Source organism: Mauremys reevesii, linkage group 6, assembly GCF_016161935.1.
Source record: "Mauremys reevesii isolate NIE-2019 linkage group 6, ASM1616193v1, whole genome shotgun sequence".
Lineage (NCBI taxonomy): Eukaryota > Metazoa > Chordata > Testudines > Geoemydidae > Mauremys > Mauremys reevesii.
The window spans coordinates 116,486,403-116,621,340 of record NC_052628.1 but is presented as its reverse complement, the minus strand read 5'-3'; the positions used below and the strand labels follow the sequence as shown (position 1 = coordinate 116,621,340).

The window sequence follows — 134,938 nt, the reverse complement described above, 5'->3', positions numbered from 1 at the left end:
GCCAGGACATTTTTTGCCCCCCCCCCTAAGTGGCCCCCTCAAGGATTGAACTCACAACCCTGGCTTTAGCAGGCCAATGCTCAAACCACTGAGCTATCCCTCCCGCCCCCATGTGGCAGAGCTCCCTACCCCACCCCCAGGAGCCATTGCTAGACAGGCGGGCTGCTTGCAGGAGCAGCGTGGGGCCAAACACACAGGGAGTCTGCCTTAATCCCACTGCTACCCTGGAGCTGCTCAAGGTAAGCAGCACTAAGCAGGAGTCTGCACCCCAAACCCCTCCTGAACCCCAACCTCCAGCTGCACTCCTCCTGCACCCCAACCCCTTGTCCTGAGCCCCTTCCTGCACACCACACACCACCCCTGCCCCAGCCCTACATTCATGGCCCTGCATACAATTTCCCTACCCAGCTGTGGCCTTCAGGCCACAAAGTTTGCCCATGCCTGCCCTAGCCTGAAAGCAGGACCAGGAATACCCTAAAAATGTAAAGTGGTAGCTTATAACTTTAACTTTTCCAGTAGAAGAGTTCAGCCACTGATTCTAAAATGGATTATTTTAAATCTGAGTTTAGAAGGATTTGCAGCAGGTGTTCTATCACTCAATTCAATAGACATTTATCCTTTCACTACAAGACTGCCCATGGGTCAGGCATGAAACTGAAATTAATAACAAAGCAGCAAGGCAGAGTGTAGGTGAACTGCAGTGGCTCTGAGGACTCACACTTGAAAAGTATAACAATGAATCAGTTAGGAGGCAAAACAAAATTTATGAATGATTCTGGGATTTAGATTAATTTGGATTAGAAATCAAGATTAAGTTCATGTGATGCAATAACTGTGGAACTGTTTCATATCAAATTAGGAATAAAAAACACAAATTTCTGGTATACATTTCTTTAGCATCAAAAACCAAAGCACCAACTCCTTCTCAAAGCAACTAAAAACTTAAATATATTTTTTTTCTGAAGGTTCAAAAGCTTTTCCAAAATATTCTTGACTTCACCCAAACTCCTGGATCTAGAAATCTCCTCAACGTATCCAAACTTGTAAGGACTAAAAACTCTAGCATAGAAAAAAGCTATGTGGCCACAGATTTGTCACCACAGACATTTGAATCCTCTCCCATTGTCACATCTCTCCCAGTTGTGCTAATCTCACACTTTTCATTGTCAGTTCCTCTGGATGCAGTACATCCATCATGTCAGGCACTGACAGGAGATGTAGCTGCTCCTGGTGCCAATTAAGCACAACATAGAACAGGTGGGGTAGCATTGTTTCCAACAACAGAGTCAGCAGAGTAGTGCACTACAGAAAGCAACTCTCCCCAGCACCCTGTGCCAGAAGAGGAAAAACAATATTGTTCTACCTAAATGACTGCATTTCACAGCACCTCTCTACTAGTCTTAGCACAATCTCTGCTTATCTCCTTCTTCGTGCTACTACTCCCAGACAAGACAATTTGGTGTGGCAGAGGATGAGCAGGCAAACCACCAAACAATGACTAAATATTTATTTTTAAACAGAGTGAAGTTAGGGCGCTTAGAAGTGTTTCCCACTAATTAGCCAGGTAAAGTGAAGGTAAGTGCCGTGACGATTTTGCTACACTGCTGTCTCACTGGGTGGCTACCTAAAGAAGATAATGGACATGAAAACAGTACCCCTAAAGCCCCACAAGGAGTCACTGAGAGGCCACTCAGCTACAGATGGGAGTGTGTTTGTGGGAAGAGGTCAGCTGTCCCAAGTGTGGTGGGTCTTGGGAGCTGGCGCAGCGAAGGTGGCTGCAGGGATGGGAGGTGATCTGAAAGGCAGAGGTGGAGGGTTCAATTCTTATAGAACCTGCTGCAATGGCTTGTTTAAAGCCTACTCTGAACAAACCCTGCAAGGTTCATTCCCTTTACTTTCCAGATCTGAATCCAGGACTCCAGAGGCCAGTCAGCACTGCCCCAATCCATTGTGCCACCTCGCTTCCATGGACCAATCATTCTTCAGGAGCTGCTGCTGCTACTTTTACTTTTTGGCTCCACAGGGAACTTTCAGGCTCTAAAAACACCCTGCAAACATAAATTTAGTAAACTTCCCAACAACCCTGTGAATGTCATTAACCCCATATTACAGAGGTGCAAACTACAGCCCACAGAGATGCTTTGAGCAGGGGTTGGACTAGATGACCTCCTGAGGTCTCTTCCAACCCTGATATTCTATGATGGGTTACCGGAGGTCATGCAGCACACCAATGCAGAGCTGGATGCACATCCCAGGATCTCCAACTACCAGCTCAGTGTTCTGTCCATTGCACATACAGTCCCCAATTACTCCCTGATATACTTGCATTGGCTTTAATAAAGTTACACCAGGGATAATTTGGCCTGCGGCCAAGGCCTGAAGGCACATGAGGTAGCAGTTTGAATAAGGAATTTGCTTCATTCAGTAAATTACACTGGCACCTTTTGTACTTGAAAATGAAAAGAAAATTCCCTAGACTCATAATGGAATTCCTCCTGAAATGATATGAACTCTTAGACTTATTATACATGATGGTGCATACTTCTGTATTATAAAGAAACCTGGCCTTTTAAAAAATCTCCCCTGATTCCAAAGGGAGGAAAATTCTCTGATCCTGCAAGACCTACTTCATTACTAGGTATCTTAGAAAATAATAGCTGTGAAACATCTGACATACTGTACACTACCGTGGGTCAGTTTTATCGCAATTTCCAAAGATTCTTCTTTCCAATTCACAATCCCTCAAACGGTTTCCTGTGACAAAAATCACAGGAGACCCTCCAGTGCCAGAAACGTCTTGTTCATCCGGCATTTTTCCTCTGTAATGTCTGGGAAGCGTATCTTCTCCTTTAAGTTAATCACCCCCTGCACTTTTCAGAAAAGACACTGCATGTAAATGGGCAATGCAGGGAAAATACTAGGTCCAGTTGAGATCCCCCACCCCTTTTTGAGTGAATTTAGTGCTGGTGAAAGGTTCCAAGACGGAGAGCCCTGGAGACTGGAGTCCTCTCTTTATACGCACAGCTTGTACAGCATGGGCAGTGGTTTTCGACAGGACTCACTCTTCAATGCACAGAAAAAGGCTGCATCTTTTAACCAAAGGCATATAGAACAGACAGTGAGATGCTGCATCTCTCTCTTTGTCATGATTTTTTCCCTCCTTGAAATTAAGTTGTACAGTCAATTGCTTGACCACACTTTGGCTCACTATGAAATATATTTAAGAGTCCAAAATAGCCAATATCACTCACGTTTATTGCTAAAAGTCAACAACAGTAGAGTAGAGGAAGAAAGGTTCAATACAATACCAGTTTGTGGGAAACCATCTCATGCAGCATTGTTAAAAATTCACCTTACACAGAAGATGTGCTCTCAGAGTTACATGTTGCAGCTAAGAGTAAGTACTTATAGGATGATTGTACTTCTTACGCACCGCTAAAATCCAACCCATCAGTTCATCCCAGTACCTTAATTTGTTGTTCTGTACCTTTCCTTATCTACTAGCATTCCAGGTACTGGTCTGTGAAGCAGGCCCAGCTCTAACTTTTTTTGCCGCCCGAAGCAAAAAAAAAAAAAACGCTCTGCCGAAACATCCCCCACGAGCGCTGCCCTGCCCCGCCGAAACACACACCCCCGAGCTCTGCCCCGCTGAAACATCTCTCCCCGAGCGCCACGCCACACCACACCGCCGAAACAAAAACAACAATAAAAAACCTCGAGCTGAACCAAAACATAAAACAAAAAACCCGAGCGCCCCCCGCCACCCTAAGATTGGCCGCCCCTTATAAGGTGCCACCCCAAGCACGTGCTTGGTTGGCTGGTGCCTGAAGCCAGCCCTGCTGTGAAGATATCTCCCCAGCTTGCACCACAACATAGAACAAATGTATCTTGATTCTGACATGTTTCCTAGCTGCTCATGCCAAATGCCAAGTTGTACTGTTGCCGGGTATTGTATGATGTAGCTTAGCATGAGCGAACAGAACTTTGAGAAAAGCATAGGCCAGTTCAGCTCTTACAACTGCCAAGCATTCAGACAATGTGGTGTGTACGAACAAAAAGGACATTAAATAAAGAGGTCCACATTTCTGAGTGAAGGAGACTCTATAATGGTTATTTCTATTAAGTTGCAGCAAACAATATTAAACAACTGGGCCAAATCCCTATCTTATGCAAACCAAGTTTATGGAGTTGCACCAGGGAAAAATGACTTTACCTTTATCAGTGAAGTCAGTTGATGACCATTTTGAATGTGCAAGGAATGCAGCATCAAGCTGTTGACATTAACAATCAAGAACAACATTATTCACTACCTGGATACAAGATGTATGAAACATTAATTTTCTATATTGCTTTAATGACCAAAAGCAAAGACTCTTGGTCAATTAGGGCCCAATGTTGCATGTGGAATTAACGTCGCAGGAAGTCTGTCCTTGGAGGACTTCCAGGATCAGATCCTTAACATGTTACACTGTGTTTGAATAAGCAGGTTCCTTTGACTAAATATCTAAAGCAAAAACAAACTCACAGCACCAACTGCTATTACATATAACTAATATGTCTCACATGTAAAAATAATCAAACAAACTAATACAGACTGACAAATATCATACATGTCTAGAACAACAAATCCAACTGACCTTTCTAAAAACACTCTCTCTCTCTTTTTCAATTCCACTGATGAAGATAAAGTTATAATGGGACTAATTCTTCCTTGGTATAATTGTGCTGAGCTCAATGGATTTACACCAGGAATGAGATTGGATCATTGTGTTTAATATTACTTATTAGAACATAAGTTATTACTTATCTTTATTATTACATTTGTGTCCAGAAGCCCGGCCTGAGATCAGTGCCTGTTGTATATGCTAGATGCTGTACCAGCACATAGTGAGAGACAGTCCCTGTGTAAAGGGGTTATAGTCCTGATCCAGGTGCTCTCAGCTTCTAAAATTCAGGCACCTACACAAAAGTGTCCTAAATATGGACGTATATGCTTAATTTTAGGCACCCAAGATCAAAACTCTTGGAACTAGTGACTACGGCAAAGTAGAATTTTCCATCTCCACATCCTGTACTCAAACTATATTTCACTCTCACTGAAAAGTTGAAATTACTTGGAATCTTTTCAATCTTTTTGTTGCCGTAAGGCTATACAGCTGGCATCTATTGTGGTATGCAGTGCACATGACTGCACTCACAGAAAATGGGCCAACCTTTAAAAGGTATTAACCTAGACTTGTGTTGAGGCAGAGAAAAGAAGAGGCCAAAGACAAAATCCCCATCATACTAGAAGGATTATAACTGATTTATATGGATGTCTCAATCTAGATATATTAATAGACAAGAAATGCCTGGCCCAATACAGATAACAGGAGATTGAATATTCGGGGGAGGAGGGAGGGATCCTGACACAATGTCTAATACACTTATTCTGAGGGGATTCACTACCATTATAGAACACACCAGGGGTCAGATGCTGATCTTAGTTACTCCACATCCACACCAGTGTAACTCAGGTGTTGTCAATGGGGGTAAGACTAGTGTAACTGAGTGACACCATCATAGGACCTAATCACATCAGACACGCCATCAGGGGCTAGTACACCTGCACATCTACCAACGTGATATATGCCATCATGTGCCAGCAATGCCCCTCTGCCATGTACATTGGCCAAACCGGACAGTCTCTACGCAAAAGAATAAATGGACACAAATCTGACATCAGGAATCATAACATTCAAAAACCAGTGGGAGAACACTTCAACCTCTCTAACCACTCAGTGACAGACTTGAAGGTGGCAATTTTGCAACAAAAAAACTTCAAAAACAGACTTCAAAGAGAAACTGCTGAACTCGAATTAATATGCAAATTAGATACAATTAATTCTGGCCTAAACAGAGACTGGGAATGGTTGGGTCATTACACTAATTGAATCTATTTCCCTATGTTAAGTTCTCCTCACACCTTCTATGGGCCATCTTAATTATCACTTCAAAAAGTTTTTTTTCCTCCTGCTGATGATAGCTCATCTCAATTGATTAGACTTTTCCTGTTGTTATGCATACTTCCACCTTTTCATGTTCTCTGTATGTATAAATATCTCCTGTCTGCGTGTTCCATTCTATGCATCCGAAGAAGTGAGCTGTAGCTCACGAAAGCTCATGCTAAAATAAATCGGTTAGTCTTTAAGGTGCCACAAGTACTCCTGTTCTTTTTACAGATACAGACTAACAAGGCTGCTACTCTGAAACCTGAGAACACAATGGCACCCAAGAAACCTGCTCTTAGGAGCTTGGAATCCAAGTGAAACTGAAAATATAATGAAAGGACAACAAATATGGAGAATTTAGCTCCTTCTTCCTGTGAAGAACACAGGGCCTTGGACATAATGTGCACTCCCAGAGGGAACCACTATTGAATAAGCTGGCAAGCCACCTGCTGCACTAGCTGTAATTTGCAAATGGTTTTAAGGTGTAGCCCTATTTGTAGCACATTGAAATAATTCATCATTGAGGCGGCAAACACAGATAATCATGGTGAGGTCTGAGTCTGAAAGAAAAGGATGCAATCTCTCTCCCGATGGAAAACGATAGAAAGGACTCTCAGCAATGTCTCCCCTGGACTACATGTATTAACCCAGAATTCACAAGAGAGATATGGCCAGATATCCTCCGCAGCTGTAAGTCAGCGTGGCTCCACTGACTTCAGTAGTGTTAGGCCATTTCCTACCAGCTCAGGATCTGGCCTAAAGAGCAAGTATGAGAAAAGTTTCATTCAGAAGGGAAATTTCCAAACACCTGAGAATTTGCCCAGGGGAGAACCCATTCAGATGCAGTCCATGTGGGAAGAGCTTTATTGCCAAAGGAACTCATTGGATGTACCAGAGACCCCCGTGCAGCAGGAGACCATTTTCATTCACCAAGTGAGTGGGAAGTTTCACTGCCATTGAAGAACGCAATATAGATCGTATAGGAAAGCCACCATTTGTATGCCATGACTGTAGGAAATGCTGTTAATCCAAGATATATGTCAAAATACAGAGACTCTATATCAGGGTGAAACCGTTTACGTGCATGGGATATGGGGAAAGCTTTGTGCATGGGGAATATCTCAAAGCACAGCCAAGAATCCACACCCAGGAGCAAACCATTGACATGCCCTGAATGTGAGGAAAGCTTTACTATGAATGAAGTTCAATACAACAAAGAATCCACGCAAAGGGGTGCCATCCCTTATGCAGGGGATCCATAATCACTTAAATCCCACATTTTCGGTAGGACTTACATGATGCATAGGCTTGTATGGGCCTTGTACACAGAGGTGATTTTTCACAATGAATGTGGGGAAAACTTTATTTAATATGTTTGGGAATCCAAAGAGGAGACAGTCTACCTGCATGCACAGAGTGTGGGGAATGCTTTATTGGTAACAGGACCACTCAAATTCTAGCAGAACAGCAACACAGAGAGGTAACAGTCTACATGAACAGACTGTAGGGAGAACTCCACTGCCAAGGGAAATGGAAAAAGCACCAGAGAATATCCAGAGGAGGCATCTCTGCCCCTCAGGTTATATTTGGTTAGTTTAAGGAAACTGGAAGTAAATTAGTTATATTTGTTTGCTTATTCTTTTAATAAATCTATAAAAGCAATAAGACTGGTTCCTCTCTCAAAACGTCAGTGTCGGAAAACAACCTACTACAGGTCAAGGTAAATACACTGAGTAGATCCTGAACCCATATTTTAACTATTTAATTAAAATCCTATTATCACTACGCAAGACTCTACCCATTCCCTGCTCCATGTCCATGTGGCCAAGAAACATAGCAGCCCCACCAAGGCAGCTCTCCCCTCCCCACTGCTGGATCTGGGTAGTCAGAGCAGAGACCCATCTCTCCTATGTACCCATGCAGAAAGCTGCCACAGTCTGGCTACACAGAACATGAGGGCACAAGCATGAGGGTAGATTAGCCAGGGCTGACTGCAGTACTCCATCTCCCAGAGAACCCAGCCCCACTACTGCACACTTCTAAGCCCCTGCAGGGATGTATTGAGGGAACACTGACTGTGCCTTTCCAAAGATCCAACATTGCCACGGCTCAGCTGGCTTTTCTTAGAAGGCATTATGTTTTGCAGAGGCATAACGTACTCCCTCCAATCTCCAAACACTGAAGGCACCTTTCCCTTTTTGCACTCCTTTGGCTGTCAAAGACAGGGCTGCTGACAGCAATTCCCAGCACCAGGGCAGAACAGTCAATGGGTGCCCTTCCGGCATGGCGAAGGCTTCCACATGCCTGCCCAGCTGCCTTCACTGCCCCCGGTACCACCCCATGCGTACCTAGGAGCCCTGCAGCCCACCCTGGCAATTTAAAAGCCTTCTGTGGTGGAGGCCGGGGCCCCCCCGGTCCCTGGGCAATTTCTCCCTTTGCCCCCACATCGGCGGGCCTGGGCAAAGACTACAGTTTTCTGAATGCAGCTTCCATTACATTGTCTGATGTTGGCCAAACCCACCAATGGCCACGTGCGCTGTGCAGAAGCAGCAACAGCAGGTAACAACTCTGCTCCATCAGAGCAAGGAGCATTTGGAAGATGCAAAACATCATTAGCAAAGGAATCATAAATGGGGAGGGGTGTGGAGAAGGGGACAAGATATTGGATATACAAAGAGATATAAACTCTGCTCTCTGGAAACAAAGGAAGAGCTAAGCTCACATAGCAAGTAAGAAGGATAAAAAGACAGTGTGCATGCAAATGGATCAAGAACAGTAATAACCATAAGTTTTAAAAGGGATATAAACTCATCCTACAGGACATAAATCAACCAGTAACTATGGGAGACTAGAAGGAAACTGTCTTTGTGGGCTAGTTATCTCATCTGCTTTCTGCAAGATTTCTTCTAACTTCCTCTAGAGGCAGTTGGTGCTGCCATTGTCCGAGTTTGGACACTGGCCTTGATGGACCATGGATCCAATCCAGTCTAGCGGTTCCTATTTTCCTATAATTCTATAAACAGAGGCTAAACAGCATCCCCGAGGGAGTTGATCTTGAGAGATAAGGTTGAGATTTTCAAAGCTGACTATGAAAGGGGGGGATGAGGGAAATGTCAGCACTCTCAAGGCCTCTTTAATCAAGCAGAGAAAGGCAGAAGAAGAACCAGTGGCTGGAAGTTAAAGCCAGATACCTTCACATTAGAAATAAGGCACATATTTTTAACAGTGTGGTTTATTAAGCATTGGAACAAACTACTGATGGAAGAGGTGGATTCTCCATCCCTTATAGTCTTCAAATCAAGACTGGATGCCTTTCCCAAAGGTATTCTTTAGACAAAATGAGTTATTCTTTTACATGTTTCTATTGCACTATGATTATTTTGTTTCGTTTTCCATATTGGTGCTTATTTCTGGCATTGCATTAGCGGAAGTCTTGGGAACACTTTTTTTCTATGATGGGCCAAGTTAATCACTGGTACAGCTTTTAATAGGGAGACCGAGTCAGAAACTTTTTAAGTTCTCTCATCCGTAGTGTTTGGCTGCTATAATTCCAAAAACAATTGCATCAACACTGATGCTAATAAAGGCATTCTGTGCCCTAACATGTTGTATTTTGATACAGATCTATTACCAATTTTGTCTTTTATTCATCAAAGCCTTCCCTTTTACTTGTTGCTTCCAAATGACCCTCCAAGAGCCTCCAGATCAGTTCTATTAAATCTTATTCACAACCTCAATACCTCTGAGGTAATGTGTCTCACTGGAGCCTCACTTGCCTTAAATCAGAGCCGAGAAGATCTGGTTTTAACAAACAGAACATGTAGAAGTTGCTAGCATGAAGCAGATCTCAGTATTGTGGAATCTCCTGGTAAAGAAGAAGGTCAGATACGAGGGTGATGAGCACAAGAGAAACTGCCCTGTCCAACAACTGCTGAGCTCCATACACTGGTTCACTCTCATCATAAAGAGGGGTTCATTCACGATGGACACTGACTAACTGCATTTCCTCAATGTTTTGACAGTGCAGATTACGCAGTAAATTACTCCAGTACTCCTTTGCCTAATCCTGTTCACAATGGAGTCTATGGCAAAAGTCCCATCAACTTCAACCAGAGCAGAATTGGGCCCACTGTGTACAAGGCAGTTTGTAATCAATAACTGATGCGGTCTTGAGTATCAGTGTTTTGGCCCGTGCATAGATGAGACTGCTGTGCAAGTTTTCCAGAGAATTTCCCTGTCAATGCCATTATACTTTATTCCTTTGAAGACAGATCAGACAAAATTCAGCATATCTATTATCTCACCGCTTTGATGTTATAAGATTAATGGCTGTAACGTTATCGTGAAATGCAAGTCAAGGCAAAATTTTAAAGAGAGTTCAGTGTCTTCAATAAATCCATTTATGGGGGGTGGTTTCTGATGTAATCCAAACAAGCATTAACTAAGGTCAGGATAAGAATATCCAGAACGGCCATACTGGGTCAGACCAATGGTCCATCTAGCCCATTATCCCGTCTTCCGACAGTGGCCAATGCCACATGCTTCAAAGAATAAACAGAACAGGGCAATTATTGAGTGATCCATCCCCTGTAATACAATCCCAGCTTCTGGCAGTTAGAGGTTTAGGAACACCCAAAGTATGAGGTTGCATCCCTGACCATCTTGGCTAATAGCCATTGATGGACCTGTCCTCCATGAACTTAGCTAATTCTTTTTTGAACCCAGTTCTACTTTTGGCTCTCACACAAAGCCTGGAAATGAGTTGCACGGGTGACTGTGTATTGTGTGAAGAAGTACTTCTTTCTTTGTCTTAAACCTGCTGCCTATTTATTTCATTAGGTGACTTCTGGCTCTTGTGAAGGGGTAAATGAGAATTCCTTTTATTCACTTTCTTCACATCATTCATTATTTTATAGACCTCTATCATAGCCCCCCTTAGTTGTCTCTTTTCCAAGCTGAACAGTCCCAATCTTTTTAATCTCTCCTCATATGGAAGCTGTTCCATATCCTTAATCATTTTTGCCACCCTTCTCTGTACCTTTTCCATTTCTAATAAGTCTTTTTTGAGATGGGGTAACCAGAACGGCATGCGGTATTCAAGGTGTGAGCATAGTATGGATTTATTTAATGGCATTATGATATTGTCTGATTATCTATACCTTTCCTATTCGTTCCTAACCTTGTTAGCTTTTTTGACTGCTGCTGCACATTGAGTGGATGTTTTCAGAGAACTATCCACAATGACCACAATCTCTTTCAAGTGGTAACAGCTAATTTAGACCATCATTTTGCATGTGTACCTGGGATTATGTTTTCCAATGTGCATTACTTTGCATTTATCAACACTGAATTTCATCTGTCATTTTGTTACCCAGTTATGCAAGATCCCTTTGTAACTCTCAGTTCATTTTTCTTTGTTTACAATTGACTATTGTTATTCACCTGGACTTATTGTTTCTTAACATGAGGTTAAAAAAAAATCAAATGTGTATAAGGTGGTGGTGGTTTTTCCTAGTGGTGGTTCCATTAAGACCATCTTTTCAAGAATTCATTCTATTTTTGATCACATATTCAATTAGACATGTAAATAGACTATGAAATGTTAATTTTACCTGTTTGTTCCAGCTGTTTGCAATCCTGGCTCTTTTGACATCTGCATACAATCAGTAGCTCAATTTCCATTCATTAGAGTCCTGGAGAAGAATGATTTATGATCAGGGATTGGGTTATAAAATAATTCCTTTAAATAGTTGGGAGACTCAATTCACCTTTATTATCTTTCCAAGCCACACTGTTTGTAAAAGGCTTATAAAATGGAAAGGCTAAATTTAGATCTGATGTAACCAGATACTGTTCTACTCTAGTCAATGAAGTTGTGGTATCTTCTTACCAGTTCTAATAATATGCAGCAATTAGATAACGCTTTTCATCTACAAATCTCCCAATAGCTTATAGAGGTGAACCAATGACAGTGCAGAGAGTAGAAATTAGGTTTCCTATTATCCCATTCAGAGGTATAATCACTGAACAATACCATTTCCTTTTGCTGGACTTTGGCATTGCTTGTGCTTGTGCTTGTCCGCAAGATCGTTTCATAGCTTTTATTTTTCTGCTGCTGGCCTGCTTTGTTTTCGACTTTACCAATTTCAATCATAGCAACAGGGGTTTGGCCAAACTACATCCGATCATTGGTCCATCCTGCCTTTTAGGGTATATATATATATATATATATACACGGCAATAGCGGTGCATAGGCTAGCCGACTTGAGCTAGCTTGACTCCAGCTAGCATGGGGTACCAGCAGCTGTGAAGACAGCACAGTGTGGGCTGGAACCTGGGCTAGCTAGCTGAGTACGTACCCAGGATCCATGCCAGGTTTTTGAAAACTAATCATGCATCTAGCTAATTGCACAATGTTCTATGTGAGGGAAACATTTTTTTCCTGACACCTGCTGCAATCATTTAATGCCCTGAAGGATGAGATTTGATTACTCTTATCTTAACATGCAAAACAAGGGACGTTATTAACAATCATTGTTTGGTTTATCCCTCTTTTGCCCATGATCCATGCATGGGCAGGACCCACTGCCTGCAGATCTCCTGCCAGCTGCCTCCCTCATCCCTCCTCTGAGGCCATAGAAGGCACTCAGTTGGGGGAGGAAACAGGCATATTATTCCTCTCTCCAGGCATATTTTCCTCCAGACTTCTACCAACCCAGGTTTACGCAGGGTGATCAGGTCACGTGTGCTGATCACTGCTTGTCAACATGCAGTATGATGCAGAGCTATACCTGTTTCTTAAGTGAACTGAGCTGTATCCATTTTTAAAGAGGGGGGAGTCTCTTAATTATTGGGAGGCCTGAAGCTAAAGTAAACTCATCAAAAGGAATAAAGGCACTGATTTTTATGAGGTTTCCAAGAGATAAAGACCTTTGCTTTGGTGGTCTAAAAGGAGAGAAAGAGGAATTTTAACATCTATTTTTCAGAGGGAATTAAGCCAGCTAGATCAATTTTTTTCTCTCTTTGACACTGTCTTAAACCCAGAGTAATTCTAACAAAGTCAAGAATTTGGCCTGGAAACTTTGTCCAGGAGAGTTGGTCTAAAGAAAGCAAATCAGAAAGTGTTGTCTTTATAACCAGATGTTTTCACTGTCATTACAGGGTAAATTAATTAGAAGGCAGCAATGTTAAGTTTTCAAGTGGTAAGATCTCTCCAAATTTAAAGAGAGCCATGGTCTATTTGGCTGAGTTTACCAAATACCCCCCTTTCCACTGAAATAAAAGTCTAAAGCCTAGTCTACATATAAAAGTTAGGTCAACGTAGCTAGAGTGCTCAGGGGTGTGAAAAATCCACACTCAAGCGTCATAGCAATGCTGACGTAAGCCCCAGTGTAGACGTAGCTAGGTCAATGGAAGAATGTTTCTGTTGACCTAAGTATCTTTGCTTTGGGAGTTAGAGCTCCTGCAGCAAATGAAAAAACTCCTTTTATTGTTGTAGTCTGCATCTATATTACACACATAAAGACCAAAGCAACGGCACCATAGCTATGCTGCTATAGTGCCCATAGCGTATACATGGCCTAAGAGAAAAGAAAAGCATCCATGTTGTTTACACCTTCTGTTAAAGTGCATTGTACTTAATTTACACTCATTAATTTGAATGATGGACTTGCGGTTAAGACTCTAGATCTGGGTTCAATCCTGGCTCTGCCACAGATTTCCTGTTTCACCTCAGGAAAGTCACTTTATCTTCTCTGCCTCCATTTCCCATCTGTAAAAAAGAGTTAAAATTTCCTTTCTCCCACTCTCTGTTTTGTCTGTTTATGATGTAAACTCATCACTGGGTCAGGGAATGCCATGTAGTAGGCCTATGTACAGTGCCCAGCACGCTGAAGCTCATGAAGCCTCTGATGCGCTACTGCAATACAAATTAACATATTTTATTAAGATGTTTTATTATGTCATAAAAATGTACTGAATCTTGAGTTCTATACTTAGAAAAAAAGAAAACGGAAAGGCTTATTGATAGCTTATACTGTGTATAACTAACCTAAAGTGGTACAATTACTTTTAATGACTCTGTTCTCCCTCCTGCCCATGATAGATTACGGGGAAACATTATAAAAAACTGTTTCTGTTACAACTTTTATTCCTGTCTGGAAAATATGCATTATGATTTTTAAAAGATGATTCCTGACTGAAAAGAAAAATGTATTCTCCCCCACCCCCAAATTGTATAAATAAATGCACATGCTACTGTATTGTAAATAATCCAAGAATGGCCCTATAGATCTTTAAATACACACACCAGAAGATTTGCATTAGAGACCATTCTTTGGAATGCTGGCGCTTGAGCCAGGAGCTGATAACAACCCTGGAATTGTTGGGTAGGAAAGGTTCAATTTATTAAGTGTACATAGTCGCCATTTTGGACTGGTAAAAGCACAACCTGTCCTCCATGTTGGCATCCCTTCTCCTTCAACTTTTGACGCCAACACAAGAAAAAGGCAGGAAAGTTTCTCATGGCAGTAGAATCTGCCTAGCAAGAGAGAACGCATATAAGGGAGTATCACCCTCTGAATGTACTCTGTGTCTCTGGATGCTGTGAAAGCCGGTCATTGCAGTGAGGCATAGAAGCCCTCCCACAGAATACCAGCCTTGCTATTAACTAGAGCCCTGAGGGATTAGGACTTGAGGTGAACCAGTAATACCTACCAAGGTTCCCTAACTTACCTCCACTCACCAGTTCCATCATCACGTCAGATAGCGTCCGCATTCAGCATGCAGGACGACGAGATCAAGAATAGAAGACAGAAGAAACCATGCTGAAGATCTACTTACCTGTCACCGAAGCTCCTGAGGTCCAGTTCCTGCTGTGTTCCTGTTCCTGGCACCTGTCCCTGAGATCCTGGTTCCTGTCTGTGTTCCTGCTCTGCAGTCCAGTGTCTGCAAGATATGGTATAGTCTTTCTTGTTTAGTCCTATGTACCCCATTGTGTATAGGGTTTGGGGCTCTGGGGTTCACCCCCATTTACATCATTTGTGTTAACAACTGAGCTGTTGTTGTGTGTCTTAGTTTGCAGGGGGGTCCTAGCCTGTTATTGTTACTCTTAATAAATACCACCTGACTGTTTGCAACCTCAGTCTGCCTTTGTCTTAACTACACAATTACCAATGATAGATGCGGTGGGGGTAGGACACTGCAGATAGCCCATCTTCTGTAAAGTAAAACCTAGTTCCCACTGTCTCGGGCTAACAGAATGAATCCACATCCTAACTGTGATCTATGAATCAATGTCTTGTAAACTACTGTAGACCAGTGAAAAAGCACCGTTTTATCTTTACAAGGAACTCCAGTTCTGGTGAAAAATCACTAAGGCACCAAAAGAGACACATATTCCCTTGGCTGTCCTTTGCTGGAAAAAGTCTAATACAAAAACGGTTAGAAACCTCTCTTTCAGTACCTACTTTCACAGGCACAAAACACTGTTTAAAAGCCCCCTGTAAACATCAATATAAAACAGAGGGGAGGTGAATTAATGCTCAAAGACATTTAACTTCCCTGTGCTCACGTGCGCTCTCACAGAGTAAACTATTCCTAAGTATTCCTTGCTCTCCAGTAACTTTGCCTATGAATATTATACTCTCCATGTAAAATTCCCTTTGAAAGCACTCACCCCATATGCTTTTGGCCCGACAGTTTCCTACTCTTAGTTTCAGAAGGAAAAACAACAACTTGCTGTATGCTTGCCACATTTCCACACCCCCCAAAAATACACATGTTAAAAATGCACCATCAAAATTACGGGCCAAATCTTCAGCTCGATCTATAGTGTTTTACGCTATCTGACAAACTGGTCCTATCTTGTTCTTTCCTCCCTGCCTACCATTTTGATGCTTCTGCCCATATTCTAGCCACTACCATGTGCACCTGCTGTGTGCGCTGAATTCTTGCCACCCACTGGTCAATGGGCTGCTCCTGCTCCTGTGTCCATTTTAGTTTCTAATCAGCACTAAGGTGACTACTATGCAGTCCAACTATACAAAGGGGAGGCAGCGATGCCTAATGACTAGATCATCATACGCTGACTCAAACCTGGGTTCTATTCCTAGTAGGGCTGTCAAGTGATTTAAAAAGTAATCGCGATTAATCGCCCGATTAAAAAAAATTGATTGTGATTAATTGCTCTTTAAACAATAATAGAATACCAATTATTTAATTATTTTGGATGTTTTCTACATTTTCAAATATATTGATTTCAATTACAACACAGAAGTGTACAGTGCTCACTTTATATTTATTTTTTCATTTCAAATATTTGCAACAAAGAAATAGTATTTTTCAATTCACCTAATACGGGTACTGTAGTGCAATCTCTTTATAATGAAAATTGAATTTACAAATGTAGAGTTATGTATAAAAAATAACTGCACTCAAAAATAAAACAGTGTAAAACTTCAGAGCCTACAAGTCCACTCAGTCCTACTTCTTGTTCAGCCAAACGCTTAGATGAACAAGTTTGTTCACATTTGCAGGAGATAATGCTACCTGCTTCTTGTTTACAATGTCACCTGAAAATGAGAATAGGCATTTGCATGGCACTTTTGTAGCCAATGTTGCAACATATTTATGTGCCATATGTGCTAAAGATTCATATGTCTCATCATGCTTCACCCACCATTTCAGAGGACATGCTTCCATGCTGATGACGGGTTCTGCTTGATAACGATCCAAAGCAGTGTGGATCGATGCATGTTCATCATCTGAGTCAGATGCCACGAAGAAGGTTGATTTTCTTTTTTGAGGGTTTGGATTCTGTAGTTTCCACATCACCCCGTTGCTCTTTTAAGACTTCTGAAAACATCCTCCACACCTCATCCCTCTCAGATTTTGAAAGGCACTTCAGATTCTTAAACCTTGGATTGAGTGTTGTAGCTACTTCTAGAAATCTCACATTGGTACCTTCTTTGTATTTTGTCAAATATGCAGTGAAAGTGTTCTTAAAATGAACAACATGTGCTGGATCGTCATCTGAGATTGCCATAACATGAAATATATGGCAGAATGCAGGTAAAACAGCAGGAAACATACAGTTCTTCCCCAATGAGTTCAGTCACAAATTTAATTAACACATTATTTTTATAACGAGCATCATCAGCATGGAAGCATGTCCTCTGGAATGGTGGCCAAAGCATGAAGGAACATTCGAATGTTTAGCATACCTGGCACGTAAATACCTAGCAGTGTCGTGGTGCCATGAGAACCCTGTTCTCATTTTCAGGTGATGTTATAAATAAGAAGTGGGTAGCATTATCTCCTGTAAATGTAAACAAACGTGTTTGTCTTTGTGATTGGCTGAACAAGAAGTAAGACTGAGTGGACTTGTAGGCTCTGAAGTTTTACATTTTGTTTTTAGTGCAGTTATGTAACAAAAAATCTACATTTGTAAGTTGCACTTTCATGATAAAGAGATTGCACTATAGTACTTGTAGGACGTGACTTGAAAAATACTATTTCTTTTGTTTATCATTTTTACAGTGCAAATATTAGTAATAAAAAATAATATAAAGTGAGCACTGTACACTTTGTATTCTGTGTTGTAAACTGAAATCAAATATTTGAAAATGTAGAAAAACATCCAAAATATTTAATACATTTGAATTGGTATTACATTGTTTAACAATGCGATTAAAACTGATTAATCGTGATTAATTTTTTTAATCATGATTAATTTTTTGAGTTAATCATGTGAGTTAACTGCAATTAATTGACAGCCCTAATTCCTAGCTCTGCCACTAATCTATTGGGTGACTTTGGACAAGTCATTTCACTGCTTTTCCCCATTTGTAAAATGGAGGTGATACTAAACTCACTTGGAAAAGGCTTTGAGATCTACTGATGAAAAATGCTGTATTAGATGTAGGTGGTTATGGTGTTCATTTTTATTTTGGTATTTTATGTATTAGCAGTTTGTTTCCCTTACATTTTTATTCCTGTCTGAACAATCGTTTCAGTTGTTTGGATGAATTCCAAACAAGAGGATGTATCTGCTACATCTTTCTTTCATACAAGATTCCAGACAAAGTCAGACTTCTGAGAAGACTATTGCTTGTGGAACATCCATCCATCCTTCTTCTTTTTTGACATTTTATTGCTATTGCCACAAAATTTCTTTACTTAGAATAAGTTCTGAACTCTATTTCCCATCCAGCTCTCTCACTTTCCACATGCACCAAGAAGGTATAAATCCTTCCCACTGTATTTGTCTTTTTTTTAAAAATACATAACCATAAAAAGAATAAAACTAAGGATGAGAGGAAAAAATAACCAAAGATTTCAAACCATCCGGTCCAACGGAGAAATAAATTAACAACAAAACTTCAGCATATCTGCTTAGCACAAGTGTGAGCTTAGGCTTTGAAAGTACTCCTTGTAAAATGTACTCCTATTCAGATCACAATCCAGGCTTTAGTGTTTCGTCTGGAACAAAGCTAGCAAAATATATTTAACTTATTCATTTGCTAAGAATCCCTGTCTTTTTAAGAATTAACCCAGTTTTGACCCCAAACAGTATGAATGGAAAGCTTGTTTCAATTCCTGTGTATCCCATTTGGTGCTGTGACCCAAGACCACCTTCAGTTGACCTTATTTACCCTGTCCAACACCACAAGAATAAGGGGACACTAAAAAATTTAAAACAAAGAACAGATACCTAAACTGGGACTCTGAACACATGGGTTCATTTCCTCACTCTGCCACTGGCCTGCTGAGTGACCTTGGACACCTCATATCCCCTCTTCCTGTCCCTCAGTTTCCCCATTTGTGAAATGTTAATAATAATACTGACATCCTTTGTAAAGCGCATTGAGATCTGCAGATCAAAATAATATGTAAGAGCTAGGTGGTATTATTCATTAATTATTATTATTATGAAAACAGATAAAAATAAATGCATTCTAACATAATTTATAGCCAAACTGTGGAACTTGGTGCTGGCACGATATTGCTGAGGCAAACAGCTTAGTAAGTTTAAGAAATTATTAGGCATTTTCAGTGTCTATGTGTGGATAGCATGGACAGTTACACTAGCTAGGATACAATGATAAAAATGGTCAATCCTCAAACTGTAGTAATCACCAGTGTGGTAGAAAAATTTGCTCAGGCCTAAACTTTGGTCAAGTTAATTGTATGGGTGGCTGGAGGGCAGAAAAGAAAGGGAGGGAGGGGTTATCTGGAGATAAGTATCAGAGGGGTAGGGGTCTCTAGTCTAGCTCTCTGTCTCTTGTGGCACCTGATGCAACAACAGATCAGATGAGAGCAGAGCATAGTGTGGTGAAGCTCTTCTTCAGATGATTCTTCTTCTTTCTGAAGAAGAAAGAGTGTATTCACAAAAAAGCATGCATGCAAACGTCTGTTGTTAGTATAAGGTGTGCCCAGATTCTTTGTTGCTTCTGGAGATAAGGCAATGGAAAAATACAAAGCAGAACTATTTTAAATCACCGGGCTTATGAAATCTAACTGCCCGCTGCTGGTGTTAGGAAAGCTTGTAACCGCAAAGGGCAAACTGTGAATAACTGGCTGGTGCTGTCTTCCTTTTATGGAAGGTGTATTCCAATTATGGCAAAATTGTTAACAAGGAAGTATGTGTTGCTAATTGTGGTTTTTCACTATATAAGCTGTAGTAAATCTGTGTTCGGGGGGGACTGCCGGTTCACTGGTACCCCCCCTTGCGTGCTCATAATAAAGAGGCCTCAAGCTGTTCTGATCCAAACACAACACATGGTCTTTTTTTCCATGACACCAGCTAGGATCAGGAAGAAAAAACTTTGCCATTGTGTAACAAGGGCTTGATCTGCCTTTGTGGTAGTCAATGCCATGACTCCCATTCACTACAGTGGTGCAGGATCAAGCCCTAAGTGCCTTATAGGAGATTTATGCCTTCCTCTGAACTATCTATCAGCCACTGTCCGACACAGAGGGGTCAGATGCTCACGCCTTTATTCCCACTTTAAAGGTCCCTTTACACTGGCCAAAGTGGTGGTTCAGTGATCAGTTCCAATGATCTGTTCCAGTGTGGATATTGCTATATCCTCATATTGACAAAAATAGTCAAGTGCAACTCAGGACCTCACAAGAAAACGTCAACTGGGAGAAAGAAAATTCTCCATACTTCTAGCTGTGCTTGATTTCAGCCATTGTAATACAACAGTCTGCCAGTAAACAGGTGCAGTTGACACATGGAAGTATTATCATTCTGATTCTCCATGGCTGACATTGTTTTTATTTGATTACATTCCAGTGCATATTTAAGAAATAAGAACATAGCATTGACTCCCTGATTCTGTCATCTGGGGCAAAAAAAAAAAAGAATTCTTTGCAATCTGGAGTGCACTACGTCATGTTTGCTCACACATGCTTTATTAGGATTATGCTTACGATGATCTATGCTAGGACAAAACAACTAAGTCATCTACCTGAAAGAAAACTGGCAGTAGATATGTCTAAAGTAAGTTTCCTAATAGCCAAGAAATTGCTTTAAATGCATCCAGTGTGCTGAAAATGTCAGATAAATAGCAGACACGGTCCACAATGCAGATATGTTAACAAGCATTGTGCTTTCTGCCTTCTTTTCATCTGTGACCCTATTAAACATTTTACCAGCCATTAAGGTCGTATTGTGTGAGTAAAATATGCAGATAGATATTCTTAGAGAATTTTAAAATCATTTAATGACTGTACAAGCCATTCAAATGCTGTCGGCTCAGTTCCTTATAAAAAACACATGATCACGTAATCAAGAATTCTAGGCGACAAGTCTTTCTAAAAGCTTTTCAAAACATCTGCTGAATAGGCTTACTGGTTCACATTACAGTGACTATTCAGGTCTAGGTATAACCTCCAGGTGAAATCAGGGGTCAGAATGGGAAAAAATGTAAGTGGTGGGATTATCTTGACCTCCACTCACAGCCAAAGCTCCATCCACTCCGGAGGAAGAAATGAGGTCAAACTCGGTGCACATTGTGCAGTTCTTCGTAATACAATTGCCCCTCTTCTTTTCTGCATACTTCAATCAACAGCCAACAATGCAGATATTTATGTTATCATTATGCTTCAGAATCACTCAGCTGAGCATGCCCCTCAAAGCTATTAAGTTTGGGCTGTCTGCAGATTCAGGCAGACATCACTGTATCCATTATTATTGTTGTATTACAGTAGTGCTTGGGGGGCCCAGTCATGGACCAGGATTCCTTTGTGCTAGGCACTGTACAAAAACAGAACAAAAAGTTGGCCCCTCCCCCAACAAGATTTCAATCTAAGTATCAGCCAAAAGACAACGGAAAGATAGAGGAGTAAAAGGAAAAAATGAGACAATATTGGTCAACATGATAGGCAGCGGTCTCAGCATACCAGCTGCCTAACATTTTGAAGGTTATCTTCACAACCATAAGAATTAGAGACTTTATTTTTTTATAAAAACAAAACCTTACATTTTTGGACTCAAGATAGCTAGAAGGCATGGCAGCTTTCTGATGCATGCTGGGACAACCCACTTGGCCCCCTACTTCAAATTAATTTGGAAAAATCACATACGGTGAAGTCAACACAATGAAGATCAATAAAGACAAGTGCAAAGTTCTACATTTATGAAGGAAAAATCAAATGAAATGGGGAATAACTGGCTAGGTGGTAGTACTATAGAAAAAGATCTGGGGATTATAAGGTATCAACAAATTGAACCTAAGCTAACAATGTGGTGATGCTGCTGTGAACAAAGACAAATGTCATTTTAAGATGTATTCACTGATGTGTCACAGGTAAAGCACGGGAGGTAATTGAGCTACTCTAATTGGCATGGGTGAGGCTTCCAGATGTACTAAAGTGTCCAGTTTGGGGCACTTTGAGAAAGATGTGGACAAATTGGAGATAGTCCAGAGAAAAGTGGCAAAAATGCTAAGCGGTTTAGAAAACATTTTCTCTGAGGAAAAGTTGAAAGAATTGGGCCTGCTTAGTCTAGAGAAGAGAAGAATGAGGTGGGGCATGATAACAGTCTTACACTATGTTAAGTGATCCTTGGCTATTTTTATTATTATTAATTATTATTATAATACTATTGTGGTGTTTTCCATCCAAAGAGCTCAAAGTATTTTAAAATTGTCAATTAATGAAACATCCCAACATCCCAGTCAGGGGCAGCTGTATGGTGTTTGCTGCCCCAAGCACGGCAGCCAGGAAGCTTTCGGCGGCACGCCTGCGGGCGGTCCGCGGGTCATGCAGCTTCGGCGGCACACCTGCGGGAGGTCCGCGGGTCATGCAGCTTCGGCGGCACGCCTGCGGGCGGTCCGTGGGTCATGCAGCTTCGGCGGCACACCTGCGGGAGGTCCGCGGGTCATGCAGCTTCGGCGGCACGCCTGCGGGAGGTCCGCGGGTCATGCAGCTTCGGCGGCACGCCTGCGGGCGGTGCGCAGGTCATGCAGATTCGGCGGCATGCCTGCAGGAGGTCCGCGGGTCATGCAGATTCGGCGGCACACCTGCGGGAGGTCTGCGGGTCATGCAGATTCGGCGGCACGCCTGCAGGCGGTCCGCGGATCATGCAGATTCGGCGGCACACCTGCGGGCAGTCTGCAGGTCATGCAGATTCGGCGGCACACCTGCGGGTGGTCCGCGGGTCATGCAGATTCGGCGGCATGCCTGAGGGAGGTCCCCGGGTCACGCAGATTCGGCGGCACACCTGCGGGCAGTCTGCAGGTCGCACAGACTCGGCGGCATGCCTGCGGGAGGTCCCCGGGTCACGCAGATTCGGTGGCATGCCTGCGGGCAGTCTGCGGGTCGCACAGACTCGGCGGCATGCCTGTGGGAGGTCCACCGGTGCAGCGCAAGTGTCCCTGCCACCGAATTGCTGCCGAAACCGCGGGACTGGCGGACCTCCCGCCCTGAAAGCGACCGGCAGGCCGCCCCCCGCGGCTTGCCGTCCCAGGCACGCACTTGCTGCGCTGGTGCCTGGAGCCGCCCCGGATCCCAGTAGCTCGGTAGTTAACTAATGTTAGACCCAATTTGCAGATCTACAAACTGCAGCACAAAGAAATGAAAGGACTTGCCTTTATTATTTCAACAGGTGTAAGTATTTACTGGATTGAAATTAGAAATAAGAAAGGAATAATTGTCCCAGGACAATTTTTTTTGCTCAGAGATGAATGGTACATATACAGTAAAACCTCAGGGAGACCAACACCAGAGTTCTGCACTGAGCAGTCAACCACACACCTCATTTGGAGCCGGATGTACGCAATCAGGCAGCAGAGATTTTAAAAAAGGAAATACTGTATAGCACAGTTCTGTGTTAAACATAAACTACTAACAAAATAAAGGGAAAGTTTAAAAACAGATTTGACGAGGTAAGGAAACGGTTTCTGTACTTGTTTAATTTAAATTAAGATGGTAAAAAGCAGCATTTTTCTTCTGCACAGTAAAATTTAAAGCTGCATTAAGTCAATGTTTAGTTTTGAAACAACAACCATAACATTTTGTTCAGAGTTACGAACATTTCACAGCTACAAACAAGTTCCATTCCCGAGCTGTTCGTAGCTCTGAGTGTCTTCTGTACTTTTTTTTTCTGTTTTTAACTTCTGTCATAGCATTAGAGAATATGTAGTGCTGGTTTTAGCCAGTGCCACTGGTTACTGCAGGTGTTTGTTTCACACCGGTTTTCCTTAAGCCAGTTGATTTTTACCATTTATATTCCTTAATAAAAAAAAATCAGTTGACATTATAAAATGTCAGTGCACATCCATGCCTCACTGCTCACTTCTTCAGGCCAGCTCTGCTCTTCATGTATCAGCCATGTGAAAGTATTTATTTCCATTCCTAGAGTATCTTTAGAAATACAGCTTTGCCTGTCTCCTCTTGTTAACAATGTCAGAATCCATGCAAAAGGCCAAATCGATTACTGATGTAGCTCCATGAAGATCAGGGGAGTTACAACAAGGAGGAATGTGTCTCAATGGGCTACATTCTGCTCTGTGTTAAATCCTGAGCAAGTCTACTGAAGAAAACAGACTTACTCTGGATTTATGCCACTGTAAGTGAGAAAAGAGTATGTCCCAATTTGCCTCTACTACCATAGGAATAAGGGAAACCATATGGGATAAAGTAACTAATGAACCAAAATTTCACCCAACACACAAGCCAATCCAAAACTAACAAAGCTACGTTAAATGGTTTTGATTCTTGTGTCTACTCTACACTGCCTGGTTTTGGCCAGAACCCAAAAAACAAGGGCTGAACTATTGCATGAAAATCAGTTTTTAACTGGCACTTAAGAAGGAACAATCAGTTGCACACATACAAAATGGGAAATGACTGCCTAGGAAGGAGTACCGTGGGAAGGGATCTGGGGGGGTCATAGCAGACCACAAGCTAAGTATGATTCAATAGTGTAACACTGTTGCAAAAAACGCAAACATCATTCTGGGATGTATTAGCAGGAGTATTGTAAGCAAGACATGAGAAGTAATTCTTCTGCTCTACTCCACGCTGATTAGGCCTCAACTGGAGTATTGTGTCCAGTTCTGAGCTCTATATTTCAGGAAAGATGTGGACAAATTGGAGAGAGTCCAGAGAAGAGCAATAAAAAAGATTAAAGGTCTAGAAAACATGACCTATGAGGGAAGATTGAAAAAACTGCCTTTGTTTAGTCTGGAGAAGAGAAGACTGAGAGGGGACATGATAACAGTGTTCAAGTACATAAAAGGTTGTTACAAGGAGGAGGGAGAAAAATTGTTCTTTTTAACCTCTGAGGATAGGACAAGAAGCAATGGGCTTAAACTGCAGCAAGGGCAGTTTAGGTTGGACATAAGAAAAACATCCTAAGTGTCTGGGTGGCTAAGCACTGGAATAAATTGCCGAGGGAGGTTGTGGAATCTCCATCATTGGGGATTTTTAAGAGCAGGTTAGACTAACACCTGTCAGGGATGGTCTAAATCAGTGTTTCCCAAAGTTGGGATGTTGCTTGTGCAGGGAAAGCCCCATGCAGGCTGGGCCGGTTTGTTTACCTGCTGCGCCTGCAGGTCTGTCCGATCGCGGCTCCCACTGGCCGCAGTTCGCTGCTCCAGGCCAATGGGAGCTGCTGGAAGCGGCGGCCAGTACATCCCTCGGCCTGTGCCGCTTCCAGCAGCCCTCATTGGCCTGGAGCAGTGAACTGCGGCCACTGGGAGCCACAATTGGACGGACCTGCGGACGCGTCAGGTAAACAAACCGGCCCGGCCCACCAGGGACTTTCCCTGCACAGGCAGCATCCCAAGTTTGGGAAACACTGGTCTAGATAATACTTAGTCCTGTCATTAGTGCAGGGGACTGGTACCTTCCAGTTCTATGATTCTATGAAGTACTGTAATCTTTCATGGAAGTCTGTTCTGTGATTCTCAGCCCAGCTTTGCAAACCCAAGAGCTTTCGATAGATCAGATAAGCAAAACTTTGAGGTTCTTCTAACTTTGCCATAGCTAATCTCTAATGCATATTAGCATTGATGCCTAGGAGTTAATGAATTTAATACAACCATTTGCCTTCAATCATCTCTTGCGGGCTTTCCTAAAAAGAACAGAATCCACTTTTTTCTCATAGTAGCTGTTACCTTCACTTATTTATGCTATAATTGTTCATGTTTTTGTCTCAACACACCAGTATCAGATTCTCCCCTCGGAGTTATCAGGGTGACCCCACTGACTTCTCCATTCACATGACACCTACACGCTACACCATGCACATGATACAAATGGCCACAACTCCTTCATTTGTCAGGAACGAAACAAAAGCTTTTGGCAAACTCCAAGACAAATGGACACAGTCAAGAGTAATGATAGTCTTGCGTGGTTAGGGCATTTTGGTATTGGGATTCAGTTTCTCCATCTGTAAACAGGGATAATAAGAATAATGCTTTAGTGTTGTGTCAAGCAGTTTTTATCATTAGAAATTGCTGATTCATCGTCTAACCACTGTACTATTTGCCATTCTGGAGCTCTCACCTTCTGTTTTTTTCCCCAAGTTTTTGAAAGGGTTCAGTGAAGAACAGGAAAAAAGTAACCACTGTACTATTTGCCATTCTGGAGCTCTCACCTTCTGTTTTCCATCCAAGTTTTGAAAGGGTTCCAGTGAAGAACAGGAAAAAAATTTCAAACTCTAGTTGGGAGACTAAATCCATTAACATCTGGGAGATGCTCATTCATTGGGCACAGATAAATACATGGGAAAGTATTTTATGCCTCAACTTAGGTTTTACAAAACCTAATGGACAAAACGTTACTCCATTAGGTCAGCAGAGCTACACCAAGTTTAAGTTGGCCCAATATGAAAAGAAATATGTATGTTTAAAAAAAACATTTAGGAGTTCATTTATCTCAATACTCCCCTCCAATGTTGAAAACCCAAACACAATAGAGTTGAACTGTTACATACGAATTCATAAATCTGAGCCACGGAGAAAGTGAAACTGGCCAGTTTCATTTTACTATCCAAGCAGAATAACATACAAACACTAAACAAATAGCACCAATGCCAAAAAAAAATAGACTAGACATCCAACGTACAATATCAAAATCAAAAGTGAGAGCTCATTAGTAACTGAAGTTATTCTCATTATTTGCTCTAATATTCACTGTGCATTAATGATTGCTCATGAATCACTTTTTCTGCAATTCAACTGCCTCTTTTAGTAACCCAGGTAAAGAATTCTTTTAATATTGGATCTTTGTCATGATTGGTCATTTTAACAATATTGCTAACTGAAGCCCCCAAAATGGGCACCATCTGGATAGCAGAGAGCCTAGCACTCAATTCCCTTAAGCACGACGTCCTTGTCGAACTTCTACAATTACCAGTTTCACAGATGAATTTTCTCCTTCTCTGCTCCCTTGTGCCTCTGGTCTATCTCTATACTCAGCAGGCTGTGAGGCCATGATGCTGACCAAGACTAGCATTTGCGCCTGTTTTTATCTTTTCACCTCAGAATCCCTTTCTCCTTCACGCTGTAGCTCAGCATGCTGCGAGTGGACAAAAGTATCCATAGACTGGACTCTTTCATCCACTTTTTCTTTTGTAAGGTGCTAGCTGCTTGATATAAGGGGACTGACCAGACACAAATTCTCTCCTTGGAACCCAACCACTTGAGGGCCGTGAAGAGGTTTGTTTCTCACCTTTCTCTGCTGCCGGAGAACCCATCCTCTTGTAGAGTCCCGCGCCGGATTTAGAGGCTCACTCTGCAGCTTTTCGAAGACTGGGCTCTTGTTCCTCCTGGCTGCTGACTTAGAGTACATCTACACTGCCAATGACAGCCCAGAGCAGTGAGTCTCAGAGCCCAGGTCTACAGCCTGGGACTCACACTACAGTGCTAAAAAGAGCCGTGTAGACATGGGAACTCTGAAGCTTCTGGAGGGCAGGTGGGCTTCACAGTCTGTAAGCGATGCAGGATCAAACAAATAAAATTTCGTGGGCCACATTCATTGGCACACTTCAGCTGCTTCATCCTACTCCAGTGGCACAAATGAACCATAAACCCACAATAATCCGCCACTTACGCTCGTTGTATGGCTGATTTGTGTTGCCTGTGTGATGCGAAGCTGCTGGAGCGTTGCAGTGTGCCTGGCCCACTTATTATGTGTGTGTAAATAACAACATTCTGAATCTCTGAGTATTGAGCCAATGATTCCTTTTTAGAAACAGGATTCATTAGACTAACTTACCACATCTCTTTGTGCATAATAAAAATGTAAGTAGCTTTTCTTTCCATTGCACAAGAGGCACACCTACCAAAAAGGCACAGGTGAATAATATGGTCTTGTTCATGATAGTATGGAAACCACAAATATTGTCTCTGAAGAGGATGATGACTGTGCAGATGCAGGGGAGGGTCACCTCTGGTACACAATGCACCCAATTCCCTCACACTGCAGAAGCCTCTCCACTGTCAGCTGGACTGGGCTAAAAGGTGTAGGAAGGAGATGGGCTAGGCGATAACATGACACCCTTCAACCTTGTGGGACTTTAGCAGATGAGTCAGTGCTAACTCTGGCAGTGGTAACCACCTGTTTTCCTTCGCAACGTTGTGGAATGCCTCCTGCCAGAGAACCCTGAGAAAGGTAGCAGCAGTCAAGAAAGCTGATAACAGGGTAGAGGGGGCTGGGAGCCACTGCAGAGACTGAGCCTTTTCCCACAAATCCCCAGGAACCTGCTGGTGCGGGGAACCAAAGCCCTGTTAATGCTGAGGAGGCTGGAAAGCATCAAGCCCTGCCCCTCCCAAAGGAAGAATGCAAAGAAACTCCACAGGCCCAAAGTCTGAGGGGCAGATTTCCCATCACCCTGCATCTTGCACATTTACACCAGAGCAAAGTGAATGCAAAACACTTCTATCCTGATTTCGTACCATTTGGCACCTGCTTTTCAGTCATGTTAACAGCCACACAAGGTGCAGGGCAACAGAGAACTGGGCCCTGAGAGGTCACCATCCTCTATGCAGTAGAAGCCTGGCAGAAGTTTGGTGTAGGGGACAATGCAATCCTTGGTGAACAAGTTTGCTACCAGTTACATGAGTGCCACTCTTCCTCCTTCCCTCTTTCACTCCCTTCATCATCCATACTCCTACTCTGGTAGCAGAGGACCCTGTAGATAACCCTTTATATGCTCAAGACTCTTCAGGGTATGCATATTCTTGCCAGCAAGTTAAAGAAGTGTGGACTGGATGAATGGACTATAAAGTGGATAGAAATCTGGCTAGATTGTCGGGCTCCATGGGTAGTGATCAACAGCTCAATGCACCCTCACCAAGTTCGCAGATAACACTAAGCTATGGGGAGAGGTAGATATGCTGGAGGGTAGGGATAGGATACAGCGGGACCTAGACAAATTAGAAGATTGGGCCAAAAGAAATCTGATGAGGTTCAACAAGGTCAAGTGCAGAGTCCTGCACTTAGGATAGAAGAACCCCATGCACTTCTACAGGCTGGGGACTGACTGGCTAAGTAGCAGTTCTGCAGAAAAGGACCTGGGGATTACAGTGGACAAGAAGTTGGATATGAGTCAGCAGTGTCCCCTTGTTGCCAAGAAGGCTAACGGCATATTGGGCTGCATTAGTAGGGGCATTGCCAGCAGATCGAGGGAAATGATTATTTCCCTCTATTCAGCACTGGTGAGGCCACATCTGGAGTGTTGTGTCCAGTTTTGGGCCCCCCACTACAGAAAGGATGTGGACAAATTGGAGAGAGTCCGGCGGAGGGCAATGAAAATTATCAGGAGGCTGGGGCACATGACTTATGAGAAGAGGCTGAGGGAACTGGGATTGTTTAGTCTGCAGAAGAGAAGAGTGAAGGGGGAATTTGATAACAGGGATTTTAAAGAGGATGGAGCTCGGCTGATGACAGTGGTGGCAGATGACAGAACAAGGAGCAATGGTCTCAAGCAGGGGAGGCTCTAGGGATTTTGCCGCCCCAAGCACGCTGGTCCCGCGGCTTCGGTGGACCTCCCTCAGTGTGCAAAATTTGCTGTGAAATATACATAACTGCTTCGGATGTCATTCAGAAGCATCATTCATGAAATGCACATCAGATAAGTCTCTCTAGTTCCAATATAAAGCAAGCCTAGCAGAGGCAGGAGTTGTCAAAGAAGCACTTCCCCAGTAACAGTAATCCTTTGACAGGCCCTCGATAAAAGCATCTTCTTCACGGATTACTAATAATATCTTCCACTTTCATTTGAGAAAGCCTTGATCTGTAGTTTGACAGCTGCATCAATAAAAGTGACAGTACTGCTCACACCGTATAGATGTGGGGTTGAGTTTATTTTTTTGCATTCAGAAATGGGCCTGGGGTATGCAGTTCTGGATCCAGATCCAAAGTTTCTCAGTTAGGCTATTTGGAACCAGGGCTATTTAGAACCAGCTCTATTTGAGGTTAGAAATGAGTCGAGCACTCAGACCATTTGCATCCATAGAGTTAGGGATAAAATCAAGACATCGTCTGTCAAACACAAGTCTCGGAAAGATGTTCTACAGAAGGAAAATTAGAATCATTGTCCCACACTTTCAGATGTATCACAGCTCTGCTCAGCTAAATTAACTCCGTTTTAAAGCAGATCTCAAATGGACATCGTGGGGGAATGGAGGTGAAAGATGATGATTCTGTGTTGCCTCATGATACCAACTTTTTCCTCATTCTTGTCCCCACCCCTTTTCTCTCAGCAATAAGTTATTACATAGAATCATAGAATGTCAGGGTTGATCAGCTTTTTCTGTCACCACCTCAGCTTGAGCATTGCTATAAAATACTCTGTGGAATATCACTGGTAGCTTAGCTACTGGGAGCAATCAACCACCATTGCTACAGCTGAAAGACTTCAATAAAAAGACTTGCAGGTCAGCTTGAAAAGACAAAAGTTGAAGGCTTGTAACATATAAAGTTGCATAAGTAAAAAAAATGCTTCTAATAGAACCACTAACAATCCTTCCATGAATGGAAGATCCTCTTATAAAGTGGAGGAAATAAAACTGGAAAGTAGACAGCGTGAACTGGAAAATATTGCACCATTCTTGCATCAGCACATCTTAGAGGCATGTGATGTTTGAGAATTTGAGGCCATTATGAAACCGCAGAATTGTGGGCCAAAGTGTTCAAATCCTCTGAAGTTGGGTTCCTAAGCCCCTGTTTAGACTCCTAAATAAAAAAGAAATCATTTTTAGAGATGTTCCATTAATTTCAGTGGAGGTTTTGAGTGCTCAGCAGATGTAAGAATCAATACTTTCATATAGGTGCCTGAAGATGGATTTAAGTACCTTCTCTTCAGTTATCCAGGATTAGTAATGTTGATTGCAATCTCTAAATTGGAACTTCATAGCTTTTATGACAAACCCTGGGGATGTGGAATAACTGCTGTATGTAGATCGATGCAATTTTTAGTGATTTTATTGTCACTAAAACATTGTGCACATAAACCAAACTTCCTACAAGAGGTACCGCGGGTCTGATCAGAGTGATAAATGTGCTTGCCGAAACTAACAATCCACATACATCTCTCCCTCATGGAATGGGTATCCTTGCACTGATGCATTAAAACATTTGTAAAAAATAGGCAGCTAGGAAAGAACCGTGTTGGAGATGGCATCAGAACTGTTATGCAGAGACTCAGTTCAGTTTCTTATGTCTGATCTGACATGGGCTGAAATTCACTATGTAAGGACTACCCTCAGCCCCTTTCGAAAAGGAGCACCTCAGAGTATTCTAATGGCCCCTCTGGTGAATCCACTGAGTAGCATTCATGTGCCCCAAAGGCAGCCCTCTTCTGTTGGAGGAAAGCTTGCAATGATTTCATGACTATTAAACAAGGGAAGGGCAGCAGAGAGTTAGGTCGGGGGAAAGGAAGAATGGGAAGATTTTTAAGGAAGATTCAGACACCGGGTGAAATGCTTAGGCAAGCATATAAGTGCTTTGGAATATTAAGGCTCATAAATAAGTGATAAACCGAATCCTGTGCAATTTTGAAAGTTGACAGGCTTGGGAATGATCTCATTCATGTGTCTTGCATTTTTAAACACCACTTATTAATACAAAACAACTTTATTTCGTATGGTATCCTTCATAAAAAAAAATACCCAGAAACATTAGTTAGGTTGTATGCTGTCGTTGCAAAGCTAGGCTGCTGCTAATGCTCAGGCATTTGCTTAACTTTACTCAGACAAGCCACTCCGTTGGATTCAATGGGAATACTCACATGATTAAAGGTAAGCACATGTTTTCAGGATCAAGACCTTAAATAATAAGTAGCAGTAGAAGGAAAGGGAAGTCAAGGATTGCAGGCAAAAGAGAAAACCTGCATTTCCAGCTGAATTGTAACTATGGATGGGGATTTGAAGAGGCAGCGGGATACAGGAAGGCTGTTCTAAATAGCAGAAGCTGCGGGAGAGCTTCACACAAACAGTGAAGATATACACGCTGAAGAAGCCAGCACAAGAAGAGCAAGGAACGGAGTCAGTGGGGAAAGGGGGCTCATGTGCTTAACTGAAGCAAGTCGATGAAGTGTTTGGAAAACAATGTAAATAGAGATGGGGAATGGCTGAGTCATTACACTACTTGAATCTATTTCCTTATGATAACTATCCTTACACCTCTTGTCAACTGTCTGTAATTGGCCATCTTGATTATCACTACAAAAGTTTATTTCCTGCTGATAACAGGTCATCTTAATTAATTAGCCTCTTAGAGCTGGTATGGCATCTTCTCTGTCTGTATATATGTACTTTTCTTACATGTTCCATTCTATGCAGCCGATGAAGTGGGCTGTAGCCCAGGAAAGCTTATGCTCAAATAAAATTGTTAGTCTCTAAGGTGCCACAAGTACTCCTGTTCTTTTTACGGATACAGACTAACACGGCTGCTACTCTGAAATGTAAAGACTAATATTTCAAAGATAAAAGTATTTGAGTGCCAAAGAAATTTGTTCTTATCCAACAAGATGCTCCTGAACTTGACAGAATCTCAAATGGACCTAAATTGATATGTTCTCCGACCCTATAAACTTACTGAACTTTTCAAACTTTTCATTTTAAAACTGACCTTACTTTCATCATTGAAGTCCAAAGCCTACACATCTGGATCAAAGAAGAAATCATGTGAATCTAAAAGCAGACCTCAGCAGTAAAGGATAAAATGATCATCTGCTGCTTCTGTCTGAAGCATGTGTAAATGTATGTGTCAGTGTGACTAGTCATATTTTCTCACTGGTATCTTCCCATATGGAAGAGTGACACTGAATTTAATAAGGATAAATCCAAAAGGGTTAGAAATGTAACAAAGTTCTATAAAAATTACTCTAAGACATTACAGAAATGTAACAAATTCTTCTTTAGGTTGTATGAGCATTAGGAATTGTCAGACTGAGTCAGACCTATGATCCATCTAGTCCAGTACCTCATCTCTGACAGTGGTCTGCATCAGCTGCTTCAAAGGAAGGAATAAGGAAGCAGTAAGCAGTTATGAAATAACCTGTCAGCAAGGAAAGTTTCCTTCTAACCCCCATAGTTATAGGTTGTCTTAGTCCTGCAGTAGGAAGGCTTATATCCCTTCCGCAACTCTTGGTATTCATAGAATCATAGAATCTCAGGGTTGGAAGGGACCTCAGGAGGTCATCTAGTCCCACCCCCTGCTCAAAGCAGGACCAAACCCAACTAAATCATCCCAGCCAGGGCTTAGTTGAGCCTGACCTTAAAAACCTCTTGTTACCCTGGTTCCACAAACATGAGCCAGTCAGCAATTACTGGTTTGTGTAGATCAACATTCAGAGGTCTCAACATGACTTGTATTTGCCAAGAATTTTTTTCTCAATTGCCTGCAAAACTCCCAGACAGTGGCATCTGTGCATGCCTATGATCCTGCATGCTGCGACAGTCTGGTTCAAACCCTGCCTCATTCCATCCACCTGGCACTCAGGGGATGAAGGGATTGTCCTAACATCCTGTGTGTGAAACTCCGTGGAGGGGCACGTGGGAGCTTTGCGGCATTGGTTGGGAGTGTGGATGGATGCTTCATGTCACGTCTGTATGAAGTAGAGTTGGAGATTTCTGGTTTGTGGGAAATTCTGATATTTTGAAGTTTGATTTCATTCTGACTTGGAAACATGTCTGTGATTAGACAAAAAAAAAATCTTTTAACCCAAGATGTTTTCATGAGACATTTCAGGTTCATCGCAGAGTTTCATCAGAAAATGCTTTAACTGGAAAATTTCTCACGAGCTCTAGTGAACTATAGTCTGGGAAAGCTGTACTTTGCACTGATCATTAGACTCTGCTCTGGTGGCTAGGAAAAACAATGAACTACCTCTTTCACAACCCGCCCCTCACATGTTCCTTTTATTTAAGTAATGCCCCCTTTCCTCACCCCTTACACCACCATAATTAATGGGCAGCAGGTTTAAAACAAATAAAAGGAAGTTCTTCTTCACACCGCGCACAGTCAACCTGTGGAACTCCTTGCCTGAGGAGGTTGTGAAGGCTAAGACTATAACAGGGTTTAAAAAGAGAACTGGATAAATTCATGGAGGTTAAGTCCATTAATGGCTATTAGCCAGGATGGGTAAGGAATGGCGTCCCTAGCCTCTGTTTGTCAGAGGGTGGAGATGGATGTTAGGAGAGAGATCACTTGATCATTACCTGTTAGGTTCACTCTCTCTGGGACATCTGGCATTGGTCATTGTCAGTAGACAGGACTTTTAACTCTTTACTGTTATAACTCAGGCTATTCATGATGGTCCCAGATAAAGTCATTGGAAGTTTTGCCATTGACTTCAGTCAGGCCAGGATTTCATCCACTATCCATGTAACTATCCAGTTCTTGTGTTAAGATTGTGTTCTCAGTGAAATATGTGCTGCCTTTCAATTCACTTAATGGTCCCTTGTTCATGTCTCATGAGAAGGTGAACAGAAATGTCCAATCTACTCCAAGTATATCGTTCATTATTTTGTATAGTTTTACTGTGTCCACTCTTATGAAACCTATAGTAAGGATACAATTCGCTACTGAACTCTAACGGGATGGTTCAATCCCCTCCAGAAACGATCTCATTTTCTGTGTAAGTCTAGGAATTCCTGAGATTGACTGTGAGATAACATGAACACCCAGTTCACGTACAAGCAATGATTAATTATATCGCTACCCTTCACCACACTCAAAAAATTGGTATTTAAAGCACCGCTAACTCATTCAGACTCCTGTTTGCGCACTAATTGTACACATTTTTCACCTGTATGTTTTATTATTCACAGTGGCTCTGTTTCTACATGAGTGTATTTGTCAACTTTTTGTTACCAATGGTAGTTCATTTTCTATCATTACTCTACAGGATTCTTAGCTGTATTTTGCTTCCACATCAACGGCGCCAACAGATCTCCCTGTCTACACATCTAATTACGTAACTCACCGCACGACACTCAATTTAGTGCTTCTCAGATTTCAATTACATGGGGCAGATCCTCAGCTGCCATCGATTGTCACAGCACCTTTGAAGTCAGCGGAGCTATGACAACTGACAGCAACTGAGGATCTGCGCGACTGCTCCCCTGTGTTTACTGTCACTGTCTGAGCCTATTGAAAGCCCCCCCGCTTCCAATGAGCTTAGAAACTGGGACTTATCCCTCACACAAAGGGGTGAGTTATGGCAGAGATGACGTGCAACTCTTGATAGTGGGGAGGGGCACAATTTAAAGGTTTGGGGGTGGGGGGCATGTGACCTCCTAACGTATCGCCTCTGGCTGAAGAGCAGCAGCACAGCCAGAAGTACCAGGGTAGCAGCGAGCGAGCAGCTCGGGGATCATCTCACAGCAGCCAGACTCCACAGGCAGGGGCCAGCTCCAGGAGGGCCACGCGCCTTCATGGGAGAGGCAAGAGCGTGTCAGGGCGCAGCTCGGAGCGGTACTGGCCACCCTGCCTGGGGAGCTCCTGGCCATGCAGAGATGGCTTAGTTAGGGGAGCTGAGCAGGAAGGGCTCCCAGGCAGCCAGCCAGTGCCCCAGTTCCCACAGCGTGAAGAGCCAGGGGCCTGAGCGGCTCCCACCAGCTTCCACTCTGGCAGCTCCTGGCCAGAAGTGACAGTTCTAGGGGGTTCACCCCACAGCTTGAAAACCTCGGTGCTAAATGGAAGGTAGAAATCAGGGGGGGTATGTGACCCCACACACACACACACACGTCACCTCTGACTTATGGGTGGATATTGAAAAGGCCCAACTCCCAGTGAAAACCAATGGGATTTGAAAACCTAATGCCCAAGGTCCCTTTGATGATCCCAACTCATAGTATCAATATCTGCCCTGTGCAAGTTACATGTTTTGTTGGTTCCTGAATACACAGGGCCTGAGTGTGCAGCCCTCTCTCACACTGGTGAGCACCTAGGGCTGGTCCACTCAAGAAAGCTGCTCCAGTGTAATTAAAGGTGTGATTTCACAGCTGTTTAGTTACCCTGATGCACACAGCTGCATGCATGCTCATAATTCAGATTCATTTCAGTTTGGTAAGGCAGTTAGGTAATGGTTTACACAAAACCAAATAAGCCACTGTTGAAAAAGGTTGTTCCCATGGGGGGTTGCATTGGTTTAGCTAAGTTAGTTTTAAAAACTGATTTACATTAAGAGGTAAAACTTCCATCTGGACAAGGTCTAATTCATATGACTAGTCCCACTGACTCATATGAATAAGTGCTTGCCCAGATGAGTAGGGTTTCACAATCTAATACTGGGGAGGGGGGTATTAGAATTCAGTGATAATCTAGCAAAATAGATATGCAGAAATTTAGTTTCTTTTTCTGTTCTGCAATCAGTTTACATCAGAAAAAATGTATTGGATGGCCTCAGAATTATGAGTCAGATAAATTCTGTAAATAACTCTCGGTCTGCAGATTGCGCAGAGGCAGTTTGTCGTGAGTACACAGCATCCAAAAGTCAAACATGGAGCCGTGTTGAATAGTTTTCACTGGACACCTATGTCAGCTGGCATTGTTCCTGTTCTCATAGGGACACGCCTGGAAAGTCACTTTTCATTAATATACTCTATTTGCATACTATTAGTAATATATGTGCACCTTCCTCCCCGAAAAACCTGTGTTAGAATATTCACAAAAACAAATAGGGCTTAAAGAGAGCCCAAAAGATTTCAGTTTTTGCTTGAATGAATAATTATGGGGAAAATACTGAATAATTCCCCTGGCTCTATGAACTAGACACTCTGTTTGGCCCCAGCCCTGCAAACGCACAGGAGTCACATTTAAAAAAAATAAATTAGTGGCACTCTTCCAAACTGCACCTCCAAAAGAAGCTCCAACCAGTCCAGATTGCATAGATGGTCACAGTTTGATCCTGTGCGCTCTGCTAGACTCCACTGAGTGTGACTTCTGCTAGATGGGCTTCAAATACAATCCTTGACACCGTGGGTTTGGTTCCCCCTCAGTGGACGTCACATACCCTGCTGCGCTTATTGAATGTATTTCTTCTTGGGGGGGGGAGAAATAAGTAGCAATCCTGTCTTAACCACCATCCCCCTCCCTAGCTCCGAAGTGAGATGTCACTCACAGTAGATTGAAATCTATGGAGCCAGATGACGGCAGTTAATGAGTTAGGCTGATCTGATTTTCACTAATAGCTTCCCTGAAAGTTTGTCCTCCTTGTCTGGTTTCAGCTCAGCCTTTTTTTTTTTTTAATTGTGGAAAACAATACATTTCAAACAGTCTAGTCTAACGGTTCGTTACTGAGGGCCTGTCTAAGCTACAAAATTAAGTTGGCCTAATTTACCCTGACGTAGTTACAGTACTTGTGTACGTCTACAGTTTGCTCTTTGTGCTGATGTGCACGTCCTCCCCAGGAGAGTTTGTGCTGATTGAACTGTCAGTGCAGGACATTGTGGGACAGCTTCTGAAGGCCATCAACAGGCAATGTAAGCAACGCAGGGTCTACACCGATGCTGCATTGGCGTAAATACATGGCAATGTAGCTGGGTCAACCTAACTTTTAGGGGTAGACCTGGCCATAGAGCAGTACCCAGAGCTATACAAAGTGTGCACAGACTATGCTCTGGATCTTGGAAGGACCCAAAGCATGTGACTAACTTAACTAAGGTGAGTGGGCCCACCGCAGGACTGACCCTTCCTCTGTATACACGTGCCCTAGAGTCCAAAGCAGTCTCCTAGTAAAGAATGCGGCTAGGAATCTCTGGTGGTGTTGAATTGAGGTTCAGTCTCTGAGTACTTATATGGCCCCCTTACTGAAGCATCTCCGCTCCTAACACTCGTTAGTGTATCTCTGCTCACAGGGGTGTTGTAGGCAAGTGCTGCATCCCCATTTTACAGAGGGGGAACTGATGGACACAGAGAGTAAAGTGACAAAGAGAATCTGTGGCAGAGCTGGGAACTGAAGCCAGGACTCCCACCTCCCAAGCTAGCACCTTATCCATCCTTCCTCATCCCGCTTTGAGTGTTTGCTTAACACAAGTAATTTAATGCTTGGGGATTCCTTAAAGAGGTTTCAGAGTCGCAGCCGTGTTAGTCTGTATCCGCAAAAAGAACAGAAGTACTTGTGGCACCTTAGAGACTAACACATTTATTTGAGCATAACAAATTTGCTTAAAGAGGTTGTTTTAGGCAGCTGGTCTTTAAAACAGGCTTCATGCCCCTGGAGTTGTTTTCCCTGAACAGATGCTTAAATTCTTCAGTGTACTCCAGAACCAGCCTAAAAAGTGAAGTCCATTTATCACACACCTGTCAAGTTCAAGCATTGTTTCCTATAGTCCACACTCTCACCAGGGCCTCCAGCACAGTGTTATTTAAAGGTTCCCATGAATAAATGTCACATTCTACTCACCCATTGAGTACAATATATCTCTCTCTATATATAACCTTGTGTTAGCACCACTCTCTGCCATACTTCCTCCCATGGGTCAGCGTTTTAGTCTGCTGCCCCGCAGGAACAGCAAGGTGTGTCCCAGCTTCTTCTTGGTTAGACCACAGGAAACATGCCAGACAAGACTTTTAAAAGGGTCTGATCCTGAACTCACCCCCGTGGAGGTGCAAAAGCAGGACTGAGCCCAATTGTTTCACTAACTGCGGTGCGTACACCCAATAATTAGACTTTGGGGGAGGGGACACCAGGCTGGGATTTTCAGAGACTAAATGGATTTAGACATGCAACCACAAAACTCCCTTAGCCCCATTTCATTTCCTCAAACTCACTAAGGTTTCCTTGAGCCACTTCCCACTTTCACCAGCCTCAAGGCACCTTTGGTGGAGCAACTCCTTCAGTACTTTCTCCCTGGAGGGTCCAGCTCCTCGTACCACTTCCTGCCAGCTCGTGGCTGATGCACGGTCCCCACCAGCAACCTGACAGCATGCAGTGCCTCACAAACTGGGCAGCCTGCAGTCATTTGGAAGGTCCTTCCCTAAAGTCCTTTCCCTGAAAGCTCTGCTCCTTGGGAGCACCTTCTCTCCTGGGGCACCAGAGGTCAGTAGCCTTTTGTCAAACCCAGACACTAATGAGGCAATTAGCTGCCAGCTAAGCAATTCATTACTTTCAGGTGGGCTCTCCTTAAAGCCCATCATGGGTACCCTGCACCCCGAGTCCCCTTAAAGAGGCCAGCCACCAGGAAGGAGTGGGTGGAATCCTGCCATCTTCCCCACCCACCCACTGGGCAGAGCATTTGAGTCAGCATGGCGGGTGGCTAGTATAGCCAGTACCCAGTGCCGACTCCCACACTGGAGCAAGGAGGAAGCAGGCATGGAATGATGACTCCAAAACATGTCTTAGGCCCAGGGTTCTTGCAATACAATTTTTGGTGGCCTCAGAGCGCAGCCACCAACTCTTGCTGGTGGTGCACTTACACTTTTTCTTAAAACTATTTATTTTTCCTAAAGTCAATAAAGTAACATGCACATATATACATCAGATCATTGTAATTTATTTATGTCAGGTTTGGGGGGCCGGGGTTTTGCCTTTTTTTTTTCCGGACACAATAATTAAAATCATGCACAGCTATCTCTTCGTGACTGGACTGAACAGAATAGAGACACAAATAAGGCGCTTTGCACATTCTTGTCTTTATTATTATTGTTTCTTTTGCTTTTTTGGTAAAAGTGGGTGTCTGTATAACAATTCTGAAGTAAATTAAAAAATGCTTTTACATAACAGAAGTCCAATAATAATTAAAAACGTATCTGGGTGGCTTGGGGCTGGGGATGGGAGGGGACAGGAAGGGGGTCACGGCTGCGGCTGGCCCCAAGGCTCCTCCAGGCAGGTGAGGGGGGGCACTCAGGGCTTCTCTGGACTGGGGGCTTGCAGCTCCAGGCGCAAGGGTTCTCGGGCAGCGATGGCTCCAGGCACCGGCGCTCCAAGCGTGTGCCTGGGGCAGCAAGCCGCGGGGGGTGCCCTGCCAGTTCCTGCGAGGGCAGCAGGCAGGCAGCCTTCAGCAGCACACCTGCGCGAGGTCTGCCGGTCCACAGCTTCGGCGTACCCACCACCAAATTGCCACCAAATCCGCGGGACCGGCGGACCTCCCTGAGGCGCAATGCCGAAGGCAGCCTGCCTGCAGTGCTTGGGGCGGCAAAAAAGCTAGAGCTGCCCCTAGTCTCGGGGCACCAGCTGCCAGGGGCAGGAGCGCAGGCAGAAAGGGTGTAGTCAAGGGCTAGCCTCCCCAGAAGGGGGGCTCCACCCGCTGCCCATGAGCCCGCCACTTGCCTCCTCACCATCTGCCCACCGCTTGCCTCCGGTGCTCCCTCCTCACTCCCCTACTTGCAGCCAGACCCTCCTGCCTGCCTCCTCACCCTACTGCTGGCTCGCCGCTCGCCTCCTTACTCCTCCGTCAGGGCCACCCCCACCACTCACCCCCTTGCTCTGCAGAGCTCTTCCTTGCTCTGTTACAGAGAGCTGCTTCTGGGGGTTTTCTCCATGGACGCCGAGTTCCCCCTAAAACAATCCCTGTAGCTTCTCTTTTCCAGGCCTGCTTTAGGACTCTGCTGCTCCCCAGCTGCCCTCTCCCTTCAGGAACAGTACCAGGTATAAGTTCCTTCCCACAAGTTTCTCTCGTAAGTATCCTCTCCCACGTGCCCTGCAGGCCTTCCTTTACAGAAACTTCCCAGCTGGATTTAATCCTCTATTACCTGTCTCCCCACCAGGTGCCAGAGAATGGGCTAATTGGTCTCACCGGCTCCCCTTAACCCTGTCACTTCCAGTGTGGGGTATACACTCTACCACAGCCAAATTCTGGAGAAACGCACTCCATGACTGTATGGGAAGGGTTTGTTTGGGTGGGTGGAGGAAAAGGTAGGAGCATGGCCTGCGAGTCTATGGACTGCATAGACCCATAGGGCACTGCCTATGTTAGAACAGACAGGAGCAGACCTGGCGTAGCATTGCCCCCATCTTCCTTTGAACCCACAGACTTTGCATTGTACAACTACTGCTCAGTCGGTGCCTTGTGGGGTTTCAGAATTTAGGAGAAGCTAAAGGAAGAACTGGAAAAAAGTCATTCTGCCTGCTATTGCCACCTGGTAATCCCATAGGATTTTTCCTTCAGAGTGAGGGGGCTAGGGAACATAGTCATGAATGGGAAGACAATGGCAACATGATGTCTCTCCACCTGCACAATGGGGCAAGCCTTCCACATGGATGCCCTAAAAGATGCTGATCTAGGGACAGGAACAACTGCCTGCCTCTGCATTCCTAGGAATCCCTCTCCTCCAAGGGAATGATGGTTAGAACAATCTGGGTAAGGAATCTCATTATCTTTCCTTGGTAAATATTCCTCTCCCATAGGTTTCTCCCACTCAAGGGGATAATCTGGCCCAGATCTTTAAAGGGATTTAGGCACCTATTCCCATTAATCAATCACTGGGAATTAGATGCCTTAATCCCTTTGAGGTTTCAGGCCTAAACCCATTACCAATGTTGAATACTCACTCCATTCATCATTCCTTAATACCCTTCAATTGCAACAGCAGAACTGTACTCATAGCTATTTAATGTGATCATTCATTTGTTTGTTTTTTCTCCATTTGCAGTGTTCTGCAAGGTCTTAGTCTAATGCCTTAGAAATGCAACAGCAAAAGTGGCATTTTTCACAGTGCCAGTGTCATGTGTGTGCTCAGTGAATGAACTCCCAGGGGTAGCTTCCAATGTATGGGGGAACACAGCCAGTCATTAAGTTAAAAGTTGAAAAGGTCGAGTATTTGTCAAGACTGGTAACTTATTCTACTGTCAACCTTTGGAATGAGAATGTGACATTGTAAGAAAACTAGCTCATTGTTGACACTCTTTTAAAGACAGCGTTTCCCTTAGCTACCAGAACAAATTGTATCTTTTTCCACATGAGTATTTATAGCTGGGCAAATACAGGAAAAAAAATATCCATGACCATTCAAATTATTTTAAAAATTCACTTAGTTTCTGTGCCCATTTTAGAATCACTTCCCACAGATATTCTGCCCTTGATCCAGGAAAAGCATATGCTTAATTTTAAGCACGGCAGTAGTCCCATTGAAGTCTATGGGATTACTTGTGCACTTAAAATTAAGCACATGTTTAAGTGCTTTCTCAATTCGGACCATTACAAAGAACTTTGCTGGCAAGAATATTTGCAGAAAGAGCAAATTCTAAACATATATTGCAGAATATTTGCAGACAGAAAATCTAGATTTCATCATTAGGAATATTCAGATTGGAATGATAGCTTGAAAAGTAGCACTCCTCCAGTCAGAGCACAGAAACATATTATCTGAACTATGTGTGCAATCAAAATAGCTCAAATGTCTCATATTGACTATTTGCAATCGTGAATGAGCTCCTGACCAAGAATTATTTGCAGAAATTATTTTGTGAATTGTTTTGGATAAGGAATAAAAGTGAAGATTATGATTTGTTCATCATCAATTCACAAGCAGAAAAAGTATTGAATAAATTGTTTACTGTAATTTTTTCACCCAGTTCTTCTATTATGCTACTTACTGTAACTCTTACAGTAATAATCTTACTTAATTTTCCTGAAAACTTCCATTTTTTACTATAACGAAATCTGCACACAAGGAACAGACGGAGGTCCATTGCTTCCAAGAAGTTCTAATAAATGTGGAGCAAGGTGGTATACCTTGCATGATAATTTGCAGTTGACTCTTAAACCAGAAGTTTGCATAACTAGAGTAGTTTCTTATACAAGTTTCACTGCACCTGGGATTCCAACTAATAATGAACAAACTTCAAACAGCTTGGTTTAGAAGCCTGGATGCCTGTGTAAACACTTATAACAAACTTTATAAAGCATCTTTATAAACTGGACTGGAAATCATACGAATGTTAGTTTTCTTATGAGATTTCTAGTATTTCCTAGTTTCAAGTGGGTGAGAAATGCCACATAAAATCCTTCTCACAACAGAGCAAGATTTCTCCTTGCAGTCTCACCTGAAAACCAGGAATTGCTGGGGCACACACAAGGAAAAAGGGAATTAGCCCAAGCTTTCCCAAACCTCAGGAAAGGATGTGGGTCAAGCTAATTGGCATTGTGAGCCAAGATTGGTTCTTATTTTATCACGCCTCTAATTTTTAGGTGTGTGTGTTTCTGGAAAGGCCCACTTTTCTATAGGCTGGATTGGTTCTTTGCCATGTTCAAAACATCTCTCCCAACCAAAGAAGCTGGGAACCTTCAAAGATGCACCTTGTGATCTAAAGGGATGCCTTCCTCAAAGGAAAAAAAATGGAGAAGGAACAAAAAAGCAAGGGATAAATAGGATGGGAAAGAGGATAAGAGTGGGAAGTAAATGGAAATGATTTTTAAAAGTATGAGAAGAATGGAGGAGAAAGAAGAAATGGAGGAGTGAATTGAGTGCATTTGTAGGAGTTGGATATCATACAACTACGTGCTGGAACATTTTCTCCTTATATCTTTGCTAATGCAACATAGTCCTGACCTACAACACCCTCGCCCCCAATGCTGGGGTACTCTTACTACTTGTGAATTAGTAAGAGCTCAAATGATGATGTGCAATTGTGCATTAGGAATGGAGACAACCACACTCACTCACACACACCCCTCCCCCCCCATTTCTTTCTTTCTCCCTTTGAATTTTATTTTCTCTGTACAAAACAGTTTTCTTCTACACGTAATTCTAACAAAGGGTGATGGCTTGGTGATCAATGATTGCATGTCCCACACGTTGAAGACTTATGAAATTTGAAGCAGTAGCTGAATGGGAAGGACATTTAGAGCAATATTGGATTCCCAGAAGTGAGCGGTGCAGAGGTGAGAAATCTGGTATGGTACAAATTCAGTGTCTAGTCCTGCTGCCTTTACTTGCCCTCTGGGACCAGTGCCATTGACTTTAGTAAGACAAGGCTGCAGATCATACTATGGGCCAATGATAAAAGTTGGCATGTCTGGCAGCTAACTCATCCTGGAGAAGTTAAGAACAGTCTGAGAAGGGAAGGATCTGGAGCTCTATCGCTGCTATTTACCGCTCAGAAACATTAGCTCTATAGTCAGCCCATGGAACCATGATTGAGAAACTCACAACTAGCACCCCAAAGACCGGGTGGCCTGAATGTATGAAATTGCAACCGCAGAGGATGACGTGGGCCAATCCTGGCGCTTGTGTAGACGCTGCCTCTGGGGACTGTTGTCCAGATCCATGCAGGGAGCTGCTGTGCGTGTCGATAAAGGCGGTATCAAGCAGGCACACCGGAGCCTAGGACGGGGAACCCTGGCTGTCCACATGGCCGTATACAAAAGCGCCCAGGTTACAAAACGAGCGTGGGGCTAGCAGGGCCTGCACCCACACCCCTGCCTGCAGCCAGCCCTGCCCTGTCTCCAGACACCCCTGCCGCACGCCCCTGCCTGAAGCCAGCCAGTCCCACACTCCTCTGTCTCCAGGCCTGCCAACCCTTGCTGCACCCCTGCCTGAAACCAGCCAGCCCACCCCACATCCCCTGTCTCCAGCCAGCCCACACCCCTTGCCCTGCTTGCAGCCAGACCCTACCTCCAGTCAGCCCCTGCCCTGCCTGCAGCCAGCCCCATGTCCACTGGTGCCCTGCAGTTCCCAGGGCAGTAAACCCCACACCTGCTTCAATGAGAGGGCAGGGAACAGCTGGGACCCACACATGTGCACACCTAGGGTGACCAGACAGCAAGTGTGAAAAATTGGAACAGGGGGGGGGGGGTGGTAGGATCATAAAAAAAAAAACCCCCCGAATCGGGCCCCCCTAAAAAATCTGGTCACCTCCACACACCCCCAGAGAGTGGTGGGACCCACACATGAGAAACAGAGCTCATTTCTAGTTCAGGCCCATCTTTTTAAAAAAGAACTTTAGTTAGGGTTAAAGTAAATCCGTATTTTCCCAGTCATGTCCAGCTTTTAAAGCCGGCCCTGGGGGCTAGAACTGTTTAGACCGGAGCTATAACTAGCCCTTGTCTGCCAATCGGACTCTTCCCGCTAGTTTTGTGCCCCGTGTTCCCCCAGGGCGCTGGCGGGGAGCTGCCCAGGCGGGCTCTAGGCTCTGCCCGGGGGGGCGCTGGGGCGCAGGGACGGCGGGCGGAGCGCTCCGGCTCCCGGCGCGGCAGGAGGGGACTCTCCCCGGCGCTGGGGCTGCCCGCTGGCGTTGGGAGAGAGCCTTTCGGTGGGAGTGTAGCGCAGCCCAGCGACGGGCCGGAGCCATCCAGCAGCTCGGCAACTTTGTCGCCTGGGAGCCAGCCCCCAAGCTCGGTGCGCCGGCGGGGGCGGGAAAGAAGGGACGCGGGAGAAGCGAGGGCAGAAGAGCCGGAGGAAGGGCTCAGGCTGGGCGCCTCCCCGAGCGGAGATGTGGGGCTGGGCTCCCCGGGGAGGGATCTCCTAGCCACCGCGGAGCGATGCTCAGGGCGCCTGGCGCGGCTGCTCTCCGTGTCTCTCCCTGCGCTGGCGCTTTGCCGAGCGGACGGGGCTCCCTGGGAGCCTCGGGGGAGGGGGGGGGTGGGTGGGTATTTGGGGTGGGGGTAGGCGATCCATGCTGCTCAGCGCCGCGCTGGGGAAGGAGGGTCCCCCTGGCTGCCACCCGCTGGGGCTAATGTCTGGCGCCGGAGCCCCAGGGCGCCCGGAGTGACGGGAGCTGCTGGCCACCGCTCCCATGGCCGGGGAGCTGCTCCAGGCTTTGGCTGCTGGGCGGTGAGAGGCGCGCCAGGGATCGGGGGAGGAGGAGGAGGCTGAGCGGGGAGGGGGGAGGGGGCCGGTCGCTTCTCCCGGCTCCCCGGCCGCTGGCTGTCAGTGATGTGGAGACTGGGTTTGTGGTGGCTCCTGAGCAGGGTCTGTCTGCTGCTGCTGCCGCCCTGCGCCCTGGTGCTGGCCCGGGTGCCCGGCTCCTCCTCCCACCCGCAGCCCTGCCAGATCCTCAAGCGGATCGGGCACACGGTGAGGATCGGGGCGGCCCACCTGCAGCCCTGGGCGGCCCCCTCCCGGAGCAACCGCGGCTGGAGCTGGGGGGCGCGCCATGGCGCCCAGCTGGGAGGCGCGCCGGAGCCCGCTCCCGGAGCGCAGGGGGAAGGGAGCCGGGGGAGCAAAGCGGGACGAAGTGCGCACAAAGCAGCGCAAACTCCCCGGGCGAGCGGCTGGCAGGGCGCCGGGATCCAGAGGCAGTGGATCGGGAACAGGGCGCAGCTGGGCACCGGGAACCCGACTGGCAACGCGAGCGGAGACCAGGAGCTGCTGCTGCTGCGGCCCAGGGACGCGCTGCTCTCGGGGGTGGAGAACCTGAACCGCGTGAGCGGGCTGCTGCCTTACAACCTGTCCCTGGAGGTGGTGATGGCCATCGAGGCCGGGCTGGGCGACCTGCCGCTCTTGCCCTTCTCTTCCCCCAGCTCCTCCTGGAGCAGCGACCCGCTCTCCTTCCTGCAGAGCCTCTGCCACACCGTGGTGGTGCAGGGGGTCTCCGCCGTCCTCGCCTTCCCGCAGAGCACGGGGGAGATGCTGGAGCTGGAGTTCATCTCCTCGGCCCTGCGCATCCCGGTGATCAGCATCGTGCTCCGGGAGTTCCCGAGGGAGAGCCAGGTAAGGGCCCCGGGGTGGTGCGTTGGGGATGGGGCCAGGGGCAGTGAGGGGGGGTCCACTGTGAATCGAGCAGGGGATAGGGCAGCTCGCCCTGCCCCCGACAAACTATAACTATCCAGCGCCTCACTCCCGGGGCGTCCCGCAGAGCCGCGGGGTGTGGGCGGGTCCCAGGGGGCGAGGCGCCCCCCGTAGCGCGGATCAGGACAGGGGTCTGGAGTGAGCGGGCGCAATGGCTCCTCACTTCAGCACCACGGACAACGACGCACCGAAACGGCTGGCTCAGGCTAGCGGGGGGGAGGCCGGCCAAACTGCTGCTGCAACCTGCTCTGTAAATACCCCGGTGCGGGGCAGCCCCTGTGCACTCAGCGGCTTCACGAAACAGGGGAGCCCACTTTCTAAAATAACGTTTCCCAGCAGAGGGCTCGTCTGATGCGCAGCTCTTTTTTTTTCCCATGAAGGGACTATACATAGTTGGCAATTTCAAAACATGCGTCAGTAGAGTCTCTCTCTCTCTCTATGTTGTAGGCGAAGCAGCAGCCACCCCTAGATTAAGGTTGCCTAACATTTTTGTAGCACTCTAGACTTCCTTCAAGCAGGCAGGCACAGTGCTCTTTCTATTCAATTTGTTCCTGAAGAACATTTCCTACTGTTCTGATCCATCACAAAACCAAACAAAGTTATCAATATAAAATATGCAGCAGAGGCCCTCAGATTTGTTAGGTATCTATCTCAGGCTGCCTGGCTTCGATGTTTGGATTCCTAATGTATCTTGGAGTGGGTTGGGAGCCATGAAATGTACTGACAAATGCAGAACACAAGTTCTAAAACACCTTATTTTCCACCTCAAGGCAGACCTTTGTATTGCTGTTGGATGCCCATTTAACAACCAAAGTATAGGGAAGCAGACTTTAACTGAAAGGAAAGTGGACGGTGGTGCCCTTCAAGTGGATCTTATCCCATCAAGAGCCAATATAGGAGAGTAAAGGGTTAAAAAGTCAAATATAGCAGAGTGAAAAGGGAGAAGCCACTCCAAAATTGAACTGGTTAATCACAAATATTGGCATTAGAATGATAAAGGTAGAGACCATATATAGTATGCCCATGCCCAGAACACTCTGTGATGCTGTGGAATTCACCCAACAGGAATGAGGGAACTCGGTGGTTTCAGAAATTTCATCATGTGCCTCTAGTTGCATATTTGAATGACTAAATATCTTTAAAAAATCTGACCTTTTGTCAAATTCTACATTCCTGGAGCTACTATCACAACAACAGAACATGGTATCCTATTCATTGCATCAGAAAAGTCATTTAGATTGAAAACTTAGAATTATCCCCCACCACACACAATGCTATATAGAGTAAAACATGCCATTCTTGTCCAGCTTTCTATTCTCTATGCAATATCTAATGACTAATGTATTCTGATAATAAAGCTAAACATAATTATTACCAAGGAACACTGTTTACTTCATGAAGTTCTCCCTAAATAGTAATCGTAATATTATCAGGAAACTGTAGCAATTTACAGATAGCATTGGGCAAAACAGATCAGGATTTATTTCATTTTAATATCAGTGCAAATCACACTGAAGTTTTGACAGGCCATTAATTTGGAGGCAGAAGTTCTTGACCAAAGATACCAAGAAACTGAGTCTTGGATAGCATTCTTCTATGCAATATTACATGGAATGTTTACATACACTGACAAAATAGTTTACCTTCCAATCCCAAGATTTCTGATTGCCATTCACCAACTTTTCCAGGGAGATGACTCATAAGCATATGGTCGAAAATGAAATCACTCTACAAAATTGAGTCAGTGGTATGGAGAGAGTATGGATATATAGGTAGTGTTGTTGGAAGTATGTGTGAGGAGGTTGAGTATTTTTGTAGCCATCTTCTCTGAATTTTCATACTGAAAAAGTTTGTTTTAAGGGTGAACTACAAATGAAGCATCAGCTGTTCAGTTTTACCAAGATTTATTATTAAAAAGAAACCTCACAAAACCATGCAGTGCAGTAAAACAAACAGCTAAAGAGCTTCACAGGGAGTTCTGTGTGGAGATGACACTCTCAGAGATGGATATAGCAGGAGGGGACAAGGAGACATTATGCCTTTCTGGTTATTCAGATATACACTGGTTCTGTGCTCCAGCAGGTTTCTCTAGTATCTGATATCAAGGCATGGGATATTTCGGGGCACCACTGGGCAGTGGGAACCAACTGATTGTGGCTTTGGTGCATCAAAAAGGAAAATAAAGATACATTTTTAGATTAAATGGCGAATCCCTGCTAAAATGGCAAATTTGGACGTACAGCAGATGCTGCTGCTGCAGCAAATGGAATTTTGACATTTAATTTGCAGTTCAGTTGTAAAATCAAGCTTACGATTAGAAAAGGCTTTGTAGTGTCAATGGCTACTGAGTGCCAAATGGCATGACCTTACTGGGTATGTGGTACCTTCAGAAGTGATATCGACCCACAAGTCCCAAGCAAGTCTGAGTGCTTGTGAGTAGGCTGGCATTTGCAGAAGTGGGCATAGGGAGAAGGCAGTCTTCTGTCATATATAATAATCAAGGAGATGTTTCCAAAACAGAAGTCATTGTTGGCAAAGTAGTAATGCCGTTACAATATTTGATAGTTTTAAAACTACATCATCATCCTAAATTTGTCTGAATCCAAATACTTAAGTTTATAAAGGCTCTCTCAATACCATACAAAGCTGACACTATTTCATTTGCTTTAATGTTCATTTTCTCCCATCCCACACAGTTTAATATTAAAATGTTATGAAGCATGCCTGTTGTAGACAAAGATATGAAGGAGCCTTTTTAAAGGAGGGCTTTTGATTGACCTCCAGCTTCACATGCAAAGGGGTGTTCAGTTGATTCTTGCTTTCATCCAACTCCTGCTGAGTTATTCTGGTTCAGGAATACTTCCTACATGTACACTATTAGCACTATGGGGCCTGATTCTCATTTAAGCTAAGGTCTCTTTAAGCGTCCAGAGTAGTGTTGAAGGCCAAAGTAACCAAGAATCAGGCCCTGTCTGGACAGCAACCTGAGAATTTTTAATCCATCTTAATGCGAACTTTGAAGGCACAGCAGGCATTTTGGTCATACAAATGTTGTTTTGTATCTTTCCTGTGTTAGGCGGAAGCTCTTGGTTGTGCAATTGTCTACCATTAAAAGTAGGAATATGTGTATTTGCTCTCCTGTGTTTACTGCTTCAGAACCAAAGCCTCCTCATAAGCTCAGGGTTAGATCCCTTCATTTTCCTTCAACATTACATATGTGTTCCCCAGAAACAGTGTGATTCTTGTTTTTACAATGTGCACATTCTGCATAGGGATGTGTGCAGTACCAGCTATATGACTGCTAGAATTTCCACAGTCCACTGTATTTACAACTACAGTCCCGCTGTCTATAACCTTTGAGTCAATAAAGGAAGGGACACCCAATGGAAAGGTGTCCTTGTTTGTACAGTGTTTTTTTTTCAGTAGGTGATTGGACAGCCCTTGTTTAGAGACTAGGAAACCAATATTGGCATCAGTTTGGGAAGTAATATTTTTTCTTTCTATAGTTTTAGCTCTTTGGTTTCCTTGCTTAATGCATTGACTCCAAGTGTAATTTTATATATTATTACACACCTAATCTAACTGGAAATCCTCCACCTCACAATGTGACCTACAGATTAGCAGATTCAAGAGCCTATTTAAATCATTTATTTGGCATTTCAGCCTTGTATGTAACATAGGGTGGTTTGACTCACCGTATTCCCTGTGTCAATAGGCTTTGTACTAGTAGAAGAATTGGATGATGGATGGAAAAATATTGCATGATTTCCTGTGTGTGCTCTATGACTTCAGTTCATCCAGACTGAAGAGAATCCTTTTTCAGAATCAACAAGCACTGTCGCTAAATTTCTAAATAAACATTTCAAAATGAAAAGTCAAAATGTTTCATTTCAGAGATGTCAAAACAAACTGACTTTTCTGAATTTTTTCCCTCCCATATTTTATTTCACTGAAATGATTCACTCAATTGGACCCAAATTCACAAATAGTTTCATTCAACCAAAAAAAAATCCATTCTTTTGTCAAACAAACTAGTCGCTGAAAAAAACAATGCCCATCTCTAAGTGTAAGGGACTTTCGTCATTGAATATATACAGATTAATTGTCCAAAAGGCCAACTCATGCTCATGTCTGCCTCTCTCTGTAGGTATATGTGGATAGCATATTACTAACTGTTGAATGGAAAAGATAGAATTATCAATAATAGTGCAGACGTTCAGTAAATATTTCTGTTTTGAATTTGGAGAATAAAAACAGATAATTTAGTCATATCATATGATGATGAGAACTTGCTTTCCATTCCACTAGTATCGTGGGACAATGTTAAATGGCAGCTACTCAAGTCAGACATGTTAAACCAACAGGTCCAGATAATTTGCATCCAAGAGTTTTAAAAGCTGATGAGCTCGCTGGACTGTTAATTTTGATTTTCAATAAGTCTTGGAACTTTGGGAAGTTCCAGAAACCTAGAAGAAAGTTAATATTGTACCAATATTTTTAAAGGGTAAACAGGATGACTCGGGTAATTATAGGCCTGTCAATCTGACATCAACCCTGAGCAAAATAATGGGAGGAGGGGTGTCACCAGGAGACTGCCACTGCACCCCACCTCCAAGCATGCACTGCTATGCCCAGTCCCAGTCAAGGTGGTTTATTCGTTTATAGCAAAGTTTAACAAGCAAACAGAATGCAGCCTCAATACCTGACCCCTGGGCTTCAGGGCCACCCCTCCCAGGGATCTCTGGTTTTCCAGCTCCTGGCAGCTTCCTTGCCTCCTCCAGCTCTGCTCCCTTCTTGGAGTCACAGCACTTGGTCCGGGGACCCACCACAGTAGTTAGGCCACACTGGAGTAGGGCTCTGCTGACCAGGGCTAAGCCGGTATCAGTCCTTCCTTCCAGGGCTCCACTTGTCTAGGTCTCTCCTCCCAGTTGCCTATGAGCAGCCCTTTATAGACCCAGGTGTATCTGAGCCCTCTTTTAATTGGCTGGATTGGGCTCAGCCCATCCACAGAGACCAGCTCCCCTGTGACAGGTGGATATGGGACTTTATTAATAAAGAATTAAAGGAGGATGATATAATTAATGTCCAACAACATGGGTTTATGGAAAATAGAGCTTGTCAATCTAACTTGATATCCATTTTTTTTATGAGACTACAAGGGTGATTGACAAAGATAATAGTATTGATGTAATACCGGTAGATTTCTGTAAGGCATTTCACTTTACGCTCAACATTGTGATTCAAATACTAGAATGATATAAAATTAAGATTTTTTTGGACTAACTTCTGTTGATGAGAGAGACAAGCTTTCAAGTTTACACAGAGCTTTCTGTGTAACCTCAAAAGTTTGCCTCTCATACCAATAGAAGTTGATCCACTAGAAGATATTACCTCATCCACCTTGTATCTCTAATATTCTGGGACCAACATGGCTACAAAAAACATAAAATTAACATGGCACATATTAAGTGGATAAAAAGCTGACTAATTGATAGGTCTCAAAATGTAACTGTAAACAGAGAACAGGTGTGTTTCTAGTGGGGTCCCACAGGGATCAGTTCTTGTCCCTATGCTATTTAACATTTTTATCAATGACCTGGAAAAATACCCACAAAATTACCACTCGTAAAGTTTGCAGATGACACAAAAATTGGGGGAGTGGTAAATAATGAAGAGGACAGATCGCTGATACAGATTGATCTGGATCTCTTGGTAAACAAACAGTATGCATTTTAACGTGGCTACATGGGAACAAAGAATGTAGGACACACTTACACAATGAGGGACTCTATTCTGGGGAGCAGAGACTGAAAAAGATTTGGGGTTCATGGTGACAGTCAGCTGAACAAGAGCTCCCAGTATGACACCTTAGCCAAAAGGACTAATGTGATCCTTGGATGCATGAACAGGAGAATCTTGTTGTTTAACCTCGTAATTTGGTACTGACTTAACTGCTGCTAGAATACTGTGTCCAGTTCTGGTGTATACAATTCAAGAAGGATGTTGATAAACTTGAGTGCTTTCAAAGAAGAGCCACGAAGATGATAAACAGATTAGAAAATATGCCTTATAGTGACTTAGCTCCTTGAGTCTATTTAGTTTAACAAAGAGAAGGTTAAGTGGTGACTTGATTACTGTTTAAGTAGCTACATAGGGAACACATTTTTGATAATGGGTTCTTCAATCTAGCAGAGAAAAGTACAGCATGATCCAGTGGCTGAAAGTTGAAGCTAGACAAATTCAGACTGGAAATAAAACAAAATTGTAACAGTGAGGATAATTAACCATTGGAACAACCTACCAAAGTCATGGTGGATTCTCCATCACTGACAATTTTTAAATCAAGATTGGATGTTTTTTCTAGAAGAACTGCTCTAGAATTATTTTGGTGAATTTCTATGGCCTGTATTATACAGAAGATCAGACTAAATGATCACATTGGCCTTGGAATCTGTTAATCTAATTATATATGTGCACCGTATATTGGTAAATGCACGCCTGTGCAAAATGTGAAAGTGCACGTTCCAACAGGTTGAAAGATGATGCTGAACTTTTTGATGTGTTCCCATGTATTTGCTTTATTGACTCTCACTTGAAATGAATTACCAGCTTTGAAATGTTGAGGGGGATGGTAAGTGAAGAACAGTTCCAGCAGCCACCTGGAAGGTTTCCATTTGGCATTGCACTGGAAAGATTTGATCTGCAGCGTGCTGGCTAATTAACTTTTATCTAAAAGGTTTCAGTCACCTGATTCTCAATGGCTGCAGTCAGCAGACGGGGGGTTGAGGGAAAAGGCACAGGTGCACCATCAGCCACTGCTAGCGACTAGTAAACAGAGAAATTACTATGAGCGGCTGATCATTATGATGTGGGATAAATCAAATGTCAGGACATTCAGAAGTGGGCATTGCTTCCCCTTTCTCACCCATGTATTTTATAATCATTGCTGTTTCTTACCAGCTTTCATCTGTGATAATATTTTTCAAGCAGCTTCAGAAACTATTTAGGATGCATTATATAGGGTATGAATATGCTGCACAAGCATATTTCCCTAAAGGCCAGTTCTTGACTCATTTAAGGAAGAGAGAGACATCATTGCCCACGGCTTTATATCTGAATACGGACTCAAAAACAAGATAGATTTTCAAGAGTAAACAAGTGTTTTTATTTAAAAGTGGAATCTCATTTATAAGAAGATAACGCTATAGGATGCAGCAATTAATAGCCAGAGGGATCAGCTATCTTTTGCATGCAGACTCTTTCAGTCATGCTGTTGAAAACAGTTGCATCCCCTCATTTTAACGGCCTATTTACTCAAACAGATTTTTCATCTGGTTTGCAAAAATCGGTATTATTTTGGCTCAATTCAAAGTTTGCTGATTTTCCAGTGGGGATTTTACATGAAAGCACAAACTATTTATCATTTCTTCTGAGCCTGTGAACTTTACTAATATTTATGAGTTGAAAAGCTCACCATAGGAAACCATATGTTTATCAGGCTCTTTACTGTATTGAGTACATAAGCTTAGTTACATAGGAAAGATAAATATAAACCTGGACGTGTTGCTGTCAACTAAGTGTCACTCTCTTTAGAAATTATATTGCAATTATCTTAGGTATAATTTATCTTTTCTTTTCCATTAATACTGGGAAGTTAATTTTTACTACAATATTGGAAGGGAAATAAAGTGAAACAAAGCTTTTTCTTTCAATGTCCTCATTTTAAATGGCTTACAATGATGAGAATGACATTAAAACGAACATCTTACAAGTGAATTAATAGACACTATTAACTGTCTTAATTAATTAATATTAGACAAAACCACATGTATTTTTAATGCCAGAATCTTAAAACTTGCACAATGGTAGCAAGTATACCCAGCAATTTATTGTTATTCCCTGGGGTTTGGGTGGGGGGAGAGGAGAATTTGCTTTGCTCGGGGATAATTTTTAACCTACGCTCTATTTTCCCAGCCATTTGACAACTCACACATGAAATGCATCATCCCTCTATCTGGCCCTCAGCCCATATCTGGAATTCCTGCTAATGTCAGTGGGACTCTGGTGCCATAAATGATGGTAACACTATGGTCCCAAGATTTGTTTCTCTCTATTTTGTGAAGCTATTTATGCAGTCTCCTGTGCAGATAACCTGTTGCGGTTCTGGGTTATTTTCCAACCATATGGAGGAACAGATCAGGCAGTCCTTGCTCATGCAAAACTCCCACTGGCATAATGAAATTGCAGCTTTCTAGCACTTTCCTTCTTCAAAGATTCTAATGCTAGTCGTCCTTGAGGGACACAGGATACTGAGCTAGGCAGGCCTGTGGTCTGGTACGGTATGTCAGTTCACATGTTTTCTCTCAACAACGGATGCAAGGCCAAGGCCAAAATTGACTGAGTAATCCATGCCACATAGCCACAGTTGGTTTTCAAATCCATTAGCAGAGAAAAGGTCAGTATTTAAATAAGATACTTTCAGCAGTCTCCTTAGTTCTTGAAACTTAAGCCATTTACATTTTTTCAAAGTGAAACTTAAAAATCAAAATGCAGCATTTATGTTTGTTCCTCAGAGATTTACAGGAGAAAAAACTCCTCTTTTAAATAATCAGTTCATTAAGTGCTCTGATGTGAACAGTAGCTATACACTAGTCCCACAAATAGCCTGTCACACTTTATAATGCTCTCTGGCATCCTCTGATTAAAGACCTTGCAGTGGCAGCAAAGCCAAAACTGTCATTTATTCAATCATCTCTGGGACCACTTTTTTATCAGTATGAATTATTTGCTTGGTATTGGGTACTTACATGCCTGCTAAAGTAATTAGTGTTGTGCTTTCATCCAATTATACCCATAAGATCTCTTTAGTGAATGTAATCCTTCACACAATATTTATTACATTCTCGCTATGCTGCATTTTATTCCATGTTATCTTTCACCATGCAAATATTAAATTGTTCAGTTATGAACTGCTAATGGGAAAGGATTCACTCCCTAAATACATATTTATATGGCATTAAAAAACAAGCCTGGGGATCATCAGGAGCCAAGAAGTTGTACAATCATGACCCTTTGTATCCGTGTGATTTTATTTTGTTGTTCTCTTCCCTTCTGTTTGTTACACTCACTCATTCCATCTTGTCACACAGTGTCTGGTTCAATGGATCACAGTCCTCATAAAGGCCTCTAGGAACTAATAATAATTAATTAACAAGACCTGATTTTCAAAGTCCTCAGCACCCACAATTGAGATCAGATTTTCAAAAAAGCACTTAGGCACTAAAATAAGCCAAATTTTAGTACCAATGAGACAGAATGTCATGTCTTCCCCCAACATATCAACAATGCATACATAATAGATGTGTAGTTATTTGCAAGTGAGGTGTCATCTTTGGATATTTAGAACTTGTGCAATATTTCTTCCTACAAGCGCAAACTGCAAATTGATATCCATGGTGCAACCAATGCAAAGTGGGTGCTTATCATGAAATAGATATGTGGATTGTTCAAGAATTGGACAGAGTTGCCCAGATCATATTACTCTTGTGATCATTTCCAGCAGCACATGTTAAAAGAAGAGTAAGCAAAGAATTCACAATGAATAATTTACCCAGTGATTGTAGCCACTTTTTCTGTTTGCGAAATATCTGAACTATTTAACTTTATGGAATGATCACAAACAGTTCTCTGCAAGAACAGACAACGGCCCCAATCCATAGCCCATTGAAGACAACAGGAGTCTTTCCATTTAGTTCACTGGGTTTTAGATTGGGTCCTATTTGAGATGTGTTGGTTATTTGGTTGGTCAGATAAGTCACCTGATATCGTTTCTGTTCTCTGATTGGATGAGTGCAAGGACTTTGGGAATACGTGCATCTAAAATTTGGTTTGTGAATACATGCGCACTCTACTTTGAAATTCGCTTTCTGTGAACATCTGTCCTTATAAAACTTGACTGCCCAAATGTTTATGGAAAGCAAACAAACAGGTACAAGCACGGCTGAAGTGAATTTATTTAAACATTGAAATGAATATTTGCTGTTTGATTGTTGATGTATTTACCAGAATAAATTAATATATGCTGAAACTGTAAACCCTTTTGGGCAGAGACTGTCTTTTCATGGGCTTACAGTTGTTAGCACGTGTGGTCTGGAAGTATTACTTCAATACAAATAAATAATAATAATTGTTTAATATATTATTCAACCTTAAGTTTGAATTGTCATCTACCATTTTCTCTACTTTAAAGCTACAAGAATTTTAATACAATTACTCTTTAAAAAAAATAAACACTAACCCTTTGTCCATCCCATACGTCTTGATTCTAATCCTTTTATTCACGCAATTAAATCCAGGGTGATTGGAATTATAATAAATATCTTTTTGCAGATTGCACCATTGTCAGTTATAATCCCAGACTATACATTTAATAACTATTTGGGTAACTGGGAACTTGATTAAGGATGTGATGGGGAGTAGAAAAGAAAATGCAAAGTGGTAATGGATACTTTTGAGGACTTGAAACAGAAGCTTTGTACAAACGAATAATATAGATCTAAAAGAATTGAGAAATGAGTGGGCCAACAATGGAGACCAAGGGTGGTCCAGTGATTAGTGCACCAGCCTAACGGTTGGCACACCTGCAGTCAACTCCTTGCTCTGCCACAGACTTCCTCTGTGACCTTGGTCAAGGATTTTAATCTCTCTGTGCCTCAGTTCCTCGCATGTAAAATGCAGATAATGTTGCCCTACTTCCCAGGAGTGCCAAGAGGAAAAAAGACATTGTTGTGAGGTGCTCAGAGTCTATGGTACTGGGACCATATAAGTACAGACCACAGGAAGATCATCAATTTAAAGGCAGCCATTTCATTTTTGAAAATCTGCTTGTCATGGGGCAGGACTCACCCCTGCGGCACCTCCTGCTGATCATCCTGGGAATTAGTGTTTCCAGCCTTTGGAGTGCCCTCTGCAGGCTGGTGTCCCGCTTACCACTGGGCCCAAGTCCCTCCTGGACCCCGGTGCCCCTTTCAAGCCAGGGTGCTGCCCCCTGGCAGTACCCCCACAGATCTGGGTCTCCCCTCCCTAGGGAACCCCCAACCCTCTATCCCCACCTTGCCTCAGTCTATGGCTACTGCCAGTCTCGATCTAGCCCCCGTTCCCTGGGGCAGACTGCAGTGTAAATGCCACTCATTACTGGCAAGGGGGGTTTAGATCTGCTGCCTCTCCCTACCCTCGGGCTGCCCTCTGCAAGCCCAGTACCTCTCCGGCCTTTAACAAGGCCTGCAGCCTTGGGGGTTTCCAGGCTGGAGCTCCCCCAGGTCCTCTAGCCTTCCCCCAGCCCTGCTGCACGCTAGGTACCCTGCTCAGCTCCCCAGCAGCCAGGCCCTTCTCCCTCAGCAAGCTAGAGAGAGACTGTCTGCTCCTGGCCCACTGCCTCTTATAAGGGCCAGCTGGGCTCAGCCTTTCCCCATCCCTCCCCAGCCACAGACCACCCCGCTACACTGCTGCAGAAACAGAAGATTAATCTGTTGGGGCAGGGATCATTGCCTAAATTTCTGTGTAACTAGGAGTTTGGGGTGCCTCATTTTGGAGGTCCCAACTTGAGACTCCTGAAAAGCCCTGATTTTCAGAGAGCAGATGCTCAGCAGTTTCTGAAAATCAGGCCCTTTTAGGGTGTTTCAAGTTGAGCGCCCAGTAACCACAGGCCTAAATTCACTCATCATGTTTGAAAATGTACACCCATGTCTTTGTATCTGTGTGTCCACCACCTAGCACAACGTTGCCCTGATCCTGACTGGGTCCTTTGCATACTACTCCAATAATAATTTGCATTATTTATTACTACTACTACCTATTTCTTATCTAGTGCTTTTCCTCAGAAGATCTCAAAGTGCTTCACAATCTTTAATGTATTTACCCTGACAAAACCACTTCAAGGAAGGGAGTTATTACTAAATATTTCATGTGGCGGAAGAAGCAGCAGAGAGTAAAAAGCCTTCCTGCGGCTATAATTCTATCTTTGTTCTCCCGGGCAGGATCCCAATTAATGAAAACAGGGATTCTGTGCATACAGGGTGGAATATGAGTGGGCTTCCAAGGGAGATTGTGGAATCCCCCTCATTGGAGATTCTTAAGAACAGGTTGGACAAACACCTGTCAGGGTGATCCAGGTTTACTTGGCTCTGCCTCAGTGAGGGGGCTGGGCCAGATGACTTCTCGAGGTCCCTTCTAGCCCATATATTTCTATGATTCCCTGATGCTTGGTCTAACTCCCTGTCTTCTTTTCAGCTCCACCAGCACCCATCCAGCTCTGCTGCCTAGGGTGGCAGGAAAGAATGCTGAAAGCCCACAGGCAGGTCCTGTTACAATACCTAGTTCTGTGGGAGAACTTTTTGTGCTGCTATGGAGTGGAGAATGAGTCAAGCTGGAGGTAGGGCAGGGGTGGCAGATCCCTGACTATACCAGCTATTCCCTCAGAATGGAAATAGGTGTGAGCACAGTCAACACTGCGCACCCTGTGGCTGCAGTAGCAGCTGGAGTGTGGACCGGAGCCTTGTTTCCGCACGTTTTTGCATTGGCTTAACCAAAGGGTGCATTTGTAATTGATTTCCTTCAACCAAAGCAAACCATTATGGGGTCAGCACTCTCCCACTGATTTACACCTGGTGTACATCAAGTTCGTTTAAGCTAAAGTCCTCGCAGCACCAGGGGCAACCCTGGCATGAGCTTGCACCACTGCCTTCTCTGGCTGGTGACTAAATGTCCCAGTTTTGCCCACAGTTGGTGGCAGTAGATCAAACTATTCTGTTTATTAGTAGTAATGGTTTTAAGTGCATTAAGCAGGGCATTTTGTAGAATGCTTAAATTCTCCCGCCAAGCTAGCTGGTAAAATGCTATCTAGAATTTGTTGCTGCAAGGCAGTGCTGCATACTCATTCTTTTTTCAACATCCAGGATGAGGTGAGGGATTGGGGACACTGCCAAATCTAACTTCCTTTCCTGGAAGACTGATGCAGAATGTCTTATTCAGCGGACAGAGGCATGAGTATGTGGAGGATCCAAATTGAAATTGGGAAAAGTGCCCAGGGAAATATATTTTTGTTTGTCTTCTGTATTGCAGTTTCTCCAACTCCTGAAGCAGTAATTTATCCAATAGAGGCAAATGTAGCTTGGCTCATAGGTTACTGTCAAATTCATGGATATTGTTGCTCTGTCGTCCCTTTCTTTCAGTTGCCAGGGAGCAGAAGGTGCTTCTACACTCCACTTACAGCCAGCCAGTGAGTTAAAAAACTGTAAGATATTTTTGCGCATATAGGTTCTTAAGCTGGGTTCCTCGTGATCCATTGTGATCGGAGTCATTGTTATTATTCATCATTTGTGAGAACCTAAGCAGCCACGATTCTTAATGAAAATGTTTGAGAGGCCTGATGTTTTCACAGATTTTGTTACAGACCCATTAAAACAAATTCTGGGATGCATTTTTTCATTATTTGTTATTCTCACCAAAAAAAGTCATGCAGTCAAGGACGGAAAAAAAACCTGATGGCATGTGACTTACATGACCAGTCACGCATGACACAGAGAACAATAAATACTGAGCAGGTAATAAAACCTGTTTTGCAAACAATCCAGCAGCTGGCAATTATGTGTCAGAAATGCTTAGTGAATATTTATCAAAAATGAATACATTTGCATAAATCAGGAGCGTGTAAATCAGTGGGTGTAAATTAGCACTGCTCCACTGTCCTCAAGAGTTGGGGCCCAGATTCTACACTGCTGTGCATCTCGTGGTCATTTACACCAGTGCAAAGAGGGAATAAATCGTTGCCTTCCATATTGGATCATCAAAAAGAACAGGAGTACTTGTGGCACCTTAGAGACTAACAAATTTATTTCAGCATAAGCTTTCGTGGGCTACAGCCCACTTCATCGGATGCAGCCCATGAAAGCTTATGCTCAAATAAATTTGTTAGTCTCTAAGGTGCCACAAGGACTCCTGTTCTTTTGGGGGATACAGACTAACACGGCTGCTACTCTGAAACCTGTCATATTGGATCATGTTTCACACCCCGCTTGCATTTATATTAATGACTACACAAGATGCAGGGCTACCGTGATCTGTTTACCAAAAATAGGCTAAAATTATCGCTGCTACTATTATTTCGTGTACTACTGTAGTGTTCAGAGACCTCAGTCAGGATCCTAGGTCAGTTGAGTAAGGTGCTGTAGCGTTAGAGACAGTGCCCCTGCTTGGAAGAGTTTGTAATCTGAGAAGAAAAGCAACATGCAAAGTGTCTCCCCCTCTCCTCCCAATCAAATTCTGTGTGTATATTTGCTATTTTTAAACTTTTCAGATTGATAATTATATAAATAATATTGACTTGCACTCACTGTGCCTAAGCCTAGCCATTAAGTATTGGCTGATTGCCTGTAGGTGGTGCTAAACTTGTAATGAATATTTTTGGAAACCAAGGGCCAGATCCTCAGTTGGTGTAAATCATCATTGATCCATTAAAGTCAATGCCAAGGAACTGGTCCAAAGAGATTCTAACTATATTGATGGGCATGATGTAAGTACCTACCTGTACTGGCCTGAATGAGACTAGGTTAGATAGAAGGAAGGAAGTCAGTGGCCAAACTCATCCCTGGTGTACCTGCATTGATTCATTTGGCCCAGTGGTTTGAAAGTATTTTAATTCATTGTAGCCAGAGTTTAGCCAAATCAGACTTTGAAGCACCATTTGCTGAAAGGTTTTGTAACTAGACCAAATATCTCCTACAGCTTTCTTAACACAGCTTAAATAGTAATGCAATGACATGTATTGCAGGCATAATAATTTTTAGCATTTATAGTGTTTCACATGTACAAAGAGCTTTGCAATCATTAACTAATTATCACAGCATCCCTGTGAAGAAGGTACATATTATTGTTTTACATATAGGTAAACTGAGGCACTGAGCCATTAAGGGACTTACCAAAGGTCACACAGTGAGTCAGGGTCATCAGTGGAACTAGAACTGAAGAGTCCTACCACTCATTCCCATGCTCACTTCATTAAAGCATGCCACCTATCTTTAACATCGTACCCACAAAATTAAGATTAAATCCTTAAAGGCATTAACTACTGGCAAATAAAGACTCTCTCTTTTAACCTGCCATAGTAGTTCCTTTCCAGAGCGCCCTAATGCAATAGTAAATGCAGATTTTTGCATGGAAGGACATGCAGCGCAAAGGCCCGTATTTCCAGATCAGCTTGATTTTTCACCGTGAAGCCATCATTTACATGGTTACTGCTATTTGCTGGCTCAGGGGGGCGATAGCTGTAAAATACTGTGCAAGGGCAAAAATAGTTAATGAGATGTTGATATCGTGCCCAACACCAAAGGTTTTTGCCAATATGCACAACAGACAAAATTACTTTTACCGACAGGCAATTTTGTTTACCGGTATTGGCCTCCGGGACAGCTATATATTTGTTTGACTAAATATGAATGAGTGTCCTGCACTTCGTCCCTCTTCCCTCCCCTCACTTTACCTGGGAAAGGAAAGCTAAAAGACTCTTTAATCTGAGCAGGAGCTTATTTTTGAGGAGGAAAAGCGTCACCTGGGAGTCCTCCCTTCCGACCTGTAGGAACGGCACTAAGGGGTGAATTTGAGGAGGGAGTAGGCCACAGCCATACCACAAAGCAGTCTTTGTGGGGAAGCCGCCCTGTCCACCACTGGCAATTTTTCACTATAGAAATTTCAGCCTGGTTCTGTCTTGGTGGGGAGACAGGTCCTGGTAGGAAAAAGTCTGAGGCCATTTCCACTTCCTCCAGGGGCAGTTGCAGGAATAGAGTGCTAATGTCATTGGGCCAGCACCAACATCCTGCTGCTGCTAGCACAAGCATCCTGCAAGTGGTCATGTCAGACATCATCACCAATGTCAGATGAGAGGATACATGGCCCTATCCGTGTGGGCTATTGCCTTCCCGGAGTGCATTATGACGTGTTTACCTTTGGTCAAAAACAGGTGTCATGTAAAACATACCTGGGGCTAGATCCTCAGCAGGTGTCAATCAGCAAGGATTGGGGCCCAGATTCTACATTGCCGTGCACCTCATGTGGTCATTTACACCAGTGCAAAGTGGGAATAAATCATTGCCATTCGTACTGGGTCGTGTTTCACACCCCACTCACACTCACTTTGCTTGATATTAATGACTACACAAGGAGCATGCGTGGCCCTTAAAGAAAGTAGAGATACCCATTTACACCAGCTAGGACTTTTTGTAGGTGTGGATCATTTGTCCTATAGCTTTCCTTTTTAAAGCATCCTTTAAGGTGGGGACAGAAATGGTCTGATCTCTGATTCACATTTTCCTCTTGCGTATTATAAACAGCATTAGAAGTAGCCGTTTAGTTGTGCATACCACAAGCCTTGGGCTAAACTTTGATTTATACCCCCACACAATCCTGTTTAATCTCATTGCAGAATATTTTACAGTCAGGAAGACTGATTTCAGAAATCCCAGCGTTCAAATGACTGAAAACGCTAGCGTCTGCTGAAACAAATGTCAGTTGAAAGAATATTGCTGCTACGCTTTCCTATACAAACAGTTCCTTTACATTAGTCTGAAAATAATCCACAAAATACTCACTGCTTATTTCAGGCAATATTTTATGCAACGAGCCAGTGTGTCCAGTGGTTTGAACAGGAAACTGGGAATTAAGAGACCTGGGTTTGGTTTCTCATTCTGCCAGAGACTTGTTGTGTGATCTGGGACATGCCACTTGACCTTGCTTTGCCTCTGATTCTCCCAACTGCAAAATGAAGATAATATTTACCCCACTTTGTTAACCAAGGGTTGGGCATTCTTAGAATGAAAGGCGTTATCTGAAGTGCTTATGTAGCACCTCATACTCTGCAACGTGTTTATCCTGGGAGGTCAGGCAGTGCTATTATCCCCATTTTACAGATGGAGAACTGAGGCACAGAGAGACTAAGTGGCCTACTTCCACAGGAAGCCTGTGGCAGAGCAGGGATTCGAAACTAACACCCAAGTCTTAGGTTAATCCCTAAGCACTGGGCCATCCTTCCTCTCTCCTCTGTATGTGTACAGTCCTAGATCATCATCATTACAACACTGCTGATCACAGCCTCTCGGGTTTTGATAAGTACTTATTGGAAACTGCTTTTGTAACATGCTCAGGGCTCCTGGCAGAGGCAAATCTCTCATTGACTACAGGGTCATGCCCGGATTCCAGAATCCCAAAGCAAGTTTCAAATATTACTAAAAACGATCCAACTTACAAACATTCAAATGTGCTGATATTGTGTCCCCTCGTGTTTCTGTCATAGTGAATTAATTTGGGCTTACGTAAGAAAAACTTGTGAATGATGATTAAAAATTAAAAGTGAATACAGTAACTCCTCACTTAACATTGTAATTATGTTCCTGAAAAATGCAACTTTAAGCAAAATGATGTTAAGCGAATCCCATTTCCCCATAAGAATTAATGTAAATGGGGGGGTTAGGTTCCAGGGAAATTTTTTTCACCAGACAAAAGACTACACACACACACTCACACACACAGTATACATTTTAAACAAACAATTTAATACTGGTACACAGTGATGATGGATTATGAAGCTTGTTTGAGGTGGAGGAGTGAGAGGGTGGGATATTTCCCAGGGAATGCCTTACTGCTAAATGATGAACTAGCAATTGGCTGAGCCCTCAAGGGTTAACTCTCACGCTCTACAAGGCAGCACAAACAGGAGGGAGGGGATACAGCATCAAAGACAGAGACAGAGACACACACCGTGTGAGAGAGAGAGAGAGATGCACATTTCCCCTTTAAGTACACTGACCCTACTCTTAAGTACACTGCCTTGTTAATTAGATCAGCTTGCTGAGACTGCAGCTGCTGCCAGCAAACCCCCTCCATCCTGAGCCCTGTCATGTGTCCCCCTGCTCTATGGAAGATGGGGTAAGCAGGGTGCAGGAGCAGGCAGGAGGGGGACACCCTGACAGCCCCCCACTTCCTCCCCTCTGCACAGCAAGCAGGAGTCTCGGGGAGCAGCTCCAAAGCAGAGGGCGGGAGCAGCACGTGGCAGTAGGGGGAGGGACAGCCTAACTGCCGGCAATTGATAGCCTGCTGGGTGGCTGCCGCACAGGGAACTTAGAGGAGCAGGGAGCTGATGGGGGGCTGCTGGTCCACCCTGGTTCCAAGCCCCCACCAGCTATCTGCAACGGGCTGCTCTTCCTGCAAGCAGTGGACAAAGTAGGTGGCTGCCAAACAATGTTAGAAGGGAGCATTGCACAACTTTAAATGAGCATGTTCCCTAATTGATCAGCAACGTAACAATGAAACAACGTTAACTGGGACGACTTTAAGTGAGGAGTTACTGTATAAGTTACCAGCCTGCACTGAAATATTTAAAGGCTTGATGATGTTGTTTATAGGTTATAAGTCCTAGGCCACGTAGTTGATGAATACAACATATAGAACAAGGAGCAATGGTCTCAAATTGCAGTGGGGGAGGTTTGGGTTGGATATTAGGGAAAACTATTTCCCTAGGAGGGCGGTGAAGCACTGGAATGGGTTCCCTAGGGAGGCAGTGGAATCTCCATCTTTAGAGGTTTTTAAGGCCCGGCTTGACAAAGCCCTGGCTGGGATGATTTAGTTGGGTTTGGTCCTGCTTTGAGCTGGGGGTTGGACTAGATGACCTCCTGAGGTCTCTTCAAACCCTAATCTTCTATGTTTCTATGATCTATATAGCCAGATCGAGCTCTTTGAGGAATAAAATGAGAGACTGAAGGCAATTATTTTCTATCCTGAAGTAATGAATTGTATTCAGAGGAACAGATCCTGCAACCTTTCCTCATACGAGCAATCTCCCACTCAAGAAAGGAGCCTGATTGAAGCTGGTGGGATTATTTATATCAACAACAAATGCTCAGCTCAGTAAAAGTTGTAGGAGTGGGACTCTGAAGTTGGAGTAAGAAATAGGATTTGGTTTTAATAAATCCTGTTGCCAAAATAAGTTTGGGGTTAACTGAAATGGAAGAATTTGAATACTGTAAAATAGAACATTAAAGAGACATGAAGGAATAGCGCATACGTACATGGCGAGCTGTGCACTGGAAATTAGAAAAGAAGAGAGGCTCAACAGTTGATGTCGTTCTAGTGGATCTTTGAAGCAGGCACAGAGTGCCATCTAATGGCCCGTCAGAATGAAATGTCAGGGCTAGAGTCGCGCACTTAGCTCACTGCATGAATTGTTTGACTTTATTTAATAATGTTCGAGTCCCAGCACGGCTCAATATTGTTGTGGGGATCGCAGAACATGTATTTGTGAAAGAAAAAGGAAAGTTCATATTTGTCACATCATTTCTGCCAAGATCCGTGTTGCTCTGGTTTTCAGGATGGAAGCTAACAACGTTCTAGTTCTTTGCTGAATGTCACAACAGTCCCTGAGGGTAACAGTCAAAGAAGGGGTGAAATTCTGCCCTTATAAGTGGGTGGCAGGGGCAGCCCTGGATCAGCTCTATAGTCACTCTGTTCCCTTGGGCAGATAATTCCTTTTTCCTCATTGCACAGCCCAGTTACTCAGCCCGGGCACAGGTGATGCCCCTGAGTTTTCCAGCATGGTGCTTATTTTGCCCTTGTGAAAGACTCAAAATGGGACACCCACTTTTTAGCTCTACATGATGCAAAAGCAGTTTATGAAGGAGATGAGACAGGATTAACTACTGGGGTTTTCCTAATGACAGTCCTTGAGCCATTCATTTTTAAAAACCACGTCACTTGGCTTTTAAAGATGATGTTTCAAGCATTTGGACTTTCCACCCCCAGCCAACTGTAACTCTTATTGCTAATTTCCCAATCATCTAATTAAATCCTTAGTGTCTTAAATAAAAACTTCTAGCTGGGATTTTAATGGTTGTTCCTGATTTTATGCCAACTATACAAACATAGTGTTAACCCTTGGGGCAAATGGCTGATGCTACTGTAGTGGGTCCTGCGCTTTTTCTTGGTGTGGTGGGTCGGGGCGTCACCCTGTGTCCCTGTTGTTGGGTGCCGAGGGCTCCACTCTAGTGTCCCGGGAAGGTGGGAGAGGAAGAAAGCAGGGAAGGGGTCAGGGTCCGCTCCCTACCCTGAGTCCAGCCCCTTCAGCTCCACGGGCTTCTTACCCTCTTCCCTCTTGGGTAGGGTTATCCTCAGTCCTCGATGCTAGGAGGAGTCTCCCTGCTCTGCTTAGGCAGGGTCCTCTGGTCTTCCAGTTCACAGCAATACCCCTCCAAACTCTAGTCACCTCTCCTTCTCCCCGTCCCTGACTGGAGTAGGGGTTTTTATCAGGTCTCTGACAGGGCCTTATTTGGCTACAGGTGCTCCAATTGACCTGTAGTGACCTTTCCCTAGCCTACAGGGAACCAGACCTTGATCAGCCTAGGGCTTATACACCTCCTCTTGCCCACTCTTCAAAGACCAGTGGATGCTGTCCAGGGTTCTCTGCTCGGTGTCCCCTTCTGGTTCCCTAGTTTTGGCCCTTTGACCCCCACACCTGTTCCTGTTTTTTCCTTCATTGTCCCTCGTAATCAGTTGAGTTCCCGGGCTCAGTGGGTCCTCCCCAAAGGCTGGAATTTCAATAGGACCACTCTCCCACTGCTCCCTGGCCCTGCTGTAGCACACCTTATTGTCATGATTTAAATGTGTATCCTCAAAAAGATGAACTACTACCTTCAGCTGCCCTGCACTCATTTGAGAGCTAACAGATCAGACTTTGCAAGCTTAATTTTTTTTATTTAGTTTCTTTTTGTATGCGATATTCATATACAATGAAATCCATCTGAAGGTAAAATTCAACCAGTATAGAATGCCCATATAATGCCACTAGAACACTGGGCTTCGAAATGAGGTAGGGTGGATGGTCTAACACAAGCCATTTAGGGTGGGAATCATTTCTTCCATACAATGCGCATGTAAGCCAGCACTGGAATGCAGCTACCACTGTGTTTCACTGTACACAGCAATATTGTGCATTGCTTTAGGACTACAAGTGAAGTGTCATATCCATTTGATATCAAGTTGGATTTAAATAGGCAGAATCCAAGTTGTAATTTGGCCAAGACATTGAGGTCAGAAGTACCTAAATTCTTGTAGAAATTGCCGTGGGATTTCAGACGAGCACAAGTGGTTAGGACCTTGTTTTTACATCTCAAGTGAAAGATGATACCTGCGGCAGGGTCTTCCTGTACTGTGACCCCAAACATCATTTTAAAACTTTGGTTCAGTACTGAATGAGCAACACAAGTGCCACCGCCCCCTGTAGCACCTAAGTATCCTTGACTCCAATGACCTGGCTTGATTCTACTGAATTACAGCACAAGGCGGAACGGCTTCAAGGCAATGGTTAATACAGTGAGATAAAGCCATTTGGTTATGAAGCCACATCTCAGCACAACAGCGCCCATTATAGGGTGGCATAGAAAGCTATCGAGTTCATTTTTCCACATAGAACCAAAAATGGCTTGGGGTATGTCTACACTACCCACCAGATCGGTGGGCAGCGATCGATCCAGCAGGGGTTGATTTATCGCATCTAGTCTAGATGCGATAAATTGATCCCCGAGTGCTCTCCCATTGACTCCTGTACTACACCTCCACGAGAGGCGCAGGAAGAGTCAACAGGGGAGCGGCAGCAGTCAACTCACTGTGGTGACGATACCGTGGTAAGTCAATCTAAGTTCGTTGACTTCAGCTACATTAGTCACGTAGCTGAAGTTGCATAACTTAGATCTATTCCCCCTCCCGCAGTGTAGACCAGGCCTGAGAAATCAGCATGATTTCTCTTTCTTGTTTTCTGCTGTTTGTGTTTACCCAGAATACTTCTCTCCTAGGGTTAAACCGCTAACCCAAACTGCAGGGTTACCCAGGCCCCGTTGCACTTGTGAAACAGTAACACTCTGCAAGGAAATCCTCTCCCCTTTGCCTCCTCCCTACCCCATACACATTCAGGCAGAAGGCCCACGTGCACAGTGCAGTTCTGCTGTGCCGGAGGGTAGGGGTTGGACATCCGTTTTAATGAAATGGTTACAGCATTTCACGCTGAGAAACTCAGCGAGAGGGGATGTTGCCAAGTGGCATACGGTGGAGCAATTCTCCCCAGGAGCTTCTTGTGCCCCAGTAGAGAAATGTGAAGACAGGGAGCAGGCAGCAGATCTGTAAGTAAGCAAACCCTGTGATCATTCATCTTCATCCCAGCAGAAGAGATTTGGGGTAGAGGCTCTGAGCAGCTGCAAAGACCGCAGCAGTGGCTGCTGAATAGCTTTTACTGACACTCTCCACCGTTGGGCAGTCGATTCCTTCCCCACCTCCTCCTGCAGGACTCAGCACAAAGGCTGCGTCTTCGGCCTTTCTAAAGATCCGTAATCGTTTCTTTGCAGCAACTTAAGTCAGTCCTGCCATCCCTGCACCCATTAAAATCCCACCAGCTTCCATGGGCATTCCACACGCTGGAAGGGTGGGATAGGACTCACCCAGCAGTTTGTTAATAGACGTTGGAAATTATCTCCCCTTCATTCTTGCTGTCTCCTGCAGTCAGGCTCCGACAGCTCTCAGCCTGGCAGATGCAATTATTGCCTGTAACACAGGCTCCCCGAGTGCCCCAAAAGCACTGCGGTGGTAGCAACAGCATATTGCGCACAGGAAGCAAATGTCCTGCTGGCTTAGTGGTCGGGGAAGGTCTTAGAGTAAGACTAAAATTGTTCCCTTCTGTCACACATCTGACCCCGTAAAACCCTTGATCCCCACAGGTGCTTGAACCCCCTGGCTTGAAGTGGTTCCCATCCTATACTGGGTTTACAGTTTGGTTCAATGGCTCTCAGCACCCCCTACTATAAAAATTGTTCCAGTCCCCCTGCCATTACCCGAGTATCACATTTTGCCTCCTGGCACTTGATTTACTTTCAAATGATTTGACAGTATTTTATATCCAGAATATGAAAATACAGCCAAACTAATGAGGCATTTCCTCCGAGCACAAGCATGGAACCCACGCTAAATGTTCAACCTTAACTGTTGGCCTAGTGAAGAAGATGGGCACTGCAAACAGCATTTCAAGAGTCGCCAGTAAAACCGACCAGCTGAGGAGCACGCGACTCCCAGGAAGCTAGCGGCAGAGCTCTGAGTTAGCAGCAATCCATGTTTCCTTAAGAAAAGGATTACAGCATTGCAGGCCATGGCACATATTCCCCCCACCCCAAATTTACAGCAAGGCAAAGAAGTAGTAACTTGGTTGACGTCAATGTAGTTGCACTGGTGTAAACCAGGATGACGTCAGACTTATTATCCCTGTTACAATAGTACCCAGAGTCCCGAAATGAGATCAGAGCCCCACGGCGTTAGCCACAGCACAAACTCCTGAGGCACAGGGCCAGCTCTGATGAACTGTCTAAACAGATAAGACACGCAAAGAATGGGAGAAAGGAAGTATTATTATTCCCATTGCATGTATGGGGGAGTGAGGCACAGAGAGATTAAGTGACTTGCCCAAGGTCACACAGGAAGTCTGTGGCTGAGCAAGGACTAGAACCCAGCTTTTTTTTAGTGCCAGTACAAAACTTTGGCCACAAATCAAGTGTTACTTTCTAGAGTCAGGCTCCCTAAGTTTAACATAGTAACGCAGTGTGTTACATGCACTTTGGGATCATACTTGCGTTTGGTGCTGATATGGTATCTCTCATCTAAAGTGTTTTATAGACATTAACTGCCTCATAGCACTTCCATGAGGTGGGTAACTATTCTTAGACCCATTCTGGAGATGAGAGAAAGTAAAGCACAGAGAGGTGATGTGACAGGCTCATGATTAGGGCCCTACCAAATTCACGGTCCAATTTGGTCAATTTCACAGTCATAGGATTTTAAGAATTGTAAATTTCACGATTTCAGCTATTTAAATCTGGAATTTCATGGTGTTGTAATTGTAGGGATCCTGACACAAAAAGGAGTTGTGGGCTGGGGTCGCAAGGTTTTTGTAGGGGGGTTGTGGTACTGCTACCCTTACTGCTATCCTTACAGCCGCAGAGCGGCGACCGCTGGCTGGGAGCCCTGCTCTGAAGGCAGAACCGCTGCCAGCAGCAGCACAGCAGTAAGGGTGGTACAGTATGGTATTTCCTCCCTTATTTCTGCATCAGAGGGGTAGCCGTGTTAGTCTGGTTCTGTAGAAGCAGCAAAGAATCCTGTGGCACCTTATAGACTAACAGATGTTTTGCAGCATGAGCTTTCGTGGGTGAATACCCACTTCTTCGGATGCAATTGAAATTCTTCGGATTTCTGCGTTGCTGTCTGCAGAGCTGGGCCCCCATTCAGTAGCTGCTGCTCTCTGGCCGCCCAGCTCTGAAGCAAGCATAGATGTAAGGAAGCAATACCGCGACCCCCCTAAAATAACCTTGTGACCCCCCCTGCAATTTCCTTTTGGGTAGAACCCCCAATTTGGGAAAAGTTGATCTATCTCGTGAAATCTGTTTAGTATAATGTAAAAGCATGCAGAAGACCAGATTTCATGTGGGAGACCAAATTTCACGATCCGTGACACATTTTTCATGGCCGTGAATTTGGTAGGGTCCTACTCACGATCAAATGCAGTGTCACTGGCTCCGAACAGACTGGAAACTGACTGCAATAATTCCGACTCCCGGGTCCCTGTTTTAACCCCTCCACAATGTGTTCTCTCCAGATAAATAATTGATTGAAACAGAAATACAAACAGCCTAATTCTCCTCAGCCTTTCACTTGCTGTGCAAGATTATAATATTCTAATATTGTAGCGCTTGGCACTCACTTTCCACACAAGAGTCACTATGTGCATGGGAGATTTAAAATACACTTTAACAATAAATCTACTGTTTGTTAATTGTAATGGCATATATTGGGGAAGAATAGATATCATGTCTCACGGCATCTTTATGAAATTTCCCTCTGTCATTGACCTTTAAAAGTCTTTCCCGAACAAAGAACACCTTGAAGTTTTGGAAGTAACATTATTTATTATAATCCGTAAGTGGCAATGTGGATAAATAATGGATCTAACTTTCCAAAAATGGCTGATTGTTCATATTTTTGGCATGTTGTTTGACCTTGTGTGGAGCTTTACATATTCAGATTAGTTTGGTGCATTTGTGTGTAGTCTTTAGAACTGCTGAGCAGCCCTTAGGCGAGATAACAGTTTGGTGCAAGGAGAAATCATTTCTGAGATGAATTCAGACTAGCCCTAAATTAGTAGATATGAGGTTGTTGTGTTATCTTTTTTAAACAAACAGTAGATACCTTTTCAAGATCTGGTTACATGTGCTTCTCGGCCAATTGACCAACTCCTTTTGATGCAGGGATCACAGGAACTTTAGCTAGTCTAAATTACCGCCTCTCAGAAGCTTTAAAAATGCCTTTAACAAATATTTCAGCCATTATTTTTGAGCTCTTGATTGCTTAACACACTGGGCTAAGTTATGCTCTTAGTCCCATAGGTATATATCACCAGTACAGACAGGGAGTGGCTGCTCTCCCCACTTCTTCAGTGGTGGGGACCACAGCACATAATCTTGCCTAAGCGACATCCTGATCATGCAAAGGGCTTAACTTTAAGCATATAAGTGGGCCCAGGGATCCCTCTTCCAAGCAGTCTGCCCCAGAGAATTGAAAGAGAATAATATTTGCTGTGCATCATTTACACCTAGTTAGCAAAAGAACGTGGGTATCTATACTTTTAATTACACTAATGTAGCTTGAAGTTAAACATGACTTAAGTGCTTTGCTGGAGTAGGGCCTTAAGGCTACGTTAATAGGAATTGGACAAGGCCCCAAAGTCAAAGGGAGTCTTTCCACGGCTATACTGTAAATTGGATTGGGCCCTAAAGCAAGATTAGCTCAGACCCCAGCCCCACCTGCCCATCAGAGAGGAGAGTTTGTCCAGGTGCTTGACCACCTGCAGCACAGCTCCAGCAGAAGCCTTGCTGGAAGGCGGAAGGATGTCCAAAGTGTAACAGTGAGGATCCTACCCAGCATGCCATTCCAGGGCTCATGGGAGAGGGTACGCTCCCTTGCCTCCAAATCCCTCCTCTGAGGGGAATGCCTGAAGGAAACTGGAGGCGGAACCTCGCAAAGATTCCAGATTCATAAAACTTTCCGCAGGAGGGTTCAATTTGGATGCAACCATTTTACACATATATTTGCTTTGACACCAAAATCTTACTGCTAGAGCTGGGCAGAGAAAGGTGGAGGATTTTGATATTTAAAAAATTCTAATTCGGAGAGAAGAGGAACAGAGCCCTGACTCTGGGCCAGTTCACCTGGTGGGCTGCCCTTGGACCATAGGTCCTGGAAGCCCGAGGAGCCCAGACTGCTGAGAAGCCACAAGGCTAGAAGCCCAGGCGCCCCAGCAGCCCACCACATGGGCCACCGTGTGCGGGGGCTGGCAGGAAACCAGGCAGGTTCCCAACGAAAGTCTGAACTTTGCCAAAATCAAACCGTCTCTGTGAAATGTTTTACTTCCAACAAACTGGTACCTTCCAGTGAACAAATGTTTCACCACAATTTGTCTGACCAGCTCTACTTCCTACATTAATTAAAGGGAAATTTCAAAACCCAACAGGTCCCGCTAATGAAAGTAATGACTCTTGGCTATGTAGCACTGTGTAATCATGTCATGTGTGGGTCATTAACTTTCAGGCAAGGTGGCTTCAACTTTGTAAATTCAACTACAGAATACAAAGCTTCTCAAGTTGTGGAAACAACTGCCTTTCCTTGCTCAGAACAGCCATTTCGGAGTCACTCCTGAGGTGCGAGTCCCCAGGGGTCCTGTGAAAGCCATGAGGTATATTCTTCCTCATGCATGGGATTCCCACCGATGTCAATTTATAAATATGTTCCCCTGAGCAAATGCATATTTGAGCACTGCTTCAGCCCCAGAGAATCACTGGAGAATAATAGTTGCTGTGCATCACTTACTTTTACACCTACTTAGCAAAAGAGTGTTAGCATATGTACTTTTAATTATACTAATGAAACTGTAATAATGTAACATAAAATGCCTCTGCAACAATGCCTAATCAGTGTTGCAGACTTTGTGGAACAGATAAAGGGCCGGATCCTCAGGTACCGCAAGTCAGCCTTGCTCCGTGGAATTCATTGGAGCTGGAAAGATTTACATCAGCTGAGGATCTGGCCTCGAAGAAAACTGAAATGGAGACTCAGCAAATGTTACCAAGCCTGATTTTAATGAAATGCAAATAGGGTTTCATTTGTTAAATGAACCAGCAGTTCTTATCTCAAGTAGCAGGGCAATGAATACAAGCCAATAAAACTGTACTTGTTGTGGGAAGCTAAGTGATAAAAAGGGACTTGTCCTCTGATCTAGGAAACTGAAAGACGCCACAGATCATACAAAAGTTAATATTAATATTTCATCAGACTCAATGGGCTGCTCCACAGCCCATTGAAGTCAGTGGAAAGACTCCCACCGACTCTAATGGCCTATGGAAATTTAAAAAGAAATTTAAAATTCCGGGTCAGATCCTCAGCTGGTATACAATGAAATCATTGGATTTATGCTGGTTTATACCTGCTGAGAGTCTGACTTTCCATGTTCAACAAAAACAAAGGCTAATAGAGTTTGATGAAAATCAAGTGCTAATAAAACTTTTTTTTTAAATTGCTAATCATCAGGCTGTATGATAATGCAAGTACATTATTAAAAAAAGAGATAAAAAATAATTAGCATATATATATATATATATGTGGTTTAATTCTTTTTGGTGCAATAAAACAAGTTGTGGTGTTAGTTATATGATCTTTAATTATGATTTCAAACCAAACTGGGACAGAGTAATTGAGTGGCCGTCTGCATTTTAATATATAGATCAGGCAGTTTAATTGGAATAATCACATTTTTAATAATTTCCAATTTGAGATAACTATGGAAGGGTTTTCCCTCAGAACTTTTATAATGATGGCTTGAACATAGTTCAATACACTCCAGTAATTTAATAAAGCTGCTGCTCACTGATACAATTTTATAGTTGTGTGTCTGAAATATTATTTAATTTGGTAAAAGGCTTGGTCATGAAATTATCCAGCCTCAATGGCAATCACTAAATAAGTCAGACTTTCTCAACAGTTCTTCATTTCCAGGCAATAATTTGTTGATTAATCATTTCAAAGAGCGATGATTCTACAAAAGCACTGAATTTAAAAACGTGCTACATTACGCCAATATCCCAAATCCTGACCATGCCTCCAATATGGAACTAATCCCTCAGGACCCCTGTGGCCCAGCTCGGCCTCCGGTTGTGCAGGAAAAATTAAGTCTTGTGGGGAAACTTGGAAGCAGCCTTCAAACATCTGCAATGCAGTCACAAAGCCCCACCCCATTCCAGAAGACTCTGCTCCCCTTCTGGAGTAGCGACGACATGGAGGAGTGTCCTTAGGGGAGGCAATGCCAGGAGGAAAGGCAGGGTTCTTTTCCGATGACAACACCAAAACAGAGCTGGCCATCAGTTATCTCAACTAGAAGAAAAGGTTCCCACCATAGGGCCATTGTGGATTGGTGGTAAGACAAAGCCCTATGTAACTGCCCGAAGTCCATGATGGTATTCATGTGCAGATCTCAGAGTTAGCCAAAAGAGGTGTAAAACCACATCTTGGCAGAGAGCTCTCCATTGCGGAATTTCACGTGCATCATTGTTTCGGTAAAATTCTAGAATAAGGGTTGCAATAAGTACCCCTCAAAATTATTTTGGTTCCTTATTAAAGAGAGTAATAAACAAATCTTACTGCTAAAGCCTCCCACTTAGGGTCAGCTCATTAAACATTGTCTGCAGCTTCATGCACAGGCAAGTTAGATTGCTATATCTATCCTAACGGGACTTTTGTCCCTGATTTAGCAAAGCACCGCAGCATGCTTTACTTTAAGCCCATATGTCAGTTCCATTGAAGTCAGTGCGATTTAAGCCTGCGATGAGGCTGCTAAGCAAGTGCTACAGTTCTCTACTGAATCGGGACCGTTAAGAGGATCTGTCAGTGAAACAACACTTTCACAGTTAAATACTCAAATGCATGTTCCAGTCCACATTTTGGAAATATAGATTTACCATTGTATGTGCCTGAGGTCAGACTCAAGTGCTTTCAAGTGAAAAGGAGATGAGAAACTTTACACTGCAAATAGTCAAGTGAACTAAGGGTTGATATCAGGGCTGGGAACTTTTTTAAAAAAAAAAAAAGATTTTGAAAGAAAAATCAGACAAGCTGATTTAGTTCCATATCAGAATAGCTTCTTTGATTTCTAATTCTCTCTTGCATATATCTGGCACAAAAACCTGCTGCTGCATTTTAAAACCCCAGATTCGGAAGGGACTCCGTCTCCAACTTTCACTATTTAAAACCATTTAATGATGACAAGAAATTCATATGTGAAAGTGGCTGCTGTCCATGTGTTTTTTATACTGGTTTTTATAAAAATGTAATGCTGAAGTCAGTGGAGAAAAACACACCTGACTTTATGTTAAAAAAATGGTTTTCAAATTGAATCTGCAATCAGCTCTATCCCATTTCATTGGCAGGAACAATGCCATCTAACCCCAGTAAAACTCAGTGGGACCAGACTAACAAATCCAGCTGTCCCAGATGTGCATTAGGACGAGACCCTCAGAATGCAACCATACACCCATAGGAGAAACTTAGGCTCCAGTTGTGGGGCTTAGAGTGCCTCCAACTCCCAGGTAAGTCAGTGGGAGTTGAATGCACTCACTGCCTAACAGGAAGTGCTCAGTATCTTTCAGGATTGGGCCCATGAACCATCATTTTTAACATTCATCAGCACTTGTTTTTCCTGCATCATCTGTGTGACCCTGCTGGCACTACAGTCAGTGGTAAATCCCTGACTGGTTTCAATGGAATGAGCATCACATTCCATGAGACTGCTGAGAGTGAGACGAAGGGATCGTTTCCTTAATTTTTTATTTGTTGGTTTAATGCTGTTTCTCTTTAATCCTTTACTGTGTTCAGTGTAGTGGAAAGGTGCCCAATTGATACCCCTGAAGACTAAAGTCCCCTGTTTATTCAGAGATCACGTACAACACGGGCAGTGGCAATTGAAGCTCCCCCATGACCTGGAATGAGTCGTCCCTAGGGGGTGAAAGGCAAGTTCAGTCTCAAGGGCCTTTCAAAACTTCCTTAGGAGGCTTCCAACAAGGCGGCTACCTTGTGTGGATGTTCCATTTGTATTGCTGTGGCTCCAAAATAGTCAAGATGTTGTAGTACAAACACACTGGAAGACGCAGACTCTGCCCCCTAAATCTTACATTATGCTGTTTTTTCTGAGGTGGACACCTGTCCACTAAGGATTGGACTGAGCCCATCAATCTCATTCCCCATAGGCTACCCAAAAGGCAACAGATGGTCACAATAAAGCACTCAATCATTCTCCCTCTGAATTTAATGGCCAAAGTCCCACTGACTTAGGAACATAGGACGGGAAGGCACCTCCTGGGTCATTGAATCCAGTCCCTGCTCCTGCAGGTAATCCCATCATATAAACCCTTCAACGGGAGCAGGATCAAACTCCAAATTTGGTGGGTTTATATATATATATAGCACTTAATTTACTACGGGTCTGATAATTTCATTTTATATAAGCAACACTATGTTTCAGTCTGTCTATTATACTGTAATAATTACAGTGCTTGGGTTTCAGCTTTCTGTTACCAGTACAATGTATGCACTGTTGTGTTATTTATAAATGTAGAATTTTCATTTATTATTAAAAATAATATTGAAAAATTCACAATCTGCATATGGCTCGGATAACTCTCCGTGCATCTCTAAAACGTATAGTCTGCAAAATCTAGCTGAAAAGCTCATGAGTACAGACTGTCTTGTGAAATTCCTGGCACCTCCACTTCTGATCCTGGATAGAAATAATCCAAGAACAGCTGTTCTCCTGGGATACTAGCCTTTCCATTTGCAAAGGCAGGCAGAAACTGAAGACGAAAAAACACATCCAGTCATTTCAGAGCCTCAGAAATGGTTTAGCTTGTGTTCAGTTTGAGGACAGTACTTTATCGGAACCAGTTCACCTATCCCAAACTATTACACAGGATTTTTGTTTTCCAGGTTAATCAAAAGCCTATGATCAATAGACAATGTCTCTGTGGTGTGGGATTCATTAATGTCACATGCTTGTTAATTTGGTAGTTTGTCCTTTACCAGAGAGTCAGTCACATAATGTCTTATTGCTAGTACAAGATGAGTATTGATTGCATGCCATGATCTATTTAATTAGTTTATTCATGTGTCTATGTAAAAGAGGCCCTGAATACCAAAACCAAGAGATAACAAAAAGAGCTGAAAACCTTTTTAATTGTGGTATTCTTCTAACCTAACTCATGAGTTTGCATTAACTTCAGAGTAGCTTAACTGATTTATACCAGATCCTCAGCTGCGACTAGTGGAGATATACCAGTTTAGAGCAGCTGGGGATCTGACCTGCATCATGGGATAGAGATGGGGAGCAGTAACTTGGGGTCTTTCATTTATTCTTCAACATACGGATCAAATTAAATAATGTGGCAGTTCCATAAACTCTCAGTAGTTTATTTTTTATTTTGTGTAATTTTGGATCAAAGATATACTCCAGATTCTACACTGATTTAGATCCAGTAGTTCCCCCAAGAAAGCTGTTCAAAACTGAATGGAAAGTCAGAATTTATTGCAGTGCACTTAATACACACACACACATACTCACTCTGTAGGCCAAATAATACTTGATAGAGGAAGAAACATAGTAAGTTTCTGGTCCACTTTTTCTAATCAATATCTTTCATGTCTTTAAATACAGAATCCCCTTCACCTACAACTGAGTTTAGAAAATTCATTAAGCTCTGATGTGGATGTCACTTTCTCAATCCTGAAAATGAACAACTGGTACAATTTCAGCTTGATGTTATGCCAAGAGTGGAATATCACAGATTTTCTCTTCCTCACGCAACAGAGTTCCAAGTTCCACCTGGGCTCCATTATAAATATTACCACAAATCTCACTTCAACTAGTGACCTTCTGAACTACTTACAAGTTCAGCTAGAGAGCATTAAAGACACAGTATCAACCATGGTTATGTTTGGCTGTGACATGGAGAAGACAAGGGGGATTTTTGAAATAACCACCCAGTTTGGCGTGATGCCTCCTGAACTTCACTGGATTCTTGGGGATTCACAAAACGTGGAAGAACTGAGAACAGAGGGTTTACCATTGGGTCTCATAGCTCATGGCAAAACGACACAGTCTGTTTTTGAGCATTACGTCCAGGATGCAATGGAGCTAGTAGCAAGAGCTGTGGCAACAGCTACATTGATCCAACCGGAGCTAGCACTTATTCCAAGTACGACAAATTGCATGGACATAGAGGAAACTAATCTCACTTCAGGGCAATATTTATCAAAGTAAGTTTTTCCTTTTCGTTTTTTCTCCTAAAGACTGTTTTGTGAGTATAAAATGAAATCTCCATTTTTTCCCCATCTTTGAACCATTTAGTTAACTCAACACTATTCACTGCTTCATCTTACTTTTATATTCAGCAGTTGGTATTTCATTGTGCGTAATCACTTGCTAGATTGCGATACCCTTGCTCAGGACGCGTAGCCGCGTGCCTCGTGAGTAGTCCCATTGAAGTGGTTGGGACCACAGTGGGAGTAAAGATATCAGAGTCTTATACACAAGCCAGTTTTCAGGCCAAGTTGTAATAGGAATGCAAATTTACAATCATGTGTGATGGAAAAAAAGTCAGGGCCAACTTCATATTTTCAGGGGATCCAGGATGCCAGAGGGGGGCAAAAAAAATCAGGCCAAGAATATTCCCAAAGCCAGAATGGGTCTGAGGGTAGAAAACGAGTCTTTCCTTTCAGTTCCACTGCTGGGGGTGAGTGAGAGTGGAGAGAGGGGGTTAGACAGCCAGAAATGTATCTTGAGTGCCACCCCTTTCTCTGGGGCAGGTTAGAGGGGGATTTGGCTGAGTGTTGATGAAACTGTAGAATTTCCAAAAATGCAGAGCCCTCACCCTCCTGCCAAGCAGTCTGTCATCTTGCTGGTTGTTAAGGTTAGCCTTGTAAAATGCTGCACGCTGCACAATCACTGCAAAAATTCTACCCTGGAAATTCATTTGGAGTTGTTTGGTGGGTGAGTGGACAGTGAAAGGAAAAGAGGGGTCACCAAAAGGGGATGTGGTCTGTATCTGCCTGGGTAATATTTGCTGTAGATTTCTCTGCCCCTAGTACCCATTATTGTGAAATAGAATCACATACATGCATGGATGGGCTTTTTTTTCCCCCTCTCCCTTCTTGTGGTTGTTAATAGTTTTTTTGAACCGCAATTCACCTGCCTTCCACACAGCAGACTTTTTTTCAGGATTCAGGTGCGAATCCATTGTGGTTTGGGTGTGCATGTTCAGAGTTCCTTTTGGAGGGTATCTATCCTCTCTCTTCACAATACTGATGAGATGAATCTCTCACCCAGTTAGGACAAAAAAGTTTCCTTCATCAACCCCCCATCATTAAATTTAAGGCTCACAAGATAGTTATTTCAGCTAAGTAAAGTTAAGGGTGTGTCTACACAGCAGTAATAGCGCATGGACCAATCACCCAAACTAGTTAGAATCCAGCTAGCATGGGTAACAATAGCAGTGAAGACTGCCCACACTGTTCTGTCTTCCCTGTTATGGTTACCCATGCTAGATGGATTCAAACTAGTTTGAATAGGTGGCTCATGCACAGCTTTTGCTGTGTAGGCATACCTTAGTCATGAGAACAGATCTTGATTTGGGCTTCAGAACGCCACTGTGGTGATCCATTGGGTTGTGAGATTAATTTCATTCCATTCATAAAGCACCCACGGAAATAGTTTCAAAATAAGTCACTCAATCTTCTAACTCTTTGAGAAATACCACCACAGCAGGAGGACATTTCAAGGTGCCAAATGACTGACTAATTTAACCGCTGAAGGAGACGTGCAGAGGATCAAGTTGATGACTGAATGAAGAAAGCAAGTCCTGTAACAAACACACAAGCCTTATGCTACATTACTGCACGTTTCTTAATTTCCTTTCTTTTCACTCTTTGGAAATCTAGATATTCTCATGACAAGAGTTGCAGTCATGCCCTTAACTGTTTGCGCGTCTTGGGAGAGCTAACCCAATTTCACAGCACATGAAAGGGAGAGCAGATGCATTCCAAACAGATATTTGATGACAGGCATTTGCGCATACAGCTGTTGTCATAAGAATGCATTCATCAACGGGACAAGATATTCTTAGGTCATTGTGAGCTGCGTTGACAGACTGCTGTTTGCCTCAATAAAGTTAATGGGGTTCCACATGGGTGAAGCAGACTTCCTGTGCGGATCACATTACAGGACCAGAGCATCTGCTTTGGGATTTCAACATACAGCAACTACTGGCAACTTTCTACTTTTCCTTGTCTGTCTCCATGCATGGCCTCAAACCTGCAATGAGCTCTATGAGGCTGGAACCCTACACCCATACAGATGCTCATTGCAGGATAAGGGTCTATATCTCTAACCATTAGGTATAGTTCTACAGAGCTCAGTAAAGCCAGGCCCATGAAGCCTGGGCTCTCCGATCATTATTTAACGTAGTCAGTGGATAGATGGACATTTAAATGCCCAATTGTAGCACCAAATGCAGAATTTGGGCCTCTAGCTAGGCATCCAAGTTTTAAAATGTGGCCTACGATATTTTCAGTTTTTAAATGAAATCAGGATCTGTGCAGAACTTCCCCCTACACTTTGGGGCTAGGTTTTTGCAATTTCCTATTCTCATTAAATGCCCCTTACGATGAGGGTGAATTCCTGCTGAGTGAATTTTTCCTCTTGTGAACACCCTTGTTATAGGAATAAGGCATTAGGATTTCGAAGTCTTATCTAGTCTGTGAATTAAAGCTTTAACTGTGCTTCCTGGGCAATTTCAGCAGCCACTGTTTTGGCTTGCTCCCTGGTCTGGTTCTTGGCCCTTACTAAACTCTGCAAGAATGTAATCAAGCTAAAAACATAGATGAGTATTTTAATTAAATCGTTATCAAAATACTACAAATATAGTTCTTCTAGGGGACCTTGTGAGAGCTTTAGCGCCTCTACCGCAGAAGGAACATTAAAAATAGAATACAGCAGGAAAGAGCAAGCATCACACTTTGAACTCCATTGTTAAATTTAGAATGACAATGGAATGACCATGTCTAGCTGTCCTGCAGTGGCTCAGGAGCACGAGTACCAGCTTCAGCGCAGACTGTTGAAGAAGCAGGGCACAAACTCCAAACTAGCTGTGAGTTCTATACTTTGATTTCACCAACCAAGTATAAACTCCTCAGGCACAATAACAGCTTTAACATGGAGTCACAGACAGTCCCCCTGGGCAGTCTGATCTATCTTGATACCCAGGTAAGCCTGCCTTGGAGACAGATGGGCCCTTATGCCAAAAAAGCACAACATTTAGATTACTCCCAGTCCCAAAAGACCAGTCACTCACCCCAGGTCAATTGCACTTTAAATCTCACACTGAAGATAACGCTTGTAGCCAACCCTATAATAAACTCTGTAAAGGTTTATTAATTAGGACAAGGTCTGTATGTCCCTTAGGCCTAACTCAGGCCAAGCACTAGGGATCTTTTGCTTATGCTTAGTGATACTTGCCCCTCAGAGTCCAAGCAGCAAAAAGATGCAGTTTTTTCTTGTTAGGGATTTTTATTCCCTTCTTGCCAGAGTTCAAACTGATGGTCTGAGTTCACACACACACACACACACACATCTCTTCTTCATGTGGCGGGAGCAGGAGAGGGGGAAGACAGCAATTAACAAAGTCTTTGTTCTTTGATGTTCCACGGTGGCCCATTTGGTTTCAATGGGCCTTCTTGGTGAGTAGGACCTAACACCTTCTCTCGGAAGCCAGTATTTCACAGATATTAACACCTCTTTCCTCTTTGGTAACTTTACACGGTTATAGAGGATTACAATGCAAACACTTCATATCACCATATAACATGGGGTACAGATATTATAAGTGAAATTATACGTGCAGCATCTTACAAGTATTTCATAAACTCTAAACACATTCTTTTAATCTTAACGTCTATGTTAATACTACTAATACACAAGGGAGCCAGACTAATTCAGGTATGTCTTGGTCAGTGTTCAGCTGATGCCTAGGAGCCTGGGCATGAACTGGCAGTTGGTCTGCCAGCATTACAGACACTAACGTACAGTTCACACAGCCTGATCTTAGGGCCAGATTCTCAGCTAGTGTAAATTGACATTCTAATGTTGATTTACCCCATCCGATGATCTGACTCTTCATGTCCACAAGCCTGGGTAAGCTACCCACTTCCTGTACATGTCTGCCAGCAGCCTGTACCAAAAGGTTATTGGCAGGGACCCATTTAAATAGAACAGCTTTTTATAAGCCAGATGCAGCAAGGTGCTTGCAAGATGTTGAACACTTAACTCCTACGGACTTTGTGCTGTACCTCACAGGAGGTCGTGCTAGATTGAGCCCGATACCAGCTGAACTACTCTAGCTTCTCCTTAAGGCAGGGGTAGAGAACCTGTGGTACGCATGTCCAGGGCCGCCCAGAGGGGGGGCAAGAGGGGCAATTTGCCCCAGGCCCTGGGTCCCACCGGGGCCCCCATGAGAGTTTTTCGGGGCCCCTGGAGCAGGGTCCTTCACTCGCTCTGGGGGGCCCGGAAAACTCTTGCTGGGCCCGGGCCTCCGGAGCTTCTTCCACTCCTGGTCTTCGCCGGTGGGGGGTCCTTCCGCTTTGGGACGGAAGGACCCCCTGCTGGCAAATTACCGCCGAAGTGGGACCCGCCGCCGAAATGCAGCCAGGTCTTCGGCGGTAATTCGGTGGCGGGGGACCCTTCTGTTCCGGGACCTGCTGCCGAAGTGCCCCGAAGACCCGCGGCAGGGGCCCCCACTGCTGAATTACCACCTAAGACCCAGCTGCACTTCGGCGGCGGATCCTGCTTCGGCGGCAGGGGGCCCCTGCTGCGGGTCTTCGGGGCACTTCGGCGGCAGGTCCAGGAACGGAAGGGCCCCCCGCCGCTGAATTACCGCCGAAGCGGGGGCCCCCCACCACCGAAGACCCCAGGCCCCCGGAATCCTCTGGACGGCCCTGCGCATGTCGAAGGTGGCACGCGAGCTGATTTTCAGTGGCACTTGCACTGCCTGGGTCCTGGCCACCGGTCCAGGGGGCTCTGCATTTTAATTTAATTTTCAATGAAGCTTCTTAAACATTTTAAAAACCTTATTTACTTTACGTACAACAATGGTTTAGTTATATATTATAGACTTAGAGAAAGAGACCTTCTAAAAACGTTAAAATGTATTACTGGCACGCGAAACCTTAAATCAGAGTGAATAAATGAAGACTCGGCACACCACTTCTGAAAGGTTGACGTCCCCTGCCTTAAGGTTTCTGACTAAGGCAGTTTTTCCATGTCCATGAAGGCCCTTGACTTTGAACTTCATTAATGCTGCATACAGCATATGCAATGATGAATGGCCATAGAAGCCACAGTATAAGACCATAAGTTGTTAAAATGTGATTTATGCCCGGCTCCCTTTGGATGTTTGGATCAACGTATCACCACCAACAAAAGTATCTAACATGGAAATCAGTGGCAGGAAAATGCATTCACTTGATAAGGTTGTGAAATCAAACATTTAAATGTCATGAAATCTCTCATATCATGGAGTCAGAGAGTTTAAGGCCAGAAGGGGCCAACTGACTTCCTGAATATCACAGGCCACCAGCTGCACACTAAATCGAGCAATCAAAATTAGGCCAAAGAATTACAGCCCTCCAGAGACTACGCTATTGTGCCACAGGAGGAGAACAGGAGAGACTACGGTGCACCAATGCCCTAGGCCCCTGCAGTAGCAGGGAACTGAAAATTTATAAAACAATTTAGCCACATCAGAGATGTTGGACTGATTCAGTCCTGTGGGTGGAGAGGGAGGTGCTGTTTATACCACCAGTGACTCAGTCTAGATTCTGCCCGTGTAAACCAGAAAACCCAACGAGTGCATTTGGCCTGTAATACTTTTTATTCTCATTCTTCATATTGAATAGAAAGCTTAATGCACCATTGTTTTATGTTAGTTAAGCTATACCCTAAAATAAGCAGGGTGTACACAATGCCTCAGTCGTGTTGCAGTAGAAATTATTGGCCAGATCCCTGAATGATGTTGATTTGCACAAGCTGAGGATTGGCCCTGTAACTTTTGATATTTTTTTTAATTTTGCTTCTTTGATTTCTCAAACTTAATATGGCACTAGCATAATGATTATTTTGCATTATATGGATATTAAATTTCTAATAAGGCTAAGCAGAGTAGGTGGTGAAGTACTCAGCTAGCAGTCTCTCAACCAGAAGGATTCATAACCGCCCAGCTAGTAAGAGATGGACCCTTCCTGAAGAATTTACAATCTAAATAGACAAAGGGTGGGAGAAAGGAAGCATCCTTATCCCCATTTAACAGATAGTGGAAGTGAGGCACTAGGATTACGTGATTTGCCCAAGGTCATACAGCCAGAAACAGGAAATAGCCAGATCTCCTGAGTCCTAGTACAATGCTTTCAATACAAGCCCATTGTTCCTCTAAAGCAGTGTAAGGCTTCAGCCATATGGATATCTGGCTCTGTTTTCTGACATTTCTTCTCCCAACAGGTTTCTAGCCAACACGACCTTTAATGGTCTCAGTGGCCACATTAAAGTGAAAGGCTCTTCCATCATCAGCTCAGAAAACAACTTCTTCATTTGGAATCTGCAGCATGATCCTGTTGGGAACCCAATGTGGACTCGACTGGGGAGTTGGCAAGAAGGTAAGATCATCATTGATCGTGGGATATGGCCAGAGCAGGCCCAGAGGCACAAAAACCACATCTTGCACCCTCCCCGGCTGCACCTGAGAGTGGTAACACTGATAGAACACCCTTTTGTCTTCACAAGAAAGGTGGATGATGAAGGGCTGTGCCCAGCAGGACAACTGTGCTTGGATCCTCTGACCAATGATTCAGCCATGTTGGATAGCCTCTTTGAAACCCTTCACGGGGGCAACGACACCGTGCCCATTGAGTTAAAAAAGTGCTGCTATGGCTACTGCATCGATCTGCTGGAAAAGTTGGCCGAGGATATGAACTTTGATTTTGACTTGTACATTGTTGGCGATGGGAAGTACGGAGCTTGGAAAAACGGCCACTGGACAGGTCTTGTGGGTGACCTTCTGGCGGGGACAGCCCACATGGCAGTGACATCATTCAGCATCAATACAGCCCGTAGCCAAGTGATTGATTTCACCAGCCCTTTCTTTTCAACCAGCTTGGGCATCTTAGTGAGGACCAGAGATACAGCAGCTCCTATTGGAGCCTTTATGTGGCCACTCCACTGGACCATGTGGCTGGGAATATTTGTTGCTCTCCATATCACAGCAATATTTCTCACACTGTATGAGTGGAAAAGCCCCTTTGGGATGACCCCCAAGGGAAGAAACAGGAATAAAGTTTTCTCCTTCTCCTCTGCCCTGAATGTCTGTTACGCAATCTTGTTTGGCAGAACAGCTGCCATCAAACCCCCGAAATGCTGGACTGGACGGTTTTTAATGAATCTCTGGGCCATTTTTTGTTTGTTTTGTCTGTCGACATACACAGCGAACCTGGCTGCTGTCATGGTAGGAGAGAAAATCTATGAGGAGCTTTCTGGAATACATGACCCCAAGGTAAAGAATGGCAACTTTGCTTCTTCCCAGTTTACATTAAGTATTACATAATTTATGGAGTCTAAACAGTCACATTGCAGTCAATTATCTCCTGACTCAGATCCGGGAGAAAAACTGAACAGAGAGAAGTTTAAACTGCTAGATTCAAATCCAGATTGCAAACTGGTCGGTGTTTGGGGTTCTTTGGACCAGGGTTTTGATTTAGGCCATTATAAAGATAGAAGCAGTTTGCAATATTCAGATCTGAATTTCTAACACCCTTAAATTCAGGGATGTTTGGATTGAACTGGGTTTTGGTTCGGCGCCATCTCCACTAAGCTAGCCATAAACTGAGCCACTCTGAATTGGGTCACACCACCTTAAATTGAATGCTCAGTTAGAGACATTCTGGGTGGGATTTTCAGAAGCACTCACTCAGCTTCAGCCTAACTCAGCTCCTATGGAAGCCAATGGTAAAACTCCCACTGACTTCCATGGGAGCAGAGTGGGGCTAAGGCAGGCATTTTGGAAAATCCCATTCTCTGGGAACACACATTTTTCATAACAAGTAAAGTTGTTTCCACCTGTATTCACCCTCCTTGTGTGTTCACTCCTTGTGAGTATTCCAGCAAGTGAATTTCCTGATAGCGGAAACAGCAACCGTTATAGAACATAGTGAATTTCAGATTAATAATTGTGAGCATTTGCACTAGGAATCTGAGAGAAATAAGCACGTGACCTGTGCCCTACCCAAACCACCCACCACAACTCTTATTGGAGATACTGAACGTAAAAACAGCCGTGCTGGGTCAGACCAAAGGTCCATCTAACCCTCTATCCTGTCTTCCAACAGTGGCCAATGCCAGATACTTCAGAGGGAACGAAATAACAGGCAATTATCATCCCCTGTCGTCCAGTCTTACCATCTGGCAGATCTAGGCTTAGAGCAGGGGTCTCAAACATGCCGCCTGTGGGTCGCATGTGGCCCGCGAGGTTATTTTCTGCAGCCTGCGAGGTCCTCATGTCATCCCCCCGCCCTCCCCCAGCGTTTACCTAGAGCGGCTCTGGCCCAGCATGCACTGGGAGCAGGTCAGGCTCCCTGCCCTGCCCCCGGGCTGCTCTGGGAAGCAGAAAGAACATGAGGGAAGAGAGGCGCAGGGGTGTGTCTTGATGTTGCTTCAGCTTCCCCGTTCCCGGACAATGGGAGATGCTGGGGGCGGTGCCTGAACCAACAGCAACACACACACCCCTGTCCCCCTGCTCTCCCACGTTCCATGTGGATCGAAGGTTGTGTCTCTGGCATAGATCTAAATAATTAAAGCCCTGATCTTGCAAACACATAGGGGATTAACTTTACTGCCACTAGTAGTCCCAATGAGAGTTACTCATGGCAGGAAAGTTAAGCATGTGTGTAAATGTTTGCAAGATTGAAGCCTAAATCCTGCAAATAGATTTTTAATAGAATGGGGCTTCTTTCCAATGCCTGCCTTTTTCTGACATCTGCAGTGGACTTCTATGTTCCCTGCCCACTCACTTAGCTCCATCAGTACTATTTTCACCATCTTCCCATATCCACTAAAACCCTCTGCTGTTGCACCACAGGCATCAGGCCACCATCTGTAAAGGTGCTAGATCTGAATTTGAACTGTCCCAGAAGTTCAGATATGTTAGCTGCTTCAGCTTCAGACCTATTTCTACATAAAGACCAATTTGTCTTAATTACCATGAACAAATATAATACTGACCGAAACGTATCTGATGGTTATTAAAGAATAGCTATCAATGACAATTGTGTGCCGATAACTTCTGGCTAATCATCCTAAATTGCTTAGTTTTTTTATCATTAGAAATAGTTTTAGCAAAGAGTATGATAAGTTCCACTCTTGGTCTTGGAGAATCATTGTAATGAGCCACATTAATCTTGGTATGTGTCTTAGTCAAAAGGTAAGTCATTAGCAGTGTGTTGATATGTGCTGCTTTACTAATGAGTTCTCTTCAGCAAATTGATGATATGCAGTTTATTATTCACTGGGAGGCCAGTGGGCAGCATAAATTCCAGGACTGCCTGAAATAAAGTATATTCTAAAATCAGTTTCTTCGAAATCTTAAATTGGTCGGAATCTATTGTGAAGCTGTAAAACGAGCATTTTCTTGTGTGTGGCCCGCCAAGCTCCCCGCGCCTCTGCACTCCTTGCCCTCAGCCACCTGCTGTACCCTGCACCCTTTCTGCACCCCCTGGGGCAGCGCTGGGGTGGGGACTTCGGAGAAGGGGTTGGAATGGGGCAGGGAAGGGGTGGGAAGTGTTGGGGCCTAATGGAAGGGGTGGAGTGGGGGCGGGGCCAGAGGCAGCAAAGGTGGGGTGTCAGTGATGCAGCCCTCGGGTCAATGCACTAGTCCTCATGTGGCCCTCGTGGTCATTTGAGTTTGACACCCCAGTCAGATGCTCTCACCCATGAAGCTGTCAGGTCTGCACTTTACATCACCAAAACCGGCTGAGCCTGCACTCCCTCAATTTTTCATTTATGGCTGTTAGTCACAGGGTGCACCACTCACTGCGGGTCTGGCACCTCCTGCTGGTCACTCTGGGGATTAACTCTCGAGGCTGATGCCCTCATCCACAGTTTTGCACTCTCTCTCTCTCTCTCTCTCTCTGGGCCTCAGCCCCTCTCTCAGCCCCAAGAACCACAGCATCGTCTTCAGGACTTAGCCCTCTAGCGAGGTCACTCAGCGTTCCCCCTCTTGGAGTGGCAAAGTCCCTTCTCTCTAGCAGTCCTAGGCAGTTTTCCCTCTCACTGCCCAGTGCCACTCCCTCAGTGGCTGGTAAGGGAACGCAGGCCCACTCTCTCCTCCAGATTCCAGTCCAGGGACCCTCACCCAGCAGTTCTGGGCTCCTCGCTCTACCTTCACTACTCCTTTCCTAGGCTGCTTCCTACTCTCTGGTTCCCATTCTCTCTCTAGGTGTACCATCTCCAGGAACCCTCCTCCCTCTTCCCAGGGAGTGACTATTGCCTGCCTCCCAACAGCCCTGTCTGTAGCCTGCTACCTGACTTCATAGGCCCTGCCTTTTCCTGCACAGGGGAGCCTCTCTCTAATTAGCTGCCTCCACCCTAAAGCTTCCCTAATCAGACTAATTTGTTGATTCAGCCCACCTGGCCCAATTCCACATAGCTTCCTCAAATCATCAAAGTACCTAGTAAAAACGCCACTTAGAGAACAAGCCTTTTCCTTTTTGTGGTTGAAATAATCATTTCAAACGGGTGACGAATGAGTTAATATTTATTTCTGGATTCACAAACACTTTCTTCTCCTCCTCAACTGACAGTGCTGTGCTTTTGAAATGTTGAAAGGAAACCAACCTTTTCAAGGTGGTGGATGACAACTATCATTTCTGTGCTGGAAGCTGGCAGGTCTGCCACAGAAACTAAATCCCCTCTGAGCTAGACAGCAAATATTGAAAAATTAAAGAGACTGTCTGCTCTGAGAAGGGCATTAAAAAACTAACATCCAAAGTCAATGGTGCCAAAGAACATCCATGCCCCCATGAAATTAGATGTAAACATAAATAAATAACGTAACTGCCTTTCCATAAAGATCTATGTTGTCATAGTGATGTTTAACGGATCGAGATGTGTGTCGTTTTATGCATTGATCGGTAAGTTCTAGAGGGGACGTGTGGAGCTACCTTGTTAAGCTGTGCAGGAATTCCAGTAGTGCTGCACTTAGTGAAAACATCTAGGAAATTGCACAAGGAAATGAACATTCATACACCTAGTGTTGGGTGAAAATTTTGGGGTAAATTGTTTAATATTTATTAGTTTATTTGTTGAAAAATGCAGTTTTAGATCAACAAAAAATATTTGCAAATTTTGGTCAAATTCTGCAAATAGTTTCAGCCAGAAAAAAAAATGAGGGAAAAAATGCAAGAAAAGAGGAAACATTTTGACATTATCAGAATGAAGCCTTTCAACTTTTCATATTGAAATAATATTTCATTTTGAAATTTGAGCTACATGTAATTAAAAAAAAATAAAAAGGGGAGAAAATAACCACCTGAAAACAACATTAAATATTTAGTGTTAGGTCAAACTAAATGTTTTGTTTGACCCAAAGTGATTTTTTTCACTGATTTTTTCAGTTCAGCCACTGAACCAAAATCAATCAATTACTCACTCAGCTCTAGAGTATGAAATGAAGTGCAACAAATAATTAGAAGTCTGTCTTACTTACGACTTGAAATATCTTAACACCAGTGGGAGTAGAAGTAAGGGACTATATCGGCATGTTGGTGAGACTGAGGTTAGTAAATAAGGCAGAGTGAACTAGTATTCATGTGCATACTTGTTTGCAGGATCAGGATCTTAGCCAGTGTCTTGACCTTGGATAGTCACTTAACCCAAAATTTTTGAGTGTCTATTAATTCCACCAGCCTCCATTTTGGGTTCCCCATTTGAAAAACATAAGGCTTTCTGCATCAGACAAAGGACAACACATAGAAGAAGCACATTCGGAACCTCCTTAAAACAGGGGCACTAGGTGCTTTTGGTCACCAGCATTGTGCTGAAAGCTGATACAGGCCAGTCTAATCACAGACTTAAAAACCATACTAGGAACCGCAGGATAGCATCACCTAAGGATCTGACAAAGGAGTCAAATGCACTCTATTGCCATTGTTTAAATCACTTTTCTTTCTGGCAACTTTTAAAATGAAATGAAAAATAGGTTGTTTACATCTAAGTAGTATAGAGAAATAGCAAATATTACAAGCATACAGTACTAGAGGAACACTCCCGGCTAGTGAGAAGTCCCAGCAACATTAGAGAAAGGCACTGTCATTTACAAGAATTATACTCAGCTACAAACAAATGTAGCCCATAATTCCTATCTTTGTTATTCCTGTGTGTTCTTGCATCTGTGAATCCATAATCCTTTTCCGGTATAGACTGTTATCACTGTCTGCTGGGGCGTGGTGGAGATCATCTCTTTGAGGGCATTCAGACTGTTGTTTGATCATAAGATAGGCTGCAAACCTTAATGCTATTTAAAGGATCTGCATAAAATCAATATGCAATTTGCATGAAATACTGACAAGAGATTTACAGAGATCATGTAATTTCCGCAGTGAGACCAGGAGACGGCTCTACACTTAACAGCAAAGGTGCTTGTTTACAGGTGTGAGAAAATTCTGAGGAAAATGTTTCATAGTTCACTTGGATCATACTAAATCCCCCGCACTGCTCATCTGAATCCCAGAAGCTTACGGGCACCAGTTAATGTCTCTGGGGGTCCTTCTTTGTTAGAGGAGATGTGCTGACTATGTTAGTTATGCTGTGATTCAAAAATGAAAACACACATACAGTCTTTACCCTGGATAGTGTGTTGCTGCAGCAAAACTAGTGATATGGTGGCATAAGAACCTGAACAGAACAGAATAGATCTAAATCAGAGGTTAACCACAGTACAGCTGGCCAGAGAAATTTAAATGAAACCATATTCTGTTGAAATATGCAGTTCTGTCAAAACTGAAATGCTTTGTGAAATTGAGATGATTTTTCTGGAATTTGGTTTTGGAAGAGAACCAGGAAAACGTTGCCCACAACATTGAAACATCTGATTTTGACATTTTTCAAAATAAACCAGTTTGATTTTTTTGTTTTGAAATTACCTCTTATTTTGAATATTTTTAATTGGATGTTCAAATATAATAAAGGACAACACAAAGTGGAAGTCACCCCAAATGGAATTTTCCTTGGGAGGACTTCAAAATTTGGAGGTTTTGTTCCAGTTCAGAATAAAGACAAATTTCAAAAATAAAAATCCTTCATGAAACAGAGCTTCTGTCCTCTGCACAGCTCTAGTAATTAGGATGCATTGAGGTGCCTACACTGAAAATCTAGGCCCCTATTTGCTGCTGCATGCTGGGCTCTTTTGAAAAAGTCTGGCCCTGAATGTATAGGAGAAAACAGGACAGTATATTCCACAAACTTTGTCTTTCATTTTGTGGCTTTAACTGCACCCAATCCTCACTCTTCTTGTTTCCCCATGTAATCACTCAGAATCACACTGTTTTTCTGTGGTTGTTTTTAAATTGGGAGAAGAAGATCTGCACTCCTAATTAAGAAATTATGTTATAGTAAAATGTTCTCTAGCTGGGAAGTTTAAGTACTCTTAAGCTTCATAGAGGAGGTCTACATAGCCCATGGCATCAACCCAGGTCAATAGATGGGGCTTGTGCTACCGCGCTAAACACAGTTGCCTAGACAACACTTTGCAGTTGTGGCTTGAGCTGGAGGTCACACTCTGAAGCCCATGCCCTACCCAAGCTACACAGCTGTTTTTCGCACAGGGTAACGCAAGCCCCACAAGCCTGTCAACCCAGAATGGGTCGCTCACTGCCAGCTGTGCAGATACATCCTCAGGGCCTTTGCAGTAACTCTCTGCTCAGTCAAGAATTAAATAAACCACTCTCCAAAACTTGAGCTCTCTGCCATGGATGAAGGATGTTTTTACAAAGGGAAGACTAGATAAATAACGAAACCAACAAGAACAGCAGCAGAATGGAGGAGTAGGAGTTCCTGGAGGGAGAAGATGGAACAGGAGTATATTTTGACAAGTTACGTTCCATGGAGCCAGCATGCCAGGGCTGTTACAAGAAAAGTAATAAGCCTGTATACGTAGCAGTATTTCTGTTTTAAGCACAGCAATCTCAAAATGTTTCCTTCCTTGTTTCGTTTCCACTTAATGCGGGGGAAGTGTTTTCATGGACTCTAGCCTTTCCTTGGCTTCCGCCCACCTGTAGATTTCCACCAAGCTTTGTGACAGATATACCATCTTAAAAGACAGACAAAACCAAACCATATTTGTGATTGGAAATTAGGTATCTTCTTCATCAAAGTCATGTACAATATAGCTTTGAGGGACTCAACCAGGAGCATATCAGTGTCAAGGGGAGAAAAAAGCCCTATTGAAAACTGACTGTGCTTCAAGGTCTTTTGAAGGCAAACTTGCAGTTGCACTGCTTTTTAACCTTCTCTTTTCCTAAAGGAAGGGAACACATCAGTCAGTGCAGGGCCAGGGTTAAAGGGACTCTTTACACTGAGTTCAGAGAGCTTTGGATTACACCCATCAACACCAGTGAACCTTATGGACATATTATTTTCTTCCTTATGATACAAGAGTGCTGGCAAATTAGACAGTCTTTGAAGAGCACTTAGCAGTTGAAAGCACAGTACTAAATTTAGAAATGTGGAAGCCATGGACCTTTCACGTCCTGGCTATTGTTGATCCAATAAAAAGTCATTTGCTCTGCTGCTATGACAAGCATGTAATACATGCTTTGTTATGAGCAGGGGCACGTGAGACCCTGACCCAAAGCCCACGAAGGCAACCGAAAGTCTTCCATTGACGTCAGGATCACTGACTAAGAGGGCAGAGGTTTTCCATTTTCACAGCTACAAATGGATTCCTAAAGGACACATTTTTCTCTGCAGGAATTTGTCAGAAGCCGCAAGGTGATAATTCATGGCATGTGTGTTTTGTTAGTGTACGGTGCACAGCTGACTTCCAGTGATTTACTGAAGAACCTGAACTCAAAAGGACTTCAGTGTCTTGCAGCTTGCACATACTATTGGAAAGTTAAAGTACTAAGTGCCAAACTGAAGCCACCGAACAAGGAACACATTTCACTAGGTCTCTTGTGCAGAAAAAATATAAAAGGGAACTGTGACTTAGAGCTGCTATTCCAGTGTGGGGTCCTGGGGATGCTGGGAACAGTTAGACAGGCTTATGAAGTCACTAGAACCTCCTGATGGAGATAAAGCCCCATATTTCAAAATTTTCCCGATTTAGGTTTTGTAGAATTCTTGCATTCAAGTCCCTGATCCATGCACTGCAGTGTGCTCCAAAGCCTACTCCCTCCCTCCCTGCTCAGCCTTGCTACTGCCACAGCTAGTCCTGTCCCCAAACCCTCCCCCCTCCCTTCTCTTTTCCTTTCCCTCAGCTCTTCTTTTAGTGCCTTGTAACCCTTGCATTGCTGTTCTCTATTGCTCTAGTGCCTCATCTGCAACTTGGCTTTTATGGTCACCCACCACGCTGGCAGCTCTTCCTCTGCCTTGCAAGTGCTTTGATGCAAAGCACACTGAAGTCATTGGAAAGCCTCCCATTGTCTTCATTGAGCTTTAGCTTAGACCATAGTGGCTGGTTAGTCATTGCTCTTTCCACAGCAGCAGTGGTCCGTGTGTTTTTGTCCTTCCCCAGCCGTTTCCACATCTGTAAATTACACCGTTTATTATTTGCTTTCAGCTGGATTGCAGTATATTTTATCTGTATATTACCTTAGGATAATGAACCCCTTATTGTAAATATAATTTGCATTGTACATGGAACTCCGAACCTTTCAAGAAACAACAGAATGAAACACAAAGAGGAGGTCTTGAATGCATTCACTACTGCAGAGCCAATAGTGCATTGGACCCAGTGCACAGCAGTGATCTGCACCCTCATGCATGACTCTGTCTCCCTTAAACATCAGGGAATAACATCTCAGCCAACCTAGCAGATATTAATAGGAGATATACCTGTCTCCTAGAACTGGAAGGGACCTTGAAAGGTCATTGAGTCCAGCCCCCTGCCTTCACTAGCAGGACCAAGTACTGATTTTTGCCCCAGATCCCTAAGTGGCCCCCGTGAGAATTGAACTCACAACCCTGAATTTAGCAGGCTAATGCTCAAACCACTGAGCTATCCCTCCCACTAAGCTATCCCTCAGGATTGCTGGGAACCAAGCAAAGAGCGAAGGCCTGATGCGGTTTGAGAAGATGGGAAATTTAATCAGTTAGGGTCAGATTTTTCAAAAGCGCCCAGCACCCAGCTCCTCCCATTGAGAACAATGAGAACTTCTTGAAAATCAGGGCCTTACTTTTTTCATGTGGGTGCCTACATTCTTATTTGGTGCCTACGTGTGGGATTTGGGAACCTAATTTAGATAGGCCTCGTTTGAAACTAGGCCTTAGGAAAGAGAGAACATTCAATTTCTGGGCTGAGCCCTCCACTGTAGCAGCAGCAAATCATCAATATGGCAAACCCTCCACGATAGACATTCAGTGTAACCAACTTTACGCCAAAAACGAATAGCAAATTCTTCCATTGCAGCACTAATTTCTCAAGCATGCCCTGTTCTGCGGTCAGCAATGGGGAAATCTCAGGTCACTGATGGCTAGAAGCGGATGGCTGTATTTACAGCCAAGCGGTCATTGGTCTAGTAGCAATGTGAAGCACTATTTATTCCCTTCATTGACATTGCAAGGCACGTGTGTCCCAGCATCAGGCTTTTATAACATTTGGACTGACTTCCATGGTATGTTATTCTCCACTAAGGTCTAACCACTCACAGTTTTGATAAGGCACCTTACTGTTATCACGATCTGTGGGACAGAAAGCCAGACACCCCAACTGAGAGTGAGGCCCCATTGTGCTGGACATTGTACAAACCGCATAAGAAACCATCACTGCCTGAAGAGAAATCAAATCATATCATCCCCATTTCACCGACGGGGAGACACGGTACAGGGTAGGGTAAGTGGCTTGAGTCCCAGTCTAATGCCTCTTTAAGGCAGAGCAGCTTGACCCTGCTTTGTGCGGTGAGGGGTGGTGTTGGGGAGGAATATATGGTCATTTGGTAGTAAAAATATTTTCTTTCTTCTTTTTTCTTTTTCTAAGTGTTGCTAATATAGCTTGCCCTTTCCAGCCCTGCAAAGCAGCAGAATAAGACCAAGCTCATCATGCTGATATTATGTTTCCATAATCACGAGCTGCAATGTTAACATCAACTGCTCGCTGCTATTAGTGTCCCACTGCTGAATCGCATTCTGCTCTTTTCCCCCAATGGGTCAGGTCAGGACGGATTCCTCAGCCTCCGCTCTCCTAGCTGCACTGTCTCTGCAGCACTAGACGTAGAGAGGAGTGTGTAATTAAAGGGGTAGTATTTGTACGGTAAGGACAAACTCTGCCCTCCTTACATGCATGCTCCAGTCAGAGGTGTGGATCTACAGCACACTAGTTTGCCAAGCACTAACTGGCCATGCAGACAAGCCCTGGGTATAACTGCACATTGAACTCAATGTTGCTATCCAGATTTACACCAGCCCGCGTAGGTTCCAAAATAAGTGAAAGGCACTAAGGTTTAACACTCTCTTGCCGAGGCAGGATGCCTCCTCCATCTGCAACTCAGCTCCACCAGCACCTGTTCTGATAAGGGAGCGAAGATGATCCTTTAATTCAAACCCTGTACCGGACCCATGAGGCACTTCCTGAGCCATTGCCACACCTACACTGTGAGCTAAACAATATCCGCAATATTTGTCTCCACCATTTTCCCCAGCAGTAGTACCCCTACAGAAGAGAGGCAGCAGTTATACTAGCAGAGAACTTCTATAGTGGTTCTCACAGGGGTCTGAGGCCCCCTGGGGGGCCACAAGCAGGTTTCAGAGGGCCCACCCAAATAAACTACCGAGAAGGGCCAGCATTAGAGTCACTGGGGCCCAGGGAAGCCCAGGGAAGCCTGAGCTCCACCATGCAGGGCTGAAGCCAACGCCCGAGCCCCGTCACGTGGGGCTGAAGCCAAAGCCCAAGCAACTTAGCTTTGCGGGGCAATTGCCCGGCTTGCTTCCCCCTAATGCCGGCCCTCACTTTTAATCTACTGGAGATGCAGAAAAAACAGTTGTTGTGGTACAGGGGGGCCATGAAGTTTTTATAGCAAGTTGGAGGGTGGACAGGCCTCAGAAAAAAAAGTTGAGAACCCTGCTCTACCCTATGGCAGGTAGCCCCTTGCTTGTGTACCTCATTTTTGTCACTGTGAAGTGGGTGGCACAGATAGGTGTTCAAGCAATTTTTTGGAAATAAAAGGCTCGTGAAATCATTTAGATAGTTTTAGCAGCAGATTAAAAACCAAATAGTGCTAAAAATATGGATCTGAAAAAGTAATAAGATGCATAACATCTTACCCAGACTCAGTGAGGCAGTTATTGTATCCCATTAATCAAATATTGTTAAAGCATTTGCTACACTTAAATAGCTATAGAGTAAGTTAATCTCATTGCTTTGTAATTAACTGTAATTTACATTTAAGCAATTGATTTATAACCTAGCTGAGCACTTGACAACATAAAACATTCCTCTGGGTTTAAAATGGCTGTGGTCAAAGGATAAGATCCACCAGCCTGACTTATGGTTGGCCATGTCCTTTATGCACAATGCCTGCAGTAACCATGAGGAAGCAGGGAATCTCAGGTTCCAGATAAGTGCTTTTATTATACTGTTACATCATGAACTTCATGGATAAAACTGGATTTAATTTCTCACTCCAAAGAGTCTCTAAATGTCGGATTCCATATCCTTCCCTACCCTACTTCCTGTTAGATACCTGAAGGGTCCACCAGAGGGCACTAGGTTGGTGCCCCATGCAACCAGTGAACCCCTCTCACCACAGAGGTTCTACCAGAAAGTGTCCTCTCTCTGCCCCCAGACCTCACTGGATGTCTTGGTTGTATTTCTCCCCTCAAGTCTCATTTAGCATAATCGGGGTAGAATGCATGTGATCATCAGAAAGCCGCAAATTCCTAATCAGAATGTCAACTTGGCCAATCTGCCAAGCTGAATGCACAAGCTTCCTCTTGTGCAATACCTGATGCACTGCTGCAAGTCAAGATTCCAACGTGTGCCTGCACGGCGTGCGTTATGAGAGTACAAGTCAGACACGTACACTTCTACACGTATGGCTGTTAAAATCTGGGCCTACCATGTCCTCAACCAGACTGATGGCATTTAATGCCAGAGACACACAATGTAAGTCCACAATAACCTCTCATTTTAGGATTTATGTTAGAATGCACTAGGCCATTTAGTTCCCTGTCACATTTAGGCTACCTCTAGACTACAAGCTAGGGGTGCAATTCCCAGCTCACTTAGACATACGCCTGCTAGCTCTCATCTGAGCTACCACACTAAAAATAGTAGTGTTGCCTCGGTAGCACCGGCAGCAGCAGTAGCATGGGCTAGCTGTCCTGAATACATACCCAGAGGGTTCAGGCGGGTTTGCATTTGGAACGGCTAGCAGTGTTCCCTGGTTACACTAGTGTTAATGTTGTTATGTCAGATTTGTGTTCTTACACATTTTTTCATACGTCTGGAGTGCTAGAGCTTATATCCATCCTCTGGGAAAGGCAGAGGGTGATAGCTTCATAAACACTTGAGAAAGACCGACATTCTATCCAGGGCACATGTATTTACACACAGCAACCATTACAATGCACACTCCTGACCCGTATTTCACCAGCCCAGGTGCTCTTTTTAAGCTTCAGGCCAGACCCCAGCATTTTGCAGTGCAAAGTCTATGTTTAGACATCGGGAATGTTAAATAGCAGTTTAAAATTTGCAAATAAAATCTGATAGGTGTTTTTATTTTCTTTGTAAGTGATGGTGTTGGGACCTCAAAATCTGGCTCATTTTTAAAGATCTGTGTGGCTCCCCAAGGGAATTACCTGACTGAACTCTACATTTCCGTTTGTTCATTCCATTTTGCTGATTGACTAGTAAGCTTTGAGCTGCATGTCCCCTCTTCGTCTTTCGGGATGCATGCTCCACTTCAGAGCTCCAGCAAGGGGAAATTGCTCAAGTGGAAACTGCCTACTCAAAATGTCTACCTTGGCGGGCTGCCCATTCAAACAGTTCTCATTAGTATTCTCCATACTTAGCGAGTCCCCCACCCATAGCATCCCCGTGTACCTGGTTACAATATCGCTGCAAGGAGCTGTTGGGGAGGACACAGTATCAAGAGAGACCATGTAATAACTGAACTGGTATTTCACTGAGGAGTGAGTACCTCTTCATGAATGACTCCTACCCTCAGGCCTTCAAAGGGAGGACTAGGAGCTTCTGAGATGAACAAAAAGGGCTGTTGTACCCATACGTGGAGCTACCCATCTGTATCATACCCAGTTGTAGCTACCCATGTAGCTTGTTTACAGAATTGCAGAATTCAGGGATTTCTGAAGTGCTGGTACATCAAAGGTTGTCTCTAGCTTAGTACAAAGCTTCATTCCCTTTGATTTCTTACAGCACTAGACAATAATGCATCTAGCTGGATAGGAGTCTTATTAACCCCAACTACACTTTTGCCAGAAAGATCATGTCAGCAGCCTGGAGCTGAATCTGCAGCATTTTAGTTCATTTAGATGTAATCAGACTTGAATCATTGAAGGCAGGTCTGCAGTAAAAGCTTTCCTAGCCAAGTCTCCAAGATATGGTACTGTGACTGTACCGCACAGGGTAAATGTAGAGAGATACCAGTCATCTCCCTGCTCCTAATTATTCACCTTTCAGTTTGGCTAGATTTCAAATTAAATATAAAATGGAATAAAGTGTATTCTTTGGTTACACTAGCAATACATACCACTTTAGGTTTCCTACAGCAATTTCCTTTAGATAAATCAGTTATCTTACACTATTGCCAACACCAAGCATTCAAAATTAATCAATCAAGCCCAACAAATCATGAGGGTTTTTTTTAAAAAACAAAAACTACATTTTGGGTTATTTTTATTTGCCATATGTTTTTTGAGTCTCTAAAGGTCATGTCTTCTAGCTTCTCTCTGAAACCATCAATGCTAGAAACATTTTTTTAAATGAAAGCTGAGATTCTCTCATCACATGACTCCAGTAGCTGGGGCTTTAAGAAACATGCCAAATTTTGTGAGAGCCATATTGAAATCTCAAGAGTTTGTAACAAATATAAAGATACTTTGAAGGTGCAGAGTTTTCTCAAGAGAAGACTAAAAGAAGATATTAAAGGTATACTGTCAACTTGAAAAAAAAAGCAGATTTTCATCCAACAGTTTTGTACCTACTTTTGAGCCACAAAACCCTTAACATTCTTGTGCCTGAAGGAGATTTGAGAAAAACAATATTTGTCTATATTTTTTTCCAAGTTAATTTTGTGCATGTGACAGCACTTTGTGCAGAGTCAGGTTCTGCTGAAGTCAGCTACACTTAATGTCTCATGCACAAGTACAATGAAACCTCCCCTGTGTGGAGCAGGAATTCATGGGCACACTCTTCCCAAAGCCTCACATAAAGTTCTTTACTAGAAATTGCAAGAGAGCTGCTGTTCACTCTTAATTTGGAGTTAGCAGTATTCTCTTCCCTTAACCTCTGAAGAAAGCAGAGAGAGGGGGGTGAGGGAGCTTCCTCTTCCCGGAGTCAAGGCAGTACCTGAAGAAACAGAGATGACAGTTCCCACCCCCTCTCCATACACACTTCACTTGACTTCCCTGAAAGTTTTCGGTACTCTGCAAATCAAACTCTCAGTCTGAGTTTCCCCATCCACAAAATGGGGCGACTGACTTACCTCTCACAGATGTTATGCAACTTAATTGTTGCCAAACACTTAGCAGATGAAAAGTGTGAGCTAGCAGCATTAGTCCAAGAAAAGAGGTATAGAAAAGCTTTATTCACACTGGGTGAAATTCACCCATGTACAGAGTCAGCACAAGTCCAATGCACCAGTGAGGTCCCACTGATCCACAAAATAGGGCCTTGGGCTCATTCGCTGCATGGAGCTGAATGTCACTCATTTGACTTTGAATTCACATATGAATTTAAAAAAAAAAAGGCAGATACTGATGGCAGCGTGTATGTGAAAGCTATCCACACTGAGAGGTCAGGCGACAGACACCCTGAGTTCAGCCACAGAGCAGCTACTGCAGGAGCTGCAGCAGTACTATCTTCTACCTAAAACTCACCAAACACCTCAACTCTTCCTTGAAGGATTGGAGAGTCCGGTCTTCATGCCCATCATTGACCCCCAATACCATGCCAAAAGAGGTCACCGATCAGGGCTCCCTGTGGTGATTGGTTTATGTCATGTGGACACCAGTCTGCTTGGAAACAGACTGAGCCCTCTAACTTATTTCATAAAGAGTCATCAGAGACTCCTGACTTGAGCTAGAGTTGAACTGGCAACACTAGGCTCCCTAATGGATTACCAAACCACCAACCCAACCAATCCCTGCTGTTCAGGCCTTCTGGCACTTTACCAAAACCATGAGGTGTTCAGAGACCCCCACAGCAACAGAATACAGACCAACGCAGCTGGTCCTGGCTGCTGGGCATAGCTACACTGCATGCGGGGGTGACCTTCAGCGTCCGAGTAGACAGACTCATGCTAACCGGGTTTATGGTAGTGCTCTTAAAGGACCTTTCGCTGGAGCTTGGGCTTTGAACCCGGGGCGGATGTGCAGGGGGAGGGAGGCAGGGCTTGAGAGCCCAAACTCCAGCCTGACCTACGTCAAAGCAACATCTACCCCGCTCCTCTTAGAGCGAGCATGAGGCCTATTAGCACAAGCCTGTGGGCCCATGCTGGAAGGCTCACCCCCCAGAACACCGTAGACCTGCCCTGTCAGTGTCAAGATACTGAAATAGAAAAGGCCAATGGCCTGATCCAGTCGGCTAGCTCTTATGTTCAACGGGCAGTGATGTACTTTTAGCCATGGGATCATCGATGAGGGGTGGAAAGGAGCTTTTGGACTAATTGCCCATGCCGTATTCTATTGTATACTGGTAATATCTGAGCCCCTGCACCAAGATCATCCTTTCCCCTGGATCCCAGCTTGCTGTCGTCTAACACTAGACACGTATGTGACAGGCAGATGGACGTTTGATTTTCTGGCATGCTTTTCTCCACAGTGAGCAGGACTGTTTAGACTGACCTATTCTTCCTGGCATAGTGTCGTTTGCAAAGCTCTTGCTGAGATTCCTGGGGAAGTGAGCAGAGAACTGTTCACTGAGCCTTAACGTCATTTGATTTCCTTTGCGCTGCTGTAAGGTGATGAGCACTCAGCTCCTTCTGACTCCCATGGGAGCTGGGAGACACTCAGCTCCCCACAAGAGTGCTCCACAGCCTGCAGGACTGAGCCTTTACTGTATTCTGCAATGAGCTAGGTGTTTTCTCACTATTCCACTCCAGGTAGTTAGCAATTGATGTGCACTGGAAACTTACCAAGGTCAACTCCCTGAACCTCCTAATAGTTCAAGAAGAAACCAAGGGCTGTAAGACAGTGAAACGAATCCAGTTATAATCAGAGCACACACACAACACAATTTAAAAATTACTGATTTTGTGTGTGAATTTAGTGCGTCTGAAAGGTATGGGGCTGACAGCCCTGGAGACTGATATCTTGATTATGCTCCGAACATATACAGCACTGCAACCTTCCCCATAGTGCCCAACCAGTTTGTTTCAATCCTAGCTTAGTTTCCATAATCATTCAGTCCATCTTTCTACTGAGTCATAAGAACATAAGAACGGCCATTCTGGGTCAGACCAAAATGGTCCATCTAGCCGAGTATTCTGTCTTGCGACAGTGGTCAGTGACGGATGCTTTAGAGTGAAAGGACAGAACAGGGCAATTTTTGAGTGATCCATCCCATTGTCAGGTCCCAGCTTCTGGCAGACAGAGGTTCAGGGACACCCAGAGCATGGGGTTGCGTCCTGGACCATCTTGGCTAATAGTCATTCATGGATCTATCCCCCATGAACTTATCTCATTCTTTTTAGAACCTGGTTATAGTTTTGGCCTTCACAACATCCCCTGGCAAGGAGTTCCACAGATTGACTGTGCACTGTGTGAAGAAATACTTCCTTATGTTTCTTTTAAACTTGCTGCCTGTTAACTTCATTGGGTGACCCCTGGTTCTTGTGTTATGTGAAGTGGGGTGGGGGGGGAATGTCCTGTGTTAGTTTGTGTGTCTTTTGTTAATTGCTCTTCAAATTCTTTTTTTGGCCTGCCTCATTATACTTTTACACTTGATTTGCCAGAGTTTATGTTCATGTTCCTTTCTATTTTCCTCAGTAGGATTTGCCTTTAACTGCCTCATTTACTATGCTTTTTAGCCATTGTGACATTTGTTAGGTCCTCTTACTGTGTTTGTGGGGGGGGTGTTATTTGAGGTACACATTTAGTTTGACCCTCCATGATGGCGTTTTTAAATAGTTTCCATGTGGTTTGCCAGCATATCACTCTTGTGACTGTTCCTTTAAATTTCCATTTAACTGGCTTCCTCATTTTTGTGTAGTTCCCCTTTTTGAAGTTAAATACTACGGTGGTGGGTTTCTTTGCCACTTCCCCCCTACAAGGATGTTTAAATGTAAGTGCATCATGGTAATGATTACCGAGCAATTCAGGTATATTCATCGATTTGGACTAGATCCTGTGCTCCACTTAGATCTAAATCAAGAATTGCCTCTTCCAGGACCAGCTGCTCCAAGAAGCAGTCGTTAATGGTGTCCAGAACATTTTATCTCTGCATCCCATCCTGAGGTGACATGGACTCAGTCAATATGAGGATAGCTGAAATCCCTCATTATTATTGGGTCTTCCGGTTTTTGTCACCTCTCTAATCTCCCTGCGCATTTCACAGTTACCATCATCATCCTGGTCAGGTAGTCGGTCGTCTATTCCTACTGTCATACTCGTTATTCATTAGTCATGGAATTTCTATCCATAGAGATTCTATGGTGCAGTTTGATTCACTTCAGATTTTAAGACTTCTTTCCAGTCTGAATTCGTCTAGTTTCAATTTCCAGACATTAGATCATGTTACCCCTTTCTCTGCTAGATTGAAGAGCCCATTAGCAAGTATTTACTCCCCATGTAGGTACATACAGGCTTACATTTTTAAACAGTGAGGGCAATTAGCCACTAGAACAAGTTACCAAGGTTCATAGTGGATGGCCCAGCACTGGCAATTTTTAAATGAAGATTGGAGGTTTTTCCAAAAGATCCACTCTAGGAATTGTTCCGAGGAAGTTCTAGGGCCTGGTGTTATGGAGAAGGCCAGACTGGATGATCACAATGGTCCCTTCTGGTTTTGAAATCTAAGAATCTCTGTGAATGTTCCCCCTCCAAACACCACACCCCACAACTCCCACAGGGTTCACACAGCTCTGCTCTGTTTCCCTTTCCACTTCATGCAGGCACAGTAATCAAGTCACCCCTCAACCTTCTCTTTAAATGAAGCTCATGACCCTTTCCTCAAACCTAGGCTGTGCTTCACACAGAGAACGAAACTGAACCCCACCCGGATGTGGGGTGGTCTCTGGCTCAAGGGGAAATTTTTTCACAAGCCTAGAGCAGATCCCAAGAGTATGTAACTGGTTAAGCTGACGTTAACTGGTCCTGAAGATGGTATGTGTCTCTGTAATGATCCCCGTTAAAACACATCATAGGCACCGACTCCGTGGATGCTCCAGGGCTGGAGCACCCACAGGGAAAAACTGGTGGGTGCTCTGCACCTACCAGCAGCTCCCCACCCAGCCCCAGCTCACCTCTGCCTCCGCTCCACCTCTGCCTCCTCCCCTGAGTGCGCCGCCGCATCCTGCTTCTCCCCCCTCCCTCCCAGCACTTGCGCCCCAAAACAGCTGTTTCGCACGGCAAGCCTGGGAGGGAGGGGGGAAGAGGGAGAACTCGGCGCACTTGGGGGATGAGGCGGCACTGGGGCGGGATTTGGGGAGGGGTACAATGGGGGCGGAGTTAGGGTACGGACTTTGGGGCAGGGGTGGAGTCGGGGTGGGGGCACGAGCCCCCACCAGCGCAGAAAAAAGTTGGTGCCTGTGAAACACATCTGTAAAATCCGTGTAGCTGTCTTCAGAGCACAGAAGACTGGCCCGGGAATGGAGGTTACTCAACATGAGTGAGACAAATTACTGTGCTGGTCTGTCTTTTCCTGTTTCTTAGCTCCACCACCCTTCCCAGGGATTCCGCTTTGGAACGGTGCGAGAAAGCAGCGCTGAAGACTACGTCAGGCAGAGCTTCCCAGAGATGCACGAGTACATGAGACGGTACAATGTTCCTGCAACTCCTGATGGAGTGGAGCACCTGAAGTGAGTCTCTGCATGCTAGCTTCATGTTGTAACAGGCTGACCAAAGAGTATTTAATTTCACAGTCCTTGGCTTCACTAAGGCCCTAGTCCAAAGCTCCTTGAAGCTAATGGACGTATTTCCAATTACTTGAATGGGTCTTAGTTATTCTAAGTGTCCTGTGTACGTGCTTTCTAGATTCATCCTGCTTTGTATATTTTTTAAAAGGATAAAAAACTTTGCTTGCCTGGATCATATCCAATTTTCCATTTTCCAAGGCATCAGCAGCATTGCACTGGCATGGCAGAGATGGTGAAGAAGGCACAAGCTCATTCTCCATCACTAGAATGGAGCAATGCCAATGTAACAATGACAGCATGGATAGCACAGAGAGGCACTCACAGTCCTCCGGCAAAGCAGCCCTTTCCATTGCAAGTATAGTGCCAAGATGACCCTTCTGCTAACCGGTGGCAAAATAAATCCTGGCAGGTGTCAGTGCTTGGAAGATATTCATTAGGCAGTGGGCACTATCCATGAGGCAGGTGCAAAGTACAGATAGAAACGCACATTAGAAATCTCAGTGTCTCCCACACAATAGCAATAGAGATTCCTTAGAAAGATTTAGAAACGAATTAGCCATTAATTTAAAGAAGAACATTAATGACACTAGATCATTCTTATAATTTTCCACCATCGGTCCTCATGCTTCCAAAAAGGTGTGTGCTTTCAAATACGTTTCCCCCACAATGTTTTGCAATTGATTACATACATTGCAAGATAGGAGGCTGCAATCATGGGCATCATCACCACAGTTTAGATCCCATGGTCAGGGGCGGCTCCAGGCACCAGCACGCCAAGCACGTGCCTGGGGCGGCAAGCCGGGGTGGGGGCGCTCTGCCGGTCACCATGAGAGCAGCAGGCAGGTTGCCTTTGGCGGCATGCCTGCAGAGGGTCCGCTGGTCTCGCGGCTTCAGCGGACCTCCCGCAGGCTGCCGCCGAATTCGCGGGACTGGGGACCTCCCTCAGGCAAGCCGCCGAAGGCAGCCTGTCTGCCGTGCTTGGGGCAGCAAAATACCTGCCCATGGTGATCTGTATAACAAAATGCCTGTGATTATATTTTTAAATAATTTTTATGGCACTCTGGTTGGTTTTCATAATCAACTCCTAAGGCACTGCCCCATCCCCAGTGGGTGTAATTCAGTATAGTTCCATGGAAGCCAGTGGATCTCTGCCAGTTTGGGATTTGGGCACTTGGTTTTTTCCTTGATTGGATGAGAACACATGGTGCCATTTCCACACATGCCTTCAGTACTTTCAAATTTGCTTTCCATAAAACATTCATACCAGTGAAACTCAGTCATCTGAATGTTCACGGAACATGAATACAAGAGAAAAGCCAGCCTGGATGAAGGACATACATTTTAAAATAGCAGCGTATATCCATGGAAAACCTTTCGTAGGGTTTACCCAGCTCTAATTTCTAAGACAGTGTAGATCGATGCAGCACAAGGAAACCCAGCCTGAGTGACAGCCTTAGAGAGTTTTGGTTTCTTCCCCGGTGCTCTTTGTTCTACTGTGCAAGAAACTCAATTTGATTCTCACCCTGTTGCATTTTCCTTCTTCCAGGTCAAAGATATGTCAAGTGAACAGAACTAGTCCATATATGAATATTCTGCCAGCCAGAGCAACCTCTCTGCACATGAACCCTTCAGTCTTTGATATTTAACTCAATTCTGTGTTTATCCCAATAGCCCCTGATCCTCATCTTTATTGGGCTTATAAATTAGGCTTTGGCTTGGTTTCGTGTTGGGTTTATATCAGAAGCTTCCTAAAAACTAGATCAAATATATTCCTTGTTTCCAGCCCTGAAACAACCGCTTCTGTATCAATGAACACAACTGTACAGCTTCTCTTATTGATTCTGTTTTCTTACTTTGGTCTTAAATACAGGCATGATCCAGAGAAATTAGATGCCTTCATCATGGATAAAGCACTCTTAGATTATGAAGTGTCAATAGATGCTGACTGCAAACTTTTGACAGTGGGGAAGCCATTTGCCATTGAAGGTATTTCAGACAGTATCCTTCTCCTTCCGATACATTCTGCCTGCCAACATGAAATGCAGACATCAGAATTAAAGAATATTGGCCAGATTCTGACCCCACTGAAGTCAGCAAAACTTCCATCAACTTCAGTGAAGCCAGGATTTCCCCTTATTTGTCTTTCAATGTTTTCATTTCAGCTTTCAAGTCACTTGTCTATTACGTTAACGTACGTTCTCTGTCTCACCGTTATTTATTATTGTGGTAGCACCTACGAGCCTCACTTAGGGAACCCCATTATGGTAAGCACAGTACACGCGCAGAACACAAGTCTCTCTCAAAGAGCTTGCCATCCAAGTATTTAATCTCAGGCTAGCCCTATGTAGGCTAAATAGGAGAATCTAGCCTGCTGAAAGGGTGCTTTGTGAGTAAGGGAGTGGCCCTTATACAACAAAATGCTTAGAGATGCTCTACAATAATTGCCTCCAAACATTAAAGTAACTCTATGGTAAGTAGTTGGGTCTATTGCTATGGAATGGGGTGGTATTTCTTTATGAAGACAGCATTCCCACTGGGATTTATCTGTGCCTATGGGGCTAATCCTGCTTGCTCCTGTGTGGGAATGGAAAGCCTTCAAGGCATCAGAACCTATCCATGTCTGCGCTCAGGACATAGGATGCTGGAGGACGAGTGCAAACGGGATATGGATGTCTTGCCCATAGAGCTGTGATCCCCAAGAACTATTTTTTTCATTGTTGCAAGGGAGAGGCAGATAGTTTGATAGTCAATGGCGAGGTAGGTCCACTAGCCATGTCCCCGTGCACTGAAGAGCTACTGCAGCCATAAAGCTGTGATAAGTGCTTGGTGGTAGAATTTCTCCCACACCCGCAGTGGATCACCCTGCACCAAGCCTGTGTATGCAGTCTTCCCTCAGGGAATAGAAATTGATCCTGTACTTGGAGAAAACAGTATCTAATGAAACCTGTACCACGGTCAGACAGGGGAGACTCGTTTTCACAGTTCAGGATGGAATAACGTAGCTACTGAAAGACTTTTCACCCATAATACTGGCAAATTCAAAGACTCCATTCCCCCTCTGTAAACACACACGCCTTCTAGAATGGATTCCCATAATCCCCCTTTCAAACAGCCAGCTTGATTATTCAGCTGGGGCTTGATTTAAAATAACTAATCCACCCTCTCCAGTTACCTGGCCTCTTAAAATGCCAGTATATTAACAGTGACACACAGACAGCTTCCCAATGCAGCCGGAAAGCAAATCTTAGCAATGAGCCCTGCAAAACACATTAGCAGCTATTACACTTCAGGCTTTGTTTTTGTGACGGATGGTCCATGGAAATGATTTTTCCCCCCTCCTTCCAAGAATAATCAATCCAGTTGCACCATCACAAGGCGAGGCAGCCTCTCCCAGAACCTAAACAGATTCAGGAATTTAACACGGGAAATGAAGCTGGTGGAAGCGGAGTAGTTTAATCATTCAATCTAGAGGCACCAAAAATGCCAACCATCTAGCAAATCCCTTTTGCTGGAATTGAACAGTGACACTAAGTTGTAGCCAGTTCATAGCGCACTAGGACACTAAAAAAGCAATCCATTTTTATTTCCCACCAGGGGTTATAATGGTCATAAATCTGTCTGTGCATCAGCAGTTAGGTTTACACTTAATTAAGCGCACATGTGAGAATGACTCGCTTTATGGAGATGGCTACAAATTTACAAAACTTTGAATCCATTGAAGTCAGAAACAGTAAAAATAATAAATAATAAAATCAGAAACAACATCTTCTAGCATCAAACTACCACATATTTATGATGCATACTGAACTTGTTATTTTGTGCTGTCTTTTGTGGTTTTCCCCACACACGGAGTAGCCATATGCTTTCAGCCTGAACTACTTCTCTTTAAGATTGAGGAAAACTAAAGAACACAAGTAAATGCTCCACCTTGGAACAGTGTGTATGTCTCCTCTGTACAGCTAGTTATACAGGCTGCAGGAACTTGGAGAAAAACAACCAACCAGCACCTCTTATAGTGTACTGTTCATCAGTAGATTTCAAAGCATTTTACCATTGGAGGTTAGTATCATTATTCCCATTTTAGAGATGGGAAAATTGAGGCACAGAGCATGAAAGGGACTTGCCCAAGGTCACCTGTAAGGTGCAGTACACAGATGCCATCATTTGACAGCTATATACCCATCACAATGCTACCTCGCTTCATTGTGTAGCAAGCCACTGGGGCTGCAGACTTCCTGCTGGTGTTCAGTTTGCATCTCCGTCTCTGTCCACAAAATATTTTTGGTACAGTGTTTGTGAGACGAGGCTACACTTTAAGGAGTGTGCATCTAAGCTGCAAACCAAAAACCATGGAGCCGCATATGTCAAAAGAGTAGTTGTACAGGCAACTGGTAATTTCCAGCTGGCAAATGACAAGGTGCGTGTGCAGTTACTTGTTTAATGTGCACAGTTGCATGCTTCATGTGCACAAATTAGAGTATTTTAAAAATGAAAAAAAACAGGTGTTTTTTTCCTAAAATGTGGCATTCGGGTAATTAGAATTATTGAGTCTGTTTCTCATTTGCACCAAGGATTTTTTACAGTACTCTGGAAGTGTAAAAGGACGTTTATTCAGGTGGATATAAAATACATGGGTGCCTGTTTAAAGTCCCTATAGACTGTCAGAGCAGCATAAAAGAATTTTAGGATATGTCTACATTGGAGCTAGGAGGTATAATTCCCAGTTTGGGTTGATATACACAAGCATTAGTTTAAGTAGAGCTAGCATCTGTATGTCTACCCGAGCTGGGAATCCCAGCTCCCAGCTGTGGGTGTAGACACTGCCTTGGTCAGTATGAATGAGAATCAGGCCCACTGGATATTGAGCTATTGTGAGGTACAGCAATACAATCTTATTGCAATAAAATCTCACAATATCTCAGGACATTTTTTAAATAATTCAGTAAATACTACATGATTCTCCATTGCAGAGTCCACATACATGTCTGCACCTGTAATATGCACCTTCTAATCACGAAATATAGGGGCCAGATTCCAATTTACACTAAGGCCACCGTGTGCTGCTCTGGCACTGTGAAGTGGCTTCAAAGTAGCTGAAGTCAGGGATGGCAATTTCCTGTGGAAAAACTAGCATAGGAAGGGGCAGTGGGAAATACTGGCTTAAATCAAGAAAAATAATTGCATCTGTGTCCATCAAGTTCAGCAAGCACAGAACAAATCTTTTCAAACTTCAGATACATCCATTCAAAACTGAGGAATAGTCTCCATTTAGCCACTCCATCAAAATTGGTCTCCTGCTACAGAACGCTTTATGACACAATGATCCAGTCGGCAACTCTCGCATGTGTCTGATTGCTTAATGCTTCAAGACTACAGCTCTGCATTGCTGTCATTTTCATATAATTGAATGGTTTTTTGAATTTTGTTTCTGTGAGAGTGGAAACTGACATTTGAGTCAAGACATGTATAACTTCCTTGAGAAAATACCAAACCAAAACATACGCAGACGTTCCGAAGTTCAATATTATAATTCTATATATTAGCATTACGCCCACTGCAGTTTTATTTGTACAACCCTAAATTGATCTATGAATATATTGCCTTATGTATCCACAATCTGAATATGGAACTAAAACCAAGTGTAATGTGGTGTGCATTAACAAAACAGTTTTTAAAATAGAAAACGCCTTAAACTGGGACTAACTATTTTTTCCCAGGATGGTCAAAACAATGATTTTACCTGGTAAAAAACCACCTTTGGTAAATATCGTGCCAGCCCGGCTTGGAATTTACCCCCACTTGAAGGCCCTTTTACATTGCCAGAGTGAGGTAAAGAGGCAGGGCCGGCTCCAGGGATTTTGCCACCCCAAACGGCGGGGGGGGGGGGAAGCTGTGATCGTGATCGGCGGCAGCTCCACCGCGCCGCTTTCTTCTTCGGCGGCAGTTCGGCAGCTGGTCCTTCCCTCTGAGGGACCTGCCGCCGAAGAGCCCGATGTGCTGCCCCTTCCCCTTGGCCGCCCCAGGCGGTATAAATGAGACTGAGGCCCGTAGCAAATGCATAGAAGAGGCTGTGTTTCTGAAACGAAGGCATTCAGAAAACGTTCACATGCATGCTGCAGGATCACTGCGGTGAACTTCTTTGGCTTCTAATTGCGCACATTTTTTTCTGCAGAGCCAGTCATTTGCATGAGTAATTTTGTGTGCACAAATGCTGTTTGCATGACCCTGTTTTGCATTGTGAAATCTCATTTCGGTTTGGGCCCCTTCACACTATAGATGAGCCAATACACAGCTTTGGACCTGGTTTTTGGCAAAGCAGAGCATCTAGCTGTGCCACACACATACCTGAAGAGGATGCGTTGATACCAACTACTCATAGACAATCAAAACCAACCAGACTAAAAAACCTTGTATTTGTATTTTCTCCTAGGATACGGCATTGGCCTTCCCCCAAATTCTCCACTGACCTCAAATATATCTGAGCTGATAAGCCAATACAAATCCCATGGCTTCATGGATGTGCTGCATGACAAGTGGTACAAGGTAGTACCATGTGGGAAAAGAAGTTTTGCTGTCACTGAGGTAAGCAATCCATTCAGTGGTCATAGAAATGACAAGTAGAGGGGTAGCTGTGTTAGTCTGGATCTGTAAAAGCAGCAAAGAGTCCTGTGGCACCTTATAGACTAACAGACGTATTAGAGCATGAGCTTTCGTGGGTGAATACCCACTTCATCAGATGCATGCATAGAAATGACAGTGTCTGGGGGTTGCGCTGACTGCTTATTATTTGGAAGGTTCATTACACAAACAGACAAAAGTCTCTGGCTGGAAGACTTGAAGAGGTAGCTCGATGAGCTATGATTACTAATGCACCAATGTGGTAGGGAACAGAACACAGAGATAACAGGAGTAAGATTGCATGGTTGCATTGGATGGTGATGCTTGCATCACGTAGGTTCTGTACATGTGTTAGAGCAGAATACAATGTGTAATGTTGCAGCATGTGGTTAGAACACCAGATTTTGGCAGATTTTGTAGATGCAGGTACACATTGTTAAGTGGAATCAGTTTTGTGTACTTGTACAGTGCCTAGTTTTAGTTTCACATAAGTCACGCTCTGAAGTAGCTGACAGCACGAATATCACAGGAAAAAGAACAGACCGGGGGAATCTCAGCTAGTCTATTAATATAACTGTGCCTACTGTATAACTCAGAGGGTACCTTCTGCTACAAGAGTAACAAAGATTTCAGCTAATTACACTTTCTTATTTGCAGATTGGAACTTTAGAACCTAAAAATAGGGGGCTTTAAGCTATCATTGCACAAACAAAGTCGTGCATATTTAATAACTTAGGAAAACTGAAGTATAACAAAGGCCAATCCTCAACTGGAGTAATCTGGCACGACTCTACTGAAATCAACGAATCTAAGACAATTTTTAGAGCAGCTGAGATTATGGTCCATTGTAGAATAAAAAGACATCTAACATGAATGAGAAGAGAGGTAGTCTTCTTGGGAGAATCTAAGGGTTAAAAGGTTAAAAAGTGAATTAAAGAAATCAAAGTCTTGAGGAACCTAGAAAGAGCTTGTAGCTTAGAAATTATCATGTTACGTACATTTTGTTCCAAAGTGCTGTACCCTGACACAAGCTATCTATTCCTGTTCATATGAAGTACAGTGTGATGGATCCACTGTCCCTTCCTCAGCTGATTCAGCCCAACCCTACCCCAGCCCTCCGTGTTACATGGGTATCTGGAAGAGTGACCAAAAAATTCCACACAAGAGCCTGATTTTGTGGGATTTCCATTTCCCCAGTTCTGCCCAGGCCCAAAAGATTCAGATGAGCATCTAAATTCCTTGATCTAACTGAACCACTACAGCTATTGGAGGTTTATCCATCACTGATTGTTAATAGCATGTTCTAGAGACTGGCCCAGAGAAAAACCCAGAAACGAATATCCTCAAACTTTGGTGCTGTGTAGATCTGAATCCGTATCTACATTTTGCAGCTTGCATCAGTGTTTAGTATTTTTATTAAAGTCAACATGAACCTAATTAACACTTTTTTAGTTCCCTCAATAAAAACTTATACTTTTGTGTCTCTAATGTTCAGCCAAATTCCAGGAAAATAAATTTCAGGGCGGGGGGGGAGAAGCTTAGTCCAGGCAATTTCTGATCCAGTTTATCTGGAAACCATATTAATATCCAAAGGGAAATGTTCTTGGGGAAAGGCCAGGTTTTTAATGCAGCATATCTACTCTTGACAGCCTGTTCGTTCTGTGACCTCCTGTTATTTTACATTTGAAACAAGTCTCTTGAATTAAACCTGATCAAGATTGCCAATAGGCAATGGCAGTTAATTAGCACAAGTTGCTTAAAATTGAAAACCCTTGTCTGCCAGGGACAAACTTGACTTTTGAGTGCTTCCCTATGAAATGTTAAATTGGCTTGTTAAGCTTTTACATTTTAAAGAGGGCAGTCAAGTCTCAAATACATTTGACAAGTCTCTTTTTGAAGAGTCCTTTGGAAGCTTTGCCATGGAAGCAGGGCAATGTTTGTTTTCAGTCCTAATATAGAACTACATGGAGCATGGCACCATAGTAAGGGAGCTTCATTAAACTGAATTTTAGAGTTTCTGACCATGGGATTTAATCATACCAGACTGTAGTTCTGTGGTTGTTAGCAATGGAGGTTTTTTAACGTATACCCAGAAGCCCGAGTATAGAACTCCCCATGGAGCAGGGAATCTCAACTTTCAGCGAAATGCTCTTTTGCCTCTCCCCCAGTTACATTGACAACAAAATGGATGAACTGAATGACTTCAGTGTCTGATTCACAGAACCCCTAACCTCTGTCTGCCTCCATCTCTCTCACCTACTTCCAACTAGAGACTGATACGGGATGGCCAGGGAACAGTGGTAGAGGGGAAATATATAAGCCCTAGGCTAATTAAGGCGAGGTTCCCTGTAAACTAGGGAGAGTTGCTACAGGTTAATTGGAGCACCTGTAGTCAATTAAGGCCCTGTCAGGAACCTAATAACCCCCTCCCCCGCTTCAGGCAGTAAGAGCAGAGCAGAGCTGAGCTGAGCTTGGAGGTGTGTTGTGAGAGCTGAAAGACCAGAGAACCAAAGTAAGGGAGACTCTCTTCCCTCAGTGTCTAAGGACTGAGGATAACCCCTCCCAAGGGGGAAGAGGGTAAGAAACCCGCAGGGGTTGCGAGGGGCTGGGACTCAGCGTGAGGAGCAAACCTAAACCCCTCCCCCACTTCCCTCCTCTACCACCTTCCCGAGCCACTAGTGGGGCCTTCGGTGCCCAAGAGCAGGGGCAAAGGGTGGTGTTTTAGGGTCCCCCTGCCCCCCTCCCAAAAAAAGTGCAGAGCCCACCATATGAACATTGGCCATTTGGTCACAAGACCTATAGGGTCCACCAGCTGGCAATGTGCCATACGGACCACAACTCTCATCTCTGCTGTTAAAAATACACTGGAACTGCTGAACGTGGAATTTTCCCTCCTTCTTTCCACTTTCACCCACACAGATGCATTGACATGCAGCCCCAGGGGGCTGTTCAGACTTTGCACTACATGGAGCATGGCCAGCTCTCTTCATGAAAGTGAATCAGTGCCCAGTGGCATTCTGATGGCAATGCAGCTCTCACGGACTGACTGACAGATGTCTAGTAGTCATTAAACCCCCTTGTTCATTTTGAAAGCTTCAGTGATGTAGGTGGGCGAGGGACTCACCATCATACTGAGAAGTAGGGTTCTAGCGGGCAAGAGACAGGGCTGGAGACATTCCTAGTTGTCAGGAGCCTCTGGAGAAATTAATCCAGTCTAGGGCTATATGAACTTTGACTTTTGAAACAACGCTTGTGCAGCCACATAACCTATTCTTTAGTGTCAGGCAGAAGAGATCTCAGGAGTGGGACACGTTGCTACATGTTTTCTCTTCTACAAGTCAACCCATCACAGCATTTCACACCCACCCAAACACAACGAAAAAACAAAAAAGCAGCCTCCCAAAGTTGTTAGTGATCCAGACAATTTTTGGATGAATATATTAGATGAGTACAGACAAAAGCAGAAACCACCTGAGACCCAAAGCTGTAAGATCTGCACCACACCATATCTAGAGCATTTTATTTGCGTGTGTAGGGTCTAGAACGAGAGTGGGGATATAAGGAACCTTACCTGTAGCATCAGTATCTCATTGAGCCGACTGAATTCCTGAATCCGACTTTTGGCTAGAGCTAGAATCCAGATCCAGATTTTAGGCATCCCCAACATGAGTCAGTTCTGCAATTATGGCCGGAATTTCTTTCTACTTTTGACAAGAGGCTGTTGGTTGGGGGGGGATTTCTCAGGCCCTCAAGATTGTCACGAAAATCTCAGGACTTTTGGCTGTGTCACCGTAAGACTGACAGTGAATAGATTAGAAGAGGGAAAGATAGATAGGACCTGCCCAGGCAAGCTGCGGAGAAGATGCTCCTTGAGTCTTGCTATTTTCTGGATTCATTTAAAATCATTTATTTGATGTCTTTTTTGTTTGTTTGTTTTAAGGGTGGGAGGGTGTCAGTTAAGAGGGGTCATGTAGGTCTTTTCTCTTGTCCCCTGTAAACATGCATGGATCGATCGAGACATTAAGAACTATAGCACATCATTACCTCAATAGAGACATCTAGTGGCTATAACATTAAAAAGGTTCCACAGACCTTTGTTAAAGAAACATTACATATGTGCTTTTTAGGGGCTACTTGTACTTAGTTAATGAGGGATGAATCAGGAAGGAAAGCAAACAATTTGTTGACCTGGAATGGATAAAATAGCAACCTGAGATCCACAGATATTGAGAGACTAAATATTGAAACCATGTAATTCTTGTCATTTTTCCGATTACAACCAGTTTAAGCACACACAACTAATAAGAGAAGTGCTCCTGCACATCCATCCACTGTAAACACTGCAGTAACATTGTGACTGAGCCAAAGCCCACTGAAAGAAATGCTATTCGTGAGTTTGCAATCAAGCACTTTATGTAGTTTTAGCCCAGTCCTGTGTGATGGTAAGAGAGCTGGGTCAGGATCATTGGGTGCTGTGGTAGCAGCTCAGACCATATCTGTCTGAGGCAGGTAGAAATGGGGGCATTATCAAAGCAGTCAGAGATTCCCAATGGCCTGCTAAGAATATGGATATGAGAAGAGAGAAGGGAAGAGTGGGGAGAAAAGTCTGCAAACATTCTCTCACAAGAGCATTTCAGTTTGACTGTGTTTGCAACCTGTGTGTTGCCCCTTTCTGCAAATCTTCAGACCTGGCAGCTTTACTAGCTTTGTCACAATTCCAGAGGGAGCTGCACTTTAGACCCCGTTTAGTCGCTCCTGAGCGCACCCTTCAGGTGACACTTCCCCGCTCTCACTTCCCCTCAGGGGTGGCTCCAGGCACCAGCATGGCAAGCGCGTGCCTGAGGCAGCAAGCCGCAGGGGGCGCCCTGCCGGTCGCTGTGAGGGCGCCAGTCAGGCAGCATTCGGCGGCACACCTGCGGGAGGTCCACCAGTCCCGCGGTTTCGTTGGCAATTCGGCAGTGAGTACGCTGAAGGCGCGGGACCGGCAGATCACCCGCAGAGCTGCCGCTGAATCCACGTGACCAGCTGTGCTTGGGGCAGCAAAAAACAGAGCCTCTTGCAGGGGACTCTCAGTGGCCTCCCACCCCCAGCTCCCAACAGCACTAACCCAACAGTTTGCTTCCAGGGGTCTGTGACTTAACCAGCGAGCTGCTTAAAGGGACTCAAACATCGCTTCTTCACAACCAAGCATTAGTCAGTCACCCAGAGTACATAGCAAGCGGAGAGAAGGGAGAAAACAGCAAAAGGCCTATATGCCTGGCTCCTGCCTCCACTTTATTCTCTCCTTGCCAGTGTTGGATAAGCTCCACTGAGGCCAGACTTCCTACTTCTAGGCGTGGAGTGACAGACCCCTGCAGCTTTCTCTGTCTCTGCGTCAGAGACTCCTCTCCAGCCACCCCTGACCACTCAACCCACTTCCTCCCTAGACCAGGATCTTTGCGGTTTTAGTATCCCCTTTGACCCTGGTTTGGGGCGTGGGAAGACTAGACCTTGCTAGCCATGCTGGAGCCAGGCTGGAGCATTCCCCAGTTAGACTGAAGCTCTCTGGGGCAGAGGCTGTATCTTTGTTCTGTTTGTACAGACCCCAGAACAATGGGGTCCTGTTGCATGATTGGGTCTTCTAGGTACCACAGTAATGCACATAAAAATCACAACGTGGCCATTGTTTCCTCCAGGACCTTACCTATTTTCCAGCTGTATTTTCTCTTTGCCATTGTTGCACTTGCTGTTTGTTTTCCTCCCTACTAGCATCCATTTAAGTAAACTCTTCACAGTCAGACAGGGTAATAGCAAACAGATAAACTGAGATGCATACAATGTTCATTTAAAAAATGCAGATAACTCCCTCATTCTCCATATGTGTAATATTTTTAACCTGAATGCTGGAATTTTCTCTGAATGAAAATTTTAACATATTTTATTACAATGACATAAATATACATGTAAAATTCATTATTTCTTAAATATTTTCCCCAGCACAATGCTTTATTAATAGAGCTGTGAAACACCTTTGCAATTAAGGCTGAGACCCTGTGACATCTGCTTGCAGGGCCAGCTCTAGGTTTTTTGCCAGCCCAAGCCACACAAAAAAAAAAAAACCCTCTGAGAGTGCAACTGCTGAAGCAAAAAAATCAAACAAACATTAAAAAAAAAACCCACCCAGAATGCCACCCCTGGAATTGTGCCGCCCCAAGCACGTGCTTGGTTTGCTGGTGTCTAGAGCCAGTCCTGTCTGCCCGGTTTGGGTTGTAATAATGAATTCAAAACTCAGACTACATTCACCAAAAATGCCAAAACGTTTGAGCAAATCTGGGCCCAGTCTCCAGCAGATGGAGGGTGATTTATGGTTTCACAAAGAAGAATCATAGAAGATTAGAGATGGAAGAGACCTAAGGAGGTCATCTAGTCCAACCCCCTGCTCAAAGCAGGACCAACGCCAACTAAATCATCCCAGCCAGGGCTTTGTCAAGCCTGACCTTAAAAACCTCAAAGGAAGGAGATTCCACCACCTCTCTAGGTAACCCATTCCAGTGCTTCACTGCCCTCCTAGTGAAATAGTGTTTCCTAATATCCAACCTAGACCTCCCCCACTGCAACTTGAGATCATTCCTCTTTGTTCTGTCATCTGCCACCACAGAGAACAGCCGAGCTCCATCCTCTTTGGAACCCCCCTTCAGGTAGCTGAAGGCTGATATCAAATCCCTCCTCACTCTTCTGCAGACTAATAAGCCTAGTTCCCTCAGCTTCTCCTTAAAAGTCATATGCCCCAGCCCCCTAATCATTTTCGTTGCCTTCCATTGGACTCTGTCCAATTTGTCCACATCCTTTCTGTAGTGGGGGGCCCAAAACTGGAGGCAGTACTCCAGATGTGGCCTCACCAGTGCCACATAGAGAGGAACAATCACTTCCCTTGATCTGCTGACAAAGCTCCTACTAATGCAGCCCAATATGTCGTTAGCCTTCTTAGCAACAAGGGCACACTGCTGACTCATATCGAGTTTCTCCTCCACTGTAATCCCCAGGTCCTTTTCTGCAGAACTGCCGCTTAGCCAGTCGGTCCCCAGCCTGTAGCAGCACATAGGATTTTTCCATCCTAAGTGCAGGACTCTGCACTTGTCCTCGTTGAACCTCATCAGATTTCTTTTGGCCCAATCCTCCAATTTGTCTAGGTCGCTCTGGACCCTATCCCTACCCTCCAGCATATCTACCCCTCCCACCAGCTTAGTGTCATCTGCGAACTTGCTGAGGGTGCAATCCATCCCATCATCCAGATCATTAATGAAGATGTTGAACAAAACCGGCCCCATCACCGACCCCTGGGGCACTCCGGTTAATATCGGCTGCCAACCAGCCATCAAGCCATTGATCACTACCCATTGAGCCCGACGATCTAGCCAGCTTTCTATCCACCTTATAGTTCATTCATCCAATTCATACTACTTTAACTTGCTGGCAAGAATACTGTGGAAGACCATATCTAAAGCTTTGCTAAAGTCAAGATATATCACATCCACTGCTTTCCCCTCATCCACAGAGCCAGTTATCTCATCATAGAAGGCAATCAGGTTGGTCAGCCATAACTTGCCGTTAGTCCATGTTGACTGTTCCTGATCACCTTCCTCTCCTCCAAGTGCTTCAAAATGGATTCCTTGAGGACCTGCTCCATGATTTTTCCAGGAACTGAGGTGAGGCTGACTGGTCTGTAGCTCCCCGGATTCTTCTTCTTCCCTTTCTTAAAGAAGGGCACAATAGTTGCCTTTTTCCAATCGTCCAGGACCTCCCACAATCAACACGAGTTTTCAAAGATAATGGCCAATGGCTCTGCAATCACGTCAGCCAATTCCCTCAGCATCAGATCCGGATGCATAGACTTGGGCATGTCCAGCTTTTTAAATAGTCCTTAAACTGTTCTTTACTACTGAGGGCTGCTCACCTCCTCCTCATACTGTGTTGCCCAGTGCAGCAGTCTGGGAGCTGACTTATAGGTGAAGATTGAGTCAAAAAAAGCATTGAGTCACTAGGTTGCCTCCCCCATTCAGTAAGGGTCCCACACTTTCCCTGACCACCTTCTTGTTGCTAACACACTCGTAGAAACCCTTCTTGTTACCCTTCATATCCCTTGCTAGCTGCAACTCCAGTTGTGCTTTTGCCTTCCTGGTTACACCCCTGCATGCTCGAGCAATATTTGTATACTCCTCCCTAGTCATCTGTCCATGTTTCCACTTCTTGTAAACTTCCTTTGAGTTTAAGTTCACCGAAGATTTCTCTGTTAAGCCAAGCTGATCACCCACTATTCTTTCTGCATATTAGGATGTGTTGATCCGGCACCCTCAATAAGGCTTCTTTAAAATACAGCCAGCTCTCCTGGACTCCTTTGCCCCTCAATTAGCCTCCCAGGGGATCCTGCCCATCAGCTCCCTCCAGGGGTTATGTTGTCATGTCAGTCAATGCTGGCTAGCACCAGAAAATCATTCTTGGAAGACCTGCCTTGTAGAGGCTCCTATGAATGACTTAATTTACTCACGTTGCCCGATGACACTTACCAGTAAGTGTCCCTACCTGTAGGGTATTCTTCATTATCTCTAAATCGTGGGAAAAGCAAGTGAGCCTAGTATAGGAGTAGTCTCAGGTCCAAATTGGCATAGGCAGCAATTAAATTAAGTCTGAGAGTCCCATTCTAGCCTTGAATGAATTTTTCTATACTGAAAAAAATCAAGTCTCTGGCAAGGGTAGAACAAAGACTAGGATGGAAGGATTCATAATGATCAGGGCTCAGCGGCATTTGTCGAGCTATGTGACCGAGCCTGGAAAATATTTGCACGTTATTCCTGGCTCTAACCATTGCAGCAAGACTCATTGCCCTTGTTTACGCTACACTTTTGCCCTCAAACATCTCACCATTGCAACCACCAGTACCATTCAGCGGTGGGGCCAACAATAGAAACCCTATTGCAGACAAGGGGCTAGTTTATACTCCATTGAGAGTTTGGTTTGTTCTCTCTCTCTTTCCCATGGCATTCTTTTAGGATTAGGGTATTTGAGGGACTTGGCATTGGATAGCAAGTGTTTTCTCTGTGTGAATCTCTTGTTAGTTGCACGGCTTCCTTTCATTTCAATAATTTCTTGGGAGGTTCTCTTGTTTATTTAATTGGATGCTGGACTTGATTTCCCTCCTTAAATTTACCTCAATTTGATTATCCAAAATCTCATTCTGGTTTATCGGACAAAGCTTGCACTGGCTGTATTTTTATATGGAGTAATTATTGCATGTGCCATTCGAAGAAGGGGTGTGGATGTCTCAACAGCATAGTAATGGGCTTTAGAGACTTTCTTCTCTAGGAAACCAGTTCAACTCAAGCTCAGGAGTGACTGAAGGGTATTTCTCTCTACAGTCTGTTTGGTGGCCCATGTACAGTAAGTTAGTTCTCAGTCCTGCTATTCCTAGACAGGTGTCACTGTCACCAAACCATTCCTCTAGGTGGAAGGAAGGACAAAGATTGAGTTGTCCCCTGGGATCTCAAGAGATGGTCACTTCAGGTTAGGCTTATGGGGAGATACATGGACTCCCATGGTGAGCAGCTGTCTGAGAAACAGGCTGACACTGAGATTATATCTACACTACAATACAAAGCCCACGGCACCAAGTCTCAGAGCCCAGGTCAGTTGACTCAGGCCTGCCGGGTTTGGGCTGTGGGGCTAAAAATTGCAGTGTAGACAGGGGGCCTTGGCTGGAGTCCAGGCTCTGAGACCCACTGCACTCACCAGGTCTCAGAGCCTGGGCTCCAGCCCAAGCCCACACATCTTCCCTGCAATTTTTAGCCCTGCAGCCTGAGCCCCATGATCCCAAGTCAGCTGACCTGGGCCAGCCATGCCACAGGTCTTCCATTGCAGTGTAGACAAACCCTGGCAGGTTCTGTGAAGGAGTCAGAAAGAATCAGGCTCTTCCAGATCCAGGGAACGGTAAGCCTGAGAAAGGGCCAGAGATGTGTGTACTCTGATTTATTGCTTTTAAGATGTGTTTTCTCTGAAATGCTTTTGTTCTAAGTCAATAATATTTTGCTCGAAGGAGGCAGCTGGATCACAACAGTTTGATTCAACCCAAACAACTTTTTTTTTCAAAAATTGCCAGCCAACCTAAGGGGGAAAAAAATCAATTATTCACCCAGCTCTGCATATATGAGTATTAAGTCTGCTGACTGGGAAAGCGAGGAAGAGCTCAAAAGACGACACTGGAAAATTGATGAGAGATTTGGATTTGAAGCAGCTTGTTCAAACTGAACAAGGACTTTCCTTTCCTAAAAAGCAAGTGGTCTCATTTAGCTCATTACTTAATGAATCAGGCAAAGATGCTGCACCTCATTCATCAGCAGGTGATGCTAAGGAAGTGATCTTGAATTTCAAAGCGAGGGCTGATGGAGTGTTCGTTATCGTTCCTTGCACCGCTATTGAGAGGGATTGGATTATGGATTTGGCTGGGAAGAAGAGAGATCGTTATCAAGACAGACATTTGTTTCTCTAAGGAAATACTTGGGACCAGGCTGGCTTCAATCGAGTTACTCAGATTTGTACCAGCTGAAGATCTGGCCCTTCAAGTCCCAGGTCTAGCTCCTCAAAGGCATTTAGGTGCCTAACTCCCATTGCAATGAACGGCAATTGGACACCTCTGTAGCTTTGAGGATCTGGACCAGTGCAGTGGCTACTGTTCTTTACCATGCCAAATTAAGGATGACCTACACAAATGGGGCTAAACGTATATTTTGTGACTTTGATGCGACATCCTCTCTGAGAGCACCCAGAGTAACCAGCACACATGAGGCCCCATGGAAGTGAAGGAAGGATGCTTTAATGATTAAGCACAGAACTAGGCTTCAGGAGATCTGCCTTCTCTATTGCTATCTTCTTGCAGCCACAGGCATGTCATTTAACCTCTGTGTGCCTCAGCTTACCCCCTCTGAAGTGGGGGATAACGATTCCTACCTTGCAGAGGTATGAAAGTTAAGCCACTGATCCTTGTCAAACACGTTCAGGTCCTGGGGTGGAAGGTGCTATAGAAAGGATGTTACTTATTATGGTTATTACAAAGACATCACTAGTGCTGCTGTTTAGCCCTCAACAGCAAATCATCATGGAATGTGATGAAGCTGCTGTACAGTGTTGTAGCTGTGTTGGTCCCAGGATATTAGAGAGACCAGGTGACCGGAAGAAGAGCTCTGTGGAAACTCAAAAGCTTGTGTCTCTCACCAAAAGACGTTGGTCCAGTAGAAGATATCACCTCACCCACCTTGTCTCTGTAATAAAGCTGCTGGGAAGCCTTGCAAAGAAGACTCATGAGGTTTGTAAACAGTCAAGGTTGGTCCATTGAGAGCAGACTGAGATTAGCCATCAAATCTAATACAGCCAGGGGGAGGGAGGAGGACACAAAACATGATTTCCTTTCGCAGGAAGGTAAGACGACTTGTTGATTTTCCAGGCAAAGCTTAAAGAAATATCTAGACTGCTGCTGATTCTCAGCTCTCCTCCCTACCTTGATATTTTTGTCTGCTTACCTGTGACTTGTCGCACTGAGTGCGCAGAACCATTAAACACAAACCATCACCTTTTTAAAAGGAAAATGCACATGTGCACACACAAAACTAAAAAAGTTAGCATTTTGCAAGGAATTGCAGGGGAGGGATTAGTACGTCTCTCTTTCTCCAAGGATGTATAAATAGGTGGATACAGACTTTCCTAATTCTTGCATTTCTACACCTTTCTAACTGCTGTTTTTTCCCATTACTTAGCAGCAAACAGTTTGGAGAGAGTAATGAATAACATCGTAAATCCATGGCCATCTTTTGGGCAGAGTTATCACTTGAGTGCCCACTGTGGTTGCTCAGAACTTCATGGCCACAGCAGGGATAGATTTCAGAACCTCTTGCTCCCAAAACACAGCTACTACCACTTGAACTTAGGTTGTAAACTCTTTGAGGCAGAGACTGTCATTTTCTTCTGTGGATGTACAGTACCTAGCACACTGGATCCTGGTCTAGATCTGTGGCTTCTAGGTGCTACTGCAATACAAATATGCTACAAATAAAAATATGGGAATTTCTGCTGGCAGTATACGACCTAGGACACGCCATTGTACATTTCAATCTTGCTCAGAAGTCAGCTGTGATATAGAAAAACCAGTTTATTCAATTCTGTCTGAAAACAGAGCTGAACATGTATGCATTATACACAGTGAGCAGTGAAGCTTGTCGTTCTGCTATGCGGTGATGTAAAACGTTCTGCTATGTGTTCTGAAGTGCGGTGATGTAAAATGAGACAGCAACATATAATAAGATGCACTGCATCTCTGTTCTCTTGATTTGTGTGTTGTGCAGTATAAACAGCTAAGAAAATTAGCTGTTTATAATAGTTTGCACACCTCTTATTGTGTTGAATCATTTCATACTCTCCAAGCCATGGTGTGGTAATTATTTCCTCCCCCTCCTACTTGTCCTGTTTAACTTATTCCTGAAATTTATCTCTAAAGTGTGGCCTTTGATGGGTGGCTGCTTCATTGTGTTTTTTATCACCAGATGAAGTATTTTTCATGCTTGCTTTGGCATTTCATGGGCTAATAGAAAAAGATGTCTTGTTTGGGGCAATTTAAAGAACCATAAACAACAAATAACAATACAGCAGAGAGACCGTTGCTGAGATTTCTTTCGCCTGTACCCAGCTAAGCTGCGAATGAGTTCAGTAGGGCTGACAAAATGTTTGGCACTACTGAGTGTCTGGCCAATCACTTTCTATTGAAGACAATGGAGCTACGCTGATTTATACCAGCTGCGGATTTGGCCCAGTCTATTTCTTCTGCACCTCAGTCTCAAGGGTGTTGAAATGGAACAAGATCAAGGATGAACATTCTGGACCCTTCAGTTGTCTGGTGGCGGCTGATATTAGGACTATGATTTATTCACAGGTTTTGGTCTTTGTTGGCCAGGGTTTTATTATTCTGGCCCAGATTCTCAAGTGTGACATGGCTGCTTGGCAGCCTAAAGCAGCCACAAAGCCAGCAGATCAGGCTACTGAAGGATCTCTACTGCCTACAGGCTGCTGCACCACTTCATATCTGGCCATGGACACCAACACCCACTTCGCATACGGCCTCCAAAAAGGGGCATGTTCCCTTTCCATTGAGGTGGAGTGTTTTTTTTAGAAGGAATGCCTCTCCCTTGTTTGACAGTCTCTTAGATGGCATCAAAGATGGGGAAAAGAGAAGAGAGTTAATTGAGATGGTGTGGAGCTGCTGTTAAAGTCCGATCCCATTTCATCCCAGGTTGGGTTTATGATTCAACTGGAGCCAGTAGAGATGGCAAGGTCATCTGGGTCCCTCTCTCTGGCCTGGTTAGGACATCTCTCAGGATCATGATGACAAAGGCCGGGGATCCCAGGAGAGGGTAGGGGCACCATCCATGATGGTGAAGCTTTTAGCTTACAGCCTTTTAGCGACTCCTAAAGATGTTGCTGAGTTTTTCATGATCCTTCCTGTTTTGCAATTATTATCTTTAGGAGAATCGTTTCTACTCCCTATTATAGCACTTGGAACCACTGAGTCATCAGTAGAGTCACATTGTTCCTAGAAATTCTGCCCAGCAGCATGTTGAGCAAGTAGGTAGCTTTCAGCAGAGAACCCCAAATATATTGATCATCCCAATGCTGGATAGCACTGGTCACGTACTTGTGTGTCAATGAAGCTCCGCAATCCAGCAGGGTGAATTGCTTGGGATTTGTTGCCTATTTGAGGCATTTCTGACCTTGTATCATTGTGCTTCAAAACACTGAAAAAGGAAAGACTCCACTACAAATCTCCTGAAACAAAATGCATGGGGAGACCCTCCAGCACTAAGCGTCAGCGGATTTGGCACGAATCCACTACTGTTTTGGAAATGTCATTGTAACCCTAAAAGAAACCCCGAGAATGTATCCAAAGATTAATCTAGGGACTTGTCCAGACAAGTGAAATTGGCACTTGGATGTAGTTATAGCAATGCAAAACACCCCAGCATAGACAGGGCCTAACACTCCAGGGTTATAGAATAACTCCAAAAGAGTGTGAATTAAAGACACACAGTCCTACTTCTCTATTGGAAATCCAGAGTTAGCTAACCTGTATATTCTGTTCTTCTGTTTACAGCCATGGGAAATCTGTTTTGAATGGATGAGCACTGATTTTTATTCTTGGCAATATTCCTGAGCTGGTTTGGGGGCAATGATTAAAGAACAGACATAATATTCCCTATTACACCAAAGACTATAACATGAAGGAACCACGTAGTCCCCATGTGGTCCAAATAACTATGTATATAGATGTGACTAAGTAATACTGAATATACGCAACGTGCGAGGCCTAGCCCCCTTCCCCACCACACACACACACACACACACACACACACACACAGCTAGCACCACTGGAGGGCTCACAGACTATTTAAAGGGATTCTACCCAGTTCCTGTAAAACTACAGGGTGGAGGAGAAAATTGTTCCCCTTTTCCTCAATTGCAGTCAACTTTCATGACTATGAAATGAGGATGGATATGCAGCTTAGTTAATTAAGGGAGTTGAGGCTGCCATGAATGGGATATCTACTTGCAGTTTCTCCTTGATTACTTTCCTCTTTTGCACTCAGAAAATCATTACCATTGCCTTTAAAAAAACAAACAACCCAACCCACTAATGATCACTCTGGACTCTCTGCTGACTAAAGCCTTGGTCCTCGATTCTTGGATGATGTTCAGCCAAGCAGTGCTAGTAGTTCCAGATTATAGCATAGCTACCACTGGTATAGGTGTCTCATATGTGCCACTCATCTAATTTTCCCAGGAAAAAATATTAGTGGCGCAGATTCACATTGACACCAAGGTCCCTCTTCACCACTCTGACAGTGCAAGGACTCTTAAGGCAGCCAGGGTGGTATAAACGGGCCTTAGTATGACTGAGAATCAGTCCGTTATGCACCTGTTGTGATTTGGCTAATGCATGCCCACTGAGATGATATTTACACATTTGAAAATGCAATGTGTACTATGTATATTAAAATACACCAAGAGGGCATTTATTTTTTATTTTGCACAGACACTGCAAATGGGCATTAACCACTTCTCTGGACTCTTTGTGATGTTATGCGTTGGATTTGTCTTGTCCATTCTCACCACCATTGGAGAACATGTAGTACACAGACTGGTCCTACCGCGAATCAAAAAGAAATCCAAGCTGAAATACTGGCTCCATACAAGCCAGGTACGTATTCGAGAGGCTCGCTGGTAATTCCATCAAATGTTTCCAGAGCTGTTCAGTAAAAGCCTGATCCAAAGCCACTGAAGTCAATGGAAAGACTACCATTGGTTTCAATGGGCATTGGCTCTGGCCTAGATTATTATTAGTAGCTTTGCTGTTCTAACAGAACCTGTTGCAGTTGACGTTGGTGCAAATTTTACCAATGACTTCGGTCGGAGCAGGTCCAGCGTCTCTAGCACCCCTTCTGTTATTGAGTATCAAGGGGAACCAATTAAAGATGATCAGTGTTATTTCTCAGACCAGTCAATCACTCTTTAATGACGATGGGGAGGAAGTAGACACTGGGATGGGAACATTTACTTGTGGCGCTGCAGGTAGTTTTCAAAGTAGCCTCCAAGTGGGCTAGGTGGCTCGGAGGAGTGATGATGGTGATGCACATTGGCAAGAGAAGTCCAGACTTCCACATACACTGCTCAGTATACAGCTGCACTGAAAATGGGAGTCCTTATTTTCATTTACGTTAAGGCCCCTTAGTAGTGTAAAGAGGCCTTTGTGTGTATAAGAATCTAGGCCCTCACGTTTGGACTAAAAATGGGATAGAAAACAATGTAGGAAACTATACAATAACATTACCAGTAGATCTGGAATAATGGTACAATTTTATCTGGAGTTCGTGTTTAATTTGGTCCTGCCACTGTCAGGAAGTTACAGAAGAGGTCCAGAGAAGGTCAGTGATGGTTGGCGTTAGAAGGATGCCAGGGACTACATATGAGAGTTTGAGATCAAGATTAATTTAACAGTGAAGAGAAAAGCATCAGAGGGGACTTGAAGTATTCACAGTTACGAAGTACATAGTGTAAACTGAAACACCCTCCTTCTTTTTGCTTCTCAATCGCTACTGTTTTATAACCCAAACACTGTGCAGTTGGCTTTCTGTGCTAGCTGCATTGTGAGACTGCCGTTCCCAAGGTGAGCAGGGTCAGTCTTGTGGTATTTTTCCCTCCCTTTCCCCTATGAATGTTTGAAGCTTATGTTTCCATATGCCAGAGGAAGATGGCATCTCTAGCCCTACCACATTCTAGAGGTGTTCATAGGAGCCATCACGGAAACTCCTGGGCTGTATTTCTGTATATGATTGAGCGAAGCAGGGCTTTGAAGCGGAGCCAAGAGCTGGAGCACGGACCAGTAGGTTTTTGCCTGGAGCTGAAGCTGGAACAGATCAATTCAAAAATGTGATTGCTCCAAATCCCTGGAACGTAGAGCTTGCCTCTCTCAATTCTCCAGGTCCTCAGCTGGTGCATCACCATGCAGTACCATTGACCTTAGCGGAGCTACATCATCTTACACCAGCTGAGGATCTTGCCTAGAGTGAACTGCTAGAAGTCCAGTGAGAGCCCGACTCCAGCAACAAGTTGAATTTTGTCAGTAGCACAGAACAAGTGATAAAGGAGAGTGGCTGTGGAACTCTGTATCTTACACAGCACCAGTCAGGTGAAAGCATTTCAAGGAAGACCTCGTTTGGTTGTCTGAGGACTGAGTCATTGTTGGAAGGTCCAAATTAAGCAAAGACAACCATTTATCTATAAATACTAGAATATGAAAAAAAGAGGGGGAGGGTGGTTGTTCTTCAGTGTGTTTGTTTTCTTAAAGATACACAACTAGTTTGCGTAAAAAGCCTGAACCAAAACCTGTTGAGCTTTGGGACAGTTTGAATTTTAATATGCTACAAACTAGCATGAATTCTAAGTAACATCTTGTTTATCAGTATATTGATTCCCAAGCTTTTTATGCATCTATAAAATGTGGGTTCGCCTCCTTTGGCACGGTGCTTGTAATAAAGTGGGGGAAATATATTTATCTTTCTGACTTGGGGTATCTTATCTAATGGATACATTACTTTCTGGTAGACAGTCTTTAAAAATAGTGTACATCAGGAAATCAACCACTCTTGCTTCAGAAATAGGAGACCTTTATGACAACGAATAGGAGCTGGGCATTGTGTTTGTATCCTGGAATGTGCAAAATAAGAAGCTACATTCAGGTGGAGTCCACACAAAGACAATTGTTTGCCTGCCCCCAGAGGAGGGGAGGGGCTCTTTTTTCTTGTGTTTAATTACTGCCCTGTCTCACTTCTTCTAGAGATTGCATCGCGCGTTAAACAGTTCATTCACTGAGGACAAACACCAGCCCAAGACAAAACGAGTAGAAAAGAGGTAAGAAAAAAGGGCTTATTTTGGAACTAGATCTGGTGGAACTGGATATCTGACCATGAACTTAAATGTCTCCCAGAGATAAAGATAAATCAAGACAGAAAAATGGTACTTTGATTATTAGCTAACGATATTGTTACAGGCTGAAGTTCTTTAGATGCCCAAAGAGAAGCAGAAAATGGATATTTATTAGTTTAATACAGATTTCCTAGTATTTTTTATCCACACTGCAATCATAAATCCAAAACCCAATACCAGCCCCCATGCTCATTGCCAGCTGTGAATCTAGGTATATCTTAAGTGTAACTTGTTCTAGCCACAGATATACACCAGTCCTAAAATGGTCAAATAGCATGCAGGACAATCCCTTCTTCCAGGAATCTCAGCTCAGCCCAAGTCATAGGGAGCAACTCCACCTCGGGCATTGACTCTAATTAGAGACCAACTCAAAGAGCAAACTCGCCTCCTGTTTGTACAGCTGCATGTCTCCAGAAGCTGTGTCTACACAGAACACTGCATAACCAAAGACAATACGCCAGCACATCTTCCTAAGACTAAACACTTGCTCACACACTAAGAAAAAGAATTGGAAAGATGATGATACATCTACATCACAAATGAAGGTGTGGTTGGAACATGGGCACAATTGATACATGCGCTAGCTTTAATCTAGCTAACAAGAGTAGTAAAGATTTAGCACACAGACCCTGCCATGGGCAGCAACCTAAAATCCCCAGTGGGCTGATAATGATGGGACTATCCCATGCCAACATTTCTTCACTACTGTTTTGTTTTGAACCCACCTAGCTCGATTAAAGCTAGCAAGGACATGGCTACCTGTTACATTCACACCTTCATTTGTGGTATAGACATATCCTTCAGGCAACAGCACCACCTAGTGACACCGGTCATAACAATACCATCTTTTTGATGTGGAACTGCTAGGAAATACTTCTAGACAACAGAGTACAGATGCAGAGAGATGTCAAGATACTACCCTGGCCACATACAGTGAAAATCTCCATGAGTAGTGTCTGGGAAAGATCCTCTCTGTGGCCACAATCCAAGCACTTACTCACGGGTTTTGTTAAATTTTGGTGCCACGGAAATGACACCAAGAAAAAATTCTTGGTTGATTGACAGATGAGGGAGGGTAAGCCTTAGGGTGACCAGATGTCCCGATTTTATAGGGACAGTCCTGATTTTTGGGTCTTTTTCATATATAGACTCCTGTTACACCCCATCCCCGTCCTGATTTTTCACATTTGCTGTCTGGTCACCCTAGTCAGCCTCCACAACACCCCACATCTGGCCTCCCTCCGGCAGGCAGGCAGGCCACTAGTAACAAACTGACAATAATCCCAAAGGAAACACAGAACAAAAAGGTCCTTTGCTTTTCCTGGGCTACCCTTCCCTCTTGTACAGCAATGACCCTCCAGACTTTCTCCTTGGAGGCCCAGCTCCTGCCTTGAGCTTCAGGGCTTCCTCCCTGGAATCCTTCCCCCACTCTGGGACTCCATAGGCTGGATCCGTATTCCCCGTGTACCTACAGACTTTCTACCTGGGGTTTGACTCTCTCCTGGGTCTACTACAGGAGCTGCCTCCTCGTCTGCTGTACTTTCCTTCCCACCAGAACTCTCCCCAACTCCTTCTCAGGGGGGCCTGATAATTGACTCTGACCATCTGATAGGATCAGCTGCAGGGCTACCTGATCCACCCCAGGCAAGGTTGCCTGACTCCCCTGGAAGAGCCAGCCAGTCTCTCTCTCTACTGGCCACGCTCTTCCTCTGTCTTCTCCCCATAACAAGCCCAGTTTGACCCCACGGCAGCTTCATAAATTCAAAAGCACAACATTCTGAGGCACAAGCTGCTTTCAGAAGCCAACTGGTGCAAAATAAACCTTGTGCTTCTCACACGGCCAAGGCCCTGACTCCTACACAGAATGATTAAGAGGGTGTGTGTGCGCATGTATGGGGGGGGGAGAACATCACAAAAGTTTCTTTTTCATATAAAGGCACTTTTGCCATCTCTGATTAGAACCCTGCTAGCAACAAGCCTGTTCAAAAACACTTGTGCTTATCATGCCTTTAACTGCATTGTGGACGGGACCCTGGTGAATTAAATTCAAGGCTCCCAGTAACCTGGAACGCAGCTGTAATGAGTCCTGATATTGGAAGGGACAGTGCTGTGCTCCCCAGTTAATGAGATGAGAACACCCTTGTTCCTCCAGGAGGCTGTCCTCTTTCAAATGGTCAGAAAGGGAAAACTGATGGAATTAACTCATGTTGTGTTATTTCCCTCGAGACGGGTCCTCTGATATCTTCTTAAGGCATCTCTTTCAGAAAGGCTTTTTTAAACACACTACCTGCAGACCTGCACATTCTCACTCATTCTCAGCACCCGCTTACCTCCAACTCTACATGGATGAGCCCATGACAGGCGACTGCCTCCATCCCCTCTTCACACTCCCCACCACCACGAGCAGCACCAGGCGAGCCCTGTGAAGGCTCTTTTGGTGTTGGGTTGTAAGAGGCGGGAAAGATCGAGGCAGTCACTCATGAGTGCTATTCCTAAACACACCCAGAATGCAGGACAAGGCTACCTGCTGCCTCTGGGGTGTTCCTGAGGAGGAGCGCGCCACGGCCTGCACCAACCAGCTGCCCATTGATTTCTGGGTGTAATCTGAAGTGATGGAGTCACGCTGTGGTTTAAAGCCTGAAATGGGTTGGGACCACTTCTTTTCCCATCCAGGACTGCACCAGTGGAGGGAAAACGAAGCTCCCAGCGAACAGTTCCTGACTGGATGGTGAATGCCATCAGTGAGATGTCCACCACAGTAGGCCCATTTCTCATTTATTCCTCACAGCCGGAGATTGGTCACCTTCCTGTCACACCACATGCAGCTCACCCTGGGCAGAGGGAGGGATGGCTGATGGTGGTAGGAGGGGGATTTGCGAAGGTTTTTGCACTCAGACTCTTTATCACATTGCAGTTGGTAAAATGTTTGCATGTACACCTAGAGCATTGGGCTGAACATGTTTTAATGAACTAAAAGAAGGAAAGAAAATAAATTTAGGAAATGCTTTTAACTTTTCACTCAAGCTGATATTTCAGATCCATAGCCAGTTTTCCTTCCTTTTAAAAGCAGGCTAGTTAGACAATCCCCGTCAGCCCTCCTCAGCTTTGATCCCATACGAGATCAATGTGACATACGCCGCTTTTTCATGTTCCTGATTTTCACTGGCTCTGGTTTTATTGAGATTGAAGAGAAGCCCAAATCACCAAATTGCAATCTGGCTCCAGATTTCTAATGTCTCAATGGCCAGGAGTGTTCAGATGCATGGGGTTTGGTTCCGTCCATTATCAGAATTAGGAGCCAGCTGCAAAAGTCAGATCCAGATCTGGATTTGGATAAAGAAACTCTGTGTTTGGGGATTTGGGGGGGACCTTGGGTTTCAGTTTGGGTCCATCCCTAGTAAGAATGATTCACTCTTCCACTTCTCCTGTTATAGCAAGTCATTTGGGTACTCAAGTGGATTTCATTTGTTAAATAAGTCAGTGTATTTCTCACAGCAGGCATCTTTGGTAGCATGGAAACATTCAAGACTGAATCACTGAAGTTCTCCAGTAGCTGGGCCACAGTGGTTTCCAGGCAGTTAGGGAGTCCGACAGATTGGCTTAGTCTGATTATTTGTATACCTGTATGAGCATCCAGGATGCAGTGTCACTGCAAATTTCTCTGCCAGGGGGAGCTATGTATTAGAAGTTCCTTATTTGTCTACTTAGCAGCTTAGGAATGAAGTTCACCGAACACGCATGGTACATGGTTTAGTGATCCAAGAAGGGGCATGGGCAGCAGGACTTCTTGAGATCTAGACATTGCTCTGACATTCACTATGGCCTTGGGCAGATGAACCTCTTCATCATCTGTAAAATGGTGTCTGTAAATGGGACAGGATGGTATTTACCTACTTCACTGCGGAGGATTAGTCAGTCATTGTTTTTAAGCCCTTTGAAGATGCAGGTCTATATAAATTACTGCACGTTCAGATTTGTGCTCTTCAGCCAAAATGATTTGTGCCAGCCAGAAGGTTAATCAAAAAAAAGTTAATCAGGTCGGCTGAGCTTTTTGGAGTCAGAGCCCTTCTGTAAAGCCATTTTTCAGGAAATAAATTGAACTGCCGGTGAGGTTGGAAATGCAGCTCAGGTGTTTAATAGTGGATATTGCACAGTCGGGGAACGTTGGGCAGGCCTCAGGGAAAAGCCTTCTCTGCAACTGTTATGGTTTCATTTTAAAGAGCGATTCTTTGTGCAGGTCCAACCCGGGTAACAGCCAGCATGCGGTGTGGAACACGGCCAACCCAGGCAACTGTCACCGGAGGAAATACATATGCAGCGAGGAAGGGCAAAACGAAGTGACCCTCAGACAGCACCAAGACATACCCCTACCCCAACTGAGGGGAGAGACTCCAGCACCCCTGACAACGAATGGGAAAGCAGATCCCCTGAATAGTGCTAGGACCTCAGTGATCCAAGAGCTGACTGAGTTAGAGAAGCAGATTCAAGCGATCAAGCAGGAGCTGCAGCTAGCCATGAAGAGAAAAACTGAGCTGGAAGAGTATCAGAGGACAAACAGGACTGCAGAGCCCTAGGCCACCACCCCTCAGGCCCCCTGTACACTTTACAATGCACTTTTGTAAAGCCGGAAAAGAGGCCTGGGAATAAAAAAAGAGCAATATGTTCTTCATAAAGCCTCCGTCCCACAGAGCGGACACTGCAACAGCAGCAGGAAACTTATTCCTGGTTCCTAGAAGGGTTCTGGTTCTTTCATAAGAATGAATCTCTCATTCGTGCCGTGAACATCTAAGGGGCAGCCTTACACTAGAAGAGCGGCAAGCACCCAGACCGCACCAGTCCTGGTTCCTTCACATGGCACTAAAACAAAAAAAAGTTTCCACTTTTTAGCCCTTTCTGTGCATTAATTAAAAAAAATCTAAAATGGTCAGCAGCTCGTGTCCCTTGTTGGAGAGAGAGAGAGAGAGTGCGCGCGTGTGCAGTAAGTGACAAAGGACCTGATGCCCATTTACAATAAGGCCCCTAAGGGGCTGCACCGTGAGTACCAGAGCAGCATCAAGGGACCTTAGCATGAGAGAATCAGACCTGTCATTATAAAGGGAATTTATTATGAATGCACCTCTCTGAAATGATTTGCCTCTTGGATTTTGAAGATGGGGAGAAGTTTAAGCCATTCAACAGCTAAATAGATAGTGCCATCAGATAATCTTTATCTAAACAGGATTTCTATTAACTTTTAAATAATGGTTGACCACACACCCTTTGGGACAACAGCCTGTGTGATGTAGACCAGTGCTTCTCAAAGTCGGGCTGCCGCTTGTGCAGGGAAAGCCCCTGGCAGTCCAGACCGGTTTGCTTAC

At 44.1% G+C, this 134,938-nt stretch overlaps 1 protein-coding gene across 1 annotated transcript; it reads left to right on the top strand.

Moving 5' to 3' along the window:
* Positions 1–45,773: 45,773 nt before the first annotated feature.
* GRIN3A (glutamate ionotropic receptor NMDA type subunit 3A) lies at positions 45,774–134,428 on the top strand. Its single transcript, XM_039542946.1, has 9 exons — positions 45,774–46,550; positions 78,505–79,106; positions 85,396–86,443; positions 105,208–105,353; positions 107,281–107,396; positions 111,841–111,992; positions 127,132–127,296; positions 129,433–129,506; positions 133,819–134,428. The coding sequence occupies exons 1-9, from the start codon at positions 45,774–45,776 to the stop codon at positions 134,153–134,155; spliced, it is 3,417 nt and encodes a 1,138-aa protein (XP_039398880.1). The 3' UTR covers positions 134,156–134,428.
* Positions 134,429–134,938: the final 510 nt, after the last annotated feature.

Bases quoted from the DNA above. Each gene is read 5' to 3' on its own strand.
- GRIN3A (XM_039542946.1), top strand. From the start codon at position 45,774: ATGTGGAGACTGGGTTTGTGGTGGCTCCTGAGCAGGGTCTGTCTGCTG. The intron at 79,107-85,395 runs GTAAGTTTTTCC...TTCTCCCAACAG, and splicing joins TCAGGGCAATATTTATCAAA to GTTTCTAGCCAACACGACCT. The intron at 127,297-129,432 runs GTACGTATTCGA...CACTTCTTCTAG, and splicing joins ACTGGCTCCATACAAGCCAG to AGATTGCATCGCGCGTTAAA.